Source organism: Sarcophilus harrisii, chromosome 6, assembly GCF_902635505.1.
Source record: "Sarcophilus harrisii chromosome 6, mSarHar1.11, whole genome shotgun sequence".
Taxonomy (NCBI): domain Eukaryota; kingdom Metazoa; phylum Chordata; class Mammalia; order Dasyuromorphia; family Dasyuridae; genus Sarcophilus; species Sarcophilus harrisii.
This window is the reverse complement of record NC_045431.1, coordinates 53,043,973-53,188,151: the sequence shown is the minus strand read 5'-3', so window position 1 is coordinate 53,188,151 and position 144,179 is coordinate 53,043,973. Positions and strand designations below refer to the sequence as shown.

At 33.6% G+C, this 144,179-nt stretch overlaps 1 long non-coding RNA gene across 1 annotated transcript; it reads right to left on the bottom strand.

Annotated features, from left to right (window-relative positions):
- Positions 1 to 29,641: 29,641 nt before the first annotated feature.
- On the bottom strand, positions 29,642 to 130,540 carry LOC116419842. The gene is made up of 5 exons (XR_004230163.1): positions 130,428 to 130,540; positions 127,329 to 127,470; positions 109,913 to 110,036; positions 109,177 to 109,315; positions 29,642 to 30,077 (listed from the first exon to the last, which is right to left on the bottom strand). It is a non-coding gene; the product is annotated as an uncharacterized LOC116419842 (long non-coding RNA).
- Between the last annotated feature and the right edge of the window lie 13,639 nt (positions 130,541 to 144,179).

Below are 144,179 nucleotides of genomic sequence, written 5' to 3'. Positions count from 1 at the left end.
CCATTAGAAAATGCAAAATGGACCTTCCATATGCTTAGGATTATTCCTGTGCCTGGCTGCCAACCTTATGTGTGTAATCCCACATTCAGTTCACTGACACTCTGCATCTCAGTTGAGTCAATGAGTCAGTAAACAATGAAAAATATGTTGAAGTAGGCTGTCACTGGATGAGTAAATGTAAGTCAAGTAGAATTTTAAATAAAAAAAAGAAAGTCAAAGAGAGACAAGTAAAATTAAAGAATGAATATATGTGCCATGTGCCCATGCACAGGAAATCATGAGACAGGGGATAAAAGTGTTACAATGCAAATATCTAGCAAAAACTGAAGGATTTCTCATTCTAAAACAAAATTCACATAGGATTTAAAGGAGCAAAATTTTAAAATAATATATACTTCTAAAAGTATACATGGCCATATTGTAACTTGTTTGCAAACTTGTCTGTGGAGCCAGCAGTTACCATCCAGTAGCTCCAAGTTGTGGCTTAACACCTTCCTAAATCATTTCACACAGGCAGGTGTTTGTTATGTACAATTTAAATAGATAACTTAAGGAAAATATTCAAAAGCATAGATCTCTACTCACTATAATCTCCATCATCATCATCATCATCAATTACAGAGAAGTTGCCCATTTCCATCAGTGGAGACACTTTCAACTCAATGAATAAATTAAAAATAACAGTATTTAGTTAAGTGCCTACAATGGGCCAGATTCTGTGATAAGCATTAGACATTTAAAAAAAAGGCAAAAGTAATCCAGATTCTGCCCATGAGAGGCTGATAATCCTTGGAGGAGACAGCATGTGCTAGATAAGTATATACAAAACAGAGACAGAGTCAGGAGCTGTGACTTCATCCAGGTAGGGAACACTCTGGATTCCCTGCTTTCTGAGGTAGTCTGTCAGGTAACTGCTCTGTAAAGGTCCAAATATGGTAAATAGCGATTAATGACATATTTGTTCTTATGAGAATCAAAAAAAAAAAATAAAGGACTTTGAATCAAGATGAGAATTCTGTTTTTTGGACCCAAAACTGTGATGTGGTTGTGTGGATATCTAGGTGAGGAGACACTTTCTAGCAATGAAGTTCAGCAATTGTAAGATCAAGTGATTTGCCCAAAATCATACAACCTATATTTGTCAGCAATAGGATGAAAAGGGCTTATTCTTCCTACCTTTGAGACCAGCTTTATCTATTTTTCTAACCAGTTCTATCTATTATTCTATGCTGTTTTTCCCATAACCTCTTAATATTAATATTGCTTGACTGCAGCATCTATCACTATTCATGTCAACAAAACAATCCTTTTCTATATAGGTAGAAATTTAATTCAATGTGTAACATAAACATCTCTGCCATTCTATAGCAATTTCTGCAGACAGATGTTTGTCCTGCAGAAACCCTTTACTTGGAGGACATTGGGACTCAATTCACATTCAAAGAAACACAGGCATCTTTATGAACATCTAAATGTCGATGACTTGTCTGTAATTTTATTTAATTAAATACAGCCATTAAGGATTATGTTGCATAATGTTGATCATGTCAAATATTTCAGTCCCCCAGGTCCACATCCCAATCAAAGGAAAGTAGATGGCAACATTGATTGTAAAGAGTAGATTTCATAAACTTCCTACCCCTCTAGTCTCTGAGTTTGAGAGATACCTTCTCCACATGAACAAGCCCACCTTGTTGCAGTGTTGTATTGCATAAAAAGATTGTATATAAAGATTGAAGACAGGATTTCATAACTCACTGCCATTATAGTAAAGTGAAATTAAAGGCTTTTTGTTCTTGCAGTGCTTTATTAACTAGCTGTGTGTCTTTGTAAAACGTGTTTAACTCACTGACTGGCACTGACTGGCTGTCTTCAAAAAAATTACCTTGAAAAGCCTATTACCCTGCTTTCATAACTACCTTAAAAAGTTTCCATGCTAAATCCCAACCCCATTGCTTCAGTCTTAGCAAGATATTTATTGATGTCAGTTATTAAGCAAGAGGGTTCCTTTTTATTTTAAAATGAGCCAATTATTTTCATTATCCATTTCGTACAGATAAGTTATTTGTAATGGGTATGGTGAGTTTAATGAACTCTAAATGCCAATTATAACCAGCCAGTGAGAAAGTCTGAGTAATTAAACATTCACTCAAATACTGTATGATTTCAGGAAAGGGATTCAAGATCTACCTAATAATAAGAATCTTCCCTGTGAAAAGTAGAACATATGATAAAAACTAGTGTAGACTAGTAAATTAAAGTGGCCTAGATGAATTTTCTAATTTCTATAAATTTAAAGGATAATAAAGATGTATAAGGGGCTTCTGTCTAATTCAAACTATCATTTTTAGATTATTGCATTGATAGGGAAATTAAGAGATTTATCTAAGTTCATAGAGGTAAGATTTCAACAAAAAGTCCTTTGATTATAAAGGCATTTTTCTTTCCATTTTCACTTTAAAAAGTTGGTGTAGTGACAAGACTTAAAGGCTGAGAGGGAGAGTCTCTATTTGAATCTATTTTTAAAAAATATAAATCCTGCTTTGGCAGTGGTGTGCTGGTAAATGTTGAAGCAATTGGTTGTCTTAAACAATAAAAAAGGATGTATGACATGCTTTTAAGTGTAATATGCTGTATCAACATTTTCTTCATCACTTTCTTAAGTTGAAACAATGAACAAAACAAGTCAAACCTTGAATTGTAACATTTGCTGATTTCTGAGGTATAAATGTGTACACTGAAAATTTCAGTCAACTCTCACGAGCAAGTGCAAGTCAGCTTCAGCACACCCCTGTTTTTGGTTTCACAGCTACATGATTTCTGTCAGCATGAAGATGGGGACTGAAAGTTATTCATAAGGCAGGAAACTTCATGTTTTAAGTTACTGAAAAATCAGAATATTGAGCTATTTTATAGCATATTTTTCTATCTATTTGATTTTTCTTTCTCAAGATGAAGACACTACATGAAACATAAACAGATTTCCTTTAGAATTAGAAAGAAATATATTTATAGAATTTAAACTGTGTGTTTCAGAAGTCATACTCCCATCATCTGCAAGTTATGTGCCTAGAATATTTTTCCCCACCAGAAGAAATAAAGCTATGATGTAGAGGTTTCTTACTCTGAGGGTACCTTGCAGTTATTTGTGGATATTTCTCTTTCTCCCAAGAAAGAAGGTGACGACAGAACTTTTGTACTCTGCCTGGATCAAACTGAATATATAGTAACTTTTCAGTTTTCAAAGGACAGTAATCCCCTGAAGAGCATACAGAAGAGAGGAGAATTAGAAAATAGAGCGTCCATGTCTTGGGAAATTTGGTTGAAGAAGCTGAAATGTAATCAGAATGATGAGATCACGTATCTTATCAAAGTTTCCAGATGTTATAGTGTTCTTGTCATATCCATCCAGGAATAACATGGAGCTCCTTGAAGGCAAGTCTATGTAATTTTTAGTAGCAATTTTTTCTTCAGTGCAAGCATAGTTCCATGCAAATAGCTAGACCTTAATAAATGATTAATGAATTACACTGAAATGACTTAACTATGTTGTTTGTAATAAAATTGGGGTGACCTTGGATAGTTGGTCTTTTCAAATTATTTCTCAACTGTTATTATCATGCTGACAGGAATAATGATATCCAGGGGGAAAAAAGTATTCATCTTAAGGGAATAAAGAGCATTGTGGGAGTCACACAAAAAATTCACGATTCATTCCCTCATATTTTCTCTCTCTCTCCCTCCCTCCCTCCTTCCCTTCTTCTTTCTCTGTCTCTCCATCTCTCTCTTTTTGTCTCTCTGTCTTTGTCTCTTTATCTCTGTCTCTCTGTTTTTGTGTGTGTGTGTCTCTCTCTCTGTCTGTCTGTCTTTGTATGTCTCTGTCTTTCTCTTTCTGTCTCTGTCTCTCTCTCTTGAGAAAAAGGCAACGAGAAGGATTTTTTTTTTGGTTATTTTTTAGTCTGACTCCTTTTTCCCAAAAGAAGTTGGGAAAGTTGTTTTGTGCCATGTAAGTCAACAAGACCCTTTCATACTATTTTGGTGGATACTATCCATTCATCCACCTATCTATTCATATCTATCTATATATCTATTTGAGAAGGCATATGTGTATACACATATAATTATATTATATCCTTATAACATAAATTATTCAGGCATTCCCCAATTGATGGGCATCCACCCAATTTCCAATTCATTTCCACCACAAAAAAAGAGCTGCTATAAACACTTATGCCCAGATTTGTCTTTTACTTGATTTTACGATCTCTTTGGGAACCAGATCCATTAGTGATACTGCTGGATCAAAGTTTATGCACAGTTTTATAGCCTTTTGGGCACAGTTACACATTGTTCTCCATAATGACTGGATTTGTTCACAACTCCACCAACAATGCACAGGTTTCCCAGTTTTCCTTCATCCCCTCCAACATTCATCATTATCATTTCCTATCATCTTAGCCAAGATGATAGATAGGAGATAATACTTCAGAGCTGTTTTAATTTTATGTTCTTAATAATCATTTCTTATGATAGAGCAATATTCCATTATTTGGAAACATTAAAAGCATAATTTATTTGGCAATCCCAAATAAATGGGAATCTACTTTGGTGTAAATGCTTTTCTCTCATAAACTGTTGCTGTGACTATTTGGGTACATACAGGACAAAAGACACATTTTCCTATCCTGTTCCATTTCCCAATTTAGTATAAAATTAATGCAGCAAAAGTACTATTGATTCAGAGTACCTACTTTTCAATACCAGTGTGACATAATAGCCAGTTGCTGGATATAGGAATCAAAAAAGATGCAGAATCAAATCAAATCTCTGATATACTTTATGACTTTGGGCAAGTTATTACTATTTTTTAGCCTTGGGAAATTAAGATTACATACACACACACATACACAAACATACACACACTTCAATATAGTTGACTTATTTTGTTACTTTATGTTTTGTTTTATGTATTTAAAATAATTTTTTTTGAGACAGGGTCCATAAAAGTCCATGACATAAGAAAAGTAGAGAACTCTTGCTAGAGCTCTAGAACTAAGTTCCCAAAAAATTAAAATCAGAGATCTCATTAGTAAAGTGATCCAAATGAAAGCCTAAACAGACCCTACAAACTGGAAAATCAGGGATTATAAATCCTTAAATCTCAGAAATGTCAGTGAAACAAAAATCATAACGTGACAAGTAACTCAGAACTATGAGACAGGGAAGGGAAGAAATGCTGAGGTACTGATCTAGTTTCTCCACAGCAGGACAGCGTGTGACACTTATGGACAGTTCCCTTGGTCGGCTGCAATCAAGAAAGAAAGGAATCTGATTACCGCAGCCACCCTGAGCTGCTTCCCAGCATCGCCCGAGTCGCAGCAGACATTGATAAGTCACTAGTTATTTCCCCATACTTGTCATAACCTTCGTGTCACAGTTTCAGTGAGAAGAGAGCATAAGACAAAGAACTTCAGGGAAAAAAGTGAAAGCCGGCTGTCAAGACTTGGCAGTCCCCGAATCCTTTCTGCCATCTGATTTTCTCATTGCAGTCTGAGAAGCCAGTGTCAATCTCTGTGGGCCAAATGTTCAAACACCAGTGACTAATTTGGGAGGTGTTGTCTGACTGCAATCAAGCTGTCACAAGCTGGGATGAGGGGCAGTAGCCAGTCTTGATTGGCACTTGTTTGGAGAGACCCAAGGAGAATGTAAAAATCTTCTTCAAAAGAGGCAGACCAGCACTGACAAACAATCTCAAAGACCCATTCTTGCCTGAGTGCTAGGAGAGGAGACGTTTCTGGGTATCCAAAAACTCGACTTGATGATTATCTTTAAATACATGAATATGACACTATTTGATGTTCTCCTTTGCCCTGATTTTCCTCCGTAGTTCCTCCTTGTCAGATATTGCAGCTCCTTCCAACCCACTAAGCAATCCTCCTCGTTGCCCTCTGGATGATAGTCATTTTCAGTTGTTCAGATAGTGTACTTTTCTGTGACTCATAGCCATGAAACACTCAGAATATTGGTGTTCAAAGGTGAGCTCTAATTTCAAGAAGAACATTAGAGTCAAAGATATAAATGATGACAGAAGAAACATATTATTAAAAAAGGAGATAGACTAATCACATGGCGTACCTATAAATTAGAAGTTCTTCCTCTCAGGTCCATGTCTTTGAAGTGTTAGTGACAGACAGACATGGAGAGAGACAGACAGAAAAAGAGAGAAAGGTAAAGACAGAAAGAGAGAGACAGACAGGCAAGACAGAGAGAGGGAGTGAAAGAGAGAGAAAAGTAAAAAAAGAGAGACAGAGACAGAGGGAGAGAAAGGTAAAGACAGAAAGAGAGAGATAGACAGGCAAAGACAGAGAGAGGAAGAGAAAGAGAGAGAAAGGTAAAGAAAATATAAAGACAGAAAGGGAGGGAGAAAAAGATAAAGACAGAAAGAGAGAGCCAGAGACAAAGAAAGAGGCAGACAGGCAAAGACAGAGAGAGGGAGAGAAAGAAAGAGAAAAGTAAAGAAAGAGATAGAGACAGAGACAGAGAGGGAGAGAAAGGTAAAGACAGAAAGAGAAAGATAGACAGGCAAAGACAGAGAGAGGAAGAGAAAGAGAGAGAAAGGTAAAGACAAAGATGGAGACAGACAGAGAGGGAAAGAAAGGTAAAGACAGAGATAGAGACAGAGACAGAAAAAGAGACAGACAGACAGACACAGAAAGAGGGAGAAAGAGAAAAAGGGATTTTAATATAATTAATTTCCTTCATAATAAGATATATTTTATAAAAACATTATTTGGAAAAAAGAATCCATAGGGTTTATGAGATTAGTGGCCAAAGGGAATCCTGGAACACACAAAAAAATCAAGATAAAATGTATTTTCCTCAATGAGAGGCAGCATGTTGAAGTAGAAACAGACTCCAAGGCAGGTGAAATACATTTTCAAATTCCAATTCTGAATGACTTAATTACAATTCTAGCTAAGTCTAGCATATAACTAGTTATGAAGTCATTAAGTATCTCTGAACTTCACTTCCCTCATCTGTAAAATGAGCATGATAATCTCTATAGAGGTCCTACTTGACAGGGCTGTTCAGAATCTTCTATTCAATCCAAATAATATTTATAATAAGAGTTAAAATTCATATACTGCTTCAGAAGTTACAAAACATGTTAGAAATATTATCTCATTTAATCCTCCCAACAACCATTTAGGGTAGGTATTATTATCCCCATTTGTCAAGTGAGGAAACTGAGGCTCAAGGGTTATGGGACTTGCTTAGAGTTAAACAGGTAGGAGGGAAAGCTAGGCGATCTAGTGGATAGTGCTCCAGTTCTAGAGTCAAAAAGACTCACCTCAAATTCAAATCTGTTCTCAGAAACTTAATAACTTTGTGACTGAGCAAGTCGCTTAACCCAGTTTGCTTCAGTTTCTTATCAATAAAATGAATTACAGAAGGAAATGGAAAACCACACCAGTATCTTTGCTAAGAAAACCCCCAAAGGGGTCCTAAAAAGAAAGACATAACTGGAACATTTAACATCAAAGAGGTAATAATTGTCTGATTCTGGATTTGAACGCATTTCCCTGACTGAAGGTCTTGTTCCCTTGTCCAATCCTCACACTACATAACTGTCTCAGTTCCTACAGCATGCGAGTTTCTAGAGATCCAAAATGAAGGAAAGGCATTTCTAGCATACTATAATTCTAATCACTGTGTAAATGTCATCTTTCTTTAACCAAAAACACAAAACCGAGACCAAAGCAAACGTTACTTCCTCTCCTCAGGATCCACTTGGTAGCTCATGCTTTTACCTGCTGCTTTTTAAGTTTCATTTGTTTGGATGAAGAAGCATGTCAGCAGACCAGGTGGGACTTTATTATATTTTATATAACATATATAATAATAATTATATAATAGTAAATAAAACTCTCATCAGGGTGAGAAATTTTGGATGTAGACACTCCCTCCTCCTTTTAATGCATACCCACAACTCCTTTCTAAGATCTTGTAGAGTTTCCTGGGACTCTGAGAAGATTGGTTCCTTGTGCATTTTCACAGATACAACAGGTGAAATCTAATCCAACTTGAACCTGGGATTTACTGACTTTCCTTGCCCCACAAGTCTATATAATATGCTTTTCTACAGCATTTGGATCTCCACGTTTTCAACTAGAGTCATAGCCACTCTCCTTTCCTTCTTCCTTGTTATCCTTCTCTAACTCACCATCAAAAGGGGAATAGCTTCTGCTATGAAGTCCCTGTGTGAGGAGTCATTTCAGTCTATGTAAACAAAAGTGAAATTAGCTTTCATGTCCCCTCAGAAGTCATTAAACAGTCAATCCCAGCCTCAGAAATTGCTTCTTGTCATCTTCCTCCATTTGATCAGTGGAAAAACTCCTTTATTAAAAAAAAAAATAGGCAAAAGAAACTACTGGCAATTTGACACCCCCCTCTGCTCGATGTGAAAGTTTGCTCAATTTTATACTTGCTTGCCTGTACTTTCAGAGGCTCTCTCTTTTCAAAATGGGCCTCCTTTGATAGTAAGGAATCTTCTAGCTTATTCCTCCAGGCTAAGATCTCTATTTTCACTTTTTCCTTTGGAAAAAAAATTAGCATATCTGTCTTACACTTTATTAAGGAGAGGCTTTTTGTAAAAGTGCTTATGACTTGACAAAAATGCATTAGCTGTGAAAACTGACGCGGATTTGTGCTTGTGGAGGCTGCAAGAAGCAGCAAAGTCTCCGTTCTGAACAGATTGCTTTTTATTATAAAATATGACTCCCATTAGTACTGGGCTCCAGCCAAGCTCTTCTCAGAGTTTAAAAAGGAGTTACCTTGACAAGATTCGACTTAAATCACATCTTCATCTGTATTATGGACACAAAAGAACCCTCTCTGCATTAAAGTGACAATGAGTTTGATTTATAACCCTTATGTAAAGGAATTCACAATTATATAAATCAGATGACTTAGAACCCTGGTCCTTTGTGCCTAGGTTTCTGCAAGGGTATACAAATCTAAGATTGATGACACAGAAGGCATACAAACAAGTATCTATAAACTGCCAGAAAAGGGTGGAACTTTTAAATGTGCAAATTTAGTGGAGTGAATTTCACTCAGATAAATGGAAAGAAGACAAGTGTTTGATATTAATGATTATGTGATTTGGAGTTGTTGGAGAACTATAATCATGTCCAAGCACATTTTCTTATTCCTCAACAGGATCCAGATTTACACTTCATTTAAAGGCTTACTAATTTCCATAATAATGTAGTCAAGGATTGTATAGAACTTTAAGATATAGGAAGTGCTTTGCATCCATTATCTCCTTCTATTTTCTACATTACATACCTTGTTTGGGTTAAATAGGTGCTATTATGATACCCATTTTACAGTGGAGCAATTGGGGACTCAGAGAAGTCTGGTCACACAGCTAATAAGTGTTTTGGGGAAGGTTTGAACCCAGATTTTTTTTGATTACAAGGCTAGTTCTCTAATCACTGATAGGTTTTCTCTCAGCCCAAAAGATAGGACTTCAAGTTCACAAAATATTCTACCTGAAAGGGCCACAAAGGAAACACAACATTAACTTCCCCCTTTTAACTTCAGAAGTTTGCCAAAGATTTTACTCATAATGAGTAGCCATATAATTACAGTCTCTCTAAATAACAAGACACAAAAAGATGTCCAAAAAAAATATGGTACCAAATCCAGTGTTTCTCATGTCTTGTCTGAGATCATAATTTATTTTATTGAGTGTATTTCTGTTAAACTATTACAGTGTGGTTTATAACATGACTCATTTCAGTTAATAGGAACATAGATCTAAAGCTAATAATGATTTCAAACATCTCCTAGTTCAAATCTTTCATTTGATAAAGAAATTAAGGTTCAGGGAAATATTTGTCTTGCCCAAATTTACACAAGTAATCCCAGCAAATGCAGAATTTGAACTAACTCTTTTTCATGAAGACTGAATACTTTTCTTTTGACCAATTCACTGTGAACACCGGAGTAGATGAAAACACAAAAGATCAAGCTCGAATCCTGCCTCTAATACTATGTGACAATCTTAGTGTCCTAGGCTCTAAGTTTTAGAGGCATTGCTGATCTTCCTTGCTAAAAGATATTTCCACAATAGGAGTTCCTTGTGCTAATAAATATCCCAGTTTAGGCCCATGTAGTATAAGAAAACTTATTAGTTTGAAACCTCCTTAAATAAATTCATAAGCAATGCAATATATCTTTAAATTATTAATTCTATTCTCATTTCTGTTCAGCTTAGAAATTCATAGCACCACAGCACAGTACACTATGAAATTCTTCTATTTTAGTCAATTTTTTTTCAATAGTACCTCATTCTCTGTGATTCTATTTGGGGTTTTCTTGGCAAAAGTATCGAAGTGGTTTTCCATTTCCTTCTCCAGGTCATTTTACAGATGAAGAAACTGAGGCATACTGGTTAAGGGACTTGTCCAGAGTCACACAGCTAATTCAGTATCCGAGGCCAAATTTGAACTCAAGGAGAATCTTCCTGATTTCAGGGCTGGCTCTGAACAATAGTCCCTTTTTGAATAGTTATTTCCCCACAAAATCTGTTTTAAGGAACATATCTCAAGTAACCTTTCTTGGTTCCCCAGTTTTTCTCTAGTATGCCAAAAAATCCTTGACTTCTCATATGTCCAATACATCATGAATCTGTAAGCCCTTCCTCTGGTGCATTAGTTTCTTGTAAAATATCTCTTTTAAGGAAAGTGAGAAGGGCAGTCATGATTTCATTTTTTCCAAGGTCCAATACAGATTCCATGGATTTTCTCTATCACACCTAATGTAAGAACTTCTCCTTCCCATACTCAGCTTCTTATTATGTCTTCCACCATTAGAATATAACTTCCCCCAGGGCCAGAACTCTTTTTACTTGTTATTTTTATTCCCATAACTTAATATAGTGATAAGACTATAGTTAATGCCTAATAAAAGATTTTTTTTTAATTTGTTGACTATGCTATAATAAAGAAATCAATAATTCACTTGTTGATATTTCCCAATCGTCATGGAACAAACTTCACATAAACACTGACCTAATTTTTCTCTCTAAGGTTTTAATAGTTGGGATTATACACATAGATGTCTTGTCACCCTATTTTAAATATGAAAATTATGTTTTTTTCAAACTATGCAGCATCTCATGTGTGTTAGTAAGATGGTAAAATCAGAGAAGAATTGAGAAACAATTTAGACCTAATCCTTTTTTTCAAAAAAATGTGTTTTGCATTGCAGTTAGTAATGGACAGGAACATTTTAATTAACATGAGAATAAAGGGACCAATTATTTGCAGAACCTAAATGCTCATTGTAGGAATCAAGCTTGAATTTGTGTTGTGTTTGTTCTTTAAAAAAGCTTTAAGCATAGTTATTATTAGACAGGGTTTAACTAAGCAGCTTTACATTTAAATGTACTAAATGCCAATTATGAACTATAACAATGTGTGGGATAAAAAGTCACAAGAACTATTAACAAGTATTAGATTTTTAGGGTTTTTCGTTATGTAAAAATTACTATAATTCTTTTTTGAAGATGATTCTCTGTAGCCATCTATTGTAGGGTATGATTTTAAATTGATTCTCCTCTTCCTCCCCTCCCAGAGAGGGTATCTGAATCATTGGAAGTATTTCTGGAAGAACTATTGTAACAAGTACATTGATAACCTGGATAAAATCCAAAGGTGAGAGCCCAGGAAGGTAAAGAGCCTAGAAATTATATCAGATACTTTTCAAATGATGTTAAACTGGAATGTATAAAATATAGGAAAGGGGGTCATCATAGTGATATTTAAATATTTGAGGATTGTCCAGTAAAAGTATCAGTATTTTGCTGTTTAGACCCAAAAGAAAGATTTAAAGATTATAATTATAAGTTACAGAGAAGCAGATTTACTTTCGAACAACCAGAAAATTTTCCCCACAGTTAAAATTATTTAAAAGGAGAGAATGGGGCTGTATTGGAGGTAGCAAGGCTGCTTTCTCACCAGAGAACTTAAAGCGGATGGGGGATGACTCTTATTAGGGAGGGGATTCTGGTCTTGTTTTATATGACACTAGATGGTTTTTGAGTTCCCTTCTAATGCTTATGTCCAGTGAATCTGGATCATTTATGCCATCTCATCCTATGCTTTTTGGAAAAAAACAAAATATTAACAAAATAACAGGAATTTGTAGGACAGGTGGCCATGGTGAGGGAGTGCAATCTGTGGCTATGGAAACAAGCCAAGCTCACTGGCCCACACAGGAGAACCAAACTCATGACCTTGTAAATATAGAAAAGATTAATGATCCAGTATAATTAAGTCATCCACAATAATTACTGAGAAGCTGTCACCTCCAGTCTCCCTGTACTAATATTGCAAAACAGAACTAAGGGTCCAGGGATTCAGTGGAAGCCCTTAGGATGGGGGGTGGGATGGGAAATAAAACAAACTGTAAATCCTCAACTTAGCGGGAAGATTGTAGTAAGTTTTCATCCAACTGGTGACCATGGGCTTCAATGTCACCCAGGCAGGAAGTGGCGGAGCTCGTGGCGTGAGCCTCCCTGACAAACTGCTTCACCAACTGTTAGGTTTGCTGGGGGTTCTGGGGTGCAGCAGGGGCCGATTTTGGTCACCTTGAGCTCCTGGAGCTTTCTCGTAGTTGTGTATGGCGAGTTCATGGAACTTTAGCACGTACGTGGGTCTGTCTCATTAAAAGCCTGCTTCATGTCACCTATTTTTGTTGCATTTCGCATGGATTTTCTGTTGTTCCTGTTGTTGCCAAAGTTAGGATCCTTTTCAAGGAAACCAGACTCTTCAACTTGGTGACAGAAATTTAATCTTGATGTTAGGAAAAGCTTTCTAATAATTTGATATATCTGCAGTTTGAAATGGCCTGACTTTGTATGCAATTTATTCATCTTTAAGGTAAACCTTCAAGGAAATACTGTGTGAAAAAATAGTTGGTAAAGTTGCCCATGTTGCTGGAACTTGGAATGGGGTGTTTAAGGAAAAATAAAGCTGCCCATGGAGACTTCAGATCTGGCAACTGTGACATTCAAACTAAAAACAGAGAAATTTTGCAGAGAGGAGGATGTGGGGGGGATGAGTTCCATTCTGTATGCTCTGAGTATGCTACTGGGGCTTTCAGGAGCAAGTGCCCCACAGAAAACTAGAGGTAGGAGATGGGAATTAAGCATGAGGTTATATGGAGGGTAGAGATGGAGCTCCGGAGCACCTCTGCATGGAGATGGTGGCTGAAGGCACAGGAGGGGATGACACGACATAAATAAAGAGGAGGAGGGAGAGGAGGGGCGTGTGACAGTCCTGAGCAATATCTATGGCTAAGGGTTAATGAGGGGAGAGACAGACACACAGAGATAGAAACAGATCAAAAAGCTTCAAAGAAAATCATGAACATGTATGTCCCCAAAGCAAGTGGAGGGTATTGAGAACAAGGGGTAGGGTCATGGCCACAGTGAAGTTAAGGAAGATAAAGATCAAAAATGAAAGGCCATTGAATGTAGTTTAAAGGATGAAGGGGTCATTAGTAAACTCTGAGAGGTTTGTGGTTTGGGTTTTTGTTTTTTCAGTACAATACTTGGTGAAAGTTAGAATATAAGAGATGAAAAACACATGGAAGCTCCAATTGAAAACTACATTTTTCATATACTCAATGATCAATGGGTAGAAATTCAAAAGTAATTTGAAAGAAAAATGAAGTTGAGAAAAAATTTAAGATGAATCAATCATTTTTCAGCTAATGTTATGATTCTCTATGTCGTATATCCTAAATTTAATGTTTTATATAAAATCATTATGGCATTTTTTTGGATCACCAGAGTTCTAATATTTTTTTTTCTATTGACTCACTTTACCTCTCTATATAGTTTAACATTTAATGTTTCTTATATAAAATATTGAAAATTATTTTTTTACTTAACTATTGTCATTTTCTTGTGTTTTATTTATAAATTTAGTTCGTTTAGTTACTTTTATTATATCTTTCTTTTGTTTAAACCAATGCAAAGTATATAGTTTCTTTTATTCATTCTGTTCTGAGTATAGCCTTTACCAAGAGACCCATCCTTCTATTTTATGTTATCTATCTCATACCCAAATTTGTTTTTTTCTTTTCTTTTGCAGATTAAATGATATTTTTACTTAAAAGATGGCTGAACATCAAAGAAGAAACTAAGAAAAATAATAGGAAGATGAATTTTAGAGTTGGAAGAGAGCTCAGTAAATATTTACTCCACCCTGTTCCCCAGATACAATTCTTTTTACAGACCCAACTATTTTTTCACATAGTATTTCCTTGAAGGTTTTCCTTAAAGATGAATATATCACATACAAAAGCAGTCCATTTCAAACAGCAGATATATCAAATTATTAAAAAGCTTTTCCTAACATCAAGATTAAATTTGTGTCTTTGCAGCTTTTACCCTTTCATCCTAATTATGCTTCAATAAAGTAACAACAACCTTAATAAATTTATAAATGTAATCAGCATTTATACTTATTTCTAACCAAAACCAAGAATAAAAGTAGAAATTCCATTCAAAATCAATACAATGAATATGTTGCAGATTGCATTTCATATGCTCTTTCTATATATACATACACATATGAAGCAATGATGTTCATTTAAAGTCAGTAAAGTTAATTATAATATAAATTATATGTGTATATCAACAATGTAGTCTTTGTGAAGATAAAATAATTACTAAATTAGAGAGATACTTGCTATTAATTCCTATATTTTATCAATGATGAAAAACTATAAAATTAATATTTAGATTTAGAATTATACTAATCAGATAGGGTTGGAGGAAAAGAAGAGGAAGAGAAATATAAGAAGAATAAGAAGGACAAGAAGAAAGTTTTTGTTCTTGCCTTGAGTACAGATACTTCCAAAGTATTTGGCTATTGACTTTGCAATTAATCTTATTTGGGACTATTCTCCAGAAACAGATTTATGATCCTTGATTTTGTCACCATATTTGCTATATTAAAAAGTATACATTTGCTATTATGTTTGTTGGCTTCTTTGAAAACCTGGAGAAATAATATATAATACAAGGTATTAATGCTAAAGTCCACTTTACAACTCATATTTAAATAAATTCATTTACTTTATTCATTCATTTATTCAACGAATAGCCTTTTTTTGGATATATTCAAGAGAGGCAGGCAACAACATATTGAGAATAATTGATAACAGCTGGATAGTTTGAGTGTTGAATTAGTATTTAAGAAACATTAAAAGAATCAAAGGATGCCCTCCCACAAATTGGGTTGATTCTATCTAGATGATTTATGAAAATATGTGGTTCAATGCTTATGATATTTAATACAGATATGAAAGTGGTAGAGAAAAATTTGAAGAATTTAATCAATTCCACAAATTAAATCAATATCGGTATTCATACATAGTGAATTAGATATAAAATTGTGCATAGATGACTAAGTACAAATATTTTGGAAATATACTTTGGGAAAAAATGGAATGACTTCAGAGGTCTATAAACTACATACAAGATTTATGCCTATGTATCATGAATAGTCATCTAAAAAAAGTCAAAATTCAATGAGCATTGAGGACTCAAAATTCTATCAAAAATAAAAGTAACTATATTTTAATGGAGAAAAAGTTCACTTAATGTAAAAATTATTTCTAAACTAGACTTTTGATTTTCCAATTTTTGTAGCAGAAGGAAAAATAAACCAACATCAAAACAGAAGAATTAATAAAGGTAAGAAGAAAACATTGCATCCAATAATAACAATTCCACCTCAAACTGGTAAAAACAAGGCAGACACCTAAACAATATTTTTAAAAGGAAAATGCATTGATTATAATTATCATAATTTTCTTAAGAATTTCAACTGATGCAAAGCAATTGCCATAGCAAATGATAAAAACAAAAACAAAAACAAACAAACAAAAAAAACTTCTTGATCTCTTTGCCAAGTAAAGAGACATGGAGATAAGTCAAGAGTAATATAATTTAGAATATAAGCTCATTAAAAAATAAAGAATGATGAAAATTTTAAGCATTATTGTTATATGGGGCAGAATATGGAGAAATATCAGTTAATAAAAAATTTGGCTTGAGGATTTACTAAGGTAGGTCCCAATGATCCTAATGTTGCTTCTAAATTATTCTGCGAGTAGTAGAAATGGATGAAATCAAATGGATCTTCCAGCATTTGCATAGTGAACAATTTTCATTATGCTGACAGTTGAACCATCACATTATATTGTTAAGACTTAAGTCCCTAATATGTTATATAAGAAAAATGTAAATTACAGTTAAGAAAATAATGTTGGGAAGGCAAATAAATAGAAAAATAAATCTTATTTATAGAAACACCACAATTTTGAAAATATTGAAGAATAAATTTTCAAGATTCAAGATACCAAACAAGTAAGTGAAACTCTCTGAGTCTGCTTTCTCACCTGCACAATGAAGAAATTGAAGTCTTTTTCAGCTCTAGATTTACATTGGGGTTAAGTGGCTTGCCCAGGATCACACAATTAGGAAGTACCAATTATCTGAGGTCAAATTTGAACTCAGATCCTCATGACTTCAGGGCCAGCACTCGATCCACTGTACCACCTAGCTGCCCCTACATTCTGATACTGTTTTAAAAAAAAAAATCACTGATTATTATTAAAACCAAAAAAAAATTATAACAAATCATCTCTATTGTCTCATTTCTAAGGAATATTCAAAGAAATTGCAAACTCACTTATTGAGAGTAACCTTGATGGAAATATGAGAAGAGAATTGACATTCTTTTTCAAATTATTATCTCTAGCAGATTTCAATAACAATGAACCTTCACATATTGCTTTAATGTTTGTAAAACACTTAACATATTTCATTTGATCCCCACAATAGTCTTGTGCTATAATGCATTATTATTCCCTGTTTAAAGGTAAATAAATTGAGGTTGAGAGAAATTGAGTGACTTTCTGTTATCTATACAGCTAGTTAGCATTTAAAGGATGGTTTAATCTTAGGTCTTTCTTACTCTTAAGTCCAATATTCTATCTACTCTTCCATATTGCTTCCCAATGAACAAGGAGTGACCAGATACAATTCTTATAAAATGGATCTCTCTAGACCTTAATCTTCCCTCCAACTCCTTTATCACCTTTCTTGTTGCTATATTTCCAGGCCCTGCTATTTCCCTGTCAGTGTTCCCTCAGAGCTCCTGGGTTTTGCCATCTATCTCCTGATGCTACCTTAAAATATCTAGATTTTCCTTTCTGAGTGCAAATGATTTCTTATGTGTCATCTCCCTGAATTAGAGTGTAAGTATCTTGAAAGTATGAACTTTTTTTTTTGCTTTCCTTTTTATATCATCAGTGATTATTATTGGTACTTAATACATTTTTTTCCCACATTCACTTATTCATTCACTCAACAAAGCTATAATGTCTCCCCTTTGTCTTCTCTCTCTAGATCAATCAATCCTGATCTATAAGTTAAGTAAGGTAAGGCATATAAAGTTGAGGTAGATAATGATTAAGCATTTGGTCTCTGGTAACATGGCTAGTATTAAAAAATAGCAATTGAAACGAGGTCTTCCAAACACCATCCAAGAAGTAATATAGCCTTTCTGTAGATTATATTAAACAAATAGTTGCTAATATTGAATTTGAAATGGACATTTTCAAAAACTGAAGACTCTGATTATATTATCTTGGGAAACAAATGACCCAAAATACCTTGATTATTTTTAACAGAATTGACAATGGCTATGGGTTAGTTTCCCAAGGTAATTTTTAGTATGATTAGTTTAGGTATTGGTTAATATCACTGCCTATTTTATTTTATTTAAAATTAAAACTAATTTTCTTTCCTCTGAAACTCATTCATTTTCTTAATTATTTCTGAACAGTTTACCATCTATCTAGGCACCCATGTTTTATATCATCATTGACTTTTCTCTCTCTTTCACTCCTTATATTGAATTAGTTGTCAAGTTTTGTTTATCTGCAAAATATATCTCGCTATCCCTCCCCTAAATGCACAAAAATCGTCAAACTTATTCAAGCTCTCATTACCTCTTCCATAGCAACAGCCTGTCTCATCTTCCATTCTCTCTTCTTCTCTAATTCATTCTTCATAGAAGTACCAAAATGACCACGTCACTCTCCAAATCCAGAAACTTTAAGGACTCTCTATTTCCTTTAGCATAAAATATCAACTCCTGATTTTGCTGCTTAAAATATCAAATTTCATAATTTATAGTTCAGCTCCAGATTATTTTTACAGGATATTTTCACTTTATATTCTATATCAGGGCTTTTTTACTTTTTCTATTCATGACCCATTTTCACCTAAGAAATTTTTACCCAACCTCAGGTATATGGGTGTTTAAAATATGTACACAAATCAAACATTTCCTAACAATATCACAGCCCCCACATTCAGCAAACCAGTTTCAGTACATTTGTTCTACATTCCTACCAAATTAACCTGCTTTATCCCACCTACTCCTCCATTTCTAGGCTGAAAATTCCCAGATATGTATGATAAGCCCTACACTTTCTCCTGAATTCTAAGTCCACCTCACTAATTGCATGCTGTACAGTTCTAACTATATGTTTGATCTATCCCAATATGTGAAAAATATAAACTCCTATATTTTGTATTCAAAACCCTTTAAATTTGGTTTCAAATTATGTTTCCATCCTTACCCCCTTTACATATTCTTCCACCTGAACCAGACTTGTTGTTGCTCCTTATACATATATACTTTGTCCAAGTCTTTTCACCCATACCCATGCTCGGATTGTACTCCTTATCTCTACTTTCTAGGTCTTGTTTTCCTTCAAATCACATCAAATATCATTTTCTACACAGCCTTTCTTGCACCTGTCAATACCTCCTACAAAAAAAAGCATCTTATATGAAATCTATCTGTCTATCTATCTACTTATCTATCATTACCTAAACATGTACATAAGTTCTTCCCCATCTAGAATGTCCCCCCTCAAGGACAAGGACTATTTAACTTGTATCTTTGTTTCCCTAGTACCCTAGCAGAGCATATGTATAATAATTGATACTTAATAAATACATCTTGATTAATTGATTTCCCTGTTTTATCCCCCATGGGTAGAATTTACTCCTTCTTCACGTCTGCCCTCTTGGAATCTCAAGTTATCTTATAAAAATAATTTATCTTATTTTAAATGTATAGAATTAAACAATCATTTCCATAACATAGTATAGTTTTTTAAAAAGATGATTGCACATGAAATTGCAAATCTATCATATAAAATTTGCTATTTCTTTTAAACATATAATAATCATATAAATTTCTTTTTATTCCTCCCCACAAGATGGCTATCATTAGACATAAATATGTATATGAAATCAATCTATACATACTTTTATTTATCAGTTCTTTGTCTGGATGTAGGTAGCATCTTTCATATGTCCTTTGGATATTTATAATACTCAAAATGATTTACTCAAAATTGTACTTAACTTGTTGCATTACTGCATAGAACATTTTTTTGGTTCTGCTCATTTTGCTATTCATCATTTTATGAAAGTTTATCCCTGTTTTTCTAAGATCATCAAACTCATCAAATCTTATAGCACAGTATTACTCCATCATGATCATATATCATTCATACCACAACTTGTTTAGCTATTGCCTAAATGACGGGCATCCCTGGAATTTCCAATTTTCTTTCCCCCTCAGAAAAAAAAAAACCTACTATAAAATTTTCAAAACATAAAGGCTCTTTTTCTTTGCCCCTAATTATCTTTGGAATTAGACATAGTATTGCTAGGTGAAAGCATATAGATAGTTTAATAACTCTTTAAGCATCATTCCTCCAAAATGGTTGGATCAGTTCACAGTTTCACCAACAATGAATTAACATCACACTATTTCACATAAACTACAATATTTGTTGCTTTCCTCTTAATCACTTTAGCCAGAATACTAAGCTATCTTAAAGGCTCTACTTGACAGCCAGCTTCAGTAGAGCTTTTCCTGAATTTCCCCTTCCCTGATTTCAGTAGCATCCCTCATCACTTTAAAATAACTTCTTATTTGCTTTGTATACATACATTTTTTTTATTTGCTTAGTAGCAACTTATCCCTCTATCCTGCCAGTACTTCATAAATACTTAGTGAGTTTAGTTGAATTGGAGACAAAACATTTTGCCTCTTTAAACTTATTTCATCCTCTGTTAAATTGGGTATAAATTGCAGAGGCAATAGCATGATATGCTAATGATGAAATCCTTTGGAAAAATATAAAATGCCTTAGAAATATAAGATTATTTCTGTAGTTTAGAGATTCATTATGTTGTCAGCTCTCCAACAAAGCAGATCATAATCCCTGTATGACTTAGTAGACAGTCTTTGAGCATTTTGTGATTGAAAAATGCATCAATCTATGGTAACCACAAAGGAGTTTTTCTTCTAAAACTTGGCTAGTTCTCAAGAAAAATATGTGCAGCCCATTACCAACCTTACATAAAGCCTTTCCACTTTGGTGGGTCCTTTCAGAGCAAAACACTGCCATATCCTGCAGGAACCCAGAGTTATATCTGACTAAAATGAAGCAGCAAAAGTCTTTATAATCAGCTCATATGAACCATATCTACAAAATTTTATATGAGCCCTTACTTCAAAGTACTTATTCAAAATCACCAAAATGGAAAGCCATCTTACCCAAATGTTATATCCTATCCCAGTTTATCTTTTGTGTTCTTAGAGGAAATCAGCATTGTTGGGTAGATTGGGAAAAGTCACAAATTAAGCATTAATTTGATGTTTTAAATCTGTGTCTCATTAATTAAGGGACAAATTCTACAAGAAAAAATATAATCCACTAGTTTTTATTGAAGCTGGTAGTGGAGCAAGTGGAGCCAATGACTAATCAGCAAATTGTCAAACACTAATAAAAAGTAAAGCAGTTCCATTCTTTCTTTAAGTATATATTTAAACCATTCTCTCCACCCATTAAATAGTAGGTTGTAAAGACTGACAGAATAGATAAATAAGAAGTCTATTGAGCAAACTAGGTAAATTAGAAAAATGGTTTAGAATTGGAAGGAGAAACCTGGTGAATCAAATTAGATTTAAGATTTAAAGCTAGGAAAGGCCATGAAGATTTCTTAATTTGCATTGTAGGAGACAGACTTACTGAGGTCAAATGATTTCACCACAGGATAGAAGAACATTAACCAACTCTAAGCTCTCACAATCAAATTCAAAGATTTCATCCCTTCATCAATAGTATCCAACTCAAATGGAACAAAATGACAAAAATGAATGTAAGGATCCCTGTGGGCTACATATTGACTTAGTTTTAAAATGTACTATTGTCTATGTTTTATTATATTTTTTTTAATTTATCTGATAAATATTTCCCCAAAACATTTTAATCTGCTTTGAGTTTCACTTAAAAGGGTTATGGACTGTTTGCTTTACACCTCTGCTCTTCACCATGCTCCAGTTTCATAAAAAAGTTCAATCTTTGAAGGCTGCTCATTTGACTTATGTGCTTTTTAGTATTTAGAAATCTACAAATAAATTAAAGAAATGACATTAAGTTTTCCATGTAATTGCAGCATTGTTTTTTTCCTTTTTCAAAATGTGCCTTTATAATTTCACCATTAATTCCTTTCTATCAGCAAACAATGGCAGCCAAAACATTCAAGAGGCAAGTGAATGGAAATTATTTAGTTTCAACTTGTGATCAAAACGAAGGTACTTTTTTTGAAGGGAAGTTTCTTTAATCTTCCAACTTTAATTTAAATAAATGCAACTTGTTGATGAAAGGGCTTTTTTTTTTTGCTATTGATATTTATCTTTTATGTGGTTTCTGCAATATATGTTTGCATAAATATAAATTGTTTCATTTTATTTTAATTCCTTGGCCATGAAATTGTGCTTTTAATATGTTTTATGATAATTAAAAAGAATTTGTCATCTTCACAGATTTTCTGCATGACTGACATTCAAATTTTCATTGCAAGGATTTAACGAGAGAATTGGATTTAAATGTGTTGAGACTATATTATAATTAAACAATAAAAACAAAGGCTGATTGCATCTGATTAAATTTATTCCCAATAATTCATATTTGACTGTCAAGAGATAACCAAAAACACTTACCCACAACTGCATAAAAATAGCCATCCTATAGAGAAGAGAAGGTGTTTTCAATGAAAATCATCAATCTTGTCTTTTTTCCTTCTTCAGAACCTTATTGTACACCTCACATTTCTAATTACCATTTGATTTCTACATTAAAAAAAAAAAAACTTTTATAATTTATTTTAGAAAAGTATTCTTTTAAAGTATTAACTTTCCTTGACAAAATATTTTGAGATTGAGATCATAGTGAATTTGAAGAATTCTGAGAAAATTTAAGACTTCCAAGAACTGATTCAGAGCGAATAATATAAAAATTTACAACAATGTGCACAAAAACGACCTTCGGATTTAGATTGTGTACAATGTATAAACTTTGTACCAAAGGATAAAGTGAAAAATTATTTCCCTCTTCTCTATTAAAAAATATAGGGAAATATGGAAGCGGAATATGTAACATGCTATCGTATGGCCATTTTGTCGTTAAACTTGGTTTAAACTGTTCTCTTTATTATAGCATTTTGCTAAAGATAAGGAATTATATCAGGGAGTGAATATAGTATAAAAAACTGATAAATCATTTTTAATTAAGTTGTTTTTAATAAACAAAAAAAATCATCATTCTCTCCTTTCCATCTTTCTCCTCTCTCTAATGTAGAATGAAATAAAACAAAACATTTATTATAAATATGTACAGTCAAGTAAGGACAGCTAGATAGCACTGTGGATAGAGCTCCTGGCCCAGATGCAAAAAGACCTGAATTCAGATTTAGCCTCAGACACTTATTAGCCCTCTGATCCTGGAGAGATCACTTAGTTCTGTGTGACTCAGTTTCCTCATCTGCAAAATGAGCTGGGGAAAAACATTATCTTTGCCAAGAAAACCTCAAATGGAGTACTAAAAAGTTGCATATAACTGACAAAACTGAACAACAAAATAGTGAATTAAAACAATTTTTACATTCACCATGTCTCATTGCTCTTTTAGTTTAAGGGTCATTTTTTACCCTATAGTACTATACTCTTTTTTTATATAAGTAAATTATTCTTAATGTAAGCCTACATCTAAATTATTGCTTTCCTTTTTGAAAATGATATTCCAGGCTCTCAGCTCCTTTATAACATTCCTTGCTAAATAGTATGCAATACTGAATGTGGCTCCTTGGTAATTGAATTCTTACTTTCTGGCTGCTTGCAGCATTTTTTTTCTTTTACCTAAAAGCTCTGGATTCTGGTTATGATGTTTATGCCAGTTATTATTTTGGCAATTTTTTTTGTTTCATTTTAGAAAATGACTGATGGATTCTTCCTATTTCAGCTTTGCCTTCTGGTTTTCGGAGGCCTAGATAGTTTTCTTTTGTGATATCTTGAAATATGATTTCTAAGTTCTTTTTTGATCATAGCTTTCAAGTAGTCGAATGATGCTTATTATTTTGTCTGTGATATCTTTTATGTCAGATGTTTGAGGTATGAAATACATTAAATTTTCTTCTATTTTCTTTCTTTTCTTTTGACTGTCTCAATATGTCTCATCTCACAGAATCATTAGCTTCTATTTGGTACATTATAATTTTCAGGGTGTTTGCTCCTTGGACAAGTAAAGTTTTGTTTCTCATACCAAGATATTAATCCCCTCTTCAATTTTTCTTTTCTATTTTTCCTCTAGCTTTCTCATTTAACTTATAAACACATTTAATTCTTTTTTTTTTTAATTGCTTTATCTCTTCCAGGAATTAATTGAATTTCTTCCCATATTATGTTTTTCTTTGAAATTTTAGTTATGGAAATGTTAGAATTATTCTGTTCTTCTGAGTTTCTGTCTCAAGCATCCCAATAATTACAATAGCTTTATGGTAGGATTAAGCATTTTTTATCATTTTTCTGGTCTGCTTTTTTACTTACATGGAATTAGGACAAATCTGTGAACTTTTGGTTAGAATGTCTAAATGGGGCCTGTTGTGAATTTCTTGGGATATCGAGTACTATTTTATTTCAGGTCTTTACAGACAACTGTAAATTCTCATTGCTCCCAAAATTGTGTGATCTGTGGCAAAATCTGATCACTGCTCTCCCCTTGTCTGATTTCTGCACATTCCTGATCTGGATTTGACAGAGACTGCTTCTGACTCAGACAAAGCAGCTACCTGGGAAATTCTGCTGGTTTAAAGTGACAAACTTGTAACTGTCTCTTTGATGTAGAATTCTAGTCCTGGTTATTCATTTAAATATCTCAGACAAGGCCAGAAACTTGGAATTTGAACCCTCCTTTGTGGCTAGGGTCCAAGCCACACCACTGCTCCTTGCTTCTGAACTTAGACTCTTGGTTCATAATCTAGAGCCTGGTCACTATTCCCTACCATCAAAAGCCATCCCATGATGCAAGTCCCCTTTTCAGTCTTTCCTAAAACTGTGGCAATACTAAGTAATGTGAAGCAAAGCTCCTAATTGGCATTTTTTCCTGTGTCTTGCACAGGGTTAAGGTGTTCCTAGCCTGACCTCATCCACAATATCCATAGATCTTTCTGTTTATTTCCTTACACTAACCAGGAATTAACAAAATGCCTCATTTTGACATTTTTCTTGGCTTTCTCCATCAGAATTTAGTTTGATGCTTTTTTTTCTGTAGAACTGCTTGAAAAAAATTTTTTTTTGTATTATCTTATTTGGAAAAGTGGCCAGAATTATTTATTTCTGGTACTCTGTGGCTCCACTCATCAATAAATTTGTTTCTCTTTGTTGTTGTTGTTGTTGTTGTTGTCTAAAAGAAATATTTGGTCAAAAATTATTCAGATGAGTGTTTTCCAGATAGTATCCAATTCCACATTCAGTCTGAGCTTCCTTTTACAACTATGCTATTCATATTCTTTTTATGTTTTTCCTTCTTAAATTTTTGTTATTCCTCATGGCATTAAATCTTAGGATCTCACTTTAGGACAGGTCTTAAAAGGCATCTATTTTATTCTCTTGCCTCCAAGGTGGATTATGATTTTAAAAATAAAGAGTGGAAAAATAGATTAAAATTATAGGGTTGATGTGACTAACTCAATATTCTTTTTTTTTTCTTTTTTTAATGTCAACAAAATGTCAACAGCAGTACTTTAAATACCAACAAAAACATTTAGGAGAATAGAGAGAAGGAACAAGAATCTATGATATGCTAGACATTATGCTAAGGGCTTTCCATATGTCAACCTTTTTAATCCTCAGAACAATCTTGTCCGGTGAGTTTTCATATTATCCCCACTTTACAGTTGAGAAAACTGAAACCAACAGAATTTGTGCTCTGTCCAGAATCACATAACTAATAAATGTGTGAGTTTGGCTTCAAGTTTCCTGACTTTAAACCCCACATTTTATCCATTCTACTTCCTAGTTGCTTTCCCTCTGCTATTATTTCCTTCCTGTGGGATTTAAAATAATCTAGGAACTTGACAGTAAATCTCAGATAGAATGTCTGAATTTCTTTCAATTCTATCCAATAAAAGAAATGAGTAATTGGAGTAAATTCCATGTAAAAGACTATGTTAGATCCCAATGATACAAAAAAATACTTAAAATGAGGTGATATGATGTAAAGTATCAAAATTTGCAAAAAGCAAAAGAATTGATACTAGAAAACTTTACTGACATCAATAAGAAAACAAAATTATATGCACTGTGGTATAATAGCAATTTAATCTTTTTTTATTTGTTAACTTTTTTCTAGTTACATGATTATAGAGAGCAGTTTCGATCCAGTGATAGTCAAATTTAGGCGGGTATAAGAAACTGAGAAGTGACAAGAAAGTACAAGATAAAGTTGAAAAGTGTTGAGAAAGGAGAGATTGGGAATATAGTCATTTCTACTAGAAGAGTTTGGCAGAAATGTAAGCAAGATAACATGGAAGTATAATAGGATGAGAGAAGGATTTGTCAAGAATCAGGTCAATCCAAATACATTTGTTAACATTGGAAAAGGAATAAGGATGTGTAGAGTTTAAAAATAAAGACAGAAAGAGGTAAAGATAGATGAATAGATCCTATTAGTGGAGAAAATCCATGGCACAAGTACAAAAGTATTGCCCTTGGTAAGCATAAGAGTCACCTCTCCACCTCTACCACATCATTCATGTGGGACAATTTTATACAAAAATGGAAGCATGAGGTTTTGAATGTATACAATTCTTCTACTTAATCAAATTGGATACTTTAAAGTCACCTTCCACTCTTCTCTGTCCCTTGGCCCTATAGTTTTCCATAATCGAAATCTGTCTCATATCTTTCTCTTCTTTCCCATCACTGCAATTTACCATGCTAACCTAATTCATCTTTTTGCCTCCAATCATACTCTTTTCTAGTGGAAAATTCTTTTTGAACTAGGTCTTCCTCAATTACCTCGAATGGAAGTAGAGTAGCCACTCCTAGATTCAACCCTAAATACAAGAATTTGGCTAATTTCATTTTCCAACCTGGGAAAGCTTATTCTTCTTTAGGCAAAATAATCATCCCTTACCCCCTATTTCTGGGGCTTACCAAACTGGTGTCAACCTCAGTGCAGGTGCCTGCTCAGCTTTTACTTATCACTGTTCAGAATTTCTAAATTCAAAAATCCTACCTGCTTCATAAAAACAATGACAAGACAACAGGGATATTCTAGAGTCAACCCAAAACAGTTTGTGGGAGCCGGTGGTTAAATTTTCAGTGTGAATATTTACAACTAAGAAATCACCAAATTCTTCAAAATGGACTTAATTTATATAGTTTTGCTGTTTGCCAAGACTTAAGAAAGTGATGAAGAAAACATTAATAGTGCAAACTAAACTTAAAACTGTATATTTTGCATAACTTTTTTTTAATTTTAGTTTTTGTTTTTATTTTCGTTTTTCCCCCCAGAAAGCCAGTTCTTAAACACCTAAGAGCATATTATGAATCATGATCATATGCCATCACTCTCACCTGGATTGTATTTTTGCTTTCAAGATAACCTCTTGAACCACTGTTTTAATTATACCTCTTTCTTACTCCAAAACATTCAAGGCTGATTCCTACTGCCTATAAAATAAAGTCAAATATTCTTTATCTTGAATTCAAGTTTCTCTATAACTTGGCTACAATACAACTGACCTATCATTTGATCTATTTTCTCTACTGAAATTTCACCTCAAACTAAACTATTCATATTATCCAATTTTCTTTCTACCTATTTGACCCTACTCTAGCCTTAAGATCCAGCTCTCTCTGTCTCTCTGCCTCTGTCTTTCTCTATCTTTGTTTCTTTCTGTGTGTCTCTGTTTCTGTCTCTTTTCTCTCTCTCCTGATCTTTTCTTTTTCCATACTCAAACTATAACTCTGGTAGGTACAATTCATCAGTTAAATTCAACAAGCATTGATAAAGTAGCTCTTAAGGTCTAGAAACTATGGAATGCACTGAGGATTCAAAGAAGAAGTAGTTTCTCTCCTCAATTGACTTATTTTGTTGAGAGGCATATAATAATGTTTATTACATATAATGTAATAATGCATATAAAATTTAGTCAAAGTAAAACAAAGGGATTTTGCAAGGGGAAGAGAGAAAGCACTATTATCTGGGTTGAACAGAAAAAAAGACTCATGGAAATGTTACTTCAAATGACCCTTGAAAAAAAGCTAAAGACACCAAAAACTTAATGTGAGAAGAGAAAACATTGCACAGGTTTAAAAATTGAGTACCACATACAAGAAATAAAAAATAGATCCTTTTGCCTAGAATATATGAAAGGGATTCTGGGAAATAAGCTTAGAAATAAAGCCCAGAAACAGACAAATGACCAACAAAAGAATTTGTTTTTTACACTAGAAATAATAGTTAATGACTAGACCTTCAAGAAAGGTAGTGACATGGTTAGAATTGAATTAGTGAGCTACCTCTTACCTTTTGAAAATATTAATTAGCTCCTTTAATATTTAACTTTTTATACATTTATTATATCTTATCTCTTCAACCGGATTACAAATTCCATGTGGATAAGAGATTTTTGTACTGACTAATTTTCGAAACTAAATTTTGTTCTACAAATTACTAACCAATAAGCATAAGTCATTTGATATTCTTTCTCCCACTTCATCTACAGAGAAGACAAAGTGATAACATTAAAAAAAAATAACCATTATACCCAAATTCTGGAACGAGGTTCAATCTTAGGCCACACAGAATATTTGCAGTGAGCTTCCCATTCTCACCAGTGTTACCCTGTTTCTTTTTTTTTCCTTTGTAGAAGGGAGTTCAATAATACAGAATGGAGTCTATAAAAAACTCTAGCTTCCACATTTGCAATGACCTTTAAAATGAATAATGTAAAACTCCACAATAATAATGGAATTGCAATGTAAATATTAGATGTGGAATGCATATCTGATTCAGATATGAATATCAGTAGTTTTCTGGTGGTGTTATTCATGCAAATATGCTTCCTTTTTAACTACATGCAAGTTTCAGATGCAAAAATAGAAAATGAAAATAGTTGCCATCTCCCCACACTTTTTCTTTTTTGAGAACTTCAGTTATAATTTGCAATGCCCTTTTCACTTGTTTCTTAGCTTAGGGATATAAACCTTTAGGTTACTAAATTCCTGCTGTTTCCAAGAAGAACCTATAATATAGTCAGAAGAACCATCATGTCTTATCCAACCAATTTTTTTTTTTTTGCAGTGGTTATGATTACAAATAGTGACTTCCTGCATTTTGATCCCTGGGAGCTCAGAATCATGTCAAAATTTTGCTGTCAAAGAGCTAAGCAATATGGATCAGATCAGTGATAATAAAATGCCAGCTTTTAAAAAAGGCAATACATAATAAAACTTATGTGAATTTTTTAATAGCGTCATTGGGATCTTATAGAAGCTGGTCCAGTCTCACCCCACAGCCTTCAAAGAGTTGTAATGCTTCTAATAAGGAGATTAACCTGTATATTTAACCTCCAGTCCATATTTCTCTTTCCCCTGTTTCAGCTGCCTCAGAGAGACCTAGATGTTTCAGTCACTCCTATTATGATCACAGAACATTAAAATAGAGGAGAAAAGAAAGCAATAGTTTTTTATACTGATATTTGGCTGTTTCCTTGCCCATCAATGAGTTTGAAAAACATCCCTACTATTAAAGAGTTTTAGTTCTGTACCATGATAATTTATTCCTGATGAAGTTATATTCTCTGAGGCAGAATGGGGGATAAAACACAGTAAAGCAATGTGTATTCATATGACAATATCTGAATATCAAATCAAAGCATTGCAAAAAAGCAAAATCTAGATAAGTGGACCCATTTCCTAGTTAATGAGGTTTGAGATTATTCCAAAGAATCCTCAACTGAGAAAGTTACCACATAAGGGATAAAGCTTCATTTCATGGTTAGTTGTCTGGAACATAAAATGATAGGAAAAAAAAATGTGGATACATGTGTGCATGTGTGTGTGTATATATATACACCCACATACATATATGTATAATAATCACAACTCAGTTGTCTTATAAAATAAAGCTTTAAAAAGAAAATATAGCCTAAAAGTAAATTATAATTACCCACTAGTGTAGTAACCCACAGTAGAAGTAATATAAAACTGCCTCTAGGAAATTTTTGAACAGAAAAAGATGCTCAAAGTCACTGGACATTGAAGTCCAGGGGCAAGAGAAAAGTCATAAAAACTGGCCTGGGATGCAGTGTGTAACACTGGCTTGTTTGAAGTCTGACCAAGATCTAAGTACTTTACTAGTTCCTTTCTCAGTTGTCTTCATGGGCATTGGACCAAATTGTTCTCATTGGTCCATTCCACTGGTGGAAATCTTCACATGTTCAATGTAGATATGTTCCCACTTCACAAAGGGTTCGAGGTCTCTCAGTTATCTTCGACCTGGTTTAGTCCATTTGTGGAGACAGTTTGGTGTGCATGCTACAGCTTCTTGGAGTCACACAAAAAAAAGAAAGAAAAGAAAAACAATGATGAGTATCAAATGATCTAAATATCTAAAATATTGACTACTTGCATTTTCACATGTTTAAAGTTTAAAACATTTACATTTTCACAAATAAAACTAAAGTAATATTTCTTGATTGCCAAGAAACATTTTTGCCATTTTCCCATTATATAATATTGCTTTCTATCTTCTAGTCATCTATTTCCTAGAAAAGCAGCATGTTATATCTTACTAGCTAGATTATCCAATGATTAAATCTGAATAGAAAAATCGTTCTCAAAGATAATCAGGTCTGGGATTGTTTCAAATATAATTCTGGCTAAATGAAAGAAACAAACTGTCCAGGATCCACTTCATTTCACAAATCAATGATTTTATTTTCTTAAAATTATGTCAACTGAAGATTCTCCAAGTGGTCTTAAATCCTAAATAGGTAATATTTGAAGCAATATCCTAGGATCATTAAAAAAAATTCCCTTTAACAACTAGTCAAGATAGATGTCAATAGGTATTCAATGAATATTTTTGATTCAATGCAAAAAAAAATGGGTGGAAAGCTGTATTTAATTTGCAGTTTCCCACACACACTTTCCATCAACAAGTACCAGTATTTGTGTCTTATGCAATTTTGCAGATGAAGAAGGATAGAGTAAAATATTCCATTCTTCTCATTAATCAAAAGAAAGAGATGTAGGAAGCTGTGAGCAAAGTCAATCACAAAATTGTCCAACAAGAAAGACCTCAGTAGTCAATTAGTCTAGCCCATTGCTACATAAAAATCGTTTTTAATAGGCCTCCTGTCAACTGTCTAAGTGACTGTTTCCCAAAGCATCTCATTCCTCTTTTGGATACTTCCAAGTGTTAGAATCCACTACTCTCTAATTATCAATATTTTAAAACAACAAAACATTAAATCAATGCACTGACTAACCTTGATTTCTAAAGACGACAGTGAAGAATACCTCCTTCTTTTTTGGAGGAAGAAAGCTATACAATTAGACAAATTTTATCAGACATGGCATATGTTGGGTTATTTTGCTATAAGGCTTAAATTTGCCTCTGAAATTTCCATTTATTACTACTAGTCTTCCCCTATGGAGCCAAAAAAATAACAAGCTTATTTGTGACAACCTAATCTTCTTTAGCCTTACAGGATTTTATTTAAAAATATAAAAACAAAAACACCTCACCTACCTAGAAGAAAACAGATTGCTATTTTTTTGTGTAAATCTGATGTCTTAGGCCCAGCTTACGATATTATTGCCAAATTGAGTAAAACTGTCTTTTGAATTAGATCCAGTCCAACCTTCAACAATACCCAGATTCTAGATAACAATGCTGTTCAATTCCTACTCTTCTCTGAAAACTGAATATTTAGTTATTGTTGATATCCAGAAACAGTAAGTTAGTGAAAGGGTAGAATCATTTAGCTTTTGTTTTATTTGACTATATTGACCTTTACAATAAAATGTACTTGATGGTAGGCTAAAACAAAAAGAAGCATTCTAGTATGCTATTATTATTACTATTATTAATATTACTATCATTATCATTGCTAATGATAACAGAAATTATTAAGGAGAGAAAAAATATCATGCAGTTAAATGAAAATATAGAGTTAGAAATATGAACCATTCACAAAGAAAACTGAAATTTTGTATGTTTTACTTCCAGGAGAAGGTGTTGAATTTCTGAATAAGCCAATTGATTTAATAATTATTGATAACAAATCACTTAACAGATTCACAAGACAATTCCCACACCCAATTTTATGTGTGTTTATGCAAATTTGAAGTGATGTGAGAAGCTTCCTGAAGATAAATGATAAAAAAACTAAATGTGGGGCAGCTAAGTGTGGCAGTGGATAGAGGATGGCCCTGGAATCAGAAGGATGGATATTTAAATCTAGTCTCAGAGACCTACTATCTGTGTGACTCTGGGCAAGTCACTTAGCCCCAATTGCTTTCCACGGCTCATGCTAAGGTAAGTCAAAGAGAAGTGATTTTTCTTACATTCTCACTATCTCCTACATCAGATTCAGTAGTCTACATTTCAAGGGCTTTTCACAGAATAACAAGGATATAATTATTACTTGAGATTCATATCCAAAACAACAGGGTATTTTTCATCTTTGACCCACATTCTTATTGTTTCATGGGATCCTGTTTCCAAATAGGAAAAAATCAGGAAAGAGAAGTGGGGAATAATTAGGTATTAGTTTTAGGATCCAGGACAGCCCCCAGACTTGTCTCTCCCTTCCTATCCCTAAGCCATTTCCTTAGGGCTTGGTTTGTGACAAGTTAATTCCACATTTGTCAATTTGTTATATTGTTCTCTAATGTTCCTATCTAGTTCAAAGCTGCAATAAAAATAGCAATATTTATCTGTGAAAGTTTTTGCCTCATCCTACTGTAACCTCTGTTGCTAGGATCCTAGCGTTCTTTGGAAGATCTCAATTAAGTCTGCTGTTTCCCTTCTCCAAGTCTCTGTAATGGGGTATGAGTGGGCAAAAGCATCATTTAGCCTCAATGATTCTTTCTTGAAGAATAATTTATTATCATTTCTCCATTTTTTATGTCTTTACCTAGAATCTCTTTATGTCTATCAACAATGAATGTTCGTTATCCCTCGTATTTAATTAACATCGGTAGCCTCAACATGTCCTTGATATATGTCAACCCAATCCCAGCCACTTAGGTAATTCTGATCCCTTCATACAGGGGTCGGAAATAGTCACTTTGTAAAGAAGGCCCATGAGTCACTGGATTGTGACTTGATATTTTTAAGAGAAGAATGGTTGTATAAAAGAAGAATATATTAGATGGATGAAAAGAAGAGAATAAAGGTTAGGGAATATTTTCTCATATAATAAATGTGCAGGAAGAGAACATCTCTGAAAATAAGGAGGGTGGGGTTATGAAGTGGGTGATTCACTTGAATTTTAATCTCATCTTAACTGGTCAAAGAGAAGAATGTATATACTTGATTGGTTGCCACAATATATCTTACTCAACAAGGAAATGGTAGAATGGTAGAGTAGTTTAAGAAAAGAAAAGAAAAGTATTAGTGAAAACAATTCTAAGGATGTGCAAAAATATTTCTAGGATTTTTTTGAAGTGGCAAAGAATGAAAATCTGAAGGGGTGTCCATAAAATGAAGAATGGAGTTTTGTTATATCAGCGGTATCTTCAGGGGAACCTGGAAAGACCTATACAAATTGATTCTAAAGTGAAAAGCACCAGATGATGACAAAATAAAATTTGGAAAGAATTAGTAACTCTTATCAGTAAAATGAGCAACCATGATTCCAGAGGGCTAATGAGAAAATATATTACCTAACTTCAAGAGAGAGATAAGGGACTCAGAATTCAAAATGAGGCTTTTCTTTTTCTTTTTTGATGTGGCCAATACGGATAATTGTTTTGATTGATAATACATGCTTGTAATTATTTTTTCTTTCTTATTCTAAATTTGGTAATGGGTAAGGGAAGAGAGTACAATAAGACAGATTTTTTTGCTGATTAAAACAAAAATAACGTAAAAAATATCCTTACAAATGGTCTTATTTAATTCAGACTCTTCTCTTTAATCTATCCCCTACCCCAAGACAGGTACCAAACTGGTATTGCTTGAATGTAGAGGTAGTTTATAAGGGAATCTCTCAAGAAATGTTCTTTCCAGAACCAAGAGTTGTAGCTTGGGTTAAGAGTCCAAAGTTGTTCTTTTTAGGTTCTATGTATTAATTCATCTACTGCTTCTATCTGATATATTCTTCCCTGACACTTTCCCAAAGGGTGGCCACTGTCCTTTCTTTGAGACAAGAAGGAGAGATAATGCAATGTGTTAGTGGAAAGCAGCAACTGGATGAGTAGCAATGTTTTCTTCAGAAGGATTTCCCCTGAGGGCTGTGAGGTAGGGGCCTGGAATAACCCTGTGTTTTTTAGAAGACAGAAGAGCAAACTTAATCTTTCTAGTGGTTCAGGGACAGCCCCCAATTATATCTCTCTGAGGAGAAATGGGAGATAGCTTTGACCTGTCAATGGCTCTGAACAAAAGAACATTATCCTTCTGACACTCATTGAAAGGATATTACAGCTAGTGAAAATTGCTACCTGGTACCATGGTGGTCATGAAGCACAAATCAGAGGAGAGAAAATGGAGACGAATGTAGCTGTACTGAGAGAAAATTTCTGCCTTTCTGGTGCTCAAGTACCTGAGTATAAGTGAATGGCTTGTCTCAAACAAAATTATATGGGTACTATAGGTCCTGCTTCTACAACATCACCCCCACATCATAGGGAGTTGCCTTCCTCAGCTTTCTAGTACAGGTAGAAGAGGCTTTAATGAGCAGAAAGCCATCACTATCTAAGAAGTCTAAGAAATAAATGAATGGTGGCTCTCAAACCCTGCAGATTCCTTAGATATCAATCCAAATTCAAGGAACTTTTTGGCAGCTCCTATTAAATTTGGGACAATCAAAAGATGAGTCAACCACCAAGGGGATTCTATCTTCATTCCACCATCTCAAAAGTGCATCCCAAACTAAGAAGGCTTGCTAATAATTATAATTTTAATCTTTGCTAGCATGATTTGATTCAAGGTATCTCTCATGCTTAGAATGCAATACTTCCTTTCTTCCTCAAAGAGTCTTTTTCTTCCTCTAAATTTTTTTTCTGAAGCATCATCTTCTGTATTATGTATATCTTTGCTATTTAGCTAATGCCTTCCAAAACTACCTTTGCATGTAAAAGATTTATGCTGTGTATCTGTAATGTGTTCTCTCCTCTTTTAGAATGTGAGTTCAATGATACTATGGCTTGTTTCATTTGTTGCACTTGTATTCTCTGAACCTGACCTATAATCAATGCTTAATAAATACTTATTGATTGCTTAGTTAAGCCTCTCAATTTAGGGGTTATAATAATTTTCATTTTGCCGCTGAAAAATGGTTCCAAAAGATTGTTTTTTGTTTAGGGTAACAAAACCAGTCAGTAATATGTCAAAGGCAGGACTTGAAGCCAGGTCTCCCTGGCTCATTAACTAGTCTAGTAGTTTCCCATATTTCACTGAATCATGGGTGGCAAAAACCAGTTGTCCTCTCACCTCCTATTTTACTACAAGGAGCTTTGTGATACAAAGGATTATTATGAGATCTGGCCACAGTGATCTCAATTTCTTCTCAGTGCAATTGTGACCTTGACATGTCAGGTGGACTAGATAATTACAGGTTCTTCTTCCACCTTTCTGAATTCTCCTTCTCTGTTTCTTTTGTTGGTACCTTATCCAGATTTTACCCTTTAACCAAAGCTCTTTCACAGAATTAGGTAGTGAATCATCTTCTCTTCTCCCTTTATATTTGCTTGGTAATCTCACCAGCTGCCATGGATTTATTGTTATCTCTAGGCTAATGATACTCAAATCCATATATCTTGCTCTAAACAATTTGCTCTCCGATCTCATATCTGCCCACATCTTTCAGACATCAAGCTGGATGTCCAGTAGACATCTTAAATGTAACATGTCCAATATTGAACTTACCATCTTTCTCCCTTAATTCTCTCCAACTCTTATATTTTCTAATACACTATATAGAATGCATCACCATTTTCCATATCTGCATATATCTTTCAGACATCAAGCTGGATGTCTTAAACTTAACATGTCCAGTATTCAACTCCCCATCTTTCTTTCCTAATTCTCTCCAACTCTTATATTCTCTAGTACACTATATAAAATGCATGCATTTTTCTAATCCCTCAAACATTCAACCCAAGTGACATCATCAATTCTTCCTTATTTCTTGATCCTTTCTCCCACATCCAGTCTCATGTCAGGATTTGTTTCTGAAGCTATCACCTGGTCCATCACTTGGGCTAAACTAGTACACTAGCCTGCTGCTGTCTACCTCAAACCTCTTCCTATCCCAATCTGTCCTTCATTTGGCCACCCAAATGGCTTTTTAAAATGAAAATATGATTATGTCACTCCCTATGTTACATGTATCTGTTGCATGAGGAAACATTTCATTTATCTGGCTGTCCTTCCTGCTTCCTGAAGATGAGAAGCATCTTCACCTACTGGCTTCCCTGGCTTCCTTTAGGTCCCAACTATAACCCTATCTTCTGCAGGAAATCTTTTCCTTGATTTTAGTCTCTTCCCTCTCGACTATTTTCCATTTGTCTTGTATATACATATTTGTTTGCTTTTCTGTCTTTCCCATTAGAGTATGATCAAGGTTACTTTTTCTATCCAACCTATATCTTGACAATATGACACTATCCTTAGATTTTCGAATTCTCTCCGAAAACCATTTAGCTAAGGATACTACTAGTTGAACTTAACTGATAATTCCTCTGTATCCCCACTTCCTCCCCATGCTAGAAAATTTAAATGTTCAAGAACTGCTACTGAGGAAAAAAATGGCTAAAGAGACAAGCCCACCCAAATGGAAGGATCCAGCAGTCCTCCCTTTGCTAGGACACACAAAAAGAAGCAGAAATGGGAGTAGGAAAGGGAGAGAGTTTTAATTTGAGATTATAAGATAGTTCTTGGGGGAAAAGGTATCCTTTCTTGATTGAGGACTTGGCCCCCTTTGACCTAATCACAATACCATCTGGAGAAGTCACTGAAGCCATGACCCCCTGATGAATTTATGAGGTCCTGCTTTAAAAGGTTTGGAAAGGACACCATCTGTTCAGGTGTAAGAAATGTACATACTCATGAAGTTGAGAGCATGTGACTACCAAACTGCCAATTATAACAGAGAAATGCGAGCATTGATTTTAATATATACAAATAAATAACATTTTGGAAATACAGACTTAGACCTTAAAGGGCATAAACTGTTATACATATGAATATTTTAATCTCATTTTATTGCACTGTATGACAAACTTATCTTTGTACAAAAAGTCAAACTGCTCCCTAGTCATGAGTTTTAGAATTATTAGATACCTAGAAAAATATGTAAAATTCCCTTCCCCTACTTTTTCCTCCCATTGAAAAAAATGGGGCCTTAGAACTAGAAAGATGAAATGACTTGCCTATTGTCAAACAACTAATTAGCAGAGCCATTCATTGATCCATACTTAATGCCGTACACCAAGATAAGGTCAAAATGGGTTCATGACCTAGGCATAAAGAATGAAATTATTAATAAATTAGAGGAACATAGGATAGTTTACCTCTCAGACCTGTGGAAGGGGAAGGTCTTTATGACCAAAGCAGAACTAGAGATCATTACTGATCACAAAATAGAAAATTTCGATTATACCAAACTGAAAAGTTTTTGTACAAACAAAACTAATGCAGACAAGATTAGAAGGGAAGCAATAAACTGGGAAAATATTTTCAGTCAAAGGTTCTGATAAAGGCCTCATTTCCAAAATATATAGAGAATTAACTCTAATTTATAAAAAATCAAGCCATTCTCCAATTGAAAAATGGTCAAAGGATATGAACAGACAATTCTCAGATGAAGAAATTGAAACTATTTCTAGTCATATGAAAAGATGCTCCAAGTCATTATTAATCAGAGAAATGCAAATTAAGACAACTCTAAGATACCACTACACACCTGTCAGATTGGCTAAGATGACAGGAAAAAATAATGATGATTGTTGGAGGGGATGCGGGAAAACTGGGACATTGATGCATTGTTGGTGGAGTTGTGAACGAATCCAACCATTTTGGAGAGTAGTTTGGAACTATGCTCAAAAAGTTATCAAACTGTGCATACCCTTTGATCCAGCAGTGTTACTACTGGGATTATATCCCAAAGAGATTATAAAGAAGGGAAAGGGACCTGTATGTGCACGAATGTTTGTGGCAGCCCTTTTTGTAGTGGCTAGAAACTGGAAACTGAATGGATGTCCATCAGTTGGAGAATGGCTGAATAAATTGTGGTATATGAAAATTATGGAATATTACTGTTCTGTAAGAAATGACCAACAGGATGATTTCAGAAAGGCCTGGAGAGACTTACACGAACTGATGCTGAGTGAAATGAGCAGGACCAGGAAATCATTATATACTTCAACAACAATACTAGATGATGACCAGTTCTGATGGATCAGGCCATCCTCAGCAACGAGATCAACCAAATCATTTCTAATGGAGCAGTAATGAACTGAACTAGCTATACCCAGAAAAAGAACTCTGGGAGATGACTAAAAACCATTACATTGAATTCCCAATCCCTATATTTATGCACACCTGCATTTTTGATTTCCTTCACAAGCTAATTGTACAATAATTCAGAGTCTGATTCTTTTTGTACAGCAAAATAATGTTTTGGTCATGTATACTTATTGTGTATCTAAGTTATATTTTAATATATTTAACATCTACTGGTAAAAAAAATAATAATTAGCAGAGCCATTAATTGAACCCCTGTCTTCTAACTACAAAACTCTTGCTCCTTCCATTCTTCCTCAGTTTCCTCAAAGATCAAAATTGATGTAACAACAGCACCTTACCTCACAAAGCTGTTGTGAAGGTCAAACGAAATAAAACTTGTAAAGTACTTAACAGAGTGTTTGGCACATAGGCATTTAACAAATGCTTTTTCCCTCCCCTTTGTCTTTCAACTTCCAATCCTAAATATGCCTTTCTGAACCTTCCAGTCATCAATTATAGTTCTGCCGCCAGGAATCAGGCAAAAAGAGTCAAATTCTCTTTCATGTGACAGCCCTTCAAATACTGGAAGATAGCTGCCATATCCGGCATGTCATTACTTCTCCAGGCTAAACATTTCGAGTTCCTTCAAATGCCGGTCCTCTCAGCATCCTGGCTGCTCATTTAAGGATGCTGCTTAACTTCTCCTCTTTGAAAGGGGATGTCTAGAACTGAACACAGCACATAAGAGCTGGTTGGAACCACAGAAGACTATTACAGACCTCCCTTTGATCTAGATAGTATAGCCTTTCTTTATACTGTTCAAGGTAGCTTTTACTGGACACATATATGAAAACCTTTCTAAATTCAAAAGAATTGTATAATCTCCTGGTTCATGAGCAGAAATTCCATAATCACCCCATAGGGCCTTGATGAGGCATTAGTAATTGGGCTTTGTTGTAATATTATTTTTTAAATATATTGGGCTTTGTTGTAATATTATTTTTAAATATATAATACAAATATCATAAGATAAAAAATATCCTACTAAAACCACAGAGGAATTTTTTTTGTACTGACAGATTTTTTTAAATGACCCAAAAAAAGGAAAATTACAGAAATCTATGCTACTTCTTTTCCTCCAAATCTTATTATAAATAATGTCTATTGGGCAATCTATGACCCAGTGCCTAGGCCCAACTAAAATAAGGATCAACTAAAAGTGTTTTAGCTTGAGATGAAGGCTCTGCAAATTGTGGTTATTGATGATACAGTATGTGACATAATTTTTACTAAAATCTGACCAATGGCAAATTAAAACAACTTTGATCACTTTTGGAAACTCTGGGCAAGGGTTTTCATTTGTAACTATCAATTATTTAAAGAATCCTTTAAAAAGCCTCTTGAAGCATTCTTGTGGATGGGGAGGGTGGGGTTCTGTAATTTGGATAGCAAATGTGAATGGTCTTAAGTCTCAAGTGCCATATGGCAAGAAAATGTTGTATAAAATAGTCACATTGCCATCTACTGACAGCTCTTTATATTAAAAAAAAATAAGACTGTTTTTTCATTAACTTAACTGCCTGCTTGTGCACTTTCATGATCTATTGCTTGCTATACAGCTGTATAAAAACTGAGGGACATACAGGGATGTTGGAGGCCCCTAGATACAATAATCTTACTTCTTAAGCCATTCAGAGCTTCACGATTGCATACTGCAATTAGATATGTTTATTAATGACATTATTGCACAGTATTTCATAGGTGGTTAAAAAAAAATTCCAAGAAAGTAACTCGAGAAGGGCATGTTAATAAATCTGTACCGCCTGCATGTACTGTACACGGGGACTTGCTAATAGGATTTCCATAATAACAGCATTTATCTCCAAGCATACTGCATAATACCAATCACTGGGTAACAGCAGTGTTGTTATTACATTATGTGAAAAATGGGATTTGGTGTTAAGGACATGTATTATGAGCAGAAACAATCGTGTACATGGGAGCTAACGCACCTGTATATTAAAGCTTTCTTTTTCCTATTCTTTCTTCTAAAAGTTTCTTGGCCATCAGTGTTGTTGCTATAAGAGCCTTTGATGGAACTATTTGGAAACAGATCTATTCTTCTTGCTAATCTTTCCTTCCATAGCATGTATGTATCCCAACTTAGTTAACTGAGAGGTTCATCATTATCTTTAGCTAGTCAGTAATCCAGTGTCAAGTGGATAATTCAATTTAAGTCATAAAAGTATATATGTGGAAATAAAAAGCAATGTGCCATTGTGTGTATATGACCAGGTCCAGATTTGGAAAGAGACAGATTCTAATTTTTCCTCTGGCATTTTCTAGCTGGTGATTACAAACTAATTCCATAAACTCTTTGAGATGCAAACAACTTCCTAATACTTGCATGATAGGTAATAAATAGTTGTGATACAAATTATGTAGGAAGTTCTCACCCTATAGGGACTTATGTATGAGAGGTAATGGCAAAATCCACAAGAAAAATGAAAAATGAAACAAAAATCAGTCCATTGCTTCAAGAAGCTTCTGTTTTATTAGAATCTAAGACAATCATCTTCTATATTCTGTGGGTATGTCTTCATACAACAAATCCACTCCATGTCACATCTTATTTCTATCGTCTCATCATATAATTATTTTGCTGCAATGATTCAAAGCATGGGATGAGTTTCTTAGATTAAGGAAACATTTATTTAGAATCCAATTTGTAAAGATACTTCTACCTACCCAGATTATTTACAAGAATATTAGAGTCTAAACTAAAGAGGAAATCCATATAAATGATGAGGTTCTTAGATTTTCCCCCCCTCTTTTCAGATGACACTTTAAAAACATCAGGAAAGGGAAGTTTATAAGCATTTATAGAGTGCCTACTAGGTGCCAAGTTTTAGTCTCACAACAATCATAAAAAGTATGAACTTTTATAATTTCCATTTTATAGGTTTCTATTGAGTTAACCAGAGATAATATGGCTGGCCCAGAGTCATACAGCTACTATGGGTCTGAGGCCAGATTTGAAATGAGATTTTTCTGATTCTAGGCCCAGGACCCACTAGCCGCATTAAGTCTTGAATAAGCACAGAACATCATAAATGAGATCTTTGTCACTCAAAGTCAGGGATCCTCAAACTTTTAAAATAGGGGGCCAGTTCACTGTCCCTCAGACTGTTGGAGGGCCAGACTATAGTAAAAACAAAAACTTTGTTTTGTGGGCCTTTAAATAAAGAAACTTCATAGCCCTGGGTGAGGGGGATAAACATCCTCAGCTGCTGCACCTGGCCCGCGGGCCGTAGTTTGAGGACCCCTGCTCAAAGTACTTAGTTCAGAACTAAAGTGGCTATTGTCCCTATTATGATATGAAGTTCAATGGAATTAAAAACTGCCCACTATTGTGTATCTGTTAGAGAGATACTGCAGATATAACAAAGAGCTGAAACTGTAACTGAGCAGTAGAACAAAAAGTGAGTCCACTGGATTATTTGTGAGAAATTGCAAATTTCTTCCAGGTTCTCTCTGAAAGTATATTGATTGATAATTGGATAGATAGATATTTCTATTATACTTTTATCTATGTAGTAAAATATCAATTTTTATTCAATGATATAGTGTTATGAGATATGGGATACCATCATCAATGAAGAATTGAAGTAGAAGATGATCCAAAGAACATTTAATGGGTCATATACATAGATCCTTTCTATCTATGTACCTATTCCTCCCTCCCTCCCTCCTTCTATCTATCTATCTATCTATCTGTCTGTCTGTCTGTCTAGCTGTCTATCTATCTTTCTATCTAGGACAGATATTGTTAATTGTCGATAGAATGGACTGATAATTTAATCGGAAGAGAAGAATGGAGAATAGCCCTTTAAAGATCTCAACCTTTCTCCTAAAATAAGGCTCTTAGAAAAACACCTCAGAGCCCTTTGGCATTTTTTATTACTCATAGAATATTACAGTCTGTGAACAATTAAAATTCAAAGCCACTCAGAGAACAGTGGACAGACATATGAGAAGGTCGTATTCCTTTAAAAAGAAGGAATTTCGCAGGTAAGGTTGTCACCCAAGAAATAACTGACTATAATAAAGATAAGCCTAATTATATAAAATGTCCAGAGGATGTCAAGAAAATATTAGGAAGACCCTCAGAACACTGAACATCCCACCTTCATTGCCCCCCCCCCGGGACATATTTATAGGAGAAATGGGCAAGAGCTGTCCAGGATAAGTGAATTCTGATCTGAATAATTAGCCACAACAACCACAATGATGGTATCACTGAAGTATTACAAATTAAGCCAAATATCACATAACGTGTATCTTTTTGAAGTATAAATAAAATCAGAAAGAAATACTACTCAAATTCTGGCTGTGACTATAGTCTATAAAAATATGAAATCTCTTAAAAAATGATGTTTCTCAATCTTTAGTGCCATTATTAAAGCACACACACACACACACACACACACACACACACATAATAGTAATTCTCACAGGCTTATATTGCATTTTTAACTAAGAGCAAAGGCAACCATAAATAGTTTTGACCTCAAAGAGCTTTGAATACTTAAAGGAATATAAAGTTACTTCAATTGGCCACCTCTCTTGCCCATTCTTTAACATTCATTTTTCTGCTGAAGAAACCCACTGAATAGAGAGTAATTTCTTGCTGATCTAACCCCAAGGTTTAATTTGTGTATGAATGGGAGGCAATGTTCTCCCTAGGTAGGCTACTCCTTCACATAGAGCCAAATGCAGGAGCTCCCAGGGTTTATTATGATACAGACTGAATTAAAGGCTTCCTGGATGAAAGATCCAAGAACGGAGAATGCTCTGCTCTCTGAGCCCCAGCAGAGTTGGAATAACAGATCATTCAGAAACAGATGAAAGGCCAAGCTCTTCTTGTTCACTTTCAACTAGGCCAGAGCAGATGCAAAAGACCCCGGAACAATGTCTCACCTTGCACACTGAGGTCATTGTCCAAATACTTTGGCAATTCGGCAGCGAGCACTATCCCAATAGATAGTTATTGGGAGGTTGTCCTGCTTCCAATTCTTCCTGAGTGGAATTGTATTTAAATGTAATCTGTAAGATTCTAGTCAATTAAATGTGCCAGATGATATATGCTTGTAAATTGAGCAGCCGATATATGTGCCATTTACAGGTACTTCGGTAACAGCAACAGGATTTGTATAAAAAGATTTTTCATTTTGCCTTATAAGTATTTGTTCTTCCTTTCATTTCCATGCTACTTAATACAGCAGTGTTTCTTAAAGAAAATTTACAGATGAATGAATAAATAACAATATAATTCAATTATTAACAATAAAAATCTGAATGAAAACAATAAATCAAAACATCTTGTAAACATTTCCTGAGCACTTATGAAGCACTGTGCTGAAAACGGCAGGAGATTCCACACTCAACAATCCTGAGATAGCTGACATTTAGGGAGTGCTTACAAAGTGTTTTACAAATATAATCTCATTTGTTGCTCAAATCAGCTCTCAAGGGAAGTGCTATTATTATTCCATTTTATAGAGGAGAAAAGTGAGACTCCAAAGGTGAAGTCAGTCACACAGAATTAAACACCTAAACAGCCAGTTAGCAGCTCCTGCTCGGGCCCGGTGTACTGGACATGAAGTTAGGAACACTCATCTTTAGCTCAAATCTGCCCTCAGATGCTTATGAGCTGTGTAACCCTGAACAAGAAAAACCCAAAATGGGGTCATGAAGAGAGTCAGACTTTTCTGAAAAACTGAACAACAGCAACAAGAAAGCATCTGAAGCTGGATGGGAGTCTTATTCTTCTTGACCCTGAATTCATTTGCTTTCTTTATTGGATGGCTCATTAGTGCAATGAGTCAAACCCAAGAACGAATCCTGCCTCAGATACTTAAAAGTTTTGTGACTTTGGGTATACCAGCCACTAACTCTCTGTTTCTCCTGCCTTAAAAGGGTATAATTTGTTGTTCAATAATTTCAATAATGTCCAATATTGTGTGACTCCATTTGAGGTGTCTTGACAAATATTCACTAATTGTGTAAACTTGGAGAAATTATTAACCTTCCTCACTTTATTCTCTGCATCTGTAAAATAAGTGAACACTAAAAATAAATGAATGAATAAACAAATGAATGGATGAAAAATTATTTAATTAAAATGGGGGCAGCTAAATGACCCAATGGATAAAGCACCAGCCCTGAAGTCAGGAGGACCTGAGTCTCAGACACTTAACACCATTATGCCACAGTTCTCAGTTCCCAGTCCTGACTCAGTTTCCCTGCTTCTCAATCCTATAAAACCTCCCTTCCCTCTTTATCAGAATACTTGATAAGGATAAAAGATCTTAAGTTTTAGAATATCAGAATTCCTCTCCCCATCCCAAGCTATTAGAATATCAGATACTGTCTTATTAAGATGTCTCTCCCCATGTTCGGGGTTTCCCCCCTAATTATGTCATCCCCCTCTCCAGAAGCTCACCTCACCCTGTCAGAATCCCATTCCTGTTCTCAGCATCCTGACTCTGCCCCTGCCTCAGTCTACCTCCTGCATCTAAGCCATATGTATATATGTCATTGAGAACTCTGTTTGCTGGATTCTTCATAGTCTCATTCAGCCCTGGAACCAAATCATGGATCCATTTGGTCCCCAGTATATCTCTCCCTTTTAAATAAATTATTAAATACTCTCTAATCTGTATCTTGCTCAGTTTCTCCGGCATTAAAACTTCCTAGCTCAGTGACTTTGGACTAGTTAATCCCATTTGCCTGCAAAAATGAATATTTTTTTAAAGGTGGACATGTTTGTTCTTCTCCAATTTCTTTTAAAGCTATAAAGCTAGATAATTCATTGAAAAGAGAATTGGTCTGGAATTTGGAAGACTCAAGTTCAAATCTACTCTCAAACACTTGATCCTGGACAAAGCATTTAAGCTCCATTTGCATATACCTCAAAGAGTAATTTGGCGACTAGATATTTGTGGAGATAAAGCTCAGAACACACGAGGAAAGACAATAAAGGCAGGTTAGGACTAAATTGTGGGAGGCTTTATGGTCATGTGAGGGAAAGAAAATTTTATTCTATACATAACAGCAATCCATGAAAAGGATTTGAGCAGCAGAATGGCAGAGTAACACAGAGAAATCACAAAAACTTCTTTAAAAGAGCCATAATGTCTGGTATGAGGGAAATGACAATTCTATTATATTCAGCTCTGTTCAGACAACATCTAGAATCTTGTATTCATTTCTGAAATCAACACCTTAAAAAAGAAATTATCAAAAAATTGACTGATCACCATAAGAAGTTGACTTAAACCCAGGCTATCTAAAGATTGAGTTTGGATAAAACAGAGGTATCAGTTTGGTTGGGAAAAAAAAAAAGAAGGCTTAGAGAATACATGACAACATTCTTCCACTATATGAAAGATTCATCATATGAGTTAGAGGAGAAGTTTTTTGTTTTTTTTTTTTAATTTTGATCTCATAAAGCGGAAGGAAGAATAATTAGGTTTATTCTGGGCTCAGTCTGATTCAGACCAGTTACTTGGTATTTTAGGTTATACATTGCAATGAAATGAGATACTTAAATTATTCAATAATAAACAAAAGATTTACCTAGCAAGAGAAGGCTGTCTTAACAAGGAAATGATATTCGATAAGGATATATATTGAAAACTTTGAAGTTATTTCAGCTAAGCAAAGTCCATCTGTTTCCTCTGAGCTTCCCAGAATGGTGCACACAACCCAAAAAATTCAGGCAACTGGGGAAATTATTACAAGAGATGGAGCCAAAAGTCCCTTGAAACTGCCAAATTACAAAGACAGTTACAATAACTTTTAAGGAAAAACAAAACTAGTCTAATGTAAATGGTAAAAGAATGTTAAAATATTGCTATGACCACATAAGGGAAGGTGAAGAGAGACAGAGACAGAGAGAGACAGACAGACAGAGACAGACAGAAACAGACAGAGACAGAGCCAGGGAGATAAATATGTTAGATATAAAGGATAATGTCTTAATTTTTAAAACTATCAGAAGTGGAATGAAATAGTAAATTTTCTGCAAAAGTAAAAGTTTAACTCATTGGTCTCTGAAACTCCTTTCTATGCAGAGATTCTGAGAGCCTGATCAAGATTTTGTGTGCAAAATAAGAAACCATGTTTACTACCACTCACATATTCTCTAAATACAAAGTAAATTGACTTCCTTATTCTTACCTACAGAAAGTATTATATTTTCTGTCTTCATAAAGAATAGACTGACTTCTATCCCTCCAATATCTTCCCTCACTTCTGTGTCTTGAAATCCCTTTCAGCTCAAGTGTCCATCTTTCCAACACAAGGCCTTTCCTGATATGTCCCTCCAGCACATTGAGAGTACCTCCCTGAACTAAACTTTATCGAGCATTTTATAAGGACAACAATAAGAAGAATGTCAAAAAGGACTGAATTTGGATGATTTTGTAAGAGTACAGTAGAATTGGCAGGACATATGATGTGTTAGGGTTATAGGAGACGAGTATGAAGGAGTGAAAAATTATGCTGAAATGTCAAACATAAGTAAATATATATATATATACACATACTTATATAAGATATATATATATGTATATATATTTACACACATATGTGCATATACATGTACACACACATATGCCTCTATTTTCTGGTTGAATGTTAAAGGAAATAGCTCTTGTAGGAGGTGCCCCATAGAAAAAAACTAAGAAAGTATAAAACTATAAAAGAAGTGAGAAGGAGCAAGAGTACAGAGGCTGGAAGTGGAGTACAAAGATGAAAGTCAATTTGGCTGGAAGGTAAAATGAATGAAAGGGGGCTATGGATAATAAACAGAGAAAAACAGTATAGAGCCAGTTATGAAGGAATTTCAAAGCTAAAAAATAGAGTTTGTATTTGATTCTAGAGACAGGAGGGAGACAAAGGAGTTTATTGAACAGAAGCAATATGGACAGACTTATTATGCTTTGGGAATATCACTTTGAAAATGTTTTGGCTATAAAGCAAATAAAGATGAGGCAGAGAAACAAATTTTAGATTATTACAACGATCATGGAAAGGTTATTAATGAGGTCCTGAACTTCAGTGGTCATAAAACATATAGAAGAGATCATGACATAAGAAGATAAGTATTTTTATCACAGAAAATTTAAAAGATTTTGTAAAGATGCAATCAAGGCAGCTAAAATTAGAAGAGAAGTTAAATGGGAAATAACTATTTTAAAAATAATTATGGTATTCAAAATATATAAGGGAATCAATATAATTATATAATAAAAATTTAATTCACCAATTGAGAAGTAGTTCATTATAGGAAAAGGAAGTTTTCAAAGAAAGAAATATGAGCCATCAAAAGCTATGAGAAAGAATGATTGAAATAATTAAAAAGAGAAATATAAAATAAAATGAATCTTTGGAGTCATCTCATTCTATCATATTGACAATTTTAAAAATAACAAAAATTGAAATTTTAAAATGGAGAAAGAGTTATGGAAAGAAAATGTGCCAAAAGTTTACCTTTGAATTAGTCCAACTGCTATGGGAAAAAAATATTTTTGATAAAATGGAATTAAATGTTTTTTTTAATTCATTGACACCACTACTAGGTTTAGATGCAAAGGGAATAAAAAAGAAAGGAAAAGGTTTTATATGCTAATGTGATCTCTAAGTATATAGTAATTTGCTATATTATTGAATTAGAAATAGGATGCCTATCAAATGGAAAATGATTAAGGAAAAATGTAGTATAAGAATGTGTCTGTATACTCTAGAATTATTCTTCCAATCATGACTTAAACTGGAATGCTGGGTCACCACAGCATTGTAGGAACAGTTCTTCTAAAAATACACCTAAAGATTGTGGGGTGTCTTTCCAATACCATAGCATACAAAATCCTACCAGTGCATTTTCTTGCATGATTAATGATAGATGGATAGCTAGATAGCTAGATAGGTGATAGGTAGAGGGATGAATAGAGAGATACTATATTTCTATAGTATTTAATATAAAAACATATTTTGAAATATGACTATATTACATATTATGTGTTATGCATATATACACACAAACATAAATAATGGTGTGAGTATGAGTGGGGGTGTGGGAGTGTCCAAGGGAAGATACTATTCCAAGACTTATTTTCAACAGATTAAAGCACTTCTCTGAGTTTGTTGCTAACTTGGAGTTAAACTAAACCAACACATAGTTGGCAACAGTGAAAAAAAATAAAAAAAGGAGTGGGGAGATTTTACAGGTTCGGTATGCAACACTACATTTATTCCCCCGAATCAGAACATTTGCAGTCATCAAGACTGGTTTCATCAAAATGATAGGGAAATTCAGAAGCTGGTAAATGAAAAATGAGAACTTGACAGGCTCCCAACAAGGTTTTTCATTCATGTCTAAGAAGGCAGCTTTTAAATCTATCAAAAGTAAAGTGCAAGCAAAACTTGGAGAGATGCAGGATTCTTGACTCAGTAAAAAAGCAGATGAAATTCAGTTTTATGAGAATCCAAAGCACTTTTATGATGCCCTAAGGGTTATTTATGAGACAAAGGCATATGCAGGAACTCAATTATTCACACAGTATTAGTGATGTTGAAATAATTCTGGAAAGATGGCTAAAAACTTCTATAACATTTGCAACATACCTTCATCAATCAATGCTAAAGCTATTGACTATCTCTCTCTCTTTTTTACAATCATAGTAAATTTATTTATTTTTAAGGCACATTGCTCTATGAATCATAAGAGAGAGAGAAAACTCAGAGCAAAAGGGAAAAACCATGGGAGAGATAAAAAGAACAGAAAAAAGAAGTGAACATAGTCTGTGTTGATTTACATTCAGTCTGCTTAGTTCTTTTTCTGGCTGCAGATGGCATTTTCTACTAGAGTCTATTGGAATTGCCTTGAATCCTTGAACTGCAGAGAAAAACCAAGTGTTTCATAGCTGATCATCACACAATCTTGCTGTTATAGTGTACAATGATCTCCTGGTTCTGCTTCTTTCACTCAGCATCAGTTCATGAAAATCTTTTCAGGCCTTTCTATATATAATCAGCTTGCTCATGACTTTTTATAGAACAATAATATTCCTTTACATTCATTTATCACAGTTTATTCAGCCATTCCCTAACTGATGGGCATCTGCTCATTTTCCAATTCTTTGTCACCACAAAATGAGCTGCTACAAATATTTTTGCACATGTGGATCTGTTTCCTCCTTTGTGATTTTTTTTGGGATACAAACCCAGTAATAGCGCTGCTAGGTCAAAGGGTATGTACAGTTTTATGTCTCTTTGGGTATAGTTCCAGATTCCTCTCCAGAATGGTTGGCTCATATCACAACTCCATCAACAATGTATCAGTGTCCCAGTTTTCCCACATCCCCTCCAACATTTATCTTTATCTTTTCCTGTCATTTTACCAATCTGAGGGGTGTGAGGTGGTACATAAGAGTTGTTTTAATTTGCATTTCTCTAATCAATAGTAATTTAGAGCATTTTTTCATGTAACTATAAATGGCTTTAATTTCATCATCTGGAAATTGTTCATATCCTTTGACTATTTATCAATTGGAGAATGACGTATTTTTATAAATTTTATATATATATATATATATATATATATATAGCTATAAATATAGATATAGACAAGATAGAAATAAGACTTTATCAGAAGTACTGGCTGTAAAGATTTTTCCCAGTTATTTAATTGCCTTTTAATCTTGTTTCTGTTGGTTTTGTTTGTGCAAAAACTTTTTACTTTAATTTAATAAAAGTTGTTCATTTTGCTTTCCATAATGTTCTCCATTTCTTCTCTGGTAATAAATTTCTCCCTTCTCTAAAGATCTGATAGTAAATTATCCCTTGTTCTCCTATTTTGTTTATGGTATCCTTCTTTATGCCCAAATCATGTACTTTTGAACTTATTTTGGTATGAGGTGTGAGATGCTGGTCCTATGCTGAGTTTCTGAGAAATTATTTTTCATTTGTCCCAGAAATTTTTGTCAAATAGTGAGTTCTTATTTCAGAAGTGGTAGTTTGGGGGTTTATCAAATTTTAGAATGCTATATGACCACATATCTCAGGGTGAAGTCAACTGAAGAAGTTTTGAATGCTGTTTGGCTTCTCTCATATAGAAATGTGGCTAGAGATGATTCTATTCCAGCTAAGATTTGCAGTTACAGCTCATACAAAAGCTGACTGAAATATTGGAGGTTGTGCGACAAGAGGAACTTATCCTCCAAAAGTACAATGACGCTTTCATTGTTTATCACTAAAAAGGAAAAGGAAACAGATTGGCCTGTGACAAAAATGAGGCAGTTTGCCTGTTAGGTCTTCCTGGCAAGATCCTTGCTAGAGTCCTCATTAATACATTTATGCTCCACCTGGAAGATGGCTATTTACAGACGTCGTGTTGCTTTAGAATAGGTCAAGGAATAGTCAATATGGTGTCTTCTCTCTCTTAACTCCAGGAATGGTACCAGAACCAGAACAAAGGTCTGTACATATAGTTCCTAGATCTGACCAAGGACCAAGGTGTCCATATTTAGGGCTCAGGGAAAATTAATTCATATGTTGGTTGCCCAGAGAAGTTCATCAGTATTATACATCAATTTTATGATGGAGTTCTTGCCCAGATTCTGGATAATGGATGATCCTTTCACACTTTCCTAGTCAATGGAATAAATCAGGGTGGTATGTATGCTTCTATGCTTTCCAGAACAATGTTGTCAACATGTTATCAGATACTTTCAGTGAGGAAAAACAGAATCAAGGTCATCTACACACTGATTGTAAATTATTTAACTTGAAAGAGCTATATGTCAAGACTAAAATGGAAGGAGAATCGGTGCAGGATTTTTTGTTAGCAGATGATACTACATTCATTGCAATCTCTGAAGCTGAGATGCAACAAATTCTCTACTTGAGTAATTATATACTATTTGTGCTAATTTTGATCTAACAATTAACACACCAGCACCAAGAAAACACAGGTTCTTCACCAGTTAGCACCACATTATCCATATTCAGAACCATCAGCTGTAGTAGATGGAGAAATTTTAAATGCTGTGAATAAGTTCACTTATCTTAGTAACATTCTTTTCAGGGATGTACATATAGATCAGATTGATGCACCATTGCCAGAGCTAGCTCAATGTTTGGGATATTCCACAGGAAAGCATGGAAGAGAAAGGGATGCCTATTAAACTAAAGGTTTACAGAGCCATTATTCTAATCTAATTTTTCTATTCCTGGGAAATCTAGAGAGTCTACCTGTACCATGCCAGTAAACTGAATCCCCTCTATTTGAATTGTCTTAAGGATCCTGAAAATCTCCTAGCAAGATAAAGTACTGAACACTGAGATCCTGTCTCAAGCTGACACACCAAACATTGAGACTCTAGTTCACCGAGCACAACTCTGATGGGTTGACTATATATTTCAAATGTTAAACACATGTTTTCTTTAAAAAAATATTTTACAGATAACTCACATAAGGCAGGCACTCACATGGAAGCCAGAAGAAACAATAAAAAACACTTTCTGAAGAACTTTTGGATTGATTGTAATTCATGGGAGACACATGGCAAGAAGCCCATCTTTTTATGGAGTGCCTGTAAGCAGAAATGTGATAGCTCAAAAGAAACATTAGAAGCACAAATTTGGGGACATCTGCACTTCAAATGCTCATATTGACTATTTGTGCCCAACTTATGGTAAAGCATTCTAAGCTCATATGGATCTGATCATCCAGTCAGACATACTGTACCTTGACTAATATAGAGATGCTCTTTTGGTCCTCTGAGAACAAAGGAGAACCAATCAACCAAACAACCATGGATCTGGATGCTCCAGTTCAAGTTAAGTAAATCGCAATTATCTTTGAAAATCCCCTTAACAATGAAATCACATAAGGTTAATCACATAAGGTTACTCAAAGAGCTTGATATAACTTGGAGAGATTCATTAACCATTCTAGTCTCAGTCTTTATGTCTGTCCTCTTTATCTGAGTGAAATCTTAATCTAGCCAACCTGTATTAAGAAGTATTAGGTAGAGTATATAGGACAAATGGGACAAAGTAAAACTTATTGGGAGGTACTTCAATAGACTATGTCATATTAGGTGAAACTTAGATGGTAACAGTGGGAATAGAGAAAGGATGAATGCAAAAGAGATAAGAAAAAGGAAATACTAAAGTCTCTGATTATGGAAAGCAAGAGAGACAGAGAAAAGGGATTAATCCATGATTCTAGATGTGGGTGATGTCAGTGGCGTTCATGAAATGAGGGAAATCACAAAAAGAAACAGATTTAATAGACAATGATAAGTTTGGATTAAACATACTTTTTCAGGGCACACTTACATGGAGAGATCAGTTGGAGTATGACACTTCAAAAAAAAGTTGTTACTTAAGATTTTTTTTCAATGGAGGTGACAGACAATCTTTGAAGTAATTAGAATAAATCAACTCATCAAGAGAGAGAGTAGAGAAGGAAAAGGAAAGAGTATCAATTTTAGAGTCACAATGAATGTTCATTTTTAGTGGGCAAGAGGAAGAGAGAGATTCAGTGAAAGAGATGGAATTAGCAACATGTACTCTACTTATAATGGACTAAAATTGGCTTTAAAAGGGACTGAAAATATATTCAAAATTTTATTGTCCAAGGAGCTGAGCTACCTAATGATATGGATTCCAAAGTCATCTCACAAAGAAGCAAGAACTCCTCCTTCATGTTTTTTGACCAACGTTGATATAGAAAAAACAAAGAAAAAGAAATGATGCTCAACTGAATCAATGCTATATCATTTCCTTTTTTTTTTCTTTTTGCTATTCATTCCAATCTATGGTCACATATTTTGTTAATGAGTGTCTTGTTTTATTATGACTCCAAACTGAAAACATCAGACTAGTTTGATTCAAGCTCAGTAAACAATGGAGCAATAGGAGCTCATTTTCAGAGAAATCAATAAAAACCTCTTCTCAAAAATATTTTTTGTTACTAAAGATAAATAAGAATCTATTTACATCTCTTCTACCATGTAAACAGATTTTTCTGATTTACGAATCCAAGGACCCTCATTTTTCACTTGGCTACACTATTTTGGAACTTCTCCAATTTTTCCATAATGTTTCAGGAAGCTCTTTTTTGTTTGTTTATTTGCTTGTTTTATTTTTTTTGAGAGAACTATGGGAAGAACCTCATCACTTTGTAGGATTCCATCAGCCTTTCCATTCTATCACTACAATCTGTTTTTTTCAGATTGAAGACTGGAACCATCATCTCAGAAATCCCTATTTAAGGAAGTTCAGCTCAGAATCTCTCCTCATTTCTCATCTGACTGCACTAATTTGGGACTTCTCAAGGACTTTCTCACCATAATTCCTGGTATCTTCCCTGCCCTGACTCTTTATATCCTTTTCTAATTTTTCAGCTTCCTCTTTTATGTAATCTTCCCCCATGAGAATGTAAGCGCTCTCTCTCTCTCTCTCTCTCTCTCTCTCTCTCTGTCTCTCTCTCTGTCTCTGTCTCTCTCTCTCTCTCTGTCTGTCTGTCTCTCTCTCTCTCTCTCTCTCTCTCGCTTTCTCTCTCTCTCTCTCATTCTCTCTCATTCTCTCTCTTCTTCTTCTTCTTTCTATTTCTTTCCTTCTATCTTTCTTTCTTTCTCTGTTTTTCTTTTTCTCTTTCTTCCTTCTTTTCTTTTCTTTCTTTCTTTCTTTCTTTCTTTCTTTCTTTCTTTCTTTCTTTCTTTCTTTCTTTCTTTCTTCTCCTTTTTGTTTTTGTATCTCCAAGCACTTAGTGCATGATAGGTGCTTAATACAGATTTGGATTGATTGATAGATTGATAGGGTAAGAAGAAAAAATCATTTGCTGAGATTGGGAGGCAGATAAGACAATTGCAGTTAGACATATGATAAAGTTACAAGAAAATTAGAAAAAAATCCAGAACATATATTAATTATTCAAAGCTAAGATCTATAGAGCATTAAGGTTTGCAAATCACTTTAAAAATATCTAATGTTTTTGTCACTACCCAAGGAGGTAGGTGCTTTTAATATCCCCATTTTATATATAATCAAACTGAGACAAACAGGTTAGGTGATTGTCTACACAGCTAGAGGTTCTTAGGCTAGATTTCAGCTCATGTTTTCATGATTCCAAGTCTGCTGCTTCATCCACTTTGAGACTTAGTTGTATAGAATACGTTGAATTTTTTTTCTTGAGAAATGCTTTAGCATTATCCCATTTTATTTCCAGTGACCTGTTATGTAACAGACCAAAATTACCTCTTAGAATATTTGATGAACATATAGAAACTTACATGTTGCCTTTTTTTAATTTCAAACCAAGTCGATTGTACAAATAAGCTTGATTACTCAGTGATAGAAAATGTGACCATCTGTAACAATTCATATTGTGAACTTATTACACAGATAATTATTATGATGAGTAGTACAATTCAGCAATCAGAAATCTGTACAGGATCCAAAAGAACACAGCAGGATAATCCTCCATTTAAATGGGCTGGAGAAAAAAATGCAATTTACTTGACATATTGCACAAAAGAAGCAGAATCAATTGGACACACAACTCAATCAGTTTTGCTCTTCATCACACAACAGTCATAGAACTCCAGAGCTGACATAATCGGCTAGCTGGAGAATGAGATTCCAAGTCATCATCACTGCATCTGTTCCCAAACTGACCAAACTAAGGGTGCATGTAAGTTCCTGACAGATTCCCTTCTGCCTATTCAAAACTGAACTTTCTTAAGGTTAGCTTGGCACAAAAACCATAATGATTCATATTTAAGTTTTGTCTATGCCATGTTTATGTGTTAAATTCAACTAACTCAATCCTTTCTTCTCCACTTTAATAAGAAACTCATCTTCTTAGCATACTCAGTCATCACAGACCACACATTACTAAAAATACAGTTGCATAACTTGAATAATTCAGATTGGGAAAAATTGAGCTACCTTGAGGCATAAATTTTAGTTTCTATTGACAATGAAACAGTAATCAAACATTGGAAAATGGAATCTGCACACAAACATTACTCAATGATTGTTGTTGAAATTGTTTCTTGTTGTTGATGATATGTAGTAGAAAAAGGTTGAAAATCAAAAATTAGGATAGTGAGAAAAATTAGAGATAAAAACAGCCTGCAGAACCAGAACTATCTCTATCCTTCCTATAATCATGACCTTGGAGACAAAGAGTACCTTGAATGCTTTATGATGCTGCTTGCCCACTTAGAATTCTGTTCACCGAGCAAGTAGTCCAGCATATGCTTTAAATAAGCTAAACCCTGCCAATCCTTACAAGAACCCATAAAACTTTAAACTCCACACAAGTAAAGGAGAACTATCTAATTATTTTTTCCAAATGTGGACTATTCTCTTTCCCTGAAGAGTGAATTATTTTTTATGATCTTTAAAATACTTTCTAGATCTAAGTATATTTAGTTGCATACCAAACAATTCCTCAGACTTCCAGTGCATTAGCTATACAAACAGACACAATAACAAAATCTTTGTGAATATCTCCAGTACTTCTCTATATCATCACAATATATCTTAGAGATTAAATCGGAATTTTAGATGAGAACTTGTCTGTGTCAACATGAACATGGCAGATAATTTATGACTCCCCATCTTGGGGTTAATATGGAGATGAAGTTGGAGGTCTGGATAAGAAATAGCTTTCCAGGATGCCTGGGTAGTCTACTAGTCTACTATTAATGGGCCTAAGCACAACCCTAGTCAGTTCCTATTATTTTCATCTCTGATCACTCTGAAAGCTTAATCCACTGGAAAACAACCTAGATTTTTTTAAGGTGGTGGAGGGAAGTTGGAGAAACAGAACAATTCCCGTCTAATGCAAAGAAAAATGATGAGCATACATAGGGTAAAAATTATTGCTACTGCTACTGGATTTCATTTCTATAATGCATTTAGGTTTACAAGACAATTAGATGGCACAGTGAATATAACACTAGGTTTGTAATCTCAAATACTCATTCGCATGATACAAATCTGGCTCCTGGACAAGTCACTTAACCCTGTTTGCCTCCATATCTGTAAAAAGAATTGAAGAAGGAAATGGCAAACCACTCCAGTATCTTTACCAAGAAAACCCTAAAGAGGGTCATAAAATGTCTGAGCAATTGAAAAGTTGGACATGACTGAAAAACAACAAAAATAAAATTTACAAGAGACTTTTCTGACAACTCTTGAGAAAGGTTATTCAAGTATTTTATTACTATTATGTGGATAGAAAGAGATAATTACCTATCTCTTTCTATCCACATAATAGTAATAAAATACTTGAATATTACATAGACATAGAGATGTAGATATAGATGGAAATTGAAGTTTAAGGGATTTAGGATATTTGTCCAAGCTGATACAGATAGTAAATGACAGATATGAGAACTGAATTCATTTATCCTGAAGGGTGCCAGGGGAGACATTTGTGGTCCTGACATTACAAGAAAGAGGGCTACTGTTTTCTCAGATCATGCATTGGACAAAAATTTATCATATATAATTAATCTTTTCTAGTGATTTATAATAGATAAATAATATGGAAAGGAATCTAGAAAGCTTTTTGGGGGGATTAAGAAATCCTTTAAAAAAAGCTGAAGATCATACAGATAGAGGTGGTGTTTTTATCAATTCTTCTCACTGAATTGATGGGCAGTATTAAGAAAATAAAGATTTTGTTGTTTTGGGTTTTTGGGTGGGTAGCAAGAATAGGTAAAAGAAATTGTTTGGGAATAAATATTTGAAGTTCTAGACTGTGACTTAATGTAAAAGAATGACAAGAATAATTATATCTTGTCAAGGGATAGTGTATAATTCACATAAACTAACAAAAAAGGATTTACCTAGAGATTTGGGAATTGAAGTGAGAGGAATATAAGCAGGGGAAGCAAAGGTGCTAGAATCAGTTCCGGCTGATTTAAAAGAGCCATTTATTAAATTCTCAGCATCAATACACATTTATACCTTGGAAATTGGTAAATGTTACAAATCAGAACATTTTCCCCCTGAAGAGCCAGTTATTAAACATTTACCAATATACTCATGGATATAAGCTGAAAAATAGATGGCAAAATGTTGATATACATCTGCCAAGCAGGATGCTTTATAAAGTAGTTGTTACAAAAACAAAGAATAAAAGAAGAAAGACTAACAATTTAAAAAAATTCAAGAAGAAAGACAGAAACAAGAAAAATAAATAATCAATTGACTCAGATGTTTTACACACACACACACACACACACACACACACACACCTAGAGTTCAGAAAGTATAGTTGTCAATTTGTTATTCATCTTTGAGACTTGGGAGGAATGCAAATCACATTAAAATGTTTCTGGAAGGGCACACATTATTGAAAAAAGAATATAATATTTAAATAATAGCCAAACTGACAGAATGATATTATATATGTGTATGGATGCATGTGTAGATTCATACATATCTATGCTGAGGCAATGAAAGATAAAATATGAAAAAACAGATTGATTAAAGCCCAGTGGAGGAAGAAGAAAGGTCATTGTCTTTCCCATATACTACAGAAAACATAAAAAAGAAACAAAAGAGAAATATTCAGGAAAAACAATACCAATCTGGCATGAAACCATGTTATGGCATTGATAATAGATCCCAATTATCTTAGCATCTGTTAGAGTTCTCTTTCTCTCAAAAGCAGAATTTCTAATAAGATAAAAATCCTTGAATTTCCAAAATGATGATTTCATTCATCAATAGTTGAAGTAAGCAATATGGGGAAGCTAAATTTGCAACTTAATTCTAAAGAAAGAAACTAATATAAAGGATGAACGTTTTAAAGAGAAGTGACCAACCGTTTCTTAGAAATTTTTAATAAGAAAAAAGAAGGAAAATCAGGTATAGTGTGATTTGTACCCAAGAATTGAAGAAAATTTCTTTCTGTAAGTTCAAAGGAAAGATAAATAGGATTTCATGGATCAAAATTTTAACAGATCAAATAAGTCTAAGAGGAATATAAAATATAGAAATGAAAATTTGAAGATATAAGTTGAAATGTTTCCATTGAAGAAAAAAGAAGGAACCTTAAAAAAAGAAAGAAATGACTGTTCACAGGGAAATCACATTTTTTTTAAAATGTAGACAGAAACAAATGAAGTTACTGAAAATAAATTTAATTGAGTAGTATATTCTTATAAGAATATTGACTGGAGTTCTAATATTTAAAAGGACCTAAAGTTGGTAATAACTTTTAGGGACAATAAAAATGTGTCATCTGTGTTAAAGTTAAGAGGAAAATGAGAAAGAACTCCTGCTCCATGTACAGGGGTACTTTTAGGAAAAAGTAGAATTCTTTAACATTAAATTTACTTTACTATCTATGACAAGAAAAATTATCTTTGTTTAGGAAAGAATTAACAAATGAGTTAGTTGAATCTGAAGATAATTGAGGAGAGAATAAAAAGAAATAGAATTATAACAAACAAAATAATGTCATCAGAACTATCAAAGCAATATCCCAGATGGAGGGAAGATGGTATATTAATGCCAGAAAGGTGCGCAAGCTCTTCTAGTTTCCCTCAAAAACCACCTGAGACCAAGCCTCTGAACAGAGTCTGATGAAATGAAACTCCTCTCCAGATGAAGACAGACTGAAAAACTCCAAGAAAAGTCCATCTCACTGGGAGAAAAGGGGGTTCAGCCCAACTCAGACAGATTCTGGGAAAGCTGGTGAGAGGGTCTTAATCACAGCAGATCAGCAGCTGAGACCCTTGGTCCTGGCTCAGCAGAGGAGCAGTCTCCAGTCCCAGCTCAGGAGGCAAACTGGGGGAAACCAGGGTATATCCCAAGCAGAGCAGGCAAAGCTCCCCCTGCAAACACAAGAAGGTGATGTACTCAAACCCGAGGCTCACAGCTGCATAGGAAGTTTGGGACAATGCTCCCTATACCCCAGAAGGAGAACTCCATCTTAAAAGTTAAAAAAAAACTAAAAAGAAAAAAAGAAAATGAGCAGATAACAGAAAAGAAGCGTGACTATAGAAAGCTATTTTTCTTTTTCTTTTTTTTTTTTAAATAACTTTTTATTGGCAGAACCCATACCAGGGTAATTTTTTACAATATTATCCCTTGCACTCAATTCTGTTCCGATTTTTCCCCTCCCTCCCTCCACCCCCTCCCCCAGATGTCAAGCAAGAAAGCTATTTTTCTTACAGGGCAGATGAAAACACCAACTTAGATGAGGACAAAATGTCAACAGAAGAAATCTCAGAGAGTGAGGTAAATTGGTCTCAATCCCAAAGAGGCTTCTTGGAAATGCTCATAAAATGCTTTAAAAAGGCAAATAAGAAAGACAGAAGAAAAAATGAGAAAGGAATTTTTGAAAGGTGTGCATGAAAGAGTCAACAACTTGGGAAAGGAAGGAAAAAAAAGTCCGAAAAAAACAACTCCTTAAAAAGTAAAACTAACCAAATGGAAAAAGAGATACAAAAGCAAACTGAAGAAAATTACACTTTAAAAACTAGAACAGGGCAAATGGAAGATAATGGCTTTGTGAGACAGCAAGAATCAGTCAAACAATCTAAAAAGAATTAAAAATTGCAAGAAAATGTGAAATATCTCATTGGAAAAACATCTAAGCTGGAAAATAGATCCAGGACAGACAAGTTAAAAATCCTTGGCCTATCTGAAGGCCATGACCAAAAAACAGAGCCTGGATAGCATTCTACAAGAGATCATTAAGGAAAACTACCCCAATATTCTAGAAACAGGCAAAAATATTCATTGTAAAAATCCATTGATCACCTCTGGAAAGATATCCCACAAGGAAAACCCCAAGGAACATTGTTGCAAAACTCCAAAACTACAATCTCAAGGAAAAGATCCTGCAAGCTGCCAGACAAAAAGAATTCAAATATCAAGAGCAACAGTTATGATTACCCAGGATCTGGCAGCTTCTACAATAAAGGTCAAAAGGCCTAGAATACCACATTCTTTAAGGTAAAGGACCTGGAGTTACAACCAAGAATTAACTATCCAGAAGACAGAGCAGCAGCATCTTTCAGGGGAGGAGAGGCACCTTCCATTAAGTAAGAGACTGAATCATTTCTTTTGAAAATACATAGAACTGAATAGATAATTTAATCTAAAACATATGACTCAAGAGAAGCACAGAAAGGCAAACAAGGGAAATATATATTATTTAAAGGTTGAATTGTTTACATCCCTACATGGGAAAATTATATCTGTAAATCTTAAGAACTGTATCTATAGCTGAGGAAGACAGAGGGTGAAATCACATGGTGTGAGGATGTGGTTGTGAATAACCCTGATGTTATAACATCAAAGAAAAAAGATATTAAAGGATGAGAAAAGATGTGTAGTGGAAAAAAGGGAAAGGGGGAGGCACAATAGGACAATTAGATCACATGAAGAGACACAAAAGACTTATTAAAATATATGGAGAAAAGGGAGAGGATGAGCATTGTCTGAAGTGTGATCTCCTCAGTTTTGGCTCCAAGAGGGAATTACTAGAAATTTATCCAATCCTATAAAGAAGTAGGAAGAAAAAGAGAAGAGATAGAGGGTCAGAATAGAAGAGAAGGCAGAAACCCTAGGATAAAAGGAAAGAGAAGGGGATATGGTTGATAGTAGATAAGATAGTGGGTAGGGTGGGTAAAAAATAACACTTCTAATGATAGGGTGGAAATATAGAACAAAAGCATATACTGGGGAAAATAAGATGGAGGAAAAAACAGCTGGTAATCATAACTATGAATGTGAATGACATGAACTTTCCCATAAAATGGAAGGAAATAGCATAGTGGATTATTTAAAAAACAACAACAGAATAATATAGTATGTTGTTAACAACAGACCCAGAAAGACACATACACAATAGTATGGAACAAAATTTATTATGTTTCAACTGAAGTAAAAAACAAAAAGCAGGGGTAGCAATTCTGATCTAAGAAAAAAAGTAAAAAATAAATTTTATTAAAAGAGATAATGAAAGAAAGTAAATCTTGATAAATGGTACTATAAACAATGAAATACTTACTATACTAAAAGTGTATGTACCAAGTGGTAAAGCTGCCAAATTCCTAGAGAAGATTTTAAACTAGTTTCTGGAAGAAATACACAATAAAACTATTTTAGTGGGAGACCTCAACAAATCCCTCTTAGAATCAAACAAATCTAATCACAAAATAAACAAGAAAGAAACTAGGGAGATTAATAGGATCCAAGAAAACATAGATATGATAGACCTATTTCTCTTTCTCTGCAGTACATGGCACCTACACAAAAATTAACCACACATTAGGACATAAAAACCTCACGCTGAAATACAGAAAGGCAAACCACAATGCAATAAAAATTACATTCAGTAAAGTGACAGGGAAAGATAGACTAAAAACAATAGGAAATTCAGTAATATAATTCTAAAAAACAACATATCAGAGAAACAATCCCTAACTTCATCTAAGAGAATGACAATATTAAAGCAATACACTAAAACTTATTGATGCAGCCAAAGCAGTTCTTAGGGGAAATTTTCTATCTCTAATGAGCTACATGAATAAATTAGAGCAAGTAAAGATCAATAAATTAATTGGGCATGCAAATAAAAGAAGAACAAATTAAAAATTTCCAATTAAACAACAAATTAAAATTCTCAAATTTAATGCTTAATAAAATTGAAACTAAGAAAACAATTTAGTGAATAAAGATTTGGTTTTTATGAAAAAATACCAACAAAATAGATAAAACTTTGGTTAATTTTATTAGAAAAAAGAAAGAAAAAAACCAAATCACCAGGCTCAAAAATGAAAAGGGTGAACTTATCATCAATGAAAAAGAAATTAAAGCAGTATTTAAAAGCTATTTTGCCCAAATGAATGGCAGCAAATATGACAACCTAACCTGATATGTATAAATATTTACAAAATAATATTACAGATTAATGCAAGAAGAAATGAATCACTTAAATAATCTCATTTTAGAAAAAGAAATTGAAAAAGCCATTAATGAATTCCTTAAGAAAAAAAATTTCCAGCAAATTAGTATGGCAGCAACTAAGTACTGACACATACTTAACACCACATACCAAAATAAAATCGAAGTGGATTCATGATCTAGACATAAAAATGATATTATAAACAAGTTAGAAAAAAACACAGGAGAGTTTATCTCTCAGATCTGTGGAGAAGAAAGGAATTTGTGACCAAAGAAGAATTAAAGATCATTATTGATCAGAAAATAGATAATTTTGATTATATTAAGTTAAAAAAGTTTTTATACAAACAAAACTAATGCAGGCAAGATTAGGGGGGAAGCAATAAATTGGGAAAACATGTTTACATTCAAAGGTTCTGATAAAGGCCTCATTTCTAAACTAGAGAATTGACTCAAACTTATAAGAATTTAAGCTATTCTCCAATTGATAAATGGTCAAAGGATATGAACAGACAATTTTCAGATAAAGAAATTGAAACTATTTGTAATCATATGAAAAAGTGCTCCATATTACTATTGATCAGAGAAATGCTAATTAAGACAACTCTGAGATACCACTATATATCTCACAGATTGGCTAGAATGACAGGGAAAGATAATATATAATGCTGGAGGGGATGTGGGAAAACAGGGACACATACTTTGTTGATGGAATTGTGAATGGATCCAACTATTCTGGAGAGCAATTTGGAACTATGCTCAAAAAGTTATCAAACTGTGTATACCCTTTGATCCAGTAGTGTTTTTACTGGGCTTATATCCCAAAGAGATCTTAAAGAAGGGAAAGGGACCCACATATGCAAAAATGTTTGTGGCAGCCCTTTTTGTAGTGGCAAGAAATTGAAAACTGGAGGCAATCAGTTGGAGAATGGCTGAATAAGTTATGGTATATGAATGTTATGGAATATTATGTTCTATAAGACACGATCAGGAGGATGATTTCAGAGAGACCTGGAGAGACTTACATGAACTGATACTGAGTGAAATGAACAGAACTAGGAGATCATAGTACCAAGCAAAAACAAGATTATATGATGATCAATTTTGATATACGTAGCTCTTTCCACAATGAGATGATTCAAACTAATTCCAATGATCTTGTGGTGGAAAGAGCCATCTGCAACCACAGAAAGAACTGTGAGAACTGAATATGGGTCAAAACATAATATTTTCTCTTTTATTTTGTTTATTTGCATTTTGTTTTGTTTCTCATTTTTTTCCTGATCAGATTTTCCTTTTGCAACATGATGATTGTGGAAATATATATACAGAAGAATAGTTTATTTTTTAACATATATTGGATTGCTTGCTGTCTAGGGAAGAGGGTAAAGGGAAGGAAGGAGAAAAGGTTTTGCAAGTGTAAATGTTGAAAATTAACTATGCATATATTTTGAAAATAAAAAGCTTTATTTAAAAAAGAATATAATTTTTGTATATATGTGGAAAATGTTTGGGAGAGAAGACAGATTTTTAAACAGAAATTCCAATTATGGGCAATTGAGGTAGTTCAGTTGAGAAGTGATAATCATTTAACTCCAAGCATCATTTTATGTAACTAGGGTTTTTTGGCTGGAGGACAGAAGTGTTGGAATGGGAATGGAGATTGGTAGTCAGTCAACAAATATTTCTTAAGTGCTTAAGTTCCAGGAATTGTGGTAAATGATGAGAAAACAAAATACAAAATTATTGATATCCTCTCAAGGAGCTAATAATCAAATACTGGATATAATATAAAAAGTAAATACTTGATATTTGAGTCAATAAATATTTATTAAGTTCCTTCTGTATATCAAGTACTACTCTAAATGTAGTGGATATAAAGAAATGCAAAATATAGTACCTGCTCACTGTTTAATGGATAGAAGGAGAATGAAGCATAGGACACTCTAAACAACAGCAGGTGAAAAGCTGCTATCATAAACATATAAACCCATTTATTCACTAGTTGCTATCTCAGGTGGCTCTGGAGGGGAAAGTGAGTCAGGTAACTTTGCACATCCTTCCCTCACTTAAATACATTTCATTTGCATGTTATGGCATCCTCTCCCTGATGTCATGGTCCTCTTTGAGAACAAAGGATAAACAATAACAATCCTGGGACAATTATGTGCTCAATTTACAAATTCTTTCAGTGAAATTCATGGAAAAGCTGAGATGTTCCTGCTCCATATAACATCACACTAGGAAAATATTAATTTTTCTAAGATAATATATTCTGAAATAATTGACTATCAGCCATGCTTGTTAAATGAAAAAGAAGTAATGATAAGCAAGTCTCAGTAAAAGTCTTTGAAGAAAAATCCTGTGAATTTCAATGTTCATCCTGTTCAAATATTCTAGAGAAATTATTAGTTGAAAAGAATGTATATTTTTAAATTTAAAATTTAGGATACCTAAAGAACATAGAGAGGCAGAGGGACAGAGACAGAGAGAGTGAGACAGAGACAGACAGACAAACAGAGACAAACAGAGAGACAGAGGGAGGGAAAGAGAAAAAGACAGGGAGAAGGAGAGAGAAGAGAAAGACAGAAAGACACAGAAAGAGAGACAGATCAAAACAAAGAGAAGAAGAGGGAGAGGGAAAGAAAGTAGAGAAAGAGAAGGAGGTGAGAGAGAGCTCTGTCATATCTGCAGTGTAAGCACAGAAACAGAACACAGAATGTGTACCTAATAAACATTTTAATTTCATAAAATTGAATTTCAGTGAAAATAAAAATCAAATAATAAATAACACATTTAATTATGGTTACATGTGCAGATCAATTCATTAAATACTAAGCTTATATTACATGAAAGGAATTGTATAACATGGATTTGTATGTAGATTAAACTTAAATTATTAACTACATATCTTTGGTAAATCATTACATTTCCTAGTTCTTTGTAGTATAAAATGATATAATAGTTATTTCCACATCTATTAGGTTATTACACTTGATCTTAGCCAAAAGGCTGAGAAGCAATCTACATCTATTAGGATAGATAAAATTGGACAGGATACCTATTAGTTTAAAGCACAGACAGCATCTCTATAACTCACAAATTACTAATTATCTCTGTCCTTATCCCAGTAATCCATCTCTTTTACATTAGTTATTATCCTTGGTGTGACGGAAAAATACCAAATATGGTATATTTGGAATAGAATGTATAATAGTTATTGACTGAATGGCTTGCAATGGAGAGAGAAAGGAGAGTATGGAATAGTTGATGATTACATATAGAATGGCTATTGAATGAGTAAATGAGAAGAAATAAGCATTCCTGAATGTAGGTCCCAGAAAGCCAACTCCATGTTGTGAATAAAGGGAAAAATCTTGAGAGCCATCAAGCTGTAGGTTACTCATACTTAACCATCAAATTTGTAGATTCTGTATCCCAATGTACATGATAAGGAAATCCTAGCAGATATAAATATCTTATTGGCACAATCCTGTATCTCCATAACTCTGTTGGGAAAATTAAATACATAGGTGGAAACCAGTGAACCTAGATTCAGGATGTGAGTAAAATTGATCCTAATTCTGAAGTGATTGTGAGTTTCTATTTGTATTAGGAATAGGATGATATGTTATACATAAAAATAGAATATAAGTATATGTTTATAATTATATATATATGAAAACTATGTATACATGTGATATAATTTATTCATTTTTTCAGTTTTTTAAAAATTACTTCCTTATTTATATACATCTATGATAATATACGTGTAGGTCCATTGTTCAGTGTACCAATCAAAATCCACCCCGTCTTCTCAACCTGTGTGATTTTTTTTCCCCTATGACTTCTCATATTTCATATAAGTGTTCTATTCAAAGCAAAGGATGCTTTCCTCTAGATAATCTTTTTTATTTTCTTTTTTTTTTTCCTGATGCAATTGGGGTTAAGTGACTTGTCCAGGGTCACACAGCTAGGAAGTGTTAAGTGTCTGAGACCAAATTTGAACTCAGATCTTCCTGATTTCAGGGCTGGTGCTCTATCCACTGCACCACCCAGCTGCCTCCTCTAGATAATCTTGATAAAGGTTTAAGACCTGGGAATGCATAGGCTATCCCTCATTTATTCCTTATCCTCACTTCATACCCAGAGACCTTTGGTATAGTTGGTTTTTATTAGTAATATGCTATAGTAGGCTGCTCATACCAACCATGTCCATCTCCATTCCCCTTGGGTGACCCATGACTTTAACTTCTCAGATATTAGAATGTATCATGCTTCTTAGCCAATTGACAACAATAAAAATGTCTGATGTTGAAAAGATTTTTTGTTTGTTTCAGGATAAAGTTTGGAGTTGGTAAAAGCACTGAACGATTTAGAACGGCAATTCAACCAGTTTTTTTTTTCAACCTATCCAATTATTGGTCTTATTCATTGTCCCTTCTCAGTATCTGTTGAAGATATTTGAATTAATTGATCATTTTTTATGTATTGGCCATCCACCTGGCATTTGTTTGCATAATAGCTGTTCTTTGTTTTCTGGATTTTTATTATGATATAATATGATTATGTCAATATGATTTTCTTTTGATCCATTTACTGTGAAAATCCCTTCAGATGAGTGTATCTACAAGAGTTAAATGCCATTCTCATACTTTCAAATAGCTATACTTGGTTACAAAAATTTGCAAACTGCATGATACTCTACTCGCTATTGGACTTCCAAGCAATTATTTTATCTAACCATAGATGGTTTTCTGGAGGGCAAAATGTCCCCTTTCTTGCTGGAATAAGATAAAACACAGAAAACACACACACATCACAAAAGCCTATACTCTACAATATTGCCTTAGGGAGGAAATCTCCCATAGCTCAAGAATAAGAAACATCTTTTGGGACTTCAATATGATTTCCCAATGGCATAACCTCATATTTGGATCATGACCTCACGTAGTAGAAAGCCTCCAAGGACTATGAAGAAAATATTCTCCTGCAGTTTCATGACAGGTCTAAACAACAGAGCCAAATTTGTAGTTTCTTTAGAAGTGTTTGTTCTTCCCTGACAACATTGGAGCAAAAATGAATAAAACTTACTGAAATAGTTTTAGCCACGGGATAAAAAAAAAAACATTTATTTGTTCATATACATGAAAACATTTTCATAAAAATATTACTTAAAATTAATTTATTTTCTCAGAGGTAGAAAGAAATAATGGTTAAAAGTATTTGGAATCAGTCACACTTATGTGCAATAATTATGACTTGCCTTTATGTCCAGAGCTAAAATAAGATTTTATTCAATAAATTGTCCTTATAAACATAGTACTCTCATGGCCCTCCAGGAAACACTATTGTTTCCAATTTCATCTCTTTTACCTCACTAGTACAAGAGGTAAACAGGAGATTCCTTCTAACCATAATGCTCAGCATTCTGTCTACTTTATATTTCCCAGCTCCTGAAGTGAAGAAGAACCCTGACTCCTCTACAATTGCTGTTTCTGTTTGTCTGGTCAGCACTGCTCTTGCCACCAGCATTATTTTTCTTTAAACTTGTTTTCTTCAACCTGTTGATTTCACACAGTTCAAACCACTGAATATTTCCATTGAATCTATGAATTATAAATGGACACAAATCATCAGCATTTCTATATAGTATAGAAAAAAGCAAAAGGTAGAAAGAGAAATTCCATTTAAAATAACTGTAGATAAAATAAAATATTGGCATCCACCTGCCAAGAAAGACCCAAGAACTATATGAACACAATTACAAAACACTTCTCACACAAATAAAGCCAGATCTAAAAAATTGAAAAAATATCAATTGTTTATGGCTAGGCCAAGCTATTATAATAAAAATGATAATTCTACCTAAACTGGTCTACTTGTTCAGTGCCACACCAATAAAACTGCCAAAAATTACTTTATAGCACTAGTAAAAATAATAACAAAATCCATCTGGAAGAACAAAAGATTAAGAATATTACAAGAATTAATGAAAAAACAATACAGAGGATAGTGACTTAGCAGTAACAAACCTAAAAATATATTATACAAAAGCAGTCATCAAAATCATTTGCTGCTGGTTAAGAAATAGAGAGGTGGATCAGTTGAATAGACTAGACACCTCACAATAAAATAATCAAGAACTATAGTAATCTAGTATTTGATAAACCCCCAGATTTTAGCTTCTGGAATAAGAACTCACTATTTGACAAAAATTGCTGGGGAAACTGGAAAATAATATATCAGTAACTCAGCATAGACTTACATTTCACACCCCATACCAAAATTAGGTCAATTTATATTTGACCAAAATAAGGCCAAATACATGATTTAGGCATACAGGATGATACCATAAACAAATTAGGAGAACAAGGAATAATTTACCTGTCAGATCTGTAGAGAAAAGATGAATTTATGACCAAAGAAGAATTAGAGAACACTATGAAAGGCAAAATAAACAGCTTTGATTGTTTGATTGTAGCTTTGATTACATTAAATTTAAAAAAAAGTTTTGCACAAACAAAACCAACAGAAACAAGATTAAAAAGGAAGTGCAATGCTGGAAAAAAAAAATCTTTACAGCCAGTAATTCTGATAAAGGGCTCATTTCTAAAACAAAAGAACAAATTTATAAGAATACAAGTCATTTCCCAATTTATAAATGGCCAAAATTATGAACAGATAATTTTCAGATGATGAAATTAAAGCTATTTATAGTCATATAAAAATGGTCTAAATCATTATTGATTAGAGAAATGCAAATTAAAGCAACTCTGTGATACCCCCTCACACCTTTTAGATTGGCTAAGATAACAGGAAAAGATAATGCTGAATGCTGGAGGGGATGTGGGAAAACTGTGACACTAATGCACGGTTGGTAGTGTTGTGAAATGATCCAACCATTCTGGACAGCAATCTGGAACTATGTTCTAAGAGTCATCAAACTGCATGCTGGTTGACCCAGCAGTGCCATTGTTGGGTCTGTATCCCAAGAGCCCACATGAGCAAAAATGTTTGTAGCAGCTCTTTTTGTGGTGGCAAAGAATTAGAAAATGGATAGATGCCTATCAATTTGGGAATGGCAGAACAAGTTGTGATATATAAAATAATGGAAGATTATTGTTCTATAAAAATGATGAATAAATTGATTATACAAAAGGCCTGGAAATATTTCCACAAACTGATGCTGAGTGAAACAAGTACAACTAGGAATACATTGTACACTATGATTAAAAGAATATGCAATGATCAGCTATGAAAGACTTGGTTCTTCTCAGCAGTTCAGAGACCCAAGGCAATCCCAAGACTTTGAACAGAAAAATGCCAGAAAAAAAGAACTAAGGAGACTGAATGTAAACCAATACATGCTATGTACACTTTTTTTTTTCTTTTTCTTTTTTCTCCCATTGCTCTGATTGTTTTTCTCCCTTTTGCTCTGATTGTTGTTCTCTCTCAACGTGTTTCATAAAGTAATGTGTATTAAAAATAAATAGATAAATAAATAAAACAAAAGGGAAATAAGGACAAAGTAAGAAGAAGGTAAAGGAGCTTACAACTTTTCCCAGAAAAATCAAAGTTGGAAAGCTTGGGTGAAAATGACAGAAGGGTACATTTAAGCTTCACAAAAATATTAACATCCTAGCAATTAGAATTATCCCCAAAACAAAGTGGACTTGCTTAAGAAATACTGTAGTCATTTCTCAGAACTCTCTGGAGTTCTTTAAACAAAAGCTGAAAACCATGGTTTTGCTCAGAAATGATATAGAGGGGATGTCTGTTCACGATCAAGTGGACTTTTAATTTTCTTTTCACTTCTGAAGTTCTATGATGACAAGAACAGTCTTCCCTTTTGATCAGTAGCACTTTTGGTATAAGAAGGAGTTCGTATGAAGTCTCTTCTTCCAGTTCTACTATAGGGAAAAGTAAAAAAAAAAATTCCCAAGTACCAAGAAAAAAATTACCAAAAGGTTGCATATATTTGGTATAAGAAATTTTCTCTTGTAAGGAAACCAATTTACAAGAGACATTTTATGATAAGTTTCTTGAGAAAAAAAGAAAGCAAATCAATTGAATTGTAATGATGCATTATTTTCATATCATTTTTGAATATTCAATTCAAAATCTGAAAGATTTTGAAATAATCTTTTATAGCAGCTGGCAATATATCTATCCACTCTTTAGGTTATAGGGACAATGAAGTGATCTTTAAAAACAAGAAAAAGGGAGAGAGAGAGAGAGAAAGACTTTAAATGTGAAAAGATAGAAAATTTAAATGGACAGAAGAGAGACTTAAGAGTCTTGGTTTGTGTCAGAATGTTGAAGGATTGGAAAAATGTAGCAAAGAGGAATAAGAAAACAAAATGTTTGATACTGTATATTCAGTTTACTTTAATCTTTCAATCAGGATTGAAGTACAATGGCCACTCACTGACGTGATCTCACTTTAATTGGCAAAGAGTTTTTGAGTTACTCTGTTTTCAATTTGAGCCAAATGGCCACTATTTAAGTACCCTGGTGGTCTTCTGTTTCTGAATAATATATTGGTACCAAATTTAATATGGACATACATTAGGCAGATTGAGATGCTCAAAATCAAGTGATACATATTTTCCCCAGTAGTGGAGACTACTCATTTGCATTTCCACACACAGTGAGATCATCATCATCATTATTATGACCATCATCATCCCCACATTTTACATAGTTTTGAAATAAGCTTTATATATATATATATTATATCACAAGATGAAGAAAATATGAATAGTGGCGATTAGTGACCCATTACTAAAGAGTACTGAAGTAGTTATTTGTCAAATTGAACATAATTAAGATAGGACTTGTGTTTTCACAAATCCTAAATATTTGCAAGACATTACAGACATCTCTTGACAATATGGCAACTATCATAGGATCATAGATTTCCAGCCAGACCTTAGTAGCCACTTAATCAACAGCTTCTTAAACCTTTTTGTCCAAGAAATTTTTATGTGAATGTAGGTATATAAAGATATACAAAATAGGTATAAAAATCACATATTTACTGATAATAAATCACAATTAAAAAAAAAACATTGTTATGTGACCTCTGGTAGAATTGTAACCTACAATTTAAGAAGTTTTGATTGAGTACATTGCCCTCATTTTACAGAGGAAGATACTGAGACATATCCAAGTCAAATGACTTGTCCATGGTCACATAGCCAGCATCTGAGGTAAGATTTGAACTCACATCTCCATGACTGTGATATCATTGCCCTATCTTCTATACTTTCTTGGGCATAAAGAATACTGCCAGAAGAAAAACTGGCCAAAATTACCAAGTCAGAGGCAGGAAAGGAAATATTTCAGGGGCATTAGTAGTGCACTGGTCACTGATATTCTCTAAAATCAAAGATTTAATTTTACATATCTCTAAATGCCTACATGAATTAAATAAAGAAGAGATCAATGAATTTGGCATGCAACTAAAAAAGATAGAAATAGGATCTGTGAACACATCTGGTGCTGGTGGGGTTTTTCCTTAAGTAGTTCACTGATGGCTTATTCAATTTCTTTTTTCTTAAAATTGGATCATTTTATTTACTGTTCTGTTAATCTCCTAATTCTGCCAATTTATATTTTTGTAGATATCCATCTATTCATTTAGATTGGCAGATTTTTTAACATACAATTGGGCAAAATAGCTCCTAATTATTGTTTTAATTTTCTCTTCATTAGTGATGAATTCATTCATTTCATTTTTTATATTGATAATTTAATTTTCTTCTTTTTAATATCCTGTTAAACAAAGGTTCATCTACTTTATTGGTTTCTTTTCTATGAAGCCACCTGTTACTTTTATGCTTATTTTAATAGTTGTCTTAATTGAAGGTAATTTTATTAATCTTTACTTTGGTTTTCAGAACATCTAATTTTGTATTTAATTGGAGCTATTTAATTTTATTCTTTTTCTAGCTTTTCCCCTTTTGTTATGATTCTTTTATAATATGACTAATGTGGAACTGTCTAATATGAAAATATGTCTAATATGATTATACAGGTATAACCTACATCTGATGGCCATCTTGGGGAGGAAGAAAGGAGAGAAACAATGTAAACCAGTCTTATGAAAGTAAATGTGAAAACTAGTAAATCAATTTTAAAAAATAGAAGAAATAAAAGCCTGAGCAAAGAAACTTAGATCTGGGAAATAAGTAACTGATTGAGATGTCTGGGAATGAACTTTGGATTTCAAATCAGAACTAAAATTATTGGATTGAGAAGCTCCAAACCATGTAGTGCACCCCAAAAGAACTAATCATAAGTTGGAATTTTGTTATCTATTTAAAAGAGAAAAAAATAAACTAGGCAAAGGGTATTAATTGACTCCATGGTCCATTAGATACATGCCCATTCTGAGGTCTTATTCTTCTTTGTTTCTATGAATCCTTGAATAACAAAGCAGTGATTTTACTACAACCTACATAATAATTCCTGGTAGCAGTGTTCCATGGCTTGCTTGTAAACAGGCAAGTGAACAAGTGTCATAATTTATGAACTGTCTGTAGCCAGTTACAAGGGTAGCACAGAACTACTTAGAAAAGTAGCTAGAGGATATGTAACCTCCAAATAGTTAACCAAGTAGGGCAGATGTCTCAAGCAACGGAATGACAGATCAATGCATAGACTTGCATTGAAAGCAACAAAACATGGTCACAGCTGTTTATCACTCATAGCTATCTTAAGTCCTTAGGAGGAAAATGAGAGAAAACAATTTCATTGATTACAAACTTAGCCCTAAGCTAGGGTATAGTGACATCAAATTGGACAATTGAAAGTACTTGTCTACAAGAAGACATTGAAAATGCAGTTCTATGAGCAAAAATTAACATGCTAAAACACTGAATATCAGTCCTCTAAATAATCTGGTGCATCTCATAATTCCTAAGAGAATAAATTGTTTACTTTGGTATTTCTCATGATTAACACAATTATAACTTAAGATGACTGGTGAATATTTTTTTTTAATTTTTTAGCTTCAGATAAAAATAAACTCTCAGGTAATTCCCCATTATCAAAATCTGAATTGAATTCATCTCATAGGCCATTGACTAAAAGGGTGTATCTCTCTTACAGCAATTTTCCAGGTCATCCCCACAACTACAAAGACATCCATACATTTGTATGAAGACTTCCCTCAAACTCTATATCTTATCATTTAACTAATAAACAGCTCTATAATATATTGCTACTAAAGAACAGAATAGAATTAAATTCCTGCTACCTGAATCATCAAAGAAATGTAAAATCAGAGACAGTCTGTGCCAGATGAATCAGACAACCACTAGCATCACCTACTATAAGAACCAGATGAAGAAAATTGAGGATTTTGAGCCCAAGATTTTTGGGACTAGCAGTGCCCTCCACACCATTTATCCTTCTGGCTGAGAATTCCTGTGAGCTGGGCAACAGCTTCTGTGATTGCTTTGGCCCTGACCACTGAAGACCTAGAAAAGAAGCTTCTTGCCACAGTCTTTGGAACCATAAATAAGTCAGCATCACAACTTTGATTTAGGAAGGAAATAGCACGAAAGAAGATCCATTTTCCTGCTGCATCCTCAGGATCATCAGCTTTTCCACATGACTTGTAGCTGAATTCTTCTATATGCTTTTCTCCCATTAGAAGTTCTTTAGAGCAGGAATTATCTTTTCTATTTGTATAGAAAAATACTTAGTGCTATGATTTTTTAAAGTATTTAACAAATGTTTCATTCATTCATTCATAAAAGTCCAGAGACAGATAACAAAATAACATGAAAGAAGAAGGAAAGACTCGAATCAGGACTAATGGAAGAGTAAGAGTTGCACTGCTCCATTGACTTGGCAGAATCACTCTAAAAATGTACACCAGTGATTTCATCTCTTCCAGAACAAAGGATTCATCTCAGATAATCACTAGGAAAGGCTCTCACTATTTTCTTCAGGTTTTATTATTGCCTCTAATCAAGTGGCTCATGGTATTAACATCACAGCAACACCATCCTTGCTCCCTGCTGAATCTGTCTAACCAAATAGCTTTGTTTAAATACATTTATACCATAATCCCCTTGCTGAAGAACATCTTGTTTTGCTTTGTTTTAAGTTCAGGTGTATTCTACTAATCCTTCTTAAAGGCTCCTGGGAGCCAAGGTTTTGTTTCTATCTGTTTACCTACAGACACTTAAACCATATTTATTTTTGTCCTTTTTCTCCCTGATTCTGAAATGAAAGGGAGAATATTGGACTGAATTATATTTGAGAGCTTACAAAGCTCTTTAAATACAACTTCATTTTCTCCCTGAAATAGAAGCTACTCTTTTTAATATCAGAGTTCTTCTATTAATGTTGGGTTCCATTGAATTGTAGAATGTTGAGTTCACTAAAGAATTGAAGATGAGGCTCAACCAAAAGGAAATTTATGGGCGCATGGTGGACATAACACAACACAAAGGAGTTACTATACATGAAAAGCTACACAAATGTCAAAAAAAGAAATGTGAAAGAGAGATGATGATATTGTGCTTAGAGCAAAGAATAAACAGCCTAACCTTGTTCCATTTCAAAAGGACAAAGTAAGGAAGGCATTCAGTATATTGAATAGAACTCCTATAATAAATTTAGAAATGATCATGAATGTTGCTAACACATGAGAGATGTACAAAGAAGGTTGGTCATCTGCATTTGAATAGTGAATAACTAAACTGATGGGGCCATTAGAAAGCACAATGTAATATAGAAGTTCACATACCCCCTCACATGCTTACTAGCTGTGTGGCCTTGCACAATTCGTTTCACCCTATTTGACTCATTTTCCTTGTCTGTAAAATGAACTGGAAGAAATGGCAAACTAGTTTACTATCTTTGCAAGAAAACCCCAAAATAGGATTACAAAGACTCAGACATAACTGAACAACAAAAACTTCTGTTGATAAAAGTTCAGATCCAGGAACAAATCATTTATTAAATATTTGATATGTGCCAAGCATTGTGTAAGTACTTAAGACATAAATACATGCAAAAAATAAATATACTGCCTGCCTTAAGTAAGCCTTTAAGGGGGGGGGTTACATTCTAATGAGGTAGATCCTAAAGGGAGTAGAAAATCTCATGGTTTTTGAAATCCAAAAAGAAGAAATGAGATTAGGGGGAATGAAGGCAGTCTGCCCTACAATGATATTGTTCTTAAAGAAAAGATAGTTATTCTCTTTATAGTTATTTTTCTTCCTCTTCATTGTCATGGTTGTAAAAAGTATCACATAACTCAGCTCTTATTGTCATTTCTTCCAATTTATTATTTCTACAACTACTTTTTAGTACCAACATGATAATATGATACTTTTACATTTTCAAGTAATATATACGCATATGTATGTTCTCTATGTAATTTTATATAATGCAATTATATATTATATGCAATTATATATGTGCATTTGTTTTTATACTTATATATGTATATATGTTTTCATTTGACCTTCATTAAAAACTCCTTTGGGTTAGGTGTTAATATTAATTCAATTTTACATTTCTCTACAGTAAATGCTATTGAAAAGTTCTGATATAACTGAAAGATTTTTTAAAAGTGAGAGGAAGAGGTAATAGTCACTCCTTTTTGTACAATTAAAGGGGGTCTTGTGCATTCTCAGAGCTCCAAGGAAAAAAATTCCCCAAATTGAGAACCTGGGAAGTTTGATTTCTGGAGAATCATGATGATGTGTAATGGATACAGGTAGGAGCATGTGCATTCTGTAACTGGTTCAGCTCAGCTAGCCCTCTGTGGAAATGGTGGCTATTTGATGGCAGAGGCATTTAAAACACTTACAAGCTTTAGATACAGTCTCTTTTAACTAATTTTGGTTTATGAAATCATTGTACACAGCAACAGCAAAATTATATGGTGATCAATTCTGATGGACGTGGCTCTCTTCAATAATGAAATGATTCAGATGTGATGGAGAAAGCCATCTGCACCCAGAGAGGGAACTGTGGGGACTAAAAGTGGGTCACAAAATAGCATTTTCACTTTTTTGTTGTTGTTTGCTTGCATTTTATTTTCTTTCTCCTTTTTTCCCCCCTTTTTGATCTGATTTTTTTTTGTGTATACAGCAAGATAATTATGGAAATATGTATAGAAGTTTTGCACATGTTTAACATATATTGGACTACTTATTGTCTAGGGGAGGGTATGGTGGGAAGGGAGGAGAAAAGTTGGAACACAAGGTTTTGCAATGGTGTATGTTGAAAATTATCTTTGCATACGTTTTAAAAAATAAAAACTTTTAATAAAAAAAGAAAAAAATAAATTATTTCAGTTTCATTCAATGAATCCTAAACTTATGACATCTGCTAACATATTATGCAACACTGGGACTTTTAGAAGGTTGGGAGAGTCAACCACAGAAATATAGGAGCCAGATTTTAGGCTAGGTTTTATAAGCAGTACAGCAATGATATCCCAAGGAACAAACACTCCAAGTGAACTTTGGGAAGTCAGCCTAGCAATAGCTAATTAATTTTGAGCATACTACCCAGGGACTAAGATGAAATAAGGAAAAGTATGACTTTGATATTAGAGGAGGGGTATTTACCTTTTTCTGGCTATGTCTTTGACATAGAACTAATTGATGTTAAGTGAATTATGATGTTAAGATTTATTTAAATAATAAAACTGGGACACTAGTCAATGACCTAACAATGAGAACACAGCCAGTGGAAAGGATTGAGCTAATGGCAATAGAGAAGAAAATTTCATTTTCTGAGGGATAGATATAATAGCCTGTCTCTGGACGAGACAGTCAAAGGTACATTTTATGTCCCTACGATGCTGAGTTCACTGAGTCATCAGCTCTTCTAGCTCTGTAAAAAATTAGGGAACTCTTCATCATTTCAGAGTGCAGGCCCTTTAGTCCTGAATCATGTATGTCCAAAATTATGGCCTGAAGTTACCCTTTTGGTAGGTGAAAATAATATCAATTCTGAACATGCTCCAAGGTATGGTCCTTATAGGCTATTACAACTAATCTTTATACGCAATCCATTTTAAAATAGAAGATTGATTTTGTGTATTCAGTTTTGTCCTGATCACTGTATGTCTTCACTATTACAACCTGCTTGTCCGTAAGTTGGAAGCACAAGAGTGTATTATTATCTTAGGCCCCTTGAGTACAGTTTGTACCATGGCAAAAGTGTCATTAGGCTGCCAGTTTCTAAACAGCATTTTTTAAGGTTAAGGAAAGAGCACTGAACTAGGTTTCTCTGGGAGGAAGGGATACATTACAGATGAAAGGATATTATCTCATCCTTCAAAATAATCGCAATCATCTGTGCTAAATTGCAACAACTCCATTGACCTCAAAAGACTCTCGGCATTGTAGCTTACTAAAAAAAAAACATTTGGGCAGTGAAGACATTACAGTCAATTTTTGATTTAAAAATATGAAAATCAGAGCTTAAAGGGCATATTGATATGAAGTAAAGAATGTCTTGCTTTTTTTTTAATGTGCTTTTACTCTCTCAGGATCTTAGAGTTCATAGGAACTTGGAAGGTACTTCTGGTATAAACTACACCTGCACAATAATTTCTGCTATAATATACTTAAGAGTATGTCTGCTCAGCCTTTGCTTGAAGAAGGGAGCCATTATTTTTCAAGGAAAATTATTCCCTTTTGAAGAGCTCTAACAATTTGCATCTTTGCAGTTTCCACAGATTGTTACTATTTCTATCCTCAGTTATTATTTAGACATATCCCAGATGATTTCCATAATGATAAAATGTGCCTTGACTTTTAAGGCAGCTAGGTGGTTCGGTACATAGAGCATTGGGCCAGGAGTTACAAAGACCTGCACTCAAATCCTGATTCAGATACTTACTAGCTGGGTGATCCTGGGCAAGTCATCTAATCCTGTCTGCCTGTTTCCTCATCTGTAAAATGATCTGGAAAAGAAACTGTCAAGTCAGTCGAGGATCCTTGCCAAGAAAATCCTCAATGAGGTCCTGAAGAATCATTGATGACTGAAATAACTGAACTACAACAATTCAATTTATGCAAATAGCACACAATAGCAACAATGAGCAATAATCACTTGCATTGCTGTAGTATTTTCCTCCCAATAATTCTATTAAGCAGGTAATATGAGAATTACTAACTTCATTGTTTAGATCAAGAAATTGAGAATTAGAAAACAAATTGCACAGTGATAGTAATCTATCAAAAACAGGATTTGCTCTTAGGTCATTTGAGCAAGACATAAGATTTTCCCAGCACACAATTTTGCCTCAAACATGGGGCAGTCATTTTTTTCTGCTTATCTCTTTCACATATAACCAAAAAATGCCAAGGAAAATGCTTTAAAAGTTTAGACTTCCTAAAAAAGCAGTGTAATATGAAGTTAAAACCACTGTGAAATTAAGTACATGTTCTCAGATCAATGGTTCCCTTCATTTAACACTGTGGTCATGTAGTGCCTACAAAGGATTATAATAACCCTTCTACAAATACAGGTGATTCATCTATTGGAACCATGGAGTTTACCCAGTTGCAACCTGAATTTATTAATGTGCATTAATAATGGTGCCCTTTTGATGGTAAAGGATTTTAAAAATGCTAATGTTTGCAAGAATATTTTATTAGATTGGTTCTCCAAAAAACCCATTCTGATGCAGCATCTGAATTTGGAGATGACTATTAGGTTAAAAAAATGATATTTCAGTCCATCATGGACTTTGGAAGATAGTATGAAGCTGGAAAAATTTCAACTATGGTTCTGGTAAACATATTTTGTCTACTATCTCAGGATTAATTTAACTAAGCATGGTGATACCCAACCACAAAGTTGATTGTTTAGGGGATTAACCATTTGGTCACGGCTATTTTTTATAAATAAAACTTCTTAGGCATCTATCTCCTTTTTCTGCTTCTAATAGACAAAGCTGGAGGAGGATAAAGGAAGACAAGGGATGAATGGTAGTTTTTATGCCATAAACAAACACTACCACAACTGTTTATATCCCAAAGATTAAATCTTTGTCCAGCAACCAATTATGTATATTACTGGAGCATCTAAACTGCATTTCTGACATTTGTATTGTAAATACAGACGTCACAAAGGAATTACTGAAAAATATAAGAAATCCTCCTAAGTTTTTCTAAGAGAACTAACCAAGTAACTTGAAGAGTTGGTTTTATAATTTATTTAAACAAGAAGAAAATTTAATGGAATATATGGTCATATTATAAATAAGACCAAAAGTCACAAAAGAATTAATGAAAAATATAAGAAATCCTCACAGGTTTTTTCTGAGAGCATTAACCACAGTAACTAGAAGAGTTGGTTTTATAATTCAGTTAAACAAGAAGAAAATTTAATGGGATACATAGTCAACTTGTTTTGCAGTGTTCATTAAAATTAGCATCATTCAGTGTGGAGGTGGGGGGAAATGCTAAATTTGAAACCAGAGGACCTGGATTAAATCCTACTGCTTCTATGGCTCATTTAACTATGGAGAAATCACTTTGCTACCACAGTTCTCAATCTCCTCATCTATCAAATGGGGGGAAAGAGGCAGATTGGGACAAATGATTTTATAAAATCGTAAGCAGCTCTAAGTTTAGAACCTTATTGACATTCTATTCATAAAATAAGATGTAATTTATGTTTTAATATCTGTCGCAAAGGAAAAAGAGAATTGCTATGAAAAACTTGAACCAGTTTCTTAACAACAAATTGATATTTACCATGATATTCAATGCCTTCAATATGAAATCATAAATTGATTTCCATTCAGGTTCATGAAAAGGGTTCTGTTACCAGGAGTTTCTCATTTTGCTGATATCATAGATATATCTCATGTCCTTACAAACTGTGTCACAAAAGGCTAAGCTAAAGGTTAAAGGGGAAAGAGTAACAAATTAGCAAAGGAAGCATTCTGGTTGTCACAATTTCTTGAAAAAGGATAAGAATGTATAAATTAAAAGAAAACACTGATTCTCCAAGCTGAAAGCAGCACAGCCATTGCAGCTGGACTTTTGGAGAGGTTAATGAGATATCTGACCCAGGGGACATGAAGTGCTCACCCTTCCATTAAAAAAATATTCTAGTGGTCTGGTACGGTTAATTCATTTTTATAGTAAAGACTTTAGATCCCCCATAAAAATCAATTTCATGTTTTTAATTATAATTCACATAGTTGAGATAGATCGAACAATTACAGAAGCCTTTAATTTACTGCCACTAATGCTCTTTATCAATGGAGCACAGTATTGGTGGAATAAGTAATGGCATGTCTAACCAAATGTTCTCAGTAATAAAACTATCTAACATTTAGAGACAAAATGTGGCCTAATGAAGTTCCACGTATGAATTGCATGAGTACACACTAGAGACTTGCAACAGAAGTGATTGAATTCATTTAAAAATGTTTCATCTTTGTTAACAGCTTCACAAATGCTATTCTGAAACAACCTATTCTGTTGATATAAAAAAGTGAGTGAGCAAGAGAAAAATGTGGCCCTGAGAATTTACAGAATTTGCAGTATTTGGAATAATTTAAGGGAGCTAGCATGGGGTGGCAAATGGTATCAAAATGATTGATTTCCAATATTTTCTATGGAACATGTTGTCTGTGTGACTCTGGGCAATGCCCTCAGCCAGTTCTCAAAGACTGAAAGTTCCAAAATATTGGACCTTAAGCATCAGATGAGGGAATTTCTTTACTAGGAGTTTTCTTCACCATCTCCCTACATGCTATACTAAGGTTAAATATTGAAAATTTCCATTCATTGCTCCAAGTTCTGCCTTCTATCCACTTCCTTGATTTTCAATACTAGATTCTGTTTTTCCCAGGCTAAACATCACTCATTCACTAAACTGACTTTCATGAAACAGACTATATGAATTTTACCAACATGATTGTTCTGATCTAGAAACCCCCTGTCATATTTTTGTCCTTCTTAAACACACAACTAAACACAAAAATACAGATGAGACATGGTCATGGATAAGTATCAATTTCTTATTCATGAAATATTATCATAAATTTACTTTTGGGCTATTATTATGCTATTATATTGCTCTCTCCTCTCTCTCTCTGTTTCTATCTTTTTTCTCTGTCTGTGTCTCTCTTTCTGTCTCTGTCTCTGTCTCTTTCCCTCTCCCTTCCCTTCTGTCTCTGTCTGTCTGTCTCCCTGTCTCTGTCTCTGACTGTTTCTGTATCTTTCCCTCTGCCTTCCTTCCTCTCTGTCTCTCTGTCTCTCTGTCTCTCTCTCTCTCTCTTTCTCTGTCTCTGTCTCTCTGTCTCTCTCTCTCTTTTTCTCTCTGTCTCTCTCTCTTTGTATCTCTCTGTCTTTGTCTCTGTCTCTCTCTGTGTCTCTTTCTCTGTCTCTCTGACATTTACTATGCATATTTGTATATAAGAACTAGACAAGTTGATTAAAAAAATAAATCATATTTATTTTTCTGAATATTTTTTATTAAATTGAACAAAATGATTTATTAGTGGGAGCAGTCATGAAAAATGGAGTATTCTGCTGATATGCAACCTTGAGTGTTGTGCCTGGTAGCGCACCCTCTGCCTCCCCCCAAAAAACCAAGGCAAATTTCAACATGAGATCACATTCAGAATAAAAAAGTTAGAAGTCTCACTGTATTGTGCATGAGTTAACATACATATGGATCATCACTATCACTTTCATCGTGTTACAAAGAGGACATTGACAAATTCACCAGTATAGAAAAGATGGCTAGAAATCTCATGTTAAAAAGTTGTACAAAGAATGTTTACTTGGAGAAGACAAAGTTTACGTTATATATTCAAGACCATTATTATAGAAGAGATTCCAAAATGGATGGGAGGTTGGACTGGATGACATTGCTAAGCTTCCAACAAATTACAGTTGTGTAAATTGCAAGTTTGTCAATTTTTCAATAACTTGCTCTGCAGCGATGGTTCAAAATTAGAAAAAAATATCAAGATAACTCATCAATTATATATTAATTACAAAAATAACAAAAAAAGGTTATTTTAATAGATGTAAAAAAACTTCTGACAAAATACAATACTTATTCCTATTAAAATAAAAGAAAGTACAGGAATAAATAAATCTTTCCTTAAAATTATAAGTAGTAGCTATTAAAAACCATTGGCAAGAAATTATTTATAATGGGGATAAGCTTGAAGACTCACTAGTTAGATCAGGGACAAAATAAGATCATAACCACTATTGTCAAATATTATACCAGAAATATTAGCTATGAAAATAATAAAAGAGGACAAATTTGAAGGAATTAAAATAGGCAATGAAAAAATAAAACTTTTGCTCTTTGCAGATGATATGATGGTATATCTAGAAAATTCTAGAGAATATTAAAATACTTGAAAAGATAAATAACTTTAGCAAATTTCAGGATAAAAAAAATAAAACTATATAAATCTTCATTTCTAAATATTACAAAAAAATCCCAGCAGGAAGAGTTAAAAGAGAAATTCCTTTTAAGATAACTATACACAACATAAACTACTTGGAAATCTACCTTCCAGGACAAACTCAAGAAGTGTATTGAACAAAATTACAAAACACTTTTCCCAAAAATAACACCAAATCTAAAATACCTGGAGAAACAATATTTTCTTACAGATAAGCTTACAGATACAGATAAGCTGAGCCAACATATTAGAAAATAGCAATACTACCTAAATTAATTTATTAAATCAATTTACCAAAGGTTATTTTATAAATCCAGAAAAAACTAAACTAAAACTCATCTGAAAGAACAAAAATGTCAATATCAAGAGAATCAATGGGAAAAAAATGAAAAGTAGTGTAGCAGAACCAGATTTCAAGTGTATATTACAAAGCAGTAATCATAAAAAAATAAATCTGGCACTGGTCGAGAAATTATGGTATATCAGTAGAATATATTCACATAGTTACAAAACACTTAGTAAATCACCATAGTAACCTACTGTTTGGTAACTAGAAACATCTAAGCTTTTGGACAAAGATTCACTATTTGACAAAACTTGCTAGGAAAACTGAAAAATAAAAATAAAAAACAGTTTGTCAGAAACTAGTTATATACCAACATCTCACACTCCAAAAAAAGGTAGACGTAAAGGAACATATCATAATCAAATTAGGGAGCATGAAAAATCTCATCTCTCAGATAAATGTATAAAAGAAGAATTTATGGCTAAACAAGAAATATACATTATTGATATAAAATAGATAAATTTTTATTAAAAAAGCTTTTGCACAAGCAAAAATAATGTAATCAAAATTAGAAGTAGGCAGGAAAAGGAAACATCAAAGAAAACAAGTTTCTTTAATAAAGGCTTCATTTCTCAAATGTAAAGAAACTCAGTCATAAGATATATGAATTATGTCTCTAATTTCTATATAGTCAAAAGATATTAACAAGAAATGTTCAGAAAAATAGCATCAAAACTATCTATAATCTTATTTAAAAATGCTCTTAATCATTATTATTTTTTTTTGGCTGAGGCAAGTGGGGTTAAGTGACGTGCCCAGAGTAACACAGTTAGAAAGTATTAAGTGACTTAAACCAGATTTCAAGGTAGGTCCTCCTGACTTCAGGGCTCATGCTTTATCCACTATACTAATTAGCTGCTTCCTTGATCATTACTGATGAAAGGAATACAAATTAAAACAATACTAAGGTATAACCTCATGTCTGTTAAATTGGCTAATTTGCCAGAAAAGGGAAAAAAAGACAATTGTTACAGGGAAGTAGAAAAATTGGATACTTCTACATTGTTGATGTGATTGTAAACTAATCCATCTATTCTGGAAAGCTACTTAGAGCTATGGAAATAGGGTATACTATTTGTTGGTCAGTATACCAAATGAATCAAAGAAAACGGAAAAGAATTTGTACATACAATATTTTATAGCAGCTCTTTATGTCATGCAAAAGAATTAGAAATTGAAGGGACACCCATAAATTGGAGAATGGCTGAACAAGTTGTGATATATGATTGTGCTGGAATACTACCATGTTGTAAGAAATAATGATCAAGATGCTTTCAGAACATCCTGGGAAGACTTATATGAACTGATGCAAAGTGAAGTGAGCATTACCTGGAAAACACTGTACACTGTAACAACTTTTTTGCAACATGACTAACATAAATATTTCTGTTTGATTTCACATTTATAATTGATATAACATTTCTTACTTTTACAATGGATAGAGAAGATAGGGAGAAAGATTATTCAGAAGTCAAAATTTTCAAAAATAAATGTTAAAAATAAACAATATATTTTTTTCAATATTTTCAATTCAAAATTTTCAATTTTTTGGTAGAGTTGTAAAGTAATCCAAACTTTCTGAGGAGCAATTTGTATCTATGCACATAGGGATATAAAACCATGTACATCCTTTGATCTATAAATACTATTACTAGATCTGTATCATCCCTATAAAGAAAGAGAATCTATATGCACAAGAATATTTATAACAACTCTTTTCTGATGTCATTTATAGGATACTATTGTGATGGTAAACAGGTTATTTTCAGAAAAACCTAGAAAGAATTTCATGAGCCAATGAAAAGCGCAATGTACTGTGTACAAAATAACAGTATTATAAGATGATCAGGTATGAATGAGTAAGCTATTCTCAGCAACGCAATGATCCAAAACAATTAAAGAACTTAAAATTAAAAATGCTAGAGAAAAAAATTTAGTGTCTGAATAGAGATTGAAGAATTTTTAACTTTATTTTTCTTGAGGGTTTTTTTTGTCTATTCTCTCCATGACTACACATGTATAACTCATATTAAATTGCTTGCCTTTACAATCGAAGGGACATTAGGAGAAAGGGAGGGGGGGAATCTGAAACTCACAGTTTTAAAAACAAGTGTCAAAAATTGTTTTTATATGTAATGGAAAAATAAATGCAAATAAGTGAAAAAAGTTTTCTAATATTTTAAAGCAATTATATAAATTTTTATAACAAATTTTGTGACAAATTTTCAAAAGAGCATGGATGAGAGCCACACAAATTGGACAATGAGGAAGGTTTGTAAGCTGTGCTATTGAGGTAATTATTCAAATTCATGAATCACTGATCTATTGGAACACAAATAGAGAAGAAAAAAACTATACTATGGATTAATTCTGGAACATAGTAAATGCTTGAAAAATATTTACCTATTGATTATTAAAATAGACTTTATTTCTCAAATCATCCTAATTATTAGTATGCTAGATGCAGAAAAAAAGAAAGCTAAGTATGAAATGAACTTTGACAATCATCTTTGCAAAAGCAACAGAACAGATTGGGACTTTATAGATAAGATGGGAGAATTTTTCAAAAAGCTTGTGACATCTGTCACTCTGGCATACAAGTCAAAAGAAACAGAAAAAAATGGAGAATAGCAAAACATTAGCAAAAATTTAGAATATTAGAATTTAGAAAATTAGAATATTACAAATATAGTTAAGAATTATAAATTATGGCATTATTATTATGGGAAAAAATGTCATAGGAAACCAAAAGTTCCATTTCAGACCACTGAGTTTACCCCTAACACTGCCAGCCTTCATCCAAGAACTTTGTGACATTGTTCATAAGAGAAACCCCATGACGGAGTGCAGATATTTTAAAAACATCCAACATCATTATTGGTTAAAAAATGAAAACAAAAAAAAAACTACCTTAGAGACCATATTCACTGAATAGATGAATAGTGTTATGATCTCCATGTAAGAATATCAAATAGAAAAGAAAGTACAGTTCTGACATGAAGACTTTTTAATAATGATGGTTTTCCATTAAGAATAAACTGATACCTTTTTTCTAGTACATTAAGCTGTGCTAAAAAGAGTTTTAAATAGATCATTATGAAATTAAATCCATGGTTACATGGAAAACTAAGTTAAATGGGGAATTACTAATCAAAACCATCATATAAGTGTTTTATCTAATAGCAATAACTATATGTAAAAATTATTATTATAATTTTGATTGCTATAACTACTATAGATTAACTTTCACTGAATAGCAACTCTCGTGATTATTCCTGATGTAGAGGTGACCTTTGAATTTTTGAAGGGCATTATCTTTGGTAGGTTGTACCAAAATATAGATGTTTCAAATGAACCAAATGAGAACTATCTTCTCATATTCTCATATGAATATAAGGCCTCTACCTGATGACCAATCTAGTACAATATCACCATAGTTGCTATGAGATGAAGATTTTTATCAGCCATAATAAATATCTTTATTTTAAAAATCTTACTTTATGTATTTATTTTCTTCTTAGATTACTTTAATTTCCAAATATATCACTTGCACTTCTCTGAACCAGAAAGCCATTCTTGGGAGGAGGGGGAGAGGGATATTCAAAAAAAGAGGGCTGGGAGTTTAGCAAATTTAACATACCAGCAATTTCTGAGAGTGTATGCAATATTCCACATTCATTGTACCAATAAAGCACGCAGAGAGAGGTATTTTTGCAACCCTTCCAGTATCATACTTGATCATTACATTTATATAATTCCATTTTTTTGATCTGGGCTTTTTTTTTTAAATCTACATTTTCATGTATATTGTGTATACTGTTTGACTAGTATAGCTTACTCAACTTTTCTTAAATTCATGTAAGCCTTCTCATTCTCCTCTGAATTTTTCATATTTGTTGTAACTTATAAAAATGTTTAATAGCCCAGGTCACTGAGGCTTTCAAAGTGATTGGTCTGAGCTTTGAGCTCACAGGTACCAGGGGAATTTGATATCCCAAGAGAGAGAAGCAGAAATTTGATGAATTTTCTTGCCCATTAAATTCCCACCACAGAACATCTTTTAAAGCTTAGGGTTACTTCATTTCTAAAATTTCTCAAGTAGTGATCAACAGGTTCCATTCCAGAAGGCACTAAATTTGCAAAGAAGATCTTATTTGAGGCATCTTTTTAAAAATTTTCTTCATCACAAAAAAGTACTAAAGCACAAAAGACTAAAAGATATGCATTAATCAATACTAAAACATTAAACATTAACACATATATCCTATTATTTTCCCAAAAAGTTGATACTTAAACTTTTGAAGCACAAAATACTTTCTAGGATTGTGGATCAATAATTTCATCATCACCCTGCCTCTACAATGCTTGTGCCATATTTAAGATACCTGTCCTTTGACAAATCAAAGGCTTTGGCTCACCCTCCTGGCAGTGGACAGCTTCTCTGTCATTTGCAGCTATTTCAGATGCTTTCTCTTACTTGGAAATTGAGAGCTTGCATGTCTTTGGCTTCACAAAGTTAATATTAAGTCTAGGAAAAAAATGTGTTGGAGTCAATAGTTGCTTGTCTATGTTCAAGAAAATAAACACAAAATAGAAGAAGCAATCAGAACTGTCTGAGTTGACAGAGAACTAAACATTGGTTAAATCATGGATCCTTTGGAATGGACCTAGTTAAATAACAACAAATATCATCTTGAAGCATATTTTCAATATGATATATAATTTAGTATATTAAGTCTGTTTAAAATGTCCTCTGTCTAAATACCTAGAAAATAAAAGACGCTATCTTGGAAATTGGAGGGACAGGTATTTAGTAAAGAAATCTAAACTAAGAAGAACCACCAGTTAGAAATTTAAATATATATATATATCAGATCTCATCCAGTCTAATCCAATCATTTGTAATTAAAGAAAAATAGATAAGGGACCTGATGCAAGTCAGAAATAACTATCTAATGACTGAGATCAGTCTGTAACTTTTACTTTTTCACTCACAATCTAATATTTTTTCTTCAGTAACATATTGTCTCCAAAAAGGTCTTTTGCAAACACAACTTTTAGCCCTCTTTATATGCATTATTGAAGAACTGATTGCACTTACACAACAGTAACTACTGATTATGTTCTGTTGGGAATACAAGAGTGCAGTTAGTTGCTTCATGATAAATACTCAAAATACCAAGGGATTATCTGCCTTCTTCCAGAATTATTATTATAAATTTCAAGAATAAGATTAAATTTGAACAGAGGGAAAGAGACATGGAAGTTTCCAATCCTGTCCCACCTCCAACCTCATGTCTAAAACCTAAAACAAAGTCCTATCCAACCTCTTCTAGTTCTGTCTCTGAATTTTCTTCCTTCTCTCCCTTCACTCCATTTATCTGCAAATTGGAAACAAGTCTTCCAATGTGAGCTAAGGACAATCTCAAATTGTCAAATTGGATCCATTGATACTATCCATCACATATTTAGAGTATCATACAGATACCTAGATTCTTCATTCCTTAATGAAATAAAAAATTTCCTAAATTTCCTAAATATTGTAAATGGTTGGAATTATCCCTAAATGTCAATCTTAATTTTATAAGTTTGGATCAAGTCAGCAAATTAGAAATCTGGCATGAGCATATCTGTTTTTTTATTTGAAACCATATGTACAGAGGATAGCCATCTTGAAACTTTTATGTAGCTAAAATAAAGTTTATCTTACGAATTAGCATTTTCACTGACTTGTTTGAATCTCAGATTTTTTTCTGAATAAAATGGATAAAATACATGTAGGCTTATATAGAATAATGACAAATGACTGAGAAGCATTTATAAAAGCTAAAATGTCATAATAATGCTAGATAAGACTTCAGTAGAATGTATTAATTAGGTGAAAGGTGAATAAGAAAGTGTTTTTATTATTATGACTTTAGAGTTTAGAGTGCTATGAGATTTATAAAAGTTATTCCACTTAAAAAGGCTGTGATTTGGGTGATACAATTATCATTGGAACTATTTTATAGATGAGGAAACTAAGCATCACAAACAATGACATGCCTAAGCTCACACAGGTAGCTAATTGAAGAGTTAGAAATGACTACCTTTCAGTTGTGCAGCTGGGAACTAAATAATTGGTCAGAAATTAAACCTATATGTCTCAATTTTTAACACTGATATCCTTATCCCCCTTTCCTTATCCTAAATTCCCTGTTTCCTTTCGCAAATTTTAAATATCTTGAAAAATATTTTAAATGATCAATTTGGATTCCTTAACTACATCAGAAAAGACAGCAAGTGGTTGGTAATTTTTAAATGTATTACTATAGGCAAAATTATTTTTTATGTTTTCAGAAATTATCATTTTTACCTTTTTTAATCCAGCAATAATACTATAACTATCTAATATAATAATTCAACATAAAGTAATCATAATATTGACATTTAGATTTTGAGATGTGAAAAGTACTTTATATATTTTATCTCATTTTATCTATGTAATAAATTAAATGAACTGCAATTATTATTAACCCCATTTTTACAATAAAAAAATCCATCCACTCACCCAACACATGTTAATTAAAATGAGCACAGTACTAAGTCATAGGTATAAAGGAACAAAACAAAATCTTCCTTCTCAAAAAGCATATAATTTTACCTGTCCAAGGCCACTTAACTAACAAGTATAAGAGAAAAGATTCAAATCAAGATTTTTTTATGAAATAAACCATAACAAGTTTTTTACTAACCCACACTGTCTCACTTTAAAAATTTAAATTAATAATAATTAACATCTTAAAAATAGTAAACACAAGAATATGTCAAGTGTAAGGAATGTGTATATTTACATACATATATGTAAATACACATATATATGCACACATATGTATATATGTGAGTTTATATGCCCCCATAAACCAACACACCTAACTGAAATGCAATTAATCATTTTGAGTCAAAGATAGCCCACTGAAATAGCCAATATTATGCCAGAACACCATAACTGCTCAAAAACACCTTGTCCATCAAGAGGCACAGTAATGACCCCCTTATTTTCCATTAAAAGTAGAAATTGTAAAAAATCCTATAATTCTCTAACACATTTTTTCCTCACAACATTTTGAGCTTCTATTATTTTTACAATACATAAAACAATGCAGTGGCTTTTTTTTTAAATTCTGCCCATAAAACTACCTTGTTTTCAGTATAATCTCATAAGAATGCTAATTTAAAATGTTGCTTTGTAATAACAAAATCAGGGAGATAATGTTTATTAACTTTCTTTGAACTGTAGGCAAAAATAAAAAACCTAAAATAAAATTTAAAAAGACGAAGAGGGTTCTTTAAAAGACATTTGGCAGTTTTGATCTAAGCCCTGGCACTTTGATCGGCATTGACTTTGAAGATGGTTCTAAGAGGAATTTTCAGATATACTCAGGTAAAGATATTTGCATATAAAACCCAGGAGCCTCTATTGAAAGAAGTGACACTCTAATACTGACAGAGACAAATGCTCTAAATGGATTCTTGCTTTCAGAGAAAATGGTGGCAATCAAAAGTGTGAGTGTCCCCCAAGGTATGCTAAAGTCCCTCACTATTACATGATATGTTATGTTTAACAATTCATTAGGTGTCTGAAAAAAAAATTTAATGGAAGAATAAATTACCCATATGGAAGCACCTATGTTACAGTTCTCTAAATCTGTCAACAACCTGTTACCCATTATTTTACAAACTAATCAAGAACAGAGTTGTTCTTGCTGTTGTTTTGGTCAGGAAGTCTCTCTAGTACCTGAGACAAGCAGAAAATATTAGATTGACACTTAAATTGCTTGTTTTCTGGAAAACAAGTCTGTCTCCAGTGTATCCATGGAAGCTCCTCCCTTGAATTTGAAAATAACAAATTCAAGTTTCTAAAAGAGGGCTTTCCTGATGTCCAATGATTACCATTTCCTCCATATTACTTAATATTTATTTTTAAATTATTTTGTATTTACTCACATGCATGTTGTTCCCATCAATTTTATTGTTCAAGAATTATTCATTGCTCTTTGAATAAATCAAAAAGTTCATTTGAGGATTCTCATTATGAAGGCTGAATGATCCAATGAAAAAAATGCTGGGTAAATGAAAGGCTTGTTTTAACTGTTTTAGCTGTTATTTAACAAGTCATGTGACTCTGGACAAGTAATATCATTCCTCTGGTCTAGATTTCTTCATTTGTAAAATAAAGAAGTTGGAACTAAATAATCTCAGATTCATTCTAACTCCAAAATGCTATAAATCAATAAAGTTATCACTCCAAGAGCAAACCAAAAAAGCAGTCTTTGATAAAGTGTTGCATAGTAGTGGGAAATCATTAGAGTAAATATTACTTTTCTCTTAAGAATTAACATCATATTGATTCAAAACAGGTCCAATTGTTTAGTGATGAAGAGAACCATCTATACCCAGAGAGAGCACTGTGGGAACTGAGTGTGCACCACAACATAACATTTTCCACTCTTTTTGTTGCTATTTGCTTACATTTTATTTTATCTTTTTTTCTTCTGTGGCATGATAATTGTACAAATATGTATACATATATTAGATTTAACATATATTTCTACCATATTTAGCATATATTGGACTACTTGCTATCAGGGGAGGGCATGGGGGAAGAGAGGAAAATTGGACCACAGGGTTTTTAAGGGCTAAGGTTGAAGAATTGTCCACTGTTTTGAAAAATAAAAAGCTTTAAAAAATAAAAATTAAAAAAAGAATTAATATCATGTATTTGTGGAAATGCATATAAAAGAATTGCACATGTTTAACATGTATTGGATCAGTTGCCATCTATGGGAGGGGATGGAGGGAAGGGAGGGAAAATATTAGAACACAAGGTTTTGTAAGGGTGAATGTTGAAAATTCTTCATGTATATATTTTGAAAATAAAAATGTTTTAATTAAAAAAAATCATAGATTTAGAAATAGAAGTGACCTAAGAACATATTTATGTCAACACCTTCATTTTACTTGAGAAAATTGAAGCCAGTATCAAATATGAGGTTTGAACCTAGATCCTCCAACTTTTGAACAAATTATCTTTCAAATGTACTAAATTGAAGTTGAGCCCAGAAAGAGGAAAGAATTGCAAACTTAGAACTTTTAATTACCACAAAGGTTTTTTTTTCATCTTACAAGTTTAATACAAGGTTCATGGTTTTAGACTTAAAAGGGACTTTAAAAATCAATGAATCAAACCTTCACATTTTACAGAAATGTAAACTGAGGACCATAGAGATCATGTATGTTACCTTGTCACCCAGGAGGTAAATGACAGTGGATTTTAACCTGGGCCCTCTAAATTTAAATTCCATGACATTTTCATCAAACTAAAATGTCTCTTGAAGTGGTTACAGGTTGCAGAGGAAAGAGACCTTTGAAGTTGAAGGATATGGCACTGAATTTTGATTTTGCCACTTACTCCCTAGATTAACTTGGGGAAATCATCAACTTTGGACTTCAGTATTCTCGTTTGTAAAATGAAGTAGAAAGAGATAATTTTTAAGGTCTCTTCCAGCTCTAATCATATAATAAGTTTATTCTATGAAGTACACACACACACACACACACACACACACACATGAAAAGTAAAGGACTGATTAAGTATGGCAGAATTCTTCAGAGTTTGGGGAGAATATTAAATTTCAAGATTCAGCAAAAGTTTTCATATTTTCTTTACTCTATATCTTGAAATATGTACTATCAGTGTACTTTTTCTTTTCCTCTGTTTTGTAAGGAAGATATGGCCTTTTCCCCTCTCCTTGCCAAAGCCATCCCCTCTACCTATGGCCCTTGATTCTTTCCAACCTGCCTACTTTGGAAGCTAGTATGATGTATCATTCCACATTTCTTATCTTTCATCTTCAATCTCTCCTTATCTATTTCACTGTTGCATACAGAAGCATTAAGGGTCCTTATTCTTTAAAAACCCATCACTTGTACTTGTCATTAACTCAAGTTGTCATTCTATATCTTTTCTCCTTGAGGCCTGAAACTATGGTGAAAGCCTATATTTGTGTTCCTATATATTAGCAGAATTCCTTACAATAAGAATTGAGTTAATGTTCATTCTATCTCTCGGTCTATTTATTTATCTATTGATCTATCTTTCTTTCTATCTGTCTGTCTGTCTGTATGTATGGATTACCAGATTCCTAGGAAGTGATCTATATCTACTATTTCTTATTCACCATCCACTCATTCTTTTTTTTTTTCTTTTGTTATTTTTTTTCTTCTTAGACATGTAAATTAACTTTTTAAACACACATTTCTTTATGAATTGTGTTAGGAGAAAAAGGCAGATCAAAAGGGAAAAACCATGAGAGAAAAAAAGTGAACAAAACATGTGTTGATTTACATTCAATATACATAGTTATTTTCCTGGATGCATATGGCATTTTCTGTCCAAAGTATATTGGGATTGCTTTGTATTACTGACTCACTGAGAAGAACCAAGTCTTCATAGTTGACCATGACACTTTCTTGCTTTTTATTGTGCAAAATGTATTCCTGCTTCTGCATGTTTCCCTTAGCATCAGATCATGTAAATTTTTCCAGGAATTTCTAAAATTAGCTTGTTCATCATTTTTATAGAACAATAATATTCCATTACCTTCATGTACCATGACTTGTTCAGCCATTCCCCAATTCATGTGCATCTACTCATTTTTCATCCTTTGCTACCACAAAAAAAGCTGCTATAAATATCTTAGCACCATGGGTCCTTTCCCTTCCTTTATGATATTTTTGGGACACAGAGTTAGTAAAGGCACTAGTGAGAAAGGGTATGGACCGTTTGATAGCCCTTTGGGCATAGTTCCAGATTGTTTTTCAGAATAGTTGGATCATTTCACAACTCCACCAACAATGCATCAGTGTCCCAGTTTTCCCACATCCCCTCCAACATTCATCATTATCTTTTCCTGTCATCTTTGCCAATCTCAGAGGTGTGAGGTGAATTGTTTCAATTTGCATTTCTCTAATCACTAATGATTTAGAGCATTTTTTTCATAAAACTATAGATAGCTTTAACTTCATCCTTTGAAAATTGTCTGTTCATATCTTTTGACCATTTATATTATTTTGGTACAGTGTGAGTATAATAATGACTGACATGTATGGTGCTTTAAGATTTGCAAGATACTTTATATACATTTAGTCATTTGGCAATTCTGTCAAGTAGAAATGTTAGGGATAATTTTTTCCCATTTTATAGGTAAAAAAGTGATATTTGCATGATTAAATGACTTGCCCAAGTCACAAAAGTAATATCACAGGATGTGAAGGCAGGCTTATCAATTCTCTGTCTATCATTTTTCTGGTCATGGAACAGGTGAGAGGGACAAGTATAGTCACATGAATCCTGATTGCTGAAAATAGCTATGGTAGGTCTCTGAGGTCTGGTGTTTGTCATTCACTCCCATGAAACCCATGTTCATCTTTCTCCACATAAAGATTACTTCTGGTCTGCAAAATACTTGAGAAAATGTCATCTAATCATAATGGTTACCTAGAATTTGTTTAAAGACTTTCAGAGAGCATTAACCCTCAAGTTCGAAAGGCAGCCCTTGGCCCTTTGGAAACCTTCTAACTTTTAAGAAATGTTTACTTAAGTCAAACCCAAATCTGCCTCTGTAACTTTCTCCCATTACTCCTAGTTGGGCTCTCTGGGACCAGACAGAACAAATCTGATATGTCTACAATATGACAGCATCTCAGAAAATTGATGCATGCAGTCTTAAATTATTTGAAGGATTTATCCTCAAATGCCACAGTCATACTTTCACATTTTTTCATGTTTGAAGTAGACATTATTATTCCCTGTTCAACTTATCATTCAAAATAGTAGAAAATACAAAAATAAATTGACACAGTAAAACCTTTCTGAAGAATGAATCAAATAACTATGTAAAATGGAGTTTTATTTTCCTATTGTATTTTGCTTAAAAAATAAAATTCTTTTTTGTATTTAGATCAATAACTAAATCAGAATAGTTAAGATACTATTTCTCAGGATTTATTACGACCATCCTCAAGTTAGTGGTGCTAAATATGTTGCATGTTTGTTTAAAATTTGATCATCTTGAGGAGGTAAGAAGAAAAGGAGGATGCTGGAGAGGCTTTCTGTGGTAAACTTGAAGAAAATCATGAATAAGAGTCATAAAGCATAATCTGGCATATATAGGTTAGGATTCATATCTTTCATAGGGATTTTCCAAATCAATGAGAACAGGGGCCTGGATTCAGGAAAACCTAATACTTTTAAGTCAGAAACTTAATAGGCAGCATGACTCTGGAGAAATCATTAACCTTTGTCTTTTCAGTTTCCTAAACTGTAAAATGGGGATAATAGGTACCTACCTCCCAAATTGCTTTGAGCCTCAAATGAGATAAGTACATTACCTGGTACACACTAGATGTTTAATATATTCTTGTTTCATTCCATGAAAGCTCTATTAGTTGTTCACAGTATATTTAATATTGTTGTTAGGCATATATGTTCCCGAATGCCAAGGTGAATGCCCAATATAGCACAGTATAGTTTAACAATCTTTTATCCTCGGAGAATATTTGAGTGAAGTCTGCATTTCAGCATACTTTCCTTTGAAATGCATGGAAGGAGGCTAAGAGAAATGAATGACCTATTTTATTTTCTCAGAAGCATTATTTTATCTGAAGTTAAAGTCTATTTGATCAGCAGTTAAGTGGTAAATGGTACTGGTAAGTGATCTGTTCCTTGAAGGGGATAAAACTCACTTTAGCTGTTTAGCTTATATATCCAGATGGTATCACAAGAAATATTTGACCTTATATTCAACAAGCAGAAAAAATGAGCTCCTACAATCTACTTGAATCATAAAACAGCTCCATTGGGCACAGAACTCCCTTGAAAGACTCTAATAAGCTTTTCCAACATAGCAACTTTCTCCTGACCGCCTCAAAATGATCAATGATTAAATAAGCATGCAACATAATTTATATAACAAATTTGAGGACATTGGTAGTAATATCTTGAATAGCATTATCTTAACTATTCCTTCTTAGTTTTTGCCACAAAAACAAAACCTGCCTCTAACATAATAAAATCGCAAAGAATGAAAATATTATAAAACTACCATACATGTTGTCATTTTTGATTTATGAGGATCATATGCATTACACACAACTGTTTTAAGAGTGAGCTTACTTAGATTTACTGAATAAACTTGAGGGGCTATTGAATCATGTCTTTCTTATAGTAAAGGTGATCACTTTGCTTCTTCCCCTTTTTGTCCATATCTGACTGAATATCCTTGAAAGAATTTCAACAATATATATGGGGACTTTAGTCTAATTGTAATAGCTCAAGTAAATTGATGAGCTGTTCCGGATGTCTTTTTATAGCTAATTAGCACCTTTGGGAGAATACCATAATCAAAAATATGACCTTTTGTAGAAGTAAGGACTTTTGGATCACTGAAAGCAATTCACAGATTTTCAAATAGGACCCGGGTTAATCTGGTAGAACAAGGGTATTGTTCACATACAGAGTAGATCAGACATAAGCAAGCATATTTATTTCCATGTATGTCTATATGTATGTACATGTGCACATACATACAAAATTATATTTCTTGGAACAATTCTTGCTCCACTAATTTTGTGAAGAGCATCCTGATGATGGCTTCCATTTTTATGCACTTTCCAATTCCACTGCAGCATATTTTACATCCACATCATGGAAAAGTTTGTTTTTTCCCCTTGCACAATAAGAACAGGATGATTTTTGAGAGGATTACTACTCAATTTTATGAAATTGCTTCCTGGATCTGACTTACAGGAACAATTTCCAGTTTACTCAGGGAAGAGAGTATTTTTCTCCCTCAGCACCACCATCACTGCCCATCCTCATTCACATTCCTCCCAGAATATGAGGAAATCAGGGGGACCAGCCCTTCTGGTGTGAGGGCTTGCTGAGGACTGTTCAGGCTATTTGGTGTCTTTCTATCACACAACTCTCACCTGTGGCTCTAAGAAACAATAGGATGCCGAGGGCCATAGCCCAGGAAAATCACCTTGGCACACTGGCTAAGCAAGGTTAAGGGCAACCATTGGACTTCAGACCTGTTGGTGAGTTAGGGGAATGTCCTTGTGAAGCCTTTCCCCTGCAGAATGGGCAGATGAGAAGAATTTTTCCAAGTCATTGAAGCTGAAACAGGTGCTCTGGAGAGCTTAGAGCTTGGTCAGACATTAAAGACACTAAGGTCATCCATCACATCTTAGACCAACTGCCAATCATCTTGACTTATGTCCTGCCACAGACTTCCATGACTCTGGAAAAAAGAGTGAGGCTGATAATATTATACAATTCTGCCCCATCTGAATCCAATTCACGAGCAAGTCAAGACATCACCCATGATGCCATTGGGTCTTTTAAAAAATGAAGGACAAATAGTTACAATATATATTTAATAGGTAGGATACATCTTGTATTTAGAATTATATAAGAAATTCTAAGAGATGGGGTTGAAGAGAAATATGTGCCAAGAATAAGTGATAGACAGTATAAAGGCACAGAGATAGAATAAGAAATAATTTATTGTGGGAGGAATTAAAGTCAATTTGACAGATAAGCATAGGTTTCAGTTCTCCCAATTGTTTTTATGAAATAAGGAGTTTTTAATATGTAATTTATCTACTTTATAAATTTTTTGATCGAGTTCCATTGTTTTTAATTTCCTTTGTTCAACTTGTTTTATTGTTTTCTACTCTCGCCTGTCTCTGTCTGTCTCAGTCTCTGTCTCTGTCTCTCTCCCCCACCCTTTTCCCCCTTTCCTCCCTCTCTCCCTCCTTCTCTCGTTCTCTCTCTCTCTCTTTCTCTCTCTCTCTCTCCTCTCTCTCTTTCTCTTTTTCTGTCTGTCTCTCTTCAATACTAAATAGTTTTGATGACTGCTGCCTTAAAAGATAAAGTCAGGAAATTCCATTTTCTCTCTGTCTGTACCTCTTTTCATCATTTACCTTGATATTCAAGATCTTTTATTATTTTTCCAAATGAATTTCATTATTATTTTATCATGGACTTTTCTTTCTAATCAGAAAAGATTTCTTTGGAGTGACCTCTTTCTTTGTGAAATGGACATTTGGTAATTATCATGGTGAAGACATGCTGAATTTTCAACCTATTTTTGAATCCTGGCTCTGCAACTGCTCACCAGCGTGACAATGCAAATCACTTAACCTCTAGTTCTGTGTTTTCATCTAAAAAGTAGAATGTCAACTGAGATACTACTCAAAGACTCTTTCCATTTTAATTCTGTGATCCTATGTTGTTCTAGTATATAAAATGTAACTAGGGCAGGAATGTACTCCCTCCCTGCCTTCCAACTCTATAGATACATGATATTGAATTCTATTTTTTCCTCTTGCCATTTTGCCCTTCCCTTCCTATTCCAAGCTTCCCTTCCATCCCCTACATTAAATGATGAGAGGGTTAACTAAAGCACTCCAAAAGTGTCATTGAAATATAAAAAGGGAAATGTCAGCCGTTGCACCATGCATCTTTTCATCCCCATGTAAATTCACTCCATTCAAAATGCATCTTTTAATATTTTAATTAGGACACTGTGTTATATGAAAGAAACATCTGATTTCCAAAATTCAAATGAGAGGATGCCATAAAACAAAGATGAGGATTCTGAAAGGTAATGTGTGTAGTTCAAAATACCAGCTTTGAAGACTAAGGATGTGGGGGGGATCAAGGAAATAACCTGATTTGGAAGGGAAAATTAAACTGGCAATTCTCAAACAGAAAAAAAATTAAATCTTAATGGTAATTTGAAAGTACTCCCATAAACAATTCAGGAATGATACCGGGATAATGAGCTAAGTCAATCAAGTAAACAGAATTATTGAGCATGACTGTAAGCCTTGGAGAAAGGATGCTTGCCATAGGCTAAAGAACTGATCCTGAGACTGGAAAGCTGTTGGATCACTTTCTGCCTTTGACATTAATAGTTGTGTGGCCACGTAAAAGTCATTTAACTTGCCAATGCCCAAGGTAGCTCTCTAAGTAGGAATAAACTTGTTTCTGTACTACATGAGTAGAAGGAGTTTCCAAACTGGGACTTTCCTACACAGATTCAGGAATAGGAAGATCTGGATTTTAAAAAGAAAAAGAACTTGAGAGGGTGGTACCTGGAGAAGTTGGTGCAGTCAGTCTTAGAACATCTGTCAGAAAGAAGAGCGGTCTTAATTATTAGGTTCTGAAGGAGTAAGCTATTATGTCTAGATGACCCTAAACCAGACCATGCTTTATATGCCTTTCAGATACCCACCTGCAAGCCACGTTCCTCTCCACCCATTTCCAATCGTATACTGCTGTTGATCTCTGATTCCACCTTCAAGAATCCATCCTAAACTACCATATTATTGTTTTTCTGGAAAGCATTATGTCAGCCTCTTGCCCGATGACTCATTTCATTATCCTATTACCCTATTACCTTCTCAGTCCCAAATTGCTTTTGCTTTCCATCCTTCCCTTGTTTGTGTTCCCTGTATACTCCTCAAAGGCAAAGATTGTCTCACTTTTCTGTTGACCATTCTACTGTGAATTTAGCACAGTGCTTGCTATGTTCTTTTTATCATTTTTTCAGTCCTTAGTCTTTCAGTTATACCCATCTAAACAAATGTCATCTCACTGCTTATAGTTATAGTGATATGGTGCTAATTTATTCTAAAGTCACTCCAAATTTCCATGTTTAAGAAAGTTCTGGACTTGAAACATTTTATTTGTGTGACCTCTTGTAAGTTATTTAAATTCTTTGAACTTCAACTTCTTCATTTATAAAATGAGAATATCGCTTATACTGATGCAGAAGAGGTATTGTGGGAAAAGTCTCTTTTTGTGCCATAAATTTTTATGCTATAAATAAAAGTCTCTATTTATGCCATAAATATTTCAATAACAACCCTATTAGGAATTGTTGCCATATCTCAATATGTGAAGAGTGATATGGATAAAACAGATACCCAAAAATGCAGTAGCCATCAACGAGAGGGGGATGCATATATCCATAGCAAGATGACACATGACTTCAAATTCTGGGTCATATATCTGGATCTCTGGGAAGCCACTGGAACATGAAATCTAGAAAGGCACAAAGTAAAATCATTTGGGACTGATTGTTTAAGGAGTTGTGTTGATTAGAGTTTAAGCAAACCGTGTTTGCCTTCTGTATAATGCTTGTAGTAAGATATCAAAAGGCAGTTTTTGTGGGAATGGAGCTAAGAGAAAACCTTTCCCCAGTTTAATTAACTCACCTGAACCTCAAAAGTCATCACCAGTGTCCTCAGCAATAGGAAGAGCAAAACAAGAGAGGATTTTAAAATGCCAATGTAAAAAACATTAATGTAAATGATATTTTTTTGAAAAGAAGCAGTTTGCATAACAAACAAATCTTTTGATGTTTGAAATGACTAGGTCTTCAAATACCTACCTCGTCAAAAGAGGGAAAACAAAAATATACAAATACATCTCTGTCCAGATTTTATCACAGGGCAAAGAAGTAAATACCTTATGAAGCTAGTTTCCTCTTGTGAGTTATGGACCAGCTCTTTTTGAGGAGTAAATTAAAATTCTTATTGAATCTGGACATCCCTAAAAAAAATTATTCCTCGTACATGTGCAAAAATGTTTGTAGCAGCTCTTTTTGTGATAGCAAAGAATTGGAAAAGGAGTTGGGGGGTTGTGGTATATGAAGAAAATTGAGGGGCAGCTAGGTGGTGCAGTGGATAAAGCACCAGCCCTCACACATTTAACACTCATAGCTGTGTGACCCTGGGCAAGTCACTTAACCCCAATTGCCTCAGCAAAAAAGAAAAAGAAAAAAAAAAAGACTGAATATTATTGTATAAAAAATTATGAACAGGCAGATTTAAGAAAGCCTGGAAAAATTTACAGGAACTGATGCTGAGCAAAACAAGCAAAACCAGGAATACATTGTACCCAACAACAACAACAACAAGAATGTGAGATGATCAACTATGAAAGACTTGATTCTTCACTGCAGTTCAGTGATTTGAAACAATCTCAATAGATTTGGGACAGAAAACACCATCTGCACCCGGTAAAAGAGCTATGGAGACTGAATGTAAATCAACACAAGCTATGATCACTTCTTTTTTCTGTTTTTTTTTTTTTTTTCTTTTTTTAATTTCTCCCGTGGTTTCTCCCTTTTTCTCTGATTTTTCTGTCCCAACAAGATTCATAAAGCAATGTGTTTTAAAAATAAAATAAAATAAATTCTTGTTGTTAGAATGCAGAAGAAACAAGAGAAGGAGTTTTTAAGCAAATGCACTGTCTTGTTTGCCTTTGTGTGAATCTGCAGGTTTTAATGCTCCTGCTTCAAGGCTTTGTATAATGTTAATTCATGGAACAGAAGCTGCCAAAGTTCCATATGCTATCAGGACAGTACTAGCTTAAAGATAGCTTATTTCAGGGAAAATGCAGAAGTTGCCCCCAATGAGCACGATTAATATTAATTTTCATAGCTCTTAGTGTATTTCTAGATTCAACACTTATTCAAAGTCTCATATGTAATTAGCAACTATAACACATCACAGTAAAAGTACTGATGTTTTTTTTAAAAGGTCTTTGTTCCCAAGGGAAGCTTGGGGTCATTAAAATTTTTTGTTATCTTCTAAAGAAAAGCCAGCACACCTCCCTTCTGTTCAATTCTTGACCCAGCATGGAGTGAGACATGAACTCCCACTCTTTTCTCTCTGGGGTGGGTCACTCATCTAATCTCAACTCATGCTGACAAGTTGAAAGAGGTGGGGAGTGTTAAAGAAATATATCAGGGAGGCAAAGAAATTGAAATAGATATAGTGGAAAATTTACAACTCTGGATTTCAGGCCTTAATGGCCTTTATCTCCCTGAGAATAATTGAAAACAATTCATTGATTAGCAGATCCACACTTCTACCTTTCTCTGGACAGGGCTCTTCTGGACTATAAGGGGTTTCTTTCTCTCAGGTAGCATGGGGTAGTATTGGGAAAAGAAAACTCCTCTTCCCAGCAACAGATGGCAACACAAAGAAAGAAAAAACCTAAAATTATTTGGTAACATTGGACTATTTCATGATGTCTGTGACATTGGGACCATTTCATGATGTCTAAGCATAGGTTTTTTCTTTCTTCCTCCCTTTCTTCCTTTCTTTCTTTCCTTCTTTCTTTTTTGTTTCTTTCCTACTTACTTCTTTTCTTTATTTTCTTCTTTCTTCCTTTCCTTCTTTCATTGTCTTTCTTACATTATTTCTTCTTCTGCTACTTCTGCTTTTTTCCCACTCCTTTTTCTCCTTCTTCTTTTCCTCTTCCTCCTCCTCCTCAGATTTGACATCAGATCCTTCTAACTTCTTGGCTAGTGGTTGTGTCACTCAGTTGTCCCTAGGTTTCAGACTTTCTCAGTTATCACTCCTATATTCCTATATCAGTCATATGCATTGAGATACTAAGAAAAATGATACTTTGACCTCCTTTTCTCTGTTTTTTCCAGTATTTCTCTCACAACTATTCTAAATTTTGGCCTATTAATAATATTGTTCAAATTAGAAATGTATGGGGGCAGATAGTTGGTGCAGTGGATAGAGCACCAGCCCTAAAGTCAGGAGGATCTGAGTTCAAATCCAGCCTCAGATACTTAATACTTCCTAGCTGAGTGACCTTGAGCAAGTCACTTAACCCCAATTGCCTCAGCAAAAAAAATAAAATCAATAGAAATGTCTGTCACAGACACAGAAACAGATACACACACATTGTAGGATAAAGTAAAAATGACAGGTTAGAAGTTTGTTTTAGGTATTTCACACAGGCTTTATAAAGCCTGTGCTCCCACATTGAGACAAAGACAAATCACATTTCATCTGAGTGAATCCCAGGGAAAAGTCACTAGAAGACTTTTTTCTAATATAACATGTCAAATAGAGAGTTGGAAAAAGAACACCTTTACCTAAGATGAATATATGCTACATAGCTATTGTTCTAGTTCGTCTTTTGAATTCACATCGAGAATCTTTTTATTAGATGACATACTTTGCAAAATTTAAATACTCAGATAAATGGCATTATTTTAATAAAATACTATCAATAATAATAAAATAATTTATATTTACATTATATAAACTTACTTTGAGCCAAATACTGCACCAAGACCTTTGATCCTCACAATAGGTTATATTATTCTCCTCATTTTTAAAATTAAGAAAATGAGGCAAACATGTTAAGTGAATGCTCAGGGTCACGCAGCTAATAATTGATTGAGAACAAATTTAAACTCAAGTTCTATCCACTGTGCCACCAAGAAGTCCCACTAAAATCTCTCGTGCATCTCAGCATGTTGGATTTTTGAACGCTTTTGAAATGGAGCCCAAAGAATAGCCCTCAAGTTGAACTCTCCATCTGTCCTCTGAGATCCAGCTAGTTAAGTCAGGATGAGGCTCATCAGCAGGAGTTTGGGCATAAAGTTTTATTTGTCTGAGGCAATATATACCCATATAAGTTTATGCATAATCACTATATATAAAACTTATGCAAAATATATACAAGGTAATTTAGGAAGGGGATGTCATATTTGGGACCACAGCTGAGCCACAGAGAGATATGATTAGAGGAATGTAAGCACACCAACAATCTCAGATCTTTTTTAGATTTTGAGGTAAGAAGAAGTGATGCTGAGGAAGGAATATTGAAATAGAAGTTTTCTATAATTACCAAAAAAATGTCAGCTGTTCCAAACATAACAAAAATAAATTGGTGAGATTTAAATCAGTGAAACTGGTATGTTTTATGCCTGACATATTGTACAATATGAACTAGAATTAGAGATATCCTGATGTATAAAAAGAGATCTTTTTCCTTTTCTTTTTCTTTCTCTCTTTCCTTTCCCTTTTTCAAAGCACAGTGTTTAGTCACAGTATATTCCTTTCATAATTTCTTGATGGACTACAGGTCACTTTCAATTCCCTATCATGAGACAAAAAAGGTGGTATGCTTTGGACTTCAACTGTCCTTCCGAGCGTGGGCATATGAGACACAAAGAAATTCTAATTTTCAGAGCTGTCTCATTTACCATTTCTGTCGAAGCTGTTCTTCTGAACCCATGAAAACAACAAAATATGATAATGATGCTAGGGCTGATAACAATGATGAAAATTATAGGGTTATGTGGCATTATAGTTGTAGTCAATAATATCTTTATTTAAATCCTGCTTTTGATATATATTCCCTATGAGACCATGGACAAGCCATTAAATTCTCAGTGCCTCCAAACACATCTCCCAGAGTATAAATGAAAAAAAATCGTTGATATATATTGGTGGAGTATATTTTTTCACACTGATAGTTTCCAAGACTGATGAAATCACAGGTTAAGAAAATACTCACATACACATACACATATGCAAATAAAATTATATTTATATAACAATGTGGATATAACAAGAATTTTATGTCCTTTACACCATTTAAAACAAAATTAAGAAATAATTGATTTATATTATCTCTAAGCTATAACTTCTTTTACCAGTTTTTAAGTTTTGTTATTAATTTCTATTTTTTAACATTCCTATGCTTCTGGCAAGAAAAAAGTTATGACTGTTGGTTGAATTTTTAAATAACAGTGTCTTTGAGTGACATGGGCATAAGAGTTTTCAGGAACGATTCATCCAATTGTAATATCAAACCAGTCACCATTATCCCCTGGAAAATATGAAGCATTCATAAAAAAATAGTGACATTTCTATAACCCACAAGCCCCTCAGTAGTTAAAGAATGAATGCATCTCTTTGAGGCAATCTGATACCTTTAAGTTTCATTTAGATGTAAGATGTCAGTGCTATATTCTGGATACAATACTGTTTGAAAGTCTATAGCTTTACAACTTTCTAGGTCTAAGAAAGATTAAAGTTTTGCTATAGATAAATGGTTAAGGACATTTCAAACTAAAAATACTTGCTTTTTTTAAGCAAATTATAAATCATGTGATGAAATATAAGAATATAAATGGAATATTATAGCAAATAACATAGTTTTTACTCTTTCCAGACCAGAGTTATAAGAAGGCAGGTCAATGAGCTCTTTGTATTTAAAGCATAGAAATTTAGTGGAGATACTAAAGACATTTAATGTTTTTTGGCAGCACCAATCAACTTATTAAGCTCTTACGATGGGGTAAACATTCGCTTAGAACCAAGGAAAAATCATGAGATCACTTCTAGTCTCTGGGACCCTATATTGTATAAATGAAGAATTATGTACACATGACAAGGTATACAAAATTAGAATCTGCATGAATAATATAAAATATGTATAAGTTGTGTAAAAATAATTTGTCTAAAGGTAGTTGTAATTCAATAAGAAAGGATTCACAAAGATTATGCTGGAGTTTCAATTTAAAGGAAACTGGGAATTCTAATAACTAGAAGAAAGTTGTAGAGAAAATGCCTTCCGAGCCTGGGATTCAACTCATGGGAACGAGAGAAATTATGTGTGAGAAATACAAAGATCAATTTTACTAAGTAATAAAGTTCCAGACGGACAATAATATATAATAGGGCTACTTGAAGCCAGATCATGAAGCCTTTTAAATGGCAAATGTCCCTATACTTAATCCTAGAAACAATGACAGTTACTGTAACCTACTAGTGGGTCATAGGGCAGAAAAAAAAAAAAAAAAAAAAAACACTAGCAGGAATCAAGACCTTGGTCACAGTTCCAAGGAAGTCAAAAAGTGCTTGTGTTCACTCAATGACCAGAGCACAGACCAGGAAAATATTGACCCCCATCTCTCATTAGTTCATATTACCTTGGAAGAATTGAAAACTTGCAGATTCCTAGAACTAACTTTTTAAATTACAGCAAACAAACAAAAACCCTGAAATTAGAAGTTTGAGCAGTACCCCATGCACTCTGGGAGTAGAGGCCAACATTAATATAAAATTAAAAGTCGAGAAACAGACTGAAAAAATCAACAAACAAACTCAAAAGAGCGTGATCATAAAGTTATAATGGTGACAGCAAATTTTAAATGGCAAATGCAGAAAACAGAACTACATGTAAAGCCTAAAAGAATGGGTCTCCTGTCAAAAACTTTAATTCTTGCAAGAACTAAAACATTAAATCAAATAAAAGAGGTAGAGGAGAAATTTGAGAAAGAAACAGAATAATACAAGAAATTCATGAGGAAAAAAGTGTCAATAGTTTGATAAAGGAGGCAAAAAATAAAGAAAATAACACCTTTAACAACATAATAGCAAAATGGTTTTTAAAATAGTCGCAAAAATCCAATGAAAAGAAGAATTGACCACATGGAAAAAAGATGAATAAAACTTTCACTGAAGATCAGAATTACTTACAGAGTAGAATTGACCAAATGGAAAAGAAAATAAAAAAGCTCACTAAAGAAAATAATTTTAAAAATTAAAATTGAGCAAGTGGAAGCTAATGACTCCATGAGACAATAAAAAACAAATCCAAATCAAAATGATGAAAAATAGAAAAAATGCAAAAATATTCTTTGCAAAAAACAACTGACCTAAAAATGGGTATGGAAAAGATAATTTAAAAATTGTTGGTCTAATTAGAAGATATGATCAAAAAAAGTACCCACATATTATCTTTCAAGATATTATCAAAAAATATTATCCTAATACATTAGATCCAAGGGTAAACTAGAAATTAAAAGAATCCACCTATCACCTTCTGAAAGATATCCTAAAATGAAAATTCCCAGAAATATTATATTCAAATTCCAGAGCTCCCAGGCCAAAGATAAATCACTACAAGCAGCCAGAAAAAATAATTAAAATATCATGCAATCACAGTCAGAATCACATAAGATTTAGCACCTTCCACCTTAAAGAATCAGAATATTTGAACTATGATATTCCAGAAAGCAAAAAACATGGGATTACACCAGTTAAACTGAGTATGGTACTTTAGGAGAAGAGAAGAAGGAAAGATGAGAGATGGAAATTTAATGAAATGAGGAGTTGCAAGTATTTTTGATGAAAAGATCAGAACTGAATAGAAAACTTGATTTTCCAAGAACACTCAAAAGAAGCATAAAAAGTGAACAGGAAAAATAAATTATAAAAGATTCAATAAGGTTAAACTGTTTGTATTCTTTTACAAGAAACTGATACTTTCAACTCCTAAGAATTTATCATTATTAGGGCATTTAGGAATATGCAAATAAAGAGAAATAGACTATGATAGGATGATGTCTTAAAAAAAATTAGAGTTGAGAAAGAACTGCGCTAGGAACAAAGGGAAAGAAAAACTAGAATGAGGTAAATCATTTGACATAAAATAGATTGAAAAACCAGAATTTTATCTTATTTGCAAGAAATACACTCAAGGCAGAGAGAAAAACACAGAGTAAAGATAAGAAGCTAACGATGAATATATTATGTTTCAACTGATTTTTAAAAAATCAGGGACAACAATCATGATCTCAAACAAAGCAAAAACAAAAAATAGATCTAATTACAAGAGATAAACAGGAAAACTACATTTTACTAAAAAGTTACCATAGATAATAAGGCAACATCTGTATTAATCAGATATGCAACTGATGGAAGAGCATCTAAATTATATTAAATTTATTTTTAATAATTAAATTTTTTAAATTTATGGAATAAAACATGCATTTCTATAATAGTAAATTTTAAAAATTATTTCACATGAAACTGCAAATCTGAAATGTACAATTTGCTATTTCAAATGCACAACAAAATTATCATGTAAATTTTAATTAAGTTTAAAAATTTTTGCACAAACAAAATAAATGCAGCCAAGATTATAAGGGAAAAAAACTTAGATTGTGGGGTTAGAATTTATAACAAGTTTCTCTGAAAAAAGGCTTCATTTCCCAAATATATAGAGATTTGAGTCAAATTTGTAAGGCCATATATCATTCCCTAATTGATTAATGGTTAAAAACTATGAACTGGTAATTTTCAGATGAAGAAATCAAAGCTATTTAAAATAATGCAAAAATGTTCTAAATAACTATTGACTAAAGAAAAACAAATTAAAATAACTATGAAGTACCATCTCAATCTGCTTATTTTATGCCACAGTATAGAAGATGGATTGATCAGAAATGAGTGGAATGGTGATGATGATAATAATCATCAAGAAAGAAAAGAAAAATGAGTAACAACGGATAAGTGGGAAACTTGAAACACTAATGCATTATTGGTAGAGTTGTGAACTAATACAACCATTGTGAAGAGTAATTTGCCCAAGTGGATATAAAACTATTCATCCTCTTTGGTCCATCAGTGTTAGGATTCTTACAAAGTGATAAGTTGGTTGTCTAATTTAGCATGGTACTTAGCAAGTTCTCTAGCTCACTAACGTATTTAAGTACTCTTTGGAGTTCTACAAGATTCACAAGTCAGGATTCAGTCAGGAGATTCACAAGTTCAGTGGAGGAGATTCACAAGTCACAGCTTCTACAACCCCACTCTCGGATCAGGAGTCAGCCTTTGAGTTCACACCTCTAAAAGAGGATATAAAAGGACGACCCTCAGCCAGGAGTCAAGAGAGAGATTAAGAGACAGAATTCAGTGGGGAGATTCAGATTCAGGATTCAGAGGGAGCTGGAGGCTGAAGCTGAAGCTGGAAGAATTAAAGGACTAGTGGCAAGAGCTCTTGGAACCAAAGAAAGCTAACTGGTCTATTTTGGAAGAGACAATAAAGGACTGAACTTTTAACAGATGGCTGCATTTGAGTTGATTATTGATCTGAATTGTAACTAAGGCTGCTCCAGAAGCTCCCCAAAATATCTGCTCCCAGAGAACGATCATATTTTAGAGAAGAGAAGAACACTACACATCAGTACCGCTACTGGGTCTTTATTTCAAAGACTTTAATGAAAAATAGAAAGGACATGTATGTTCAAACTTATTACAAATGTTTTTTTTTCTAAGAATTGGAAATTAAGGAGATATCAATTAGTTAAGAAATGGTTGAATAAGCTGCGTATATGATTTCAATGAGAAGCTATAATGTTATAAGAAACAATGAGTAAAGCTTTATTAAAATTATCATTTGCTTATCATCTCTGTCCCCACCAAAACCTACCTGATTCAGGTCCTCAATCTTCTTATTAACTTGAGTGGAGAACTCAAAGTTGAATGAGAAATATTTAGCTTCAGATGATTCATCTGACATTTGCCCAATGTTTGATCATGGACAAGTCTCTAAAACATAGTTTCTATATCTGTAAAATATAGATAGTGCAACTTGTATTGACATAAGGTTATTTTGAAGAGAAAATTAAATCACATTTGAAATTCCTTTGAAACTTTAAAGAGCTATAAAATTGTATGTTATGGTTATGATTATCATCATCATCACCATTCCACTCATTCCTGATCAATCCATCTTCTATACAGTGGCTAAAATAAGCATTCCTGTATAAAATTCCCATTTACATTATGCTGTAAAGTTCACAAAGCACTTTGAATTTATTAATGTCATTTTATCCTCACACTAATCATATAAGATAGATGTTATTTCAACTTTTCAAATCAGAACACTGGGAACCAGAGAGTTTAGATGGTTTCTCATACAATTAGTACATTTCTAAGGAAGAATTTGAATGTAATTCTTCAAGACTTTAAATTCAACATTTTAGTATCCTATACTAACTACCTCTACATCATTTCTTTGCTCAAAATATTACATTTTCTCCCTATTAACTACTAAACAAAATAGAAGCTCTTCCATTAAGGATCCAAGGCCATAATATTGTCACATCAGGCAATATTTTAAATGTCATGACGTGACGCCAACAAAGAAATGAATGTCTTCTTACCTTTGTTTAGAACAATTTCCTTTTGCTTTCCATTTTTAATTAGTACTCATCCTTTAAATTATAACATCAACATTATGTCCTTAGGAAGCCTTCTTAGATTTCTTTTGCTGAAAATGACCATCCCCTGAAACAAAAGATGATAGTTTGTCTTCAAACTTTCTGCCGCTATTTAGAATTATGTCTTATTCTTCTACTAGAGTAAAAATTGCATGAGGGTAGAAAGTCCATATTGTCTAAACTCAACATATTCTTTACCATCTCATGACATCGTTCCATAAAAGAGGAGAAATTTAATAAATGCTTAGGATATTTTGGGGTAGATGATGGATAGAAAAAGGAAATATAAAGTATATGTGATTTGTCTTCAGTGAGCATCTGATCTATTTTGAATTAGCAGAAAAATGCATAGTATCTGTTTGCAAACAAAAGGTAGAAATGATGAAAAAATGTATTGACTCCAACCCACTTGTCTTGCATTTTAAAAAGCAGAGGCAAAAAACTTGATCAAGTAAAAAGTGAAAAGAAAGAGATTATGAAAGCAGGATCTGAACCCTGGTCCTCTCCTTTGACTAAAAATCTTTGCCTCATCGTGGTTTCTAAATTGTTCTTCTTAACTTCACCTGTAGAACAGGACTGAAACCACACATCGAAAATGTGTTGGCCCTCAACATAGGATGGGGTAATTTTCCTTCATGTATTGTGCAGCACGTCTCAATTCAAATGGATTTCTTTCAAATGTATATCACTGCAGGATCATGAAATGTTGGTGATGAAAGGAACTTTGAAGAACCTTTATTCTTGGAGACTTAGGAGCTGGGAGAAAGCATAGATATTAGTCCAAATTTTCTCATTCTATAGAAACCAGGGGACAAAAAAGTGCCACCTAAGATGATAAAGATAAAAGTGATAAACAAAAGAGGAACTATCACTTTCAACTTCTTGCAACTCTACTCAGGACCAGCATTTGCTAGCATTTCTGATTCATAGAATTAAAAAAAAATCATTTGGGACAGCAAATTAATTCTTTAGACCAAAATTTCTCAAATTATGAAATAAAATTAGTTAGGGTTAGGACTTTGGTAGGAGTGTGATAGTTTAGACATCCAATATGTTAAAATAATTATAACTCTAAGTCTAGCCTATAACAATGTAAGATGCAGGTTGTAACTGCCACTTCCATAAAATGAGGGAAAAGAATAGATTATTTCTCTCTCTCTTATGAACCTATAATTTAGATTAGGAAGGAGACTGATTTTAATTGTATTATGTAAAAGGAAGATAATAGTTATAATGCTATTCACATGTGCCTAACACACTAGATGCAATGTAAGTACGTATTCTCATTCTTCTCTCCTTATGTACTTATGTGTGTATCCCAAAGCCTTCCAAAACTCTCTCTCATTAGGGGCCTGATCTTTGGATTTACATTGAGTGCAGATTAATTTTAGGAGGAACATAACCTCCTCCAAAAATGGAATCAATTTTTACTCACATTCTCTGCCTTTTAATGCTTTTACCTTAGGGTTCCAAGGAAATACCTTAATCAAAGCTTAGTCATGGTTGAAATCTAAAGGATCTGTTAAAAAAAGATTAGCAAGTTCTTTTCTAGAGAAAGTAATCACTGTCTAAAATAGCTATCAGGTATAGGTCACATAGTTATTTCCGTTGCCAAAAAAGAAAAAGTTAAAACACAATAGCACATAATACTTCATAAAGGAGAAGAAAGCCAATTATGGCTATTATATTCTCTGGAAAAATAAAAAATAATTAAGAATTACTGAATTGCTATTTGATATTCATTTAAGATTTTATTATTCAAGCAGTTCATAAAATGCATATTTTCTGGCTAGAACATGGCAATTTAGTTCTTGCATGTTTGGAGTAATTCTATTGGTGGCTGCCTTCAATTCAAAGAAGTAGTTTAGCTGCGGGATGGACTCTTCATTGAGCAACCAGCCCTTACTCAGGAACCCAGGATTTAAAACTCATGAAATATCTTCCAAAGCTAGAAATATCCATTTCCCAATATTGCTGCTGTGACCTTTGTTCAAAGGAACACAAAGCAGAAGATTGCCTAGATTATAGATTAGACTATAAGACTAGACAATAGAGTTTCACATTTGCTTAAGCAAATGTGTAATCTTACTACCACATGCTGATTGCTGCCATTGATTTGGGGAGGAGAAGAAAGAAACTACCTCTCCATCCATCTAAAATTCCAATAGCGCCTTGGAAAAATTCCAAGTAGAGGGGATAGAATTTTTCTATAGAACTTACAGTCTCTTGATAGAGGACAATTAATACTAATTCAGCTGGCAATTATCCTCAACACAATGCCCCCCAGTCACAAAAACCAAGAGTAAGCAATTGTTCTATGATTTCAAAATGCATGACTTTTCTATTTTTTTAGACATAGTTACTATTAGAATTTATTTTTATTGTGCATATTTATTAGAAGTGATTTCTTTTTCTTTATTTCCTTTTCACTTGGGGTGAGAAGAATAAAAAGTAAATGTTTGATAATTAGAAAAAATTGTATTTTTTAAAAGTACAAAAGACCAAGGAAAGTAACCCATAGCAAGAATCTGGAGCCTATTCCTAAATTCATGGGAATTTTCCTAATCCAACTCCAAAGCACATAAATACAGCAACATTTTGGGCATGCATAGCTGTATAAAAGTCTCAGAGTTTTTTCCACTTTATTTACACTTTGAATTATTTTCACCTCCTTCCCCTCCTTTTTTTAATTTATCATCTGGTAATACCCAATTCATTCATTTATTTATATTAATAGTCCTACTTCCAGCCCTTCTTTTGAAGCTATCATCTGAGGGGGCAAACTCCTACAAGGAAAGAGTTGAGGAAATAATATGGTTTTATCAGTGGAAATGGTATTCTTTACTCCTTTAAGAACCATAGAATCTTTCTATCTGAATTGAAATTGAAATTATCCATATGTGCTATTCACCCATTGGAATGTGAGTTCCATGACTCTTATTTTTTTCTTTCTACCACTGCCTTTTAACTGGTATTTTAAACATCATAAATTCGTAATGAACATTTCATTCATTTATTCATCATGCCTTCATATTTAATAATATGTTCAAGGTAGTTCTAGATTCTACTAGAGTGAATATAACTTCACCATTCAGTATTCATAAGGTCCAGCTCTTTTATAAAATGAGGATTTCTATTCAATTTGAATTCGAAAGTGTTAAAATGGTTTGATAACTGGCCAGATATTAGTAAATCCAGTAAATAAGCAACTAAATAAGTTCCAGGGATAAAAATCCCTGTCCTCAAGGACTTTTAATTCTAAAAAACAAGGTAGCATGTACATACACAGATATATACAAATTGGATTTAAAATTGAGTCAGGTTACCTTAAAAAGGGGAAGGGAGTAGCAATTGGTAGAACCAAGAAAGACTTTCTACATAGAATGAGTATGAAATGGTTTTGAAAAAAGTTAAGAATTTCAAAAGGCAGAGGTCAAGAGAGAGATTCGAAATTTGAGTGATAATTAATGAAAAAGCAGAAAAATGACTGATGGAATAATGCCCCTTATGAGGAACAGGAAGTAGATCAGTATAGCTATATCATAGAGAAAATGGAGAGGATAATTTGTAAGAAGAAATGTAATAAGGTACCTGTTTTTAAGAGCTTAAAATGATAGAGAAAAGAGTTAATAGGTAATTAAGTAAGCAAATTAAATGTCAAAAAGAAAATATATCAACAAAAACAGTAAAAATCAACCACATAGTTCCAGGGGAAACAAATCCTGTTTTAATTTCTTCAAAGTAAATACTTAATCACCTTGCCCAGAGAGGAGCTCAAGTAAATAGAAGGAATAGAGATCAATTGGAATTTTATGATTCTTTATCAAGTAATTGAAAAAGTGAGAGGATTCAGAGGAAAAAATATTAATATGGACTAAGAGGAACAAGTTTATAATCCCAATTCTTGTCATTACTATGTATGGAACTATGGGAAGTCCTGTTAATGTTTATATGCCTCAAGCAAACTCCTAGAATAGCCCTACTATTTCTTAAATTGCTTGCAATTGCACTAGTGAAATACACTGGGAGTATCTTCACACTGATGAAACAGCAGGACTTTCCTGTATTTGAATATCATACATTCATTTAACATACATCAATCCTAACTGAGCCCAGTGTTTGAATGCATTATGATTGAGGAAAAGGGAAAGATGGAGCACTGGGTAAAATGTCTGAAGCAGTTTTACATCAGCTGTGAGATATGCACACTGCACACTTGATTATATGAGTTCTAAAGTACCATCCAGAGTCCACCCTCAAGGCAACTGTGAACATTTGACTAAGTTCTATAACCATCATTGTGGGGATTTGTTATTGTGGGGGGAATGGGTGTGTATGGGTGAATGTTGTAATAAAGACCTCTGAGTTTATTAGTATGGACAAATCTCAGTATAGAAGGTTATTTTACCATTCTAGAGAAACAACTCTTGTGTAATTTATAGACCCGAAGACTTCCTGAGTCACTTATGAATTGAATAGCATGTCCAGGATCAGTTATGTGCATGTGTCAGAAAGAGGGATTGAACCCAGATTTTCCTGATTATTTTCCCTGATTATACTCAGACATTATTTCTCATTTGATTTATTCAGGAGATACTTATAAAATATTTCCTAGGTTTACTTGGCAATAGAAATTTACCATTGCAGCACTGTCTGAAATTTATTTGAGCTCCTCTCTGGGCAAGGTGATTTAGTATTTAGTTTGAAGAAACAAAAATAGGATTTGTTTCCCCTGGAACTATGTGGTTGATTTTTACTGTTTTTGTTGATGTGTTTTCTTTTTGAAGTTTAATTTGCTTACTTAATAAAAAAAATTCTGTTTACCCAAAATTTGAAGTTTGAAAGTAACACTTTCCAGAGGAGGGGAAAAAAAAAACCTAAAGTCCTGTTGAGTCCTGCAGGTTTTTCTGTTCATTATACCATCATTTTTTCTAATTTGCCCAAAACATGAATTGACAAGTACCCTTGATGTGAAATATCTCCAATGGGCAAAAGTCCCAAAGACTTTAATCAAATGGAAAAGCCAGTTAATGAGATTTAATTGCTATGCATCAGTTATGAATAATTTCCTAACAATATATTTCCCCAAAATATAAGCCAACATTTATAAAATGCTTTAAGGGAGGTATAAATGGCAAAGAAAAGTCAGGAAATTTCCTGAGTTCTACTCAGTTTCCTTTGGAATCAATGTTAAATCAAACTGTAAATGGATGCTCAGGTGACAGAACCTAGAAAAAGACAGTGAAAGAATTTTCCAGTTTAAGATAACTTAAAAAGACTTCAGGAAAGGCCTCTCTCACTTAGGGAGTATTATCCAATGCAGACTGTTTCTGGGCAAGCCAGTGGGATACTCTTAGCAACAATACAGATCAGCAATCAAAATCCCTTGGTCCTGGCTTAGCAACCTAGTGACACAGCAGGTTAGCTGTGAAGCCTCCAGTCACACTATGGAAGGTAAACTGACTGTGTGGGAATACCCCAGAAAAACAGGGATAAATAGGCTGGGCTATCACAGCACCGGGGACAAGCAGCAAGCTACCTAAGTCTTTAGTGTGGAAAGCCAGTGACCTCTCTGGCCCTCAGCACAAGAAGTTTGGGACAGTGTCTCCTGTGCCACAGGAGCAGAGCTCAACTTTAAAAAAACAAAAAAAGCATAAATTTAAAAAAGAACCCTGACCATAGAAAGCTATTATGGTGATTGGGAGGGGGAAAAAACACAAATTCAGAAGAGGACAACAATGTCAAAATGCCTACATATGAAGGATCAAAGGGGAAGGTGAATTGATGTCATTATCAAAATTCTTTGAAAGAACTTGAAAAGGTTTTTAAAAATCAAATAACAATAAAAGAAAAATTGGGAAAATAAATGTGAGTTATGCAAGAAAGAGTCAACAGCTTGGAAAAGAAAGTACAAAAATTGACTGAACAAAACAATTTCTTAAAAAAAAAAAAAAAACAATTGACCAAATAGGAAATTTGGCCAAATTTCCAAATAGGAAAAAAAAACACTGAAAGAAACAAACTCCCTTAAAAGTAGAATTAGCCAAATGGAAAAGGAAGTACAAAAGTTAACTGAAGAAAATAATTACTTAAAAATTAGAAATGGCAAGTGGATTAGAGACTGTGAAAAATCAAGAATCAATCAAAGAAAATGATAAGAATTTGAAAAAATTACTAAAAAAAAAAAGAACCTGGACATCTTTCAAGAATTTTTAAAAATTTATTTATTTTAATACACATTGCTTTGTGAATCATGTTGGGAGAGAAAAATTAGAGCAAAAGGGGAAAAACATGAAACATCTTTCAAGAAATTAGCAAGGAAAATTGTTCCAATGTCCTGATATCCTAAAGCAGAAATCATCAAAATATTTAGTATTGAATAGAATTGGTTAGGTACACAAGACACAATACTAAATGACCATAATAATCTACTATTTCTTTAACCAAAAGACTCCAACTTCTTGATGAAAATGCACTATTTAACAAAAACTGCTTGAAAAATGGAAAATACTGGAGAAGAAACTAGGTACAGTCCAACACCTCACATTGTATACCAAGATAAGATCAAAATGTGTACTTGATTTAGACAAAAATGTTGATATCAAAAGGTAATTAGGTGAGCAAAGATTACTTTATGTACCAGATCCATGGAGAAGGGAAGAATTTATGACCAAACAAGAGATAAAGAACATTGTGAAATGAAAAATGAATAATTATGATTATATTAAATTAAAAAATATTTTGTACAAACAAAACCAATGCAAACAAGATTAGAAGTAAAACAAAAAAAGAAAGGGAAACAATTTTTACAGCTAGTATTTCTGAAAAAGGTCTTATTTCTCAAATATATAGAGAATTGTGCCAAACTTACGAAAACATAAGTTATTCTCCAGTTGACAAATAGTCAAATGATACAAACAAGCAGTTTTCAGATCAAGAAATTAAAGCTATCTAGTCATGTGAAAAGATGCTCTAAATCATTATTGATTAAAGAAATGCAAATCAAAACAACTCTGAAGTACCACTTCACATCTATCATATTGAATAATATGACAGAAAAGGAAATTTAAAAATATTGAAGAAATTGTGAGAAAATTAAAACACTAATGGCATTTTTATTGAAGTTATAAACTGATCCAACTTTTCTGGAAAGTAATTTGTAATTATGCCCAAAGGATTATAAAACCATGTATAACCTTTGATCCAGCAATACTACTATTAATCTGTGTTTCAAAGAGATCATTTAAAAGGGGAAAGGACCCAGATGTACAAAAATATTTATAGTAGCTATTTTTGTGGTGGCAAAGAATTGGAAACTGAGGAGTTAATCACTTGGAAATGGCTGAACAGGTTGTGATATATATATAATGGAATACTATTAGGCTATGAGAAATGATAAGCAGACAGATTTTAGAAAAGTCTGGACAAGAACAATTGCTGAATGAAATGAGAAGAATCAGGAGGACGTTGTGCACATCAATAGCAACATTGTGTGATGATCAATTATGACATATTTAGCTGTTCTAAGCAATACAATGATCCAAAATAATTCCAAAAGACTCTTGAAAAAAAATGCTAACCACATCCAGAGAAAGAAGTTTGAATGCAGATCAAAGTATATTATTTTTACTTCTTTTTTCTTTCTCATAGATTTTTTTCTTTTGTTCTGATTCTTCTTTTTACAACATGACTAATGTGGAAATATGTTTAATATAATTGTATATATATATAAATGTATACATATATATATATATATATATATGTATACATTTATATATATAAAACCTAAATCTGATTTTTGCTATCCTAGGGAGGAAAGGAAGGGAAGGAATGAGGGGGAAATTTTGGAATTCAAAATCTTACATAAATAGTGTTGAAAATTGACTTTATATGTAATTGGAAAAATAAAATACTATTTTAAGTAAAAAGAAAATGCTTTAAGGATTATGATGTCTTTTTCCTCATAATAACTCTTAGGTAGATTATTTTGGGGGCAGAATGAGAAACTAATGTGTGATTTCCTTATTCTAGGGAATTTCTGGAGTAAAAACATCCCTAAACTCAATTACTCAACCTTCCTTCCTTCATTCTGTCTTTCCTTCTTTTCTTCCTGTGTTTGGTCATAAATTCTTCCCTTTTCCATGGATCTGACACATTAAGGGTTTATAGAGTTTTCTTTCTTAAGGACCAAGCCTTAACCAAGGCTTTCACTGATAGGTCAACAATTGGTCTCAGGCAAAGACCAATTGGTCATTGGTTGAGTCCTGTTTGACTCAGAACAAATATAAATAGCAATTGTTTTTGTTTTGGCCAGAAACCTTGAAAGTCTTTCCCTCTTAGAGTGGATTATAAATGGCGATTGCCTCAGGCAAACTGAGACCAGTTAAAGACCATGGTTTAAAAAAGGCCAAGGTCTCCCATGCATCCAGGGCTATCTCCGGTGGTCCTGACCTATATGTTGTCACTGTACCCAGATGGGAGTGGAGGAGACAGTGAGGCTGTGACTCTGAACAGCCCATCTTCACTTCAATCCAACTCACTTGCATGTCATGGTACCCCTTCTCTGATGTCATGGTTATCTTCCAAAATGAAGAATAAACAGCAACAACTAAAACTAAGCTATTTAGGCCAGGGGACTGTCTCGCTTGTTTTTTTTCCACATCCTCAGTTCTTAACACAGTGCCCGATACACAGCCAGTGTGTTGTATATGATCAATAAACTCATCAGGCTATCTAATATTCTTAAAGAATATTGGATAGTAATAACAGGGTAACCTGGATTTGTGAGAGGTTACATGATTTAACCACGGTCAGATAGCTAGAAAGTGATAGAATCAATTTTTAAACAGTCTGACTCCATAGATAACATTATTCTGTAATTCACATATTATCTTCATGTCACGAATGATGAAATGAAAGTTCAAAGAGAAATAAAAAAGAGAAGCAGTGAGTCCTGATGATATGATTTTAAGAAGCATACACACACACACCCCACACACATTTTAAAGTTAGACCTGTATTTGCCAGAAAACAATCCTTCATGAATTATAAATTCATCTTAATTGTATATTTACATAAATAATGGCAGACTGCAAACAAACATAGAATTGCATTACTCCACAACAAAAATCAATCCCATCTGCTTCATCACGCTTCAGGCTTTGTTCTGTTCCTGATCTGATCCTAGGCTTCACTTCACTTTTGAAGTTAGTTCAGTAAATATCAAACAGCTTCTAAAATCTGCAGAGTTCTGGGCCATTAGGGAATTAATGGTTGGAGTCAGCCATTTCATGACTTCAGACATTCATAGTTGAAAAGAAATATGCCCATTTAAGAGATGGGAAATACTAAGGAAAAGAATGACTCACTATAATTTGTAATTAAAATTTTAATACTTTACCAACAGTGCTTCTTTCTCCTTGAAAAAGAATTAACAAACTTCTTCCATTTTATTCATCTGTGTCTTCTGGTGTTGTCACCTGCAATTCCTGGTTTAGCTTGATCTGGTAACAACTGACCATTCATTCTGATAACATCACTTCTTGCTCTTTCTAACCAGGGCAATATTCATGATAGTTAGCAAGGGACAGTTCTGTCCGTTTAAATTAGTCACAGTGATTTAGCAGTTCATTCCACACATCATTGCTAATTGCAGCAACAGAATGGCTGTTTTTCACTTTCTTTATACATGTACACATTAAGAAAAAGAGAGAGAGACAGAGACAAAGAGAGTGATAGTGAGAGAGACAGAAACAGAGATACACACAATGATGGAGAGACAGAGAAAAAGATATAGAGACAGAGTTAGAGAGACAGAGAGTGTGAGAGACACAGAGACAGAGAGAGTAGTGGGACATAAACACAGAGGCGGGGGGAGTTTTCTTGCTCTAGGTAAGAGTAGAATGTTAGAGTTAAATCAGAAATAATTGCTGGGCTTTGTTAGTATTATTATACTGAATAAAAATTTTCTGTGGGTAGTTTCTTGATTTTTTTTCCCTGTAAAAATAAGGTATGTATTCAGCAGTGCCTGTGGAATTACTCGTTTTCCTTCTGTGAAAGGCAGGACCTTAATAAGGACAAGGGACCCAAGTTTAGACCTAGGGTATTGATAGGACATGCAGTCCTTCCTTAGGGAGAAACAACTGAGCTTAGTATCTAATTAATAATAATAATAATTAATTAATTAATTAATTAAAATAGGAAGCTGCCACATGCACTCTTTTCTTTCCAATCTCCTCCTATCCTTTACACAGAAAAGCCAAATACAGGGTGAGTTTAGATAACTGAACCCTTCCCTACTCTTCCCTTGATCTTCCCCTAGGAAATGTTTCCCCCAATTAGCACCCTTTAAAGTTTCTGAAAGCTATCCTCACCACAATCGACTGCATATTAATTTAAAATTACTTTAAAATTCCAAAACTTGCTAGTTAGATGAACTCATTAGATACTAGAGTAGTGAGTCAAGTAAACAGCATTCTTTAATTAAATACTTACTAAATGCCAAGTACTGATTTAAGCTCTGAGGATGCAAATAAAAGCAAAAAGAGACAGTTCTTGCCCTCAAGGAACTTATGTTCTAATGGAGGGAGACAAAACATTAAAACAAAGCAATGAGAACTTCTCCAAAGACACAGAGGGAAATTTCAGGGAAAAAAGTTGGAAAATCCCAGAGTTAGAGGGCAGCTGAGTCCTAAGTGGCAAAATCTTTAGTTAGAAGCACAGCCAGGAGGGAAATGAAGTATATACATGGCCAACCTGGGCCCCCAACCCCACAAATGAACATCCAGAAAGAAATCTTATCAGTGGGGGAAGAGCTTCAAAATGACAAAGGATATTGAAGAGTGAGAAGATCCAGGCACAGAAGAAAGTTCCAAAGATAGACGATAGGGGAATTAAGGCAGGAAAGTTCCTAGAATCAGGAGGACAGTTATGAGGGGAATGAAAGATGAGCAATGACAACCAGAATAAAGGAACACATGGTTTCATGCCTTCATTCAATGAGATATTTTATCCCGATATTCCCTGAGTATGCAAATCTGCAAAATAATTAAAAAGGAAATCGTATACTTTTTATTTTTTAGAAAGAAGAAAAGGAAAGAATGAAAGAAAAACAGATAGAAAGAGACAGAGATAGACATAGAGAGAAAAAGGAGAGAGAGAGAGAGAGAGAAGAAGGAAGGAAGGAGAGAGGAGAAGGGGAGGAAAGAAGAGGGGAGGGGGATGAAGGGAAGGAAGGAAGGAAGGAAGGAAGGAAGGAAGGAAGGAGGGAGGGAAGAGGAGGAGAGAGAGAGGGGAGGGAGAGACAGAGACAGAGAGAGATAAAGAGAAGAGAGAGAGACAGAGACAGAGACAGAGACAGAGAGAGAAGTTCAGAAGATAACATTGGCTTATCTCATCACATTATTAGCTTTCTACTCATACTTGTATAGTCTGTAGTATGAATTTCTTTTATTGGCAGACATCATCCATTTCTTTTCAATCATCGATGCTATACATAGAAAAATAGGTAGAGGGCAGCTAGGTGGTACAGTGGATAGCCCTGATGTCAGAAGGACCTGAGTGCAAATCTGGCCTCAGACACTTAATACTCCCCATCTGTGTGACCCTGGGCAAGTCACTTAACCTCAAACAAAACAAAACAACAAAAAATGAAAAATAGGTAGAGATATACCTTTAAGGACAATATGTTAAAGAAATAATTTTTGATCTTTCAAAGTGTCTGTAATTTCAGAGTATAGTTAACTTCTTCTACTGGGGAATATTGGAAACCCATCTATGTTTTTTTTTTCAATTATTCTGGTCTGTACTTTTATATATATCCACTTAAAATATCATAGGACATACTTGAATTGATTTGTTGAATATTTTCTGGATACCAGTGCAACAATTGTGGTGTCCATCTTTTTTCACTTCATTATCAATATATGGTGAATTCAATTTCTATTCATGAATAGGATGAAAAGTTTGTAACTGAAAGAGTCAAACCACTCATTTCCAGATGTGGAAATTGAGGCAAAGTGAGATTACATAATTTTTCCAAAGTGGCAGTAGGAGGATTTAAATGAAAATTTTCTGATTCTGTTGCTTAAATGATCTACAAAGACAAGATTTAGCCTGTGCATAAATAATTCTATTCCATGTCAATAGAGATGACAGATGATAGATAGATAGAGCATTTATTAAGTGCTTGCTTTATACCAAGCATTCTGCTAAGTGCTAGGAGTACCAAAAAAAGGAAAATAAATCTTTTGACCTCAAGGAACTTGCCATTTTTATCTCTATCACATTTCTCATCTACCTTAGTTAAATCTTCATTCGCATAGCCACCATGTAGCTCAGGCTGTCATATTCTCACCAAGAAGACTGCATTAGTCTCCTCATTGATCTCCCTTCCTCTACAGTCTTTCCATTCTAACCCATCCTTCTAGATGTTGCCAAAGTAAGTTTTTTAAAGCACAGCTCTACCCATGTTACCCCCTTTCTAGTCTCTAATTGTTTATTGTGAATTCTAAAAGCAAATATAAATAACCTTGCTTGGCCTTTAAAGCTCTTCTAAAGCTGGTCCATTTCTAACTTCTTAATATTCTTATATATTTCTCCCTTCTCTTCCCTCTATTGTCCAGCCATATTGACTTTCTTGCATTCTCCCTACAGGATGCTCCATCTCTCATCTGGGTTTCCATGCAATAAATTGTTTCCCTCCTCCTTTCTGCCTCTGAGAATCTGGTTTTTTTTTCCAAATTCAGATCAAGAAAAGCCAGGAGTCATGAAGATACAACAGAAACAGGTACTGTTTTTGTTCAGCTTTTGTTCCCAAAGAAAACAACTTGGCTCTCTTGGAATTTATATCCCAAGGGAAAAGATAGCACAATTAGGTAAGTACTGACCAGGGAAGGGAGTTTTGATGTGAAATGAATCAACAACAACAACCAGTCCCCTGCCTATAACTTTCCAAAACAAAATTTTTCTTTCCAGCCACCATTTTTCTATAGGTGTTGAATCTTCCTGGTACAATTAAAATCTTTGAAGACAGTGACTGGTTTGCTTTTCTTTATCCCAAGTGCTTAGCAAGATGTTTGGCACAGAATAAGCATTAATAAATGCAATTTTTATTCATCTATTTAGAATCTAACTCTTCTCATCTCACACAACTGAGTTGAATATACTCCAGTTACCGCAAACTGGACTGTTCTCTATTCCATATTGTCATCCTGCCATTGAGCCTTTATTCTCATTCCGCCATGCCTGGAAGGAATTCCTTATTATTTCCATCTTTTTAAGTCTCTCTTTTTAAGGCGAATTCAGATGCCACTTCTGGGAAGTCTTCCAATCTCGCCATCACCACCATCACTGTCAATTGAAAGCAATTGTTTCTTTTTTCTCAAATTAATCATAGCACTTTTCCTGAACTTCTCCTTTGATTTTCTCTTTCCATCTACCTTATGATCTAGTTGTATCTATCTTTCTCATTTGAAGCTAAAAATCATAACTTTGAATTGAGAGACTGTGGAATCAGAACTCTTCATACCCCTTTGACCCAATTGTCTCATTACTAAGAATATAGGTACCCCAACAGTAAAACAAGGCTTAATGTATACAAAAATATTCAGGTCAGTATCATTTGTAAAATGAAGGAGAAAAGGAGGAGAAGAGAAGGAAAAAGGAGAAAGAAAGAGAAGGAAAAAGAAGGAAGAAGAAGAAGAAGAAGAAGAAGAAGAAGAAGAAGAAGAAGAAGAAGAAAAAGAAGAAGAAGAAGAAGAAAAGACAAAAAAGAGGAAGAAGAAATTATGAAATTATTTAGGTGTTGATTAGAAATTGGTTAAAAAATGTTATGGGATATTGTATGGAATATTGTTGGTGGCGTTCAGTCTTTTTAGTTCAAATAATTTTAAATAGCAGAGTAGTTGGTTGATCTGCACTGAGAGAAGGATTTTTTTCGTTCCCCACTAAGAACTAAGGCAGCTAGCTGGCTCAGGGGCTAAAGTACCTGGTCTAGAGTCAGGAAGAATCCTAATCAAGATGCGACAGAAATAGGACCTAAATTCAGGACTTTCTGCCAACGTGGCTATTGTTTGTAATTCCATTGTTGTATGTTTGATTGTTTTCATGGCATAATAATATTCCATTGGACAGCTAGATGGTAGAGTGGATAAAGTACTGGGTCAAGAGTCAGAATCACTTATTTTTCCCATAGCTGTACAGAAGCCTATTGTCTACCCCATTAGAGATCAAAATCTGTTCTCTTTTTTCTTGATATGTAGCATTTGATACATAGAATACATGTATCTATTGATTGACTAGGTGACTATAAAGAAGACATTTGCAAAGCTAAGAATAATTTTATATAAATGTTTTACAATAACCCACAATCCAGGGATTCCAAAACTTATACATGATGAAAACCTGTGGATCTCAGAAATTCCTCTTCCCATTCAAAGACAGGATTTTTTCTTGGACAGTGTTTTTTGTATTTATATATATATGTATGTATATACATATATATTCCTCCAGTTACAAATTAAAAGTTTTTACCATTTGTTTTTTAAAAAGTTTTGAGTTCCGAATTCTATCCTTTTCTTCATTCTCTCCCCCTTTTTTATTTCCCTGTCCTCTCTCAACTTTTGCTTTAGCAATCAGTGGCAGAATTATCCAGAAAAGAAATAAGTAAACAAAACTTATTTATTTATTTTGATTTGTTCATTTGTTTGTTTGTTTAGCCTTAATAGCATTTTTTTCTAATTACAGATAAAAATAGTCTTCAATATTCATGTTTGTAAGACTCTGCATTTCATTTTTTCTCCTCTTATTCCTTTCTTCCCTTCCCAAGACTATCAAGCATTCTGACATTGTTTATACATGTACATCAGGTTAAATATATTTCCACATTAGTCATGTTGTGAAAAAAGAATCAGAAAAAGTGGATAAATCATGAGAAAGAAGAAAAAAAAGTAAAATTAATATACATTGATCTGCATTCAAAATCCATAGTTCTGCCTCTGGATGTAGATGCATTTCCCATCCAGTCTTTTGAAATTGCTTTGGATCACTGTGTCACTGAGAGCAACTAAGTCTGTAAGAGTTGAACATCATACAATGCTGCTATTGCTATGTCTAATGTTCTCCCGATTTTGCAAAATTAACAGCTTTATTTCATGTTAATCTTTCCAGGTTTTCTGAAATTTGCCTACTCATCATTTCTTATAGCATAATAATATTCCATCCCATACTGCTCAGCCATTCCCCAATTAATTGGTATCCCCCCAATTTTCAATTCTTTGCCACAAAAAGGTGCTATTAATATTTTTTGTACATGTGGGTCCTTTTCTCTTTTTATGATCTCTTTGGAATACAAACTCAGTAGTAATATTGCAGGATCATGGAGTATGCACAATTTTATAGCCTTTGGGGTAAAAAAAAAAACCCTTTTATTAAAAGTTATTATATGCAAAATAGGGGAATTATGTATATCTGTAGAAGGGACTCACATTCAATAATTACTATCTACTGTTGTTCTGTAGAACAAAAAGATTTTTCTCTTAACATTTTCAGAAAGTTAGTGTAATTTCAGTTATGAGGAAGTATATATATTACAGAATTGTATGTGAGAAGATTCACTGAATTTGAAAACAGAAGTGATATACATTTGTTGAGACTAATGGAAATCAATAATGAACAAACAATCTACTGGGGTTTATATTTATTTATTTAACTAATGGAGTCGTGACTGGATGTGGACAGAAACTGAATTGAGCCTGTCATAGGAAGCAGATTCCTGTTAATTTGAAGGAATATGGGCTGTGAATTAGTCTAAAAATGTAAGAGATGAAGTCCCAGGAGATTAAATAAATGGGGATGCATACTGGTGCCTTGGTTCATAAAAAATAGGCAAGATCAAGAGTCTGGAAGGTCAATGAGAAACAGCAGGAAGAGTACTGCACTATGAAGCCCTTTATTCTCCATCTTTTCTAATACTGTGGACCACGGGCACCAGGTCCCATAGAGAAGGATCATATTCAAAAGGTCAAAGCTCACCAGGAGATTTTGCCCAGGGGAAATAGATATTAGAATAATGCCCGACAGCTTCTTGCATCTTTGAAAGTACTTTTTTGCAATATAGTGATGTTCTTCGATCTTAAAATGTGATGAGAGTCCCTTAGCAGAAATGGGCAAGTCATTTTCCCCAAATGTTCAATGTTCCATGATCCCCAGAGGGTTAGATTTGTTTATACCTGTTTGGCGTAAGGGTTTTATCTATGTTGTTTCTATGTGTGTATCTCCGTCTCTGTATGTTTTTCTTTGTCTGTTAAATCTATCTCTGTTTATGTATTTCTTTCTCAGTGTCTCCAGGTCTCTGTCATTCTGTCTCTGTCTCTGTCTCTGTCTCTCTCTGTCTTTCTGTCTCTCTTTGTCTCTCTCTGTGTCTGTCTATCTGTATCTCTTTCTGTCTCTATCTCTGTCTCTATCTGTCTGCCTGTCTCTGTCTCTCTATTTCTCTGTCTGGCTGTCCCTCTGTCTCTGTCTCTGTTTCTGTTTCCCTGTCCCTTTGTGTGTATCTGTTCCCCTGTCTCTGTCTCTGTCATTCTTTCTGTCTCTCTTTCTCTCTGTGTCTGTGTTTCTTTTTGCCTGTCTCTGTCTCTCTGTCGCTCTCTGTGTCTGGCTGTCTGTGTTTCTTTCTTTCTGTCTCTGTCTCTCTCTGCCTCTATATGTCTGTCTGCCTGTCTCTGTCTCTCTCTTTTTCTGTCTGGCTGTCTCTCTCTCTGTCTCTGTCTCTCTGTGTCTCTGTCTGTCTGTCTCTTTTCTTTATTTCTCTATCTGGTTGTCTTTCTCTCTGTTTCTGTCTCTCTGTCTGACTGTCTCTTGTATGTGTCTTTGTCTTTCCCTTTCTCTCTCTGTCTCTGCCTCTGTGTCTCTGTCTAACTGTCTGTCTGTCTGTCTCTGTCTGCCTCTTTTCTCTATTTCTCTGTCTGGTTGTCTTTCTCTCTGTTTCTGTCTCTCTGTCTGACTGTCTCTTGTATGTGTCTTTGTCTTTCCCTTTCTCTCTCTGTCTCTGCTTCTGTGTCTCTGTCTATCTGTCTGTCTGTCTGTCTGTCTCTGTCTGTCTGCCTCTTTTCTCTATTTCTCTGTCTGGTTGTCTTTCTCTTTGTTTCTGTCTCTCTGTCTGACTGTCTCTTGTATGTGTCTCTGTCTTTCCCTTTCTCTCTCTGTCTCTGCCTCTGTACGCATGTCTGTGTCTGTCTCTCCCCCTCTCTTGCTATCTCTGTTTCCTCTCTCTCTCCATGGAATTTTCCTTCTCCCTTTGCTAGACTGGAAATACAGAAAGAACAAGAGAGAATAATATGAGATAAAACCTTAGGGTTACCTTCAGGATCAGTTGAAATTCACAGATTCTTTGCCTTCCAGTAAAGGATTTCTCCCATAATTGAGGTGAGATTAAAAACTTTTCAGTGAAACCAGGGGAAGAGGAAAATCCTTGCAAAACAGAACATTCACCCTTCATATTCCTGGAAAAAAAAACAACAAGATTTTTAAAAAATGTCCCTCTCATGAATAACCCATTTTGAAAGTTAAATTACAAAGTGACTATTTAGCCTTTGTCACAGCCTTTACATTTATTGCTATTTGTTGCTCCAAACCTATACCTGCAGTTCTACCTACCAACTATAATATTCCATCTTTTTCGGGGCACTTTGCTGATCACCCAGGAACAGAGAGTACTGAAATCAATTAATTATGCTTTGTTTTATTCTTTCTGCTATTGTCTGCCTGTCTGCTCCCTGCAAGCCAGATGTCAGGGCATTTTTATTGTATTGCTATTTGCTATTCTGTTCAATATGTTTTTCAGACAGACACATAATTGGCATTTAGCAATATTAATCTCCACCAGTGAAATATGTGTAATTGGTTTTAATGGAATTAGGGGAAGAAGTTTTGTGAGGAAATGTGTGGTAGTTGGTGGAAGGGGAAGAAACAATGAGCTAAAATCTTGGCTTTTCAATATTTCCTAATGATTGAGCAGAATAGCATCTGCAGATATTTAGTCCTCTGCTTGCTGTCAGGATTGGGTTCTGCATAAAATGAACAAGGAAGGAATCCTTTCAATGTCCATTTTAAAGTGGAATAACCCAATCAATAGCCTTGACTTAATTTAAAATTTTGACCTGCTTTTTATATTCATAGATTCATTTTTAAAAACCAAAGGGTTGTCCCTGAAAGAAGTATAAAATAATAGATGAAATTTTAGACTTGGAATCAGGAAACACTTAGTTCAAGTTTTCCTCTGATCCTACTTGAGCTTTGTAATACAGAGGAAATCATGTGATCTCTTTAAACTTTAATTTCCAGAACTTCAAAAATAAGAATTATAATACCCATAGTAGCAGTCTCACAGGATTATTCATTGAGATCATGGATGTAAAGCATTTTGTGAAATTTAAAGAACTTTATTAATATCAGTTATTATTATTATTTAAAAGGGAATCAGGCAATTAACCCAATAAAAATTAGGCAATGGGCTTCCAAGGATATTCCAAAAACTCCCAGATTCTCAGCCTGTTCCTCTTTAATTGGTTTTCTTGTGAATCTCTATTTGTAAGGAAATTCAGAATGTAATTTTTCCAGACTCTTGGCTTCCTTTTCCTTAGTGACAAAGGATGTTAAGAATCATTTGGTCCTAAAAATAAGTGCACATTTAGAGCTTGGGAGGATTACAGCCCCAGAAACCTTTTCCCTGGGCTTCGCTGACAGATGTCTGAAATACCTGAGAGCCACTGGTAGAGATTCAAAGGTGCTGGGGAAGCTGCATGGCTCAGTGAACCAAGGAATGGGATGGAACTCTGGGGACATGGGATGTTAATGCCTCTTTCTGCCATTGCCTCATTGAGTCTAATTCTAGCCCGGCACAGAGCATATGGAATAACCTGGCACAGAAGCCCATAAGGAGCCCTCTGAACACAGAAGAAAATGCATCTTGCCAGATTTAGCCTATCTTCAAGCCACACCCAGGAGTCACACAACTGGAGGCAAAGGATGTGACCTTGTTGCCAGAAATAACCCCACTCCATGAAGTGGACCCCGCTGGAATGTGACACTCTGTTCAAAGTAGGAAAATCAGCAACTGGCTTTTGAGAAATTAATTCAAATAATTTATCCTGGACACATGCTTAGGTCAGGTGAATCACTGTTGTACTGCAAGTCCAAATTATGTAATTCAGTTTGCATTCTTCCAGGGTTTTGCATGCCCTAATTCTCTTTTCCAACTATTTTTTTTTTAAGATTTTCAGGATTTATGCTGAATATAATTAGCACTGGTACATCAACCACATACCACATAAACTATGAATTAGAATTCCCTGAATTTATATACATAAGGAGAAGACATATTTCCCTTAGATGATCAGAGACTCAGAGAGTTAGAAGTGGAAAGACCTCATTTTACCAAAAAAGAAATAAATGTCCCAAAATGTCAAGAGCGAAATTCATTTGTTCAAGGTCACACAGCAACTGGCTAGTCCTCTATGTAGTTCATCTTTCAACTTGCTACAATCAGCACATCAGTGATTTAAAAAAAAATATATATATATATATATTCCATATATTCCATGTCTATCACACACATGCATTTATACATATGTATATTATATATATGTATATTATTATGACAGAATATCATCTACTGGAATGGGAGTTTCTTGAGAACCAAAGTAATTTCATACTAATTTTGCATTCCCGATGCATATCACATTGTGTAGCAATAAATTCTTAATAAATGCATATTGATTGATTGATTGCTTTCTTGTTATTCTGGTTTGGAATTTGCTTTTTTAGTCCACACCAATAATTTCATTTTAGCTCTATCCACCAATGGTAACAAGTAACTCACTGGTGACTTAGAGTCATAGGAAAGTGTCAGAAGAACTAAAAGCTTCCAAGACTTGTGTGATCCCAGACTGTATTGTCAGAAGCTGGGTAAGACTGAGGTCTTTCAGGGTCTACGGTCATTGGGCCTTCTGTGTCAAGTCACATCACTTATTAGTATTGGAGAACTACAAAGAATAATAATGTGAGTTTTTAAACTGGACTTTTAAGGAGAGCTGCAAAGAATAATAATGTGAATTTTAACCTGGATTTTTATGGAGAGCTGAGAAATTAATGGTATATTGTCATCCTGATCTATAGTATTAAGCCCAGAAGCACATGCTTTTTTCATCGCTAAGATCTTTTAAAGAGAGAAATATTTTGAAAGCTCACAATATTGCTATTGTCCCTTGCTCTGCACTGGGCCAAACTAAGGTCAGCCTCCTCATTAGTTGAGGTTCAATATTGGAACTCCTAGGTCATTAAACACTTAATAAAAGAGAATCATTTAGTCAGAGCAATAAGTGGAAATTCCACAAGGACAGGGTTGAAGATACCTCACTCTGATTCAGCTGAACAAAGCTCCCTTCCCAGTGTGACTCACCTTAAAAATATATAATCATGAATCTCCTCTTGACTACTTTATACTGAGGTAATTAATGTCGACAAGCTGAACCTTTATTCCCCTCAGATAACCAAGGCTTTATGATGATCTCAATATCTTTAAAGAAAAAAATTGGTATTATTCTTTGCATGGATATATTTTTATATGTGAAATGTGTCAAATTTTTGATTTGTAAATCATTTTTATTATTTTTATTATTTTTTATTATAAGCATTCAAATTTTATAGATGAAAAAAAGTATGGTTCTGAGGTGACATGATTTGCCCAAAGTTATCTTTCTCCTAGAGATGGGACCAGAATCTAAGTATCCATACTCCTAGTTCTATAGTTCACCAGATAGTTATAAATAGAGAGATAGATTCAACAAATCATATCATATTATATTTTATATTTACATGTTTGTATAATTTCTTAGATTTATATCACATATAAAGTATATATATATATATATATATATATATATATATATATATCTCAATTTTTCCAAAAATCACTCTCCTAATTCTCCAGATATAAGTTCTTCTACCTTGTTTAAAATTACAATATATATGTTTTTTATTTACTTATGTACATGTGTGCAGAATACAAACTTCTTAAAGAGTGGGGCTTTCCCCTATTATCTCCAGAAACAAATAACATTTAGGTCAAGAGGATTTGACCTGTGCTTTCATTAATATAACAATCTCTCAAATGAACAAACTCTCTGTTCTCATATTAGCCTGCAACTTAAGGCTTCAGAGTGTTACCTAGAAAGCTCTGCCCATAGACAAAGTCAATATGTGTCAATGGTGGGGAGAGCAGAGGGAAAAGGGGAGTCTGAAATTCAAGTCCTTTTGGCTTCAGAGTTAACTAACTCCACACTCTATCCATTATTCTATTCTTTAAAAATGGATGCTTACTGAAATGAATGAAATTTAATTCAGTGTTTGTTTATTTTCTGAAAAAAAAAGTTTCTCCTTTAAAACAATGACGTCTGTCCAGATAAAATTATCTTTGACCTTGACAGTCCCTCTTTCTGCTTGTCACAAAAGCAGAGCTTCTATTCCTATACAATCTAGTTTCTTCTGTTTCAGTATATAATTATTCAGTATATAAATAAAAATTAAATATAATTATTGATGCTGAAGAAAAAGAATTATTTATTATCAATAAATAAATAAAAATATCATAAACAACACTGTGCTATGTACTGAAAAAACAAACACAAAACAAATCAAAAAGAGACCCCCTCCATTCCAAGGGCCTATATTCTACCTACCTACCATAGTTTAATTTTCTAGGCAACTTTTTACAGGGGACCTTGTGTCTTGGTTATCATCACCAAACCTATCACCTATGATTTTATAGGGTTTAAGGTAGAATGCCATCTCCCTCAGGGCAAGAACTGTTTGATTTTTGTCTTTGTGTACTAAGGCTTTGCACAAGGTCCTGCACAATTAGGTTTCTTCAATCCAATCACATTAGAATTCTTCCCACTGATTAAAGTACAGCATTTTAACCTATCACTTCATCTCTACTCATTCTGCTTTTTAGATAGTAACAACTCCTAACTTCAGAGAGAATTTAATATCAGGTAAAAATATCCCAAGGGTCTTTAATGAAAACTATTCTGCATGTGGACATAACTGTATTCAATGACTCCAATGATTTTTTGGTTCATTAAAAATGAATGTAGATTTCCTAAGCTTGTTTTTTTTTCCATGTTGGAATTTTTCTTCTCCCAAGTGCAACATCCTTTATCAAAATGACCAGACCAATAACACTAAAATCTACACCTCAATGCCTAACATTTAAATGCATGTGCAGAGTGAGACCTATAAAAATAATGGTTAAATGCTTTGTATAAATTTGCAGAAATTAGTCATGTTGTTCATATAAGTATCTCAATTCTTGTCAATTAAGGGGTATTTTATGAATGTTTTGTTTTTCCACTAACTAGAATCACAGAATCAAAGAAGGCTTGAGCTGGAAGGAAGCTACGACATAAAGCAATTCTTATTCTCTTATTTTCTCTAAAAGTAGAGAAGCTTTGTGTCACAAAACTAGATAGCAGTCAAGCCAACAGAAAACTTAAATTCTCTTGAAAATCTATTTAGTGACCGTCTCCTCTATGATTTTATATTTGAAGTTCTCGAGAGAGATCGCACCAAATGAGTTGAGCATTTTTAATTTTAGCGATGACTCTCCAGATATCAATTAATTTTATTATATATTGTATTCTATGTCTGTAAAACATTCTCAGTCCCCACATAACAATTGTATAACCTTTTGCATATACCAGAATTGTTATGTTCCATGTTCCAGAGGAAGCATAACATAATAAATAAACTGCTAGTATCACAGAGAAAGAACTTGTTTTGATCACTCACCAGTTACTCAAACTTAGGTGAGACATTTAACTTGTCAGTCATTCAATTTCCTCCTTATCTATAGTATGGGAATAACAATAGTTCCTAACTCATTGGGTCATTTTGAACTTCAAATGTCTTCATATATATATAAAGTCCTTTACAAGCATTAACTCTTCACAGAAATGTCAGTAATAAAATTAAGATTATAATTGCTATTTTTATCAATAACAAATGTTATACATTAAATACAGAGACAATAAATGAACACTGAATGAGTTTGAAATATAATGAGGAAATGTAGAGGCAAATGTACCAATCAGGATTGCAATGCTAAATTTTTAACCACAAGCTCTCTAGGGGTAACATATATACACATGCACTTATACATACAAATATGTACATGAGTATATATATATATATATGTATGTGTATATATACACCCTCTATACTTTTTTGAGTTTAATCTACATTGTGAACCTTTTATCATTTTCTTAACTCTGAGAAATCATTAAAACAATAACTCAAGCTCTGAATTACAGCATTTGCTGATTTCTGAGGTGTAAAAGTTCACACAGAAAATTACATAATCAGACAATTTGTTCTAGTTTGAGCTGGCTTCAGCATCCCTTTGCTCTCAGGATCAAAAATGATACGATGGTGGTATCTCATACTGTAAGTCAATAAAAGCTGCTTCAATAGCATAATGAGCAGAAAGTTGAACATAGGAGCATAGGAGCAGGGTCCAAATCCAATCTCTGATTGTTAATAGATTTCTGAGCAAAGTATTTAAATTCTCTGGGCCTTAAGTTTGTTCATTCGTAAAGGAGGGATGATAATAGAATGTACCTTGAAGTGTTGTTGAAAGCTTTAAACAAGATAATATATAATCTTGTTTAAAATAATAATATTAAAAATAAATTGTTAAAGTCATATAAAATATGAGTTATTATTACTTTTCCTAATAAATTTTTATAATGTTTTACTAAAAAGAATGATCCCTCAATACCTAGAAATTATTTCCTTTTCCTGGTGTTTGCAATTGGTATATGCTAATCATAATACTGAAAGTTAACTAAATTATGACTATAGCCACTGAGCAGCTCATTCTTTGCTGGTAGATGGAGAGAAGTCTGTCTGGAAGGTATCAATTGTTTATCCAGTTTGCAGGTGCTCATAGTTTATTGTAAACTAACAGATAACACTCCAACTCCCTCTGATTAGCCTACTCTCCTCCCTCCACACTGTTCTACCAGGTACTAAAATGATTTCCCCGGGTGTAATAAAAGTCTAAAAATTTTGGTTTGGAATAAACCAAAAATTACAAAAAAAAATACAAAATCTTATAACTCACATAAGCTGTGTGGCCCTGGGCAAGTCACTTAACCCCACTTGCCTCGAGGGAAAAAAAGAAAGAATAAAGCAGTGCTTCAAATAGCAGGCTGCAATAAGCAGGAAAACCATCTTCTTCTTATTGATCTAAGAATAATGTGAAGAAAAACAGATTGGGAAGGTTTAAGATTATTTGGAGTTTCATCAGTAAGTACCAGGAATGAGAAGTGGACACAATGAATCTGTGGAGTAGGGATTGCACAGAAAAAAGATTTTAGTTTCCCCTATTTGATGTCTTGCATTATTGGGTTTACCTGTCCTCATTGCCTCCCTTTCATTTTGATGGGGTCTATAGCACTTTTGTGCTCCCAATTTACCCTGTCTCATGAATTTCTTCTAAATGAGATTTCAGTTCAAATTTTACTTTCCCAGCCCAGAAAGACCAAGAATTTTGAGAAATGTATTCCTACATATGTTATCCAGAAAAGATGATTTCTATGATACTCTTTTCATCCTGGTGCAAAAGACTCTACACAGTTGAGTCTTAGATCAAAGGACTATCTTAAATCAAAAATAGTCTCAGAGAAGACTGGAAAAGGCTTTTTGCATAATGTGGGGCTTTAGTTGACATTTGAAGGAAGTCAGGAGGTAGAGGTGAAGAGGGAGAATGTTTATGAGTTTGTATTAAATGCCAGGAACAATTCTAAGAGATACCAATATAAGCAAGCAAAATTACAAGGAATTTTCGTTCTTTCCTATTCATTTATTTCTAGTATTCTTTTCTTTGTAAATTGTGAATTCCAAATTCTTTCCTTCTCTGTCAAGCACTGAAAGGCAAGCAAAATATCAATTAGTTATAAATGTGAAATCATGCAAAAATATTTTCTTATTAACCATATTTTAAACAGATAAATTAAGTGAGAAAATTATACTTTGCATTCATAGTTCATCAGTTCTCTTTCTAGAGGTGAATACCATTTTTTCATTCTGAGTCCCTTGGAATTGGCTTGGATCAATTGATCAGAGTAGATAGGTCTTTCAGTCAATCATGATTTCAATATTGCTGTTGTTACTATGAAGAACAATCTCTCAGTTCTTCTCATTTCACAATATATCAATTCATAAAGGTCTTGCCATATTTTGTTTTCTTTTGTTTCTGAAACTATTCCCCTCATGATTTTTTTATAGCACAATAGTAACGCTATCATAATCATATGCCAAAATTTGTTCACCTATTTCCCAATTGATGAGCATCCTTTCAAAATTCAACTCTTTACCACCACAAAAAAACTACTATAAATACTTTTGCACATATACTTCAGTTTCTTGTTTATTTTAAAATCCCTTTTTCAGTACATCCTAGCAGTATTTCTGAGTCAAAAGAAGAGTTTTTATAGCCTTTACGAAAAGTTCCAAATTGCTCTCCAGAATGGTTGAAACAGTTCACAGCACAAGGGTTTTATTAGTGTACCTAGTTTTCCTCATATTCTCCAGCATTTGTCATTTCACATAAGTATGAGTTGGTACCTCAGAATCTTTTAATTAGCATTTTTTCTGATCGATACTGATTTATGCCACTTTTCATATGACTATAGTTACCTTCTATTTCTTCTTCTGAAGACTGCATGTTCATTCATATCTTTTGAACATTTATTAACTGAGAAATGACTTATTTTTATAAATTTAACTGTTGCCTATATATTTCAGAAATAGTTGCTTTATCAGAGAAACTCTCTATAAAATATTTTTTTAAATTTTTCAATGTTTGTGATATTTTTCAGCAAAAAATATCTCCTTTGATTATTTCTTTCAATTAGGCCTATTTTTTCTTTTGATTTTTCTGTAATAATATATGCTGCCCATGTAATTTTTATTTTATGTAAAGCAAAATAGAACATGCTCCAGCTCTTTATTTTGTCTTAGTGTGTTTGTATGTTTCTGAATCAAATTTTGTAAAAAGCAAACTTTTGGATTCTCTTTACTAATACATTTAATTTTCAACTTCCATTTTATAGGCAAGTTTATCCCATTCACATTCACAGTTATGAATACTGTTTGTTTCCATCAATCTTATTTTCATCTGTTGCTTTACTTTTTATTCCATTCCTCTTTGAAAGTCTATTTTGCTTCTGACCACTGAACTTCTCCTTATTGTCATTCCCTCAGATCTTTTATTCCATTCTCCCCAACCCCAATTTCTCAATTGAGTAAGATAAATTGCTCTACCCAATTAAATCTGTTTCTGTGTGTCTCTTTCTCTGTCTTCATCCCTTTCCCTCCCTCCTTCTCTCTCTCTCTCTCCCCTCTCTCTCCAAGAAGGTAAGCATTTTCCCCTCCATTATAAATACCATTCCTGTCTTTAAAGTAAGAAAAATTTTTGAGTTTTACTTCTTTCTTTCCTCTTCTCTGAATGCATCTCTTCTGATGTTCTCAGAAATATCCTCCAGGAGTTCATGCAAAGAGAAAAGTACTGCATTTAAAGTAAGAGCAATGTTGTGGGATGATCATTTGTGAATGATTTTGCTATTCTCAACAATACAATGATCCAAAACTACTCTGAAGAACTGATGATAAAAAGTGCTATCCATACCCAGAACAAGAAATGCTTGTGTCTGAATGCAGATTGAAGGGTATGTTTTTTTTTTAAACTTTATTTCTCTTGAGGGACTTTTTTGGAGGAAGCTCTGTTTTCTTTTTCAATATGACTTATGGAAATATTTTGCATAACTTTATATGTGCCTTCATAATGGAAGGGGGTAATGAAAAGAAAGAAAGGAAGAAATTATGGAACTCTTAAGTTTTAAAAGCAACTTTTTTTAAAGTTTAAATGTAGCTTGAGGAAAATAAAATATTAAATAAAAACATCTTTTTCTTCAGTGATGCCTCTTTTACATTAAGCTGTTTCTGGGGGTTTTTTAGGAGTTATTTTCTTCAGCATTTTTTTTTGTTTCTTTTACCAAGCTGTTAATTCTCTTTTCATAATTTTCACTATCATTTCTTTTTTTTTAATTTTTCTTCTACCATTCCTATATCTTTCTTTCACTCTTTCAGTAATTCTAGTTGGTGTTGGGTCAAATAAACCTTTTTATGTAAGTCTACTTCTGACTATTTGCACATTATTGTTTTCTTTTTATCTTGGTCTTCCCTGCAACTTCCCTGATCAAATAATTTATCTTGCTATTGTTGCTGTTTTTGTTTTTACACCAAAGTCAAGTCTTTCTCATTTCAAATCCAGTATTCTTTTCTGTACTTCCAACCTGCCTCCATGTAAAAGGGAATGAAATTAGGATAATATGTTAATAAACATTAAAAAAATGTTTATCCTATGTTTAAAAAAAAAAACCATACCAGTGACTTCTTCACACTGGGAATTCCAAATAGAGTACTACATGAACTTCTTCCCCTTGAAGTTGGAAATGACTATTCCAAAGTTGGACTAGTCATGGAAAATAAAATGATACAATGAAGGGCATTAGCAGAGAATCTCAGGTACGATGGTCTTCAGACCATGGTAGAGGGAAGAAATAAAAATGATCTGAGATTCATGATGATACATAGTCGCTCGATGCTTTAGGACAGCTTACTTAGCTCATGGACCATAGCAATTACTCAACACGGGTAACTTGGGCATTTTAGTTCAGGCAAGGGATCCACTGAAAGAAATGTTGTTGGATGACCCCTTGTAGTCACAGGTAAAGTATTATTAATTATGTAAGATACAAGTAAGAAACTATAAGTATCAAGCCTGAAAGCTGATGTTATGACTCAGATACTGGGGGTAGGGAGGAATGGAAGGACAGGATGGCAGAAATGTTATTAGACAGTGGAAAGAAATATGATTAGGGAAGAGATAGCTTTTTGAAGAGAGGAAAATTAGGATAGAAAGAAAACAATTTTCTGAATGATAATAATTGACTTTTAGACAAGTCAAACTTGGAGCTAAGGAAGAAAAAGATCTATGACCTAATTATGGCCCATTCATCAAAAATTCAGAGGATACTTGATATATTAAGTTCACAGGTTATGTATTCCGCCTTCAATAAACTTACAGTCATAATTTTCTAAGCAAATATATTTCTTATTGCCTCCTTCCAAAGTCATTAAATTACTCTTATAAGAAAAGTAGGTTGGTGAATGGGATGGATTAATGAAATGAGGTTTCCAAGAAGAGAGATCCCTTCAGGTACAATCTGAATGAGAAAAGGGATGAAACTCTGCATTGAAAAAAAGATGCATATAATGTTCCACAAAATCAGAGTAAAAAGTGGAGCTACAAAAAAAGATAACACAGAGAATAATAGAAAAATGTCACATGAAAAAACTTCTTATGCTTATTACAATCTGCCCCTTGCTCCCAAAGAGCAGCATGTGTTTTTTTAATGTACAGTTCAAAACTGTTTTAAATGATATAAAATTGTCATATCACTATATATATATATATATATATATATATATACACATATATATATTTTTAAAAAACAGTTAAGAATGTGGGCTTCTCACTTTGATACGTTAACCAACAAAGATAGATTAAAAACTAAACCCTGAAGGCCAACACATTTGGTCTTTGTCAAACAAGAGGGGAAAAGAACTTCAGAGACATGAAAAAGTATTTGAATAAATTGGATTTGAGGTATTAAAATGTACAAATTTCTAGTTTTCTAATAAAATATGTAGTCCTCTTCCCAGAAAGAATGTCCTTGATTCAAATGTTTTCAGTGTGTTATAGGTACAGTGTGAAGTATTCTACATGATAAAGAGAAAGAAAGGGTTAGGGCTTGGATCTTAAAAAGGGGATGACTATAAAAATGACAAACAGGATAATTTCATAAAAATCTGGAAAGACTTATATGAACTGACATGTAGTAAAGTGAACAGAACCAGGTGAAGGTTTTACATAGCAACAGCAATATTGTCTGATAAAGAATTATAAATGAATAAGGTATTCTTAGAAATACAATTTTCCCAGACAATCTCAAAAGAATAATGATGAAGCATACTATTAGTCTCTAGAGAAACAAATGATATTGATTGAATACAGACTGAAGCATACTGTTTTTCATTTTTTCTTGTGTTTTTTCATCCTTTTGCACAACATGAAGAATACAAAAATGGTTTATTCAACTGCATATGTATAACCTCTATATAATTACCTATCATCTCAGAGAGGGAGGAGGGATGGAGAGAGAGAATTTTGAAGTCAAAACTTCAAACAATAATGATTTTTTAAATTTGAAAAATAAAATAAAAATTCAATGTAACAAAATGAGGGTGATTTCATGATGAGAGGCTTCAAAAGTCGCATTGAAACAAGCTTAAAATCAAAAATAAAGAACAACTGAAGAAAATGAGAGATGTTGGGAACTGGCAGACTAGGTTGTTATAACAAGAAATCATGAAAGTATAATACATAAAGCCAATAGGAGAATAGACGGTTGAAAATTTTCAAGAACACAAATGAGATTAAGTAGTAAGAGTCTTAAACTCTTCATTCCAAGAATGTAAAGGTAAAGCAATTAAACTTGAAAATCAGCAAGGGCATATCACAAAACATTGAAGTGAGCTTGCCAAAAAAGAGTCAAGAAAGTTTGGGGAAAAAAAGAAATATCATGGGATCATAAATTTAGACTGAGAGAGGACTAAAAAGCTGCTTAATTCTGTAAAATAGAAAACTAAGGACAAGGGAAGTTAAACAGACTAATGGTCAAAGTGGGAGTGAATAGCAAAGTTGATATTTGAAATCAGTCCTCTGAATGTCATTGCACCTTTCCCTATGCTCATCTACTAGGAGAAAAAAACGCTAGAACAATGATTAAGGTGAGACAAAGATAAAGGATTCTCTAAGTTTTGGGGTGGAACAAGAGAACTAGGTACCATCAAGAATTAGGGAAAAGAAAATGGGTATACAAACATAGAAAACTAATTGAGTAGGATATTTGCCATCTTCTTGATATTTCCCTAAATGGACAGAGCCATATTTTTCACTAATAAAACTTTCTTTTTCTTTTTTTCCCCAAGTAGGGTCATTATGATTCTACTAAATATACAAGGTTGCATTATACCAGGCTTTGTCAGGTACTTGGTCCAATTCCCCAAACTCATGTACTTTCTCATGGAGCATTAAAAAGAAAGAGGGGAAGTATTATAAATTCTAATTAATCATATTTTGTTTTCCTGTGATTTGATGAAATGAACATGGTTTTGTTCTATAACTAATATTCTCAATATTAGGCATTAAGAGAAATTTTTTTTAAATCCAAGAAATTTGTGTGATTATGTACATGTTTTTTATGCTTCTTTCAGACTGTCATTTACAAATTTTGAGATGTTCCCAACTTCAAGGGTTTTTATGGTCTACAGGTGCTCCTCCTTTGAGAAAAATGATTGTCAAGTGTGTCAAGACCAAACAATCACGAACTTAAGATGTTTTTGCCATTTGATTATGCACCAACTGGCTTCTTCTTTCTCAATATATACTTTTTATAATCATCATCATCATCATCATTGTTATTATTTAAAATGAATAATTGTTCTGTTCTTAGCTCCTAAAGTTCTTTAGAATTAATGATAGAGTGAATCTGCTGCTTCTATTTTTACATTGCTCATATTGCACTCAGCCTGCTGTTGCTTGTTTCATTTTTAATAGGGATTTTTTGATTCTATAAAACAGATAAAGTTAAGTAGGAAGACAAAAATCATAATATCATAGACTTAGAGATAGAAGGATATACAGAGGATATCTAGTCTAACCCTTTTGTTTTGCATATAAGAAAAGTGATATGCAAGGAGATCAAGGAACTTGCTTGATGTTTTAGAAATATTTTCAGAGGTGGAATTTGAGTATAGGATTCTGACTTCAGAAACAGTAATTATTTCACTTTCTCATAGCTTACATGCACATACATACAACAACAAAAACAACAACCAGAAAAAATATGGTATGTAAAAACAGAAAAACTCTATAAGTCACATGGTCAAATATCTTAGCTCAAAGTGCTTTTATACTTAAAATTCATGCTTTGTCTATACATTCTGATGGCCGTGAACAATATTGTAGGTGTCTAGATTTAGAAAATACCTATATTGGATACCTCATCTCTTTCTTACTCATCTTAGATTTGGTAGATGTGTTTGTAGGGAGTTGTGTTTTTTTTTTCTTTTCAGTTTACAAATTGTCTCTTTCTAAATGTCAACATGATTTTTTAAATTGTCGTTCTTCTGCTATATCTATCATGTCACTGAACTTTACCTGGAATAGTTTTTTTTTAATATTTCTCTTAATTTAATTTAATCCAATCCAATAAAAAAGCAACTACTGTGTGCCAAACATCATGCTAAGGAATACAGTTAATTAAAATAAATACAGACCCTGACTTTAATAAGTGTATAATCTAATTGGAGGAGAGAACACACAAGGAAATTAAGGAAGGTAAAGATAGGAGATACATAGCATTAAGGCATCTTGTTCCAAGGAGTTGAAACCAGGTAGATCAGAAGATGAAAGGCAGAGTTTATCAAGAGTCCAGTCTCTTCCTTCTATAAAGGAAGGCACTGGGAGGAGTTTGGTAATTCACCTCTCAGATCTCTATTCACAGTAAGAAGAGGCTAAGGGAGGTTCTGTGATTCAAGGCTTGAATTAGCATTAAAATGCTGATATTAGAAATGATAAGCTTAGTTTGGGGGGGAGAAGAGGCATCTTGTTGCCTGCATAGTAGCATATGGAAGTGTAATTAATTCAATTTCATCAATCATTATAATAGTGAATTTAATAAGAATTTATTAAGTGCCACTAAAGGCAAAGAAATACGTAACCTGAAAAGTTGACTGATAGTATACACAGTCCCTCAGTATATTCATGATACCAGGATAGTTAGAAGAAGGTCCTCATTAAGTTGGGCAAGCTCCTGTGAATTTATGGGAAGAGACCAGGAGTTACATAGCATAAGCAAATATCAATGGTCATCTCTGAAAGAAATGCTCAAAACAATGAAATCAAATAACTATTTGAATGTATACAAAGTACAATACGGATAATGATAAAACAAAGATTAAAATAAATCACCACAATTGCTATCCTCAAGAAGCTGCCAGATTACCAGAAGGGATGCAACTTGGACACAAAATAGGATAATGATAAATGATGAAGTATGTAGGTAAAAGGATATATAAAAAAGATAAAAAGGAGTTAGGAAGGCAGAGAAAGTTTTTCTAAATTGTTTATATAAATATATGTTTAGGATAAGTATGTGAGCACAAAGTAATCTGATAGGTAGATGATATAAGGAAATATTACATTCTAAACATGAGGTACATCTTCAAGAATGTATAGAAATAGAAAATCAAATATTAAGCTTTGGGTACATCTATTAAGTCAGTTGATTACAATAAAGAATGCATAAAGGAAGCAGTACAAAATAAGTCTGGAAAGATAGGTTTGAGAAAATTATTAGAAAGATTACTTTGGTATTTGTGAAACATGAGTCACATATAACAATTCTGAGGTTATTCTGTGCAAATAATCCAGAAAAATGATAAAGAGGACCTGAACTGTAGTATTGGTTAAGTTTATAAAAGAGAATGTATAAAGAAATTGTGAATACTACACACCTGTCAGATTGGCTAGAATGACAGGGAAAGATAATGTGGAATGTTGGAGGGGCTGTGGGAAAACAGGGACACTAATACATTGTTGGTGGAGTTGTGAACACATCCAGCCATTCTGGATGGAGAGCAATTTGGAACAATGCTCAAAAAGTTATCAAACTGTGCATACCCTTTGATCCAGCAGTGTTACTACTGGGCTTAGATCCCAAAGAGATCATAAAGAAGGGAAAGGGACCCGTATGTGCAAGAATGTTTGTGGCAGCCCTCTTTGTAGTGGCCAGAAACTGGAAACTGAGTGGATGCCCATCAGTTGGAGAATGGCTGAATAAACTGTGGTTTATGAATGTTATGGAATATTATTGTTCGGTAATAAATGACCAACAGATTTCAGAAAGGCCTGGAGAGACTTACATGAACTGATGCTGAATGAAATGAGCAGGGCCAGGAGATCATTATATACTTCAACAACAATACTGTATGATGATCAATTCTGATAGATGTGGCCATCCTTAGCAATGAAATGAACAAAATCAGTTCCAATAGAGCAGTAATGAACCGAACCAGTTACACCCAGTAAAAGAACTCTGGGAGATGACTATGAACCACTACATAGAATTCCCAATCCCTATATTTTTGTCCGCCTGCATTTTGGATTCCCTTTACAGGTTAATTGTACACTATTTCAAAGTCCAAATCTTTTTGTACAGCAAAATAACTGTATGGACATTTATACATATATTTTATTTAACTTATACTTTAACATATTTAGTATGTATTGGTCAACCTGCCATCTGGGGGAAGAGGTGGGGGAAGGAGGGGAAAAGTTGGAACAAAAGATTTTGCAATTGTCAATGCTGAAAAATTGCCCATGGACATATCTTGTAAATAAAAAGCTATAATTAAAAAAATAAAAAAGAATGGATAGGAATGATTTTCAGTCTTTTAATATTATCATTGTGATTTTAATATTTTAATTGCCTTAATTACTATTATTAAAGTTGGAAGCAAGGATGATTTAACAATTCAACTGCAAAGGTGACATTAAAATGAGCTCAATATAGTTTTCAATTTGGTATGCAAAAAAAGCATTAACAATAATAAAAGGTATCTTCACTTCAAAAAAAAAAAAGAAGTGAATATAAAATCATTAAGACTTGACCAATTGGAAAGAGAGATAAGGAGGGAGAGGGGTCAGTCAGAAATGTTTCTGACATAGCCTAGAAGGAAGATCATGTTCTCCAGAAAATCTGGAAGATAAGTAAATTTCAGCAAAAAGACAATACATTCAGCTTTAGGAGTTTTGAAGTCAAGGTGAAAAAGGGACCCTGAAATTCTAAAACTCCTTAAAGGAGAAATTCTCCTTGGACTCTGCCTCAGCGAGGGACTCCATTCAAAGGAAAAAAGATAAACAGCTTCATTCTGTTAATTAGCTAGAGTTGGTTCAGTC